General features: G+C 44.2%; 2 protein-coding genes across 5 annotated transcripts in view; one reads left to right on the forward strand and one right to left on the reverse strand.

Moving 5' to 3' along the window:
• Positions 1-7,946: 7,946 nt before the first annotated feature.
• sema6a (sema domain, transmembrane domain (TM), and cytoplasmic domain, (semaphorin) 6A) lies at positions 7,947-109,117 on the reverse strand. Of its 3 annotated transcripts, none has more exons than XM_035640216.2 (19): positions 108,525-109,117; positions 66,119-66,275; positions 65,240-65,357; positions 54,502-54,562; positions 52,973-53,035; positions 52,264-52,365; positions 45,566-45,656; positions 44,190-44,309; positions 43,593-43,681; positions 41,360-41,577; positions 39,435-39,566; positions 37,499-37,654; positions 34,784-34,957; positions 32,918-33,058; positions 32,716-32,793; positions 28,267-28,325; positions 27,367-27,387; positions 23,703-23,879; positions 7,947-12,407 (listed from the first exon to the last, which is right to left on the reverse strand). In XM_035640216.2, the coding sequence occupies exons 2-19, from the start codon at positions 66,216-66,218 to the stop codon at positions 11,245-11,247; spliced, it is 3,063 nt and encodes a 1,020-aa protein (XP_035496109.1). In that variant the 5' UTR covers positions 66,219-66,275; positions 108,525-109,117; the 3' UTR covers positions 7,947-11,244. The 3 variants fall into 3 exon arrangements, with proteins under 3 accessions (XP_035496109.1, XP_035496111.1, XP_035496112.1); XM_035640218.2 differs by lacking the exon at positions 108,525-109,117 and adding an exon at positions 100,252-100,432; XM_035640219.2 differs by lacking the exon at positions 23,703-23,879 and having other exon boundaries at positions 108,525-109,116.
• Positions 109,118-123,389: 14,272 nt separating this feature from the next.
• Positions 123,390-144,179, forward strand: part of LOC118313338 (dmX-like protein 1) — a 44,723-nt gene continuing 23,933 nt past the window's right edge. For both annotated transcript variants that reach the window (XM_035638691.2, XM_035638692.2), the window contains exons 1-27: positions 123,390-123,766; positions 125,072-125,312; positions 126,856-126,981; positions 129,172-129,249; positions 129,700-129,778; positions 129,930-130,074; positions 130,361-130,427; positions 130,681-130,865; positions 131,343-131,547; positions 133,510-133,687; positions 134,220-134,396; positions 134,569-134,810; positions 135,819-136,515; positions 136,837-136,958; positions 137,312-137,401; positions 137,781-137,883; positions 138,001-138,120; positions 138,618-138,836; positions 139,079-140,280; positions 140,513-140,771; positions 141,301-141,434; positions 141,611-141,797; positions 141,941-142,051; positions 142,217-142,386; positions 143,014-143,111; positions 143,218-143,383; positions 144,152-144,179. The exon at positions 144,152-144,179 is cut by the window's right edge and continues 101 nt beyond it. In XM_035638691.2, coding sequence (XP_035494584.2) covers positions 125,226-125,312; positions 126,856-126,981; positions 129,172-129,249; positions 129,700-129,778; positions 129,930-130,074; positions 130,361-130,427; positions 130,681-130,865; positions 131,343-131,547; positions 133,510-133,687; positions 134,220-134,396; positions 134,569-134,810; positions 135,819-136,515; positions 136,837-136,958; positions 137,312-137,401; positions 137,781-137,883; positions 138,001-138,120; positions 138,618-138,836; positions 139,079-140,280; positions 140,513-140,771; positions 141,301-141,434; positions 141,611-141,797; positions 141,941-142,051; positions 142,217-142,386; positions 143,014-143,111; positions 143,218-143,383; positions 144,152-144,179 — 5,275 coding nt within the window. In that variant the 5' untranslated portion in view covers positions 123,390-123,766; positions 125,072-125,225. The remainder of the gene's footprint in view (positions 123,767-125,071; positions 125,313-126,855; positions 126,982-129,171; positions 129,250-129,699; positions 129,779-129,929; positions 130,075-130,360; positions 130,428-130,680; positions 130,866-131,342; positions 131,548-133,509; positions 133,688-134,219; positions 134,397-134,568; positions 134,811-135,818; positions 136,516-136,836; positions 136,959-137,311; positions 137,402-137,780; positions 137,884-138,000; positions 138,121-138,617; positions 138,837-139,078; positions 140,281-140,512; positions 140,772-141,300; positions 141,435-141,610; positions 141,798-141,940; positions 142,052-142,216; positions 142,387-143,013; positions 143,112-143,217; positions 143,384-144,151) is intronic.

Here is a 144,179-nt window from a genome sequence, read left to right on the forward strand (position 1 = left end):
CTGACTGAGTCTCCACACTATTGCTGATGACGTCCTCATTAATTTTCCATGCTTTTGATAGACTTTATCTTTTTGCATTGATCTTTTGACGCAGCAGCGAGTGCAACAGCAGGACACGGGGAAAGAAAAAATGACAGGACTGAGACGATCCCGTTCAAACCATTAACGGAGCTCTGTTCTTGAGCGAAGCGAAGATGTCACAGGGTGGGAAAACAGAACAAGATGACAGAGTCTGTTCCCTCGTTCAGAGAAGACAGACGAATCCCCGTCAGCAAATTGACAAGTATGTGGAAGCTTTCGCACAAGCGTGTTTTCTCTCCCCGTCCTTGTCCCGCTGTCCCGCGAAGGCGGGAGGGAGGTGAGACATTAACACACTACACTTTTGACCTCCGCCTCGCACTTCTTGAGTGGACCGCAGGGACACTGACACCAAATCTGGGTCAGGGGCCATAACGGGAGTTCTAATAATAAAAGGATGCTTTCATATGAGTTCAGGAAAACATGTCAGTGGACACAACCCATCTCTCCTTCTATTAATATTTAGGATGCATTTACATTGTGTATACTTGAAAAACATCTTTTAAAAAAAGTTTTGCCCTATTTGCCTTTTTTGTCTGACAAACAAAGACTCTATGATGGCAATTTGAATTAGATTAGGAAATCGTTTTGACAAAAACATGCTGTCAAATGAAAACAGACTCGAGAAAAATGACAAATTGAAAGTGAAATGAGAATTACCTGCAGTAAACTCTTGTTCTTGAAAAGAGAGGATGAAAAGAAGCTGTTATCAAAATGTTATATTTATTTCACATTTTATTTTCTTATTTAAATGTTGACTTTTTTTGGTGTCAGAGAAAACCCAAATTCAGGAATTCATTTCTTTCAGCCACTGAACGACCACACCTATTAACACATCAAGTCTTTATAGCTGTGTGCACCATTATCCTCATTTACATGTAAAAAGAAGAAGAAAAAAAGAAATGAAAGCTGCTGAAGAAAATAACATCAATAAACTCCAATTTTGAAAAGCGAAAGCGTGAAATTAAGATGATTTTTTAATATCTACTGGACATTTTAACATTTCAACATTTTATCCGCAACAATTTTGGATTAAATATTCCCAAGGCCTCCAGGGTTTGAACATGGGAGTGTAGGCTTCAGTGAATATGCAAAAAGGGTTGGACGCAGTCGTCCCAATCCCGACGTGAGAGAGGAGTGGTGGGAGACGGTGTCAGACACTGTTCCACCTTCCAAAAAGAACATCAGTCAATGCATACTGCGCTTACACCTTTGGACTTTGCCATATTGAAGTTTAAAAATATACAGCAAGGAGAAAAGAAATCAAATTCTCAACAGAAACTGGCAAGTTAAGGAAATCTAATTGAGATGTAGAGAGCCAGACAAGGGCACAGACTAAAATATTTCTGACTTCCAATTGTTGGTTTAATATTCAGTATCATTCCCACAGAATCGGGTCCATATTCATTTCTATGCCAAGAGCTAACAGCACTGAAAACATTCTGGCTGCTCAGGTTTACAGCTTTGGAAGGGAGTTCATACTCAAACACAGACACACACACACACACACACATACACACACACACACACTGATTCCACATTCCTGGGTAAAATGATCATGGCCATGCATCGAGTGACATTTCATATCTTTGTCACCCCAGCTGGGACTCTGGGCTTCTCAAACCATCGCTCCGTAAATGGGAACTGGACAAAATTCAGAATTATCCTCACAGTTTTCTGCTCGATGCACTCACGCTGTTGAGCGACTACTACATCACACTCAAACTTTTTGCCTGATACAACTCTCAATCTATTTGTTCCACACGATATAACACATCCGCGCGCTGTGTCTATGAAAATAGCAGGCATGTAATGCCCCCGAAACAAAAAATCAATTGGATGTGATTGTGTTGGTTGTCATTTTCGCCCCATCATAGAGGCAAAGACCGCAGCTAGAAACCAGGTCACAGTTCGGTGTGGTGTGATGGTTGGTCGGCATCATCTCTCAACACTTGTAGGGTGTTTCCTTCTGGCCACTGGAAGGTTCTTCACGCAAACACACGTTCACAGGATTATTCCTGCACTCCTGGCAATATCAATCAGTGTGTGTGTGTGTGTGTGTGTGTGTGTGTGTGTGTGTGTGTGTGTGTGTGTGTGTGTGTGTGTGTGTGCAGGTTTTACTTTTCCATCTCAGTGGTGTGACTTTTTGGAATTATCTCCGACCCTCCTCAGGTCATTATGATTTTAGACGTAATGAACATGTGTTTGTGTGTGTGTGCACGTCTGAATGTGCATATGACCGGTGGATGAGTAGCAGTTCTGCACTTCCATCCCAAGTTCCTGAGCTCCCCTCCAACCTCACCCATGGGGTTCGTTTTGATCCCCTCGCCAGTCATTCTCCTCAGGCCTGTGTGCATGCTGTACCGTGTGTGTGTGTGTGTGTGTGTGTGTGTGTGTGTGTGTGTGTGTGGAGGGCCACAGGGATACATGCACAATGCCCCCTTAAGCCTTTTGTGCTCCAAATTTACACCGTCTTGCCCTTATTCCCACTGCCAATTTCTCCCCTGCTTGTTTGGCGGTGTATGCAGTGCAGCTCTTGTAACGGCGGAACAAGGCCTGGCTCTTTTCCCTGCTCACTCTGCCGTCAGAAGTCTCCGAGGTATACTCCTCTCGCTGTTTCTTCACAGCCCACGGCCTTTTCTTCTTCTTTTTTTTCAAAGCGCCGGAGACAGTGGCTCTCTCCTCGCCGAGAGTCTTCTGCTGGAGATCTTCTCGCTTTCTGAGAAGTTTGAGCGGAGCGGTGCATGCGTTAGTGCGCTGGAAGTCGTACACGAATATGCTGTTACCGCCGCGACAGCGCGTGGCGCGCTAGCCAATCCCGTCATTCCAACCCTGCGCTCTCTCAGTGAGTCATCATATCATGCGACCCTTTCAAGGAAACTTTTAATAGATTCCTGGGTGAAACTCATGGAACAGATGCACGTTTGTTGCTAATGGAACAGAAGAAAACACACATTTTGAATATTGTATGATGGCAGACATTATATTTCTCAGAAAGAATCATGAGGGCGCACTTACATAATCTGAAGGCCACGTCACCGGTCACCACACGATGACTGGTACGTTGTTGAAATCTGCGTCATCTTTTAAATCACACAACGTTTTAATCTCTTTGAATTCAACATTGTCTTTGCCAGGCTTCATGACTCAAAGGTTCATTTAGTGCGGCCTAAGTGCTTGAGATGTGGTAATGTGTTCCCCACAAGGGGAAACAGTCTCCAGTGTGCTTTTATGTATGCGACAAAGCCAATTATGTCCGCTCCGCTCTGAATTTTGGCCAACTTCGAGATTACTGCAAGACCTAATCAGCTTAATGCGAAGTAGAGCAGTGCACCAGACATAAGGTACAGTGTGAAAAGATTGTTGCTCGCCAGATTGCCACTGTGAAGCTTTATGAGTTGACTCATATTTAATATTTAATATATTTAATATTTAACAGCAAGATTGCAAAAAATGTTTGGCATCGTATACTATTATAATATGTATCAAAAGTACAGATACAGCAATTCTGGTCATACTAATCCACATTTAAACTTCATAATATATATATATATATATATATATATATATATATATATATATATATATATGTATTTTATATTCCATATTTCTGTGAGAGGTCTGTTGGGGCCGGTTTACAATAGAGAAGCAATAAGCCCTGCTTCTCCTCTGGAAAATATTTTTTGCCTCAGAGTCCAGGATTAGAGATCTTCATGGAGAGAAATACACACACACACACACACACACACACACACACACACACATACAGAGTATAAAATACACACTGACAGGGAAAACCTCACAGGGATACAGACAAAAAGAGAGACACAGGGTCAGAAAGAGTATCAAGATTTCAGGAACATTTCAAAAACTGTGGTCATAAGTTTGTGTTCCCTAATTGATCTTTTTAACTAAAGCCTCCTCCTCTGCCCTTTCTCTTGCTCTGAATGGCAATCTTTCTATTTTAAGCACAGCAGTGTGCAGTTTACAGTGACAGACTCAAACTATTTCTTTGAAAAGGTAAAGCATGAATTATATGAAATATTAGACCCTTATTTTGTTTTGACACGACCCTGTTAGGATGTTCACTGTAGCTTACATGTATCTGTTTGTATTTTCAAACTTTCACTTTCAATATTACAAGAAAAACGTTTTTTTAGGATGAAGACTGGTTAATGCTAACTGGTTTCTTGGGTAGAGTTGACTGCAGGTCAAATCCAAGAAAGAGGAGGAAGGTGCTGCATAGAGTCTGCAAGGATCCAGGACTGGATCCAGGACTGGATCCAGGAGTGGATGTTCATGAGCCGGGCTACATTTACTGTAAGTACATCCGTTCATACATTAGTCCACACTAATACTGTACTAATGTACAAATGAAAGCACTTAGTCTGTTTCTCTCTAACTTGTTACATCGCCTGCGTAGCAATTTAATCCAAGACCTGGTATTATGTATGATTATTTGACATCATGTCTTCAAAATTCTAACTCCCAGAATGAGGCTGTGGACGTGGCCTGCTGCACGCTGCCAGCAATAAAGTGGTCGAGAAAAAAACGGAATCCTTTATTTTATTTATTGACCTAAAAGAAATAAAATTTGAATAGACAAAAAACATTGGAATTATCTTTGAGGCAATATCCACAAGGTGTACATTTTTAATAGTTGTTTGCAAATTAAAAACCACCAAAAATTCTCAGAGAAATTGCAGAGGTGTCCTCAGTAGTAGCTATGACGCAGCAGACAAGACTAATGCACACACGCACGCACGCACACACGCACGCACGCACACGCACACACACACACACACACACGCACACACACGCACAGTAAAACAGGCACGCAGAGTCTACTATGCTCACATGTACTTATTCGATGATACTAATGACAACCCAACCAACATGGAGAATAATAATGGTCAATAAGGGGCCTATTGACCCCCATTAGTGACTCGTAGAAAAACCAATTAATTCACAGGGGACACACATTATTCTTGAGTGTGTAAATGTGTGTGTACGTGTGTGTGTGTGCGTGCGTGTGTGTGTCTGCCTGCCTGTCTGTCTGTATTTTGACTTTATTTAAATCTATACAGCCTTTTTTTCTATTTGGCAGATAATTATTTCCTGCGTTGTTTTTCCTATCTTCCTTTTTTTTCTTCTAGCTTTTGTGTCTATTTCTTTTGTGCCTGAGTCACTGTACCTGCAGCCGCCATTTCATATTCTGACAGAAAAAGCATAAAAAACTAAACAAAACAAAACCCCCCCCCCCAAAAAACTTGAATGTGTGCCATGAAGAGCAGCAGCCGATGCAGACAGTACAGTATCAGTGTGGGGATAATGATAGCTGGATATGGAGGATTAGCACGCAGCTAAGCTTGTTGTGACCACAGATTGCGGGGCACTCGAAATGAGCACCGCCGGGCCGCGGCCATGCAGGGAGGGTGGATTAGAGATGTGTACAGGACAGGTGGGGCTCAGGGGCTGGGCGGCAGCACGGACGTCTAGATGGTTAACGCAAAGGGCTTGGCGAAGGGGCTTAACGGCTGGCCGGCTGGTTGGCCGCTCCGCTGGCTGACTGCTGGGGGGCTGGTTTTGTTGCCCGGGATTGCTGGAAGTCTGGCAGGCTGCCCTCCGAAGCTGGCAGGCAAAAGAGCCACTGAGCTCTCGGGCCGACAGGTCACGATGTCAGACCACGCGACAGAGCGCCTGCAAATGATTTACGCCGGCGAGAGTGGCAGCGCACAGTGTCCCCGCAGCCGCCGCTAATCAAAGAGCAATTCATATTTACTTCTAGATTACTGGACGCATTACGGTTTTAGTGCACGAGGCCACAAATCCACTGGAATGCCACAGCTGTCTCTTTGGACGTCTTTACTGGACTCTGCAATAACGCATGCGGAAGGGGGTTGTTAACAGCGATGAATCCGGAAAGACACATTCCAGTTTATTGGGAACGTCAAGCCCTGCTATAAATCCTACGTTCATTTAGGTTATAATGCTTGTAAAAGTTTTTTCTTTTTGTTTAAACTATTTTAGAGAGGTGTGGACTCAACTTAATGACTCTCCTGGGGGATATATTTTGTATCCACACATCGAGCTTGTTGTGCAGGGGCCTAAGCAACAAAGTCTCTTCCTACTACTAACAATATATCTAATTCTATTTTAATTTACTCATTCTCATTCATCTCTCCTGATGGAAATAGCCTGATGCGCTGTTGTTGTCTCTCTCTGTGTCAAATGGTGTCTCTCTCTCACACACACACACACACACACACACGCAGACGGGGAAATTCCCCTATTCTGACCCCTTAAATACCAACATCTGAGTAACTCTGTGAAAACACGGCTCACACTAACGACCACTAGATATGATTGTGCTCTTGTCATGTTGGGAAAGACTTGGCGGTGGTTATCTCAATCTCGATCTCTGAGTAGTACGACAACACACGGGTGCCTGAATGGGGGCTGCACAATGCGGCATTGTGAAGGCAGCGACAGGCCTCATTAGCTGCACCACATCCTGGTTATCTGATCCCCACGCAGAGTCGGACTTGTACCAACGCTTGCAACTTCTGACTCACCTCCAGATCAAAGGCTCGAGTGTCGAGCGACCTGCCAAAGCCACATTTCATGGCGAAGCTACACCAAGGATGTTCCAACACGTGAAACTGGAGACCCACGTTTGATATGGGAGCGGTTCTGGTCAGCGTTAGTCAACAACACTGCACTGCGAGTGACGAGATTTGTTTTCATGATTATGTGTCAAATCAGGGAAGGGGCTTTAATAAGGGGACACTGTACTGTAGGTACTCTGAGTAAACTCATACAGAGTTGAAAAGTTGGTTGAAGATGGTTGTACTTTTTTCTCAGCTTACATACAAGGGGCTCTATGTGAGAACTAATCTCACATGCACTGCAGCCAAAGGAAGACGTACATGTGAACGTAATTTCCAAATCAGTTGAATGGGACAACAAACAGATTTAACCCTGTCAGCTACCAGGTACATAGTCCGAGTAAAATCAAGAGGTTAATTGTAGTATTGCGGTTCCAAGCAGTTTTCAGCGACGTCCTCAATTTCACAAATTAAACATAGAGAATAATTTTCTACATAATAAATTTCTATAGGAATGTGATGCATTGTTAATTCAAAAACGTTGATTATACCAAAGCCAATTTTTGTGTGTTGTCAGGTCATTCTAGGTTTATTTCATGAATCTAGACATGTGTGTCTGCCCTTGAGAAAGATATTCATGCTTTCAGTCATGAATACTCATTGCAAAGCACTTACGAACAATACATTGAATTTTCTGCTTCTTTTCTAAATGCGGCTGCCATGCTTTTTAAATGGAACCAACTGCCTTGAGAATATATTTTAAGAGTCTATTGATTTCCTATATGGAACTTAATGGATTGCCTTAAACCTGTATCTGTACCAATGTATCATAGTTTATAAGATGAGTTCAAGTACCTTCGATATTAGTCTGCCAATCTCCATCAAACCGTTCGCTCCATTTAACCGACAGACTCCGTACAGGCCTCTCCCCTTTGCTGATAAACTTGGCGTTTTTATCCCCACTTATCACTTATGACGTTGAAGAAATCACTTCACTTAAAAGCACTTTCATCTACTCAGATGTGGTTTGTATCAGAAGTGGAATGTTGTGAAGAGAACTTCCCTTTGAGGTCACAAAAACACAATATTTTCCTTAAAACGTATTCTCTATCAGAAGAGCCTTCAAATCGTGTGCACAGCCCAGACTTGGTTTTCCCCAAACAGCATCAAACACAAAAAGATATTGCTGGTTAAAAAAAGAAAGAAAAGAAAGATAAACCGCCCCCAGGCGAAGGAACCAGTGAAAAAGTCAAGGACATATCACGGTCTTCATGACACGAATTTTATTTTTATTTTTTTTATTTTTATTACATTTTGCATTAAATTAAAGAGTTTTTGTCTTTACAACATACATTAAGCCGTGAATCAGATGTTAAGGAGGTGGAGAGAGTAGGGCAAAAAACTTTGTGACATCACAATATCTTACAAGCTTACAAAGTTCAAAAGGGTCGAGAAGTCGAGAAGAGAGTCGATTTGCATCTAGTCGCAGTGTATTATAACAAGGGTGAAAGACAAAAAAGGCACACACCAAAGAACCTCACTGTCCACAGCAGCCTTCACAGTCAAACCCAATCCAGTCTTAAAAATGTTCAAACTTTGCTCCGACATCGAAATGCTTTTTAGAATCTGAAGTGCACCCACAGCTGTCGTACGCAAACTGACCCTTTTTTTCTTGTTCGGATTTTCCTGGAAAACAGGCGAGACGCTGACACAACTTAACATTTCTGGACAGGAAATATTCAGTCGTGACATCAGCATTATTTCAGGGCCCGGGAAAGTTGCTGGTTGGCGCACGCCTCCATTCACCGGAGGGCGTAAAATACGCTCTCGCAGTGCCCAGTTACCGGCCGACAGCGCCGTGCTGTTCCGGAAGTCCGAGGTAAACGCACCCCTTCACACTAATCCTGGGCCATTTGTGTCATAGCTTTGCGTAATCACGGCAATAACTGTCTCAATTTGACCACAGGCCATGCTTCTTGAGGGGCATCACTCTACACATACTGTATGTTGGTCAGGTCCCTACACGTCCTTCTCCCGTTCGCTGTGGATTGAGACATAGTTGGCTTTCCTCCATTGAGAAACATAAAAATTGCTTGATATCAACAAAACTTTCACCTATCTACACATACAACACTAAGGGAGTGCTCCGTTGATTTAAGTGTTGGGGGGGGGGTGATCGATAAAAATGCTTAAGTAAAGGAAGTGAAAGGGAAAAAAAAAAAAAAAGGTTGGATTAGTCGAACTCTCAGCCCTTCTCAAAGGCTTTGACAACGAGAGTTAGTGAAGCAACATTTTAAAAAACTTTTATCTAAAATCCCTCAAACTGTGTTTTTCTCTTTTTAAAAAAAGGGGTTAAATAAGGTACATTTTGTAATATTATTGTTTTAAAATGTCAACTTCCTTCACAGGAACCAGCCTGCTTTATGCAACTGCCTAACAAATAAGAGTTACGATGCACACAAAGAAGCCAAAAAACTGTTAGTACACTGGGTGACTTCGCGTGTAGCTCATCCTGCACGTTCGCTAGGGCGTTGTCGTTGAATCATTATTGCGGTGCACCAGAAAGATACGCACACATTGGCCTTCTCAAGTGACAAACGTTAAATTGTTCAGTTCATCGGTCAATTAACCATCAGTCCAAACAATGAGACGGCAGAAGAAAAGAAAAAAGTAAAAACAAATGCCAGGACTTTAAAATTGTATAAAAGAAAGAAAAAAAAACACTCACAACTTCTTCATCAACACTGCCAGCACAACATAAAGAATTTTATTTAAGCGCATTAATGGCACAATCAGAAATGAACCACAAAGATGAATGTGTAAGTGTGTGTATTTGCATGTGAATGTGCATATGGGTGTGTGTGTGTGTGTGTGTGTGTGTGTGTGTGTGTGTGTGTGTCAGAGAGGAAGAGCGAAAGAAGAAAGAGACTCCTCCTTTCTCTCTTCCCCTTGAACTGTAAGTGTGTTATGTCTAGGGACCAGAATTACAACAATAACACCTACATTCTTTAATTGCATTTTTATCAAACCAGGGAAAATATCATGATGTAAGAAAAAATAAAAAATACTACAAGGAGACAAAGTTAACAGCTATCAAAGAAAACATTGTCACTACTTTAGGGTGTAAGGCACAAATTTACATGTGGAAAAAGAAGCAGGCAATACAGATGTTTTGATACTTTCCTTGTTCGCCTGCTCACGTGCGTGACGCCGGTAGAAAAGACGATAACGTTCAAAGACGGAGGCGTCGAGTCGCGTCGCGCCGTTCGCTCGCAGCGCCACTTACAGCTTTTATTTTTGTACGTATTTGTATGTGTGTGTACGCAGATTCCCATACTGTTGCTGCAGCTGGTTTTTCTTATATTTGCAACATGCAACAGAGAGCTTGGATGGCACCGGTGAGCCCGAAACCAATCAGGACAAATGTTACTGACTCACACAAAAAACCACAGTGCTGATTGGGGGGAGGGAGGGATTGCTCATCGGAGGAGTGAAAGGGTGAGATTTCTCTTTTTTTTTTTTTAATGATTGGTCTATAACAATGGAATTTCTGGTCCATGAAGTAAAATGTCCCTGTCTGGCACAGTTTAAATAAATATCTTCTCCTCTTCACATATCTCTCAAGCGGCAGGTCCCACTGAGCCCTCAGTAAGACCTAGTGGACCTTTGGTCATCAAAAAAAGTTCTACTGGCTCCAGTTTAATGACTTTAAATATTTTTCTTTTCTCCTCACACTTGATTAATTATTATTAAAAGATCTCTTCTCTGTCCTCCCTCTCTCATTCCGAGCCTACAAAGTCAGTCTTTTCTTATTTTTTTTTTCCAAAAGCACTTAATAAAAATAAATACAACAAGCTATTAGTATTAACAGTCATGTGTTGTTCAGTAACCAGTACAGTAGAGGATTCTTCCGGGCCAGGCTTTCAGTCAAACCCAGGCATGAACTTGATTGCTGTAACACTGAGAGGCGTTTCACAGTTTCCGACAGAACCCAGGCAGCCGTCTGTCCTGTCAGTCCGAGCTCGGTCTCTCCCGAGTGCCTGCTCACTCAGAGTCCCCCAGTCCTCAAGGTACTGTACAACGATTATTATCTCCCCGTGCCGCTGTCTTATGTGCTTCTACCAGCACGATAAGATATCGAGGCGAGTCCCAATTGCCCAAGAAGACACCACAAACAAGAGAACCACGGTCTTGGATGCTACAGGGTGCCGTTGGATGAAATATTCAGGACGAGCGTCATCTTCTTCTGTTTCAGTAGCACATGTTCCCATGTGTGTCTACAGAGGAACTGGGAGCCAGCCAGAGCATAAGCTCTATGACGGTAACAAATGACAACAACCATTTGTATAATATTTACATATTTATATAAAAAGAAAGTCTTTCTTTAAAAAAAAAAAAAAAAAATCTGTGTTGCGTTTCCCACTGTACACCAAAAACAAACAAACAAAAAAACACTAAACGGAGATGCAAGTTGTACAGTATTCCCTGTTCTTCCTCTCTCGCAGAAAAACCTTTAACTACTGTTTGTTCACATTGGACCGACTGGCTGACAAGCTAACTATGTGCAGGAGTCACTGGACTTGACTTTCGTGGAGAGAGAGACTACGGAGGGTTTGGGAGGGACATCAGGCTTGAGATATTTGATGCCCGTTCGAGGCAGTGAACCGTAGGAGCTCATTCCAGGCTGCCGTGACAGAGATATGCCCTGTGCTGTCATTTGTATGGAGTCCACCCTCTGAGGTGCAGGCGGTGGAGTCTCCACGCGGTTGAAGCTGTGATGTCTCGCCAAATGGGAGGAGTTAGATGAGTTGGTGTTGTGCTTCTTGAGGGCGGAGGACCCGGAAGCAGCGGATGCGGACCCTTTCCGCAGGCCGTAGACTGAGGAATGGACCTCCAGGCGTTTGCCCATCTGTGGGACGGCAGGAGGGACGGTGAGAGAGGCCTCTCGCTGGGGCACACGGGGCGGCAGCACCCCATCTGGATCCACCATGTTGAGGTTGTGACACGGGCTCTTCACTGTCTTGTATTCCAGGGTGGCCCCCTGGTCATCCATGACACTGTGGCCCATGCTCAGGTCACTATGGTGCGGCTGCTCCACATATTCGTGCTGGTAGGTATGCTGGTGGGGCTGCAGATGAGACTGGAGCTGGTGCTGATGCTGTGGCAGCGGGAGGACCACCACGCTGGGGATGTGCCCCGGCGATGCCCTCAGAGGCAGATCTGTAGATATAACTGGGGAGCCCATAGGTGGCATGTCCTTGGTGCAAGCGTTGATGAGGTTCTGGTTTCTCTCCCACTCGCGGCTTCCCCGACTGGGCTTGCGACGGGGCTGCATGGGGGTGGATTCAGGGGTTGGCAGAGCAGCAAGGTCCAGGTGGTGTTGGTCTGCTTTTATCAACATCTTGGCGCTTGGTGTCATTCTGCCGTTGTGCATCAAAGGGGTGAGGATGGCCTCGGGACGCCCATCCTTGGCCTGCGTCTCAAACAGGCCCGTCAACTTCGTCACGCTGTTCATTGATCCCCGGCGGGAATGGAGGTGGTGGCTGTCCTTCTCCTTGCGGCCCGTCAGGTCTACGTCTCGCCGCCGGTGGTCACAGACACAGTAGACAATGATGCCAGAGAATATGGCGCCCATGGCAAATGCAAGGATGACAGCGATGGCCAACAAGGTCACAGGAACCAGCTGGTCACGACCCTTCTGGTAGCTCTCACGAATCACACCTGCAGAGAAATGGTGAGATGACATTCAGACTGGCGAGCTCAAAAAAAGAGGGAGAGAGAGAGAGAGAGAGAGAGAGAGAGAGAGAGATGATACTGTCGGCTGGTGTCTGTTTTACAAACTGAATTCGAAGACAAATAGAGCTGTTGGGAAAGATGCGTATTAATAGACTAACTACAAATTGAATTGCAATAATTGAAACATTTTCTGGGTAAAAAGATTAGCGTTTTAAATAATTCCATGAAAAACATGCAAATGAAGAAGGGTTTATCCCATCATGAGGAACACCTATTCAAAACAGACACAAACGGTAGCTTGAAGTAGCAGCATTCAGTATTTCACGAAAAATCCAATCTCCGACTGAAAATGTGTTTTGGACGGGTGATTATGATTCACATTCTAAATCCCAGATAAAACCCTCCGCTGAAATGAAAAAAAGATATGAGCGCAGATAAAGGAGCCTGAAATACCCGAACCCTTTTCTTCTCATTGATGCAAATGGGAGACTTTTCATAAAGCTTGGATCCAATCTCATGAATCACGGAGAATACATTAAAAAGGCCTCTGATTAAGCGCTAAATCCAATGAGCTCTGTCATCGGTGCGCCACTTTCAAAGACTGGCAAAGACGCGCTGTGCGATACGGCCAAATAAAAGGTAATTCAATAAAAAAAAAGCAGCTATGAAGTGTTCTAGCGGGGTTAGAGTGGGAGCAGCAGGTTGTGTGTAATAAAAATGGGATCAACAATAATCTGCACACACACGCACACGCACACGCACACGCGCACGCGCACGCGCACGCACAAACGCCCTTACGCACGCACGGACGCACGCACACACGCACACACGCACGCACAGATAATAGCCTCCAGCCAGTTGATGAATGTAGACATCTAATGCAACACTTCATTCCTTGGGTTAAACACACCGGTCCACAGCAGAGAGATTTACAATGAGTTCACACGTGACCCATGGCCAACACGGATCAGTTACCAGCGAGGATCAAACAGGTGGGATCCATCACGTAAAAAGCTCCCACAGTGCACTCTGCTTTTCCTGATAGCGTGAGTCAGTTACACGTGAGTGTATTGCAGTACATATTATTCATTGCACAACATTCACGTGTGGGTTATCATTTTATAAAACTCTGTGACCTTCCGTTGGGAGTCACAACAACCTGCAAACTGTGAAATGCGGAAAAAAGAAGATGGAAGCTTTCAGTCACTCTGAATGATATAACTAAAGACAATAACCTGATTTTCACATGGATGAAGGGAATTCAACTTCTCTTCATATCACTGAGGTGATATGATTTGAAAAGCCATTATCAACTCATTTTTATTGACTTTTTTCTCTATTTTTCCTTTGTAGAACAGACAGTAGTAATGTATTTTGAAATGTGAAACATGGCCCTACTTATTACATGTTTAAAATAGAAATGGAAAATGAGCTGAAACATGAAACAAATGTCAACAGGTAGATTTGTGCAATTTTCTCCCACAGTTTGCCGTTTCCACGCTTCACTTCACTTTCCTTGCGGTAATTTTCCAAAAGAAGACGCCACAAAATGTTCTAGTTGCAACAATTAAGCGAAGATCCTGAAGGGGGTCGGGTAATCGTGTTTAGGCTTCATAGCTTTGGCTCTGTCACCGAGGACTTACTCAGAGAACATCGTCTTTCTCCGTCTCCTCAGCGAGACATAACACAGACAAAGGAGCGGCATGGTAATCAGTTCTCATGGAACAGAAATCCAGACTCTCTTCAACTAACATCCATAATCCTCGCGAGCGGCAGTCATACTTCATTGGTCGCAAAAAAAACCCGACCTAAAACTCATTCTCCCAGTCGAAAGGAAAGCACTGAGCCGCACCTCTGCATCGTCGTCGAAGCTTACCCGGCGCAAAGACGAAAAGAAAAACTCAGCGGTAACTTTTGCGCCGATCGTTCCTCATTTATAGTAAAAACAAAACTTCACTTTTCTCTTTAATCAAGTGCTGAAAACACACAGCTCAGCCATACCTCATCTTAGAGTTAAACAAAAGGCCCCAAAAAAAAGCTCAGCCATACCTCAGGCCGAAAAAATTCCTTATGGAGGACGTGCCTGGCTGTGTAGGTAGTGTGAGAAGCGATGAGTGTTATCTGCAGCGAGGCATTAAGACTTGACATGTGTTGGGCTGTGGACTCGTGTGACCACTTGGCTCACCTGTCTGCCGAAACATCTGCTTCCCATCTCGCACAGTAACATCTTAAAGACCAGAGAGAGAGAGAGAGAGATACTTTTCCTTGCTGCTATTCATCACTTTGTTGAATTTCTTCTGTCCTCACTCAGATCTTTCTGTTTCTTTCTCTCCTCCACAGAGACAATGAATCACTCCTCCGTCTCCCTCCGCGCTGTTCGGCGTCCATATGGCAAGTGTTCCAGTCAGCGGGGAGTGGGAAGAGCGGTGATTATAACCCTGCATGCACTTTGCGCGTTGTCATCCTTTAGCATGAATGACAATTGCGACGGTTGCTGCTCGAGCAACCGCTGGGTCAAAACATTTCCGTGAACAGGGGGGAAGAAAAGGAAGAGGCCTTCGGTTTCACTTGAGGTGAGGTTGCCCTGAAAGTCTGCAGAAATCATTTCGATAATGAAAGTGCAATCATAAACAAATACTATTCTCTAATCCTTAAGCCGTGTTAAATGCAAATGCATGAATCCATCTTTGTCTGCGGTGCTTAAATCCCCCCCCCCCCCCCCCCCCCCAAAAAAAGAGCAAGGCAAAACGGTTATGGATTTTCATGACAGTGAAATTATTGCCGCTAAAGGTTAACTTTACTTGACCGGGGATTTGGGCTTCAGATTGAATAACAAAGCTGGAGGGGCAGCGGAGTCAAACGGGTTGTTCCTTCTGGTGAAGCAGGCGAACTGTGGAGCTGGATCTTTGTCTTCAATTCTGGGTGTGGGAGCCGAGGTTAAAGCCCTATTTAACCTGCTCTGCATGGCTCTTCCTGTCGGCGCCTCCCCCCCCCCCAAAAAAAAATGCTTTCATTCTTTTTCTTCTTTACTCTTTCTCCTCTTCCATCCATCACTTACGTCTCTTGTACTCACACACACTTCCAGAGGGTACTTAGCCCGAGGCCTTGGGTAAAACATAAAAGAAAGAAAAAGGGGAAACTTTGAAGACTTCCATCTTTCATGTGAGGAATTGTTTCTCATCCAGAGCATCAAAGAGAGAGGACGTAGCCACAGAGGACACCGGAGCTGCCTCTGCCGAATCACAGGACTTCAGGGTTTTTTGAATCAAGGTGGCAATATGGCTGACTTTTTAAGAGACCCCGTTTGTGATCTCGGCAAAACTTTGCGAAACTTTGCCGACCATGACCTTGAAAAGTATCAAAGTGCAGCGCGAACTCCCAGATGTTCTGCTTTAGTCTCATCTCGCTGGGGTTCTGACTACACAGTGACTTATAATCTTCTGGTTGCAACTCTTTCCTCGCCCCCCCCCCCCCCCGAAATGCATCACGAGCCGTCCTGCAGATCAACACTTCTCTCAGCGGTTGAATTGATTTGAATTTCACGCCGCCCCGGGCCTCAACATTCAGATATTAAACACATATCTCAGATACTCAGATATCTCTCTCGCTGTCAAAACAGCCTGGGTCGGCAACACTTGCTTGTAAATCAGAGACATTGTAATCTGCCGTGACTGGAACTCGTGAATGCTCTCTCTCTCTCTCTCTCTCTCTCTCTGTGTCTGTCTCGCGCACGGACACTCTGACACTCTTTTAATCTCTTCACAAGCACCAGCTGACTTAAGCCCACAGAGCTGGTCTTTGTGTTGGGGAAACTTCAAAGGCAGTTAAACATCACAGAGGGGGTTGCGGAGAGGGCCCCGACCTCTGTCTACAGGCCGTCACACAAAGACACTGGCTGCAAAATGATTTGGTTGGGGTTTTTTTTTAAAACTGAACTGCTCTCACCGACTTGCCACTTGTTGAGCGGCACAACGGCGGACCTTGGCGAGCGAAGAAGCAATGGAGCAGAAGAAAGAACGATGAAGGAGAGGAGCAGAGAGCGTTCAGAGGCTTCGGAAAACTTCTTATTCTTTTCCAGGGACTCGCCCCGTGTCGTCTGTCAAAAGGGACGTCGCTGTTTCAGATGATGACAGCCAGTCATCAAGTTCTTTTTAGTCCCCGTGCAGTTAGGGTATTGTCCCATTAAGTCTTGTGTATGTTTGCATTCAAGAGCCACTTAATGGTGCTTTTTCAATATTAGAGCATCGAACAATCTCCAGTCAGTGCGCCGCATGCTGATGAGCCAGTTAAGGTATGATTAAACCCCCTAATTATATCATTCTGTACTTCAGGTATTAACACCAGTGTACTACCTCATCCGCCTCCCTGCATACAAACTGCGGCATTTAATACTCGCAGGAAATCAGGCTGAATTAAATGTCCTTATGAACATTTTTCATTTGTTGTTAGATGCCATACATTGACACAGGTACAGGCACCACTGTTTGCACGATCAACTCAGCCAAAACAATGAATCAGATTATTTCTGTATTTTACTCCTATTACAATTACATGTTGGCATATTAAAGACAGCAGCTTCCTGACAGATCATGTTTAGAATTGGATATATATACACATATATACATTTAAATGTCGATTTTTCTGTGGCGAAAACCTGTCGTTTGAACTCCTGTGTGGCTTATTTCTGTAATCTTGACTCCTGTTAATTAGTATTCAATGCCGACGAGTGATCCACTCAAGTGTATTCTATCATGCCATGACCGGTTAACATGTGTGCCAATCTTCTGACTTCTACGGATGACTACGTAGTGCTACGTACCGATAACTAAGAGAGTTGTAATTCCTCCAGTTATAAATTTCAGGCTCTGATAATCACCTTTTTTTTTTGTATCAACAGGCCCGTTCGCGGTGCCACCGAAGAACAAAGACCCATCTTGTTTCTACTTGATGAGTGGCTCACTGGTGGACGTTGCGAACGCGATCGGTTTGAATTCGCTTCAAATAATGACGGCAGCATGTGGGTTAGATAAGCTTCGGAGGCGCAAAGGGATGAGCTGCGGCGATGTGTGATTCAGTCTCACACGGCCAAAAAGACAAAAGGCAATAGTGAGACGTCTTTCTGAAAAACATAAACCAAAAACATAAAAATGGAAAAGCAAGCAGCGAATGTGTGTGGAAAACAAAGGAGGCCTGCGAGAACAATACGGTAATCAGTGGAGGAAATTATGGCTTACGGCTTGACGTCAGTCAGGGAAGTGCGTAATGCCGGCAAAACATCCAGTCCACTGTTTCTATTATGATTCACAATGAGCTGCGGATAAATCATCCGCCTCACAAAGGACGGTGGCCAAAAAAAAAGACGGTGAAACCGCCATCCTGCAGTTTAGGCCATGGTAAAAGGTGTTTGAGTGACAGGAATATGAGTTGTAGGATCATTTGATGAAAATGTTTTTTCGCCCAGTGCAGTCTTTCCACATTAAAGGGCAGCTTTGCCAATTTTTAACCAATCTCTTATAATGGTATCACTTGAACCTATTACTGTTCTCCTGCAAGGACATACAAAACCACACACATTAAATCGCACATTGTTTTTGCCCTCGCCGGCTGCAAGTCCACCAGCCAAATGCGTCATCGGACAGTGAGGAGAGTTCATGTTGAAATAAAGCCTCTATTAGCTCAAGTCCTGTCAGCTCACCTCCGGTGGAAGGGCAGTTTGCGAGGAGAAGTGTCCGCATGATAATCAGACAACCCAGAAATCCTCCTTCCATCATTTACATAGTTGAGATGAAATGTGTGGCTATAGATGAATCACAGTTGAGAGAAACGGACACTAAGTGCTTTGCCTTGTTCCATTTGGCAGTTGCTGTTGGTCTTGGTTTAGCTTGCAGAGCTATTGTGGGATAAAGCAGTGGTTGAATTCACTCTTCCAAACTAAACAAGTTGAATGTTTTGTGGCGTTCTGTATTTTTTTAGCAGCACAACCACAACTGTTTTTGCAAATTTGCCAGAAAAGCTAAGATCAAAGCCACGATTGTGCTCCCCTTGGGGCATGTAGCAGGATGGACTCAAAGTGGAGGCTGAACTCATTAAAATTTGAAACAGGAATATGACTATAAACAAAAAAAAAAAGCGTTGTTTTTTTTCTGCTAGCATTTGACAGGTTTTCCCCTATAGTTACATGTAAGATTCAAGGTTGACACGACATGGCCAATAACAATGGTGAAATGTTCCTTTCCAGAAAGTGCGATGAGGTGAACTGCTCAGACTCAAGACTTTTTGGCATGGGGAAAAAAAAGAGAAAGAACGGTGCTTCATCTCTGTGAGCAGGGTCATACTCTTCCTCTATCACACCTGCCTCACCTTGGCACACGGGTGTCAGCGAGCTGCCACCAGCTGAAAATAGCCCTTGCGGGTTTGCTATCAGACAGTTGGTATTACTGTGAAACCCTGACATGGAGGACAGTCAGACCTCTCAATACATCGCGGCGGAGTATCAACATGCCAGAATGCTGTTTTTTCTTTTAAACACCTTGTTTAAACGTTAAAAATTGTTATTCAGATGAAATCCACAAATCAAGTTTGTAATTTCAATATTTCAAAAAAAACCCTGCATCTTCTTCAGTTAATTGACAGTTGTGAATATTGATTTTGTGAATCATACTGAGTATGACAGGGGGGAAAAAAATATGTCTCACAACCCTGTCTCTCAGTAAATGTGTTTTTATATAATGCTAATTTGCTTTCACAATTAAATTGTTGCCTGCATTAAGTGTATAGATGATGGTTTTTTCAAGTGTAGAAAGTGCATTATATAGACTCAGTGCCCAGTTTATTAGTAAAACCTAGCAAATGCAATGGATTAGGAGATAGACAGTGGCGTCCACTAACCAGAAAGTCGGTGGTTCGATTCCCACTAGCCCAGTCGTCATGCCGCCGCGTATGAATGTGACAGAAAAAGTTGAATAGCAGCTGTGTATGTGTGAGTGTGTGTGAATGGGTGTGTGTGACTTGTATTGTTAAAGTTCTTTGAGGGGTCAATAAGAGTAGAAAAGCGCTAAACAAATAAACTCCATTTACCATTAACATATCATAACTAACATATCATGACTCCTATAATGTTCCAGTTTTGTTGAAAATCCCTGTTGTACTGTTTAACTGTTGGTTTAAATATGAATAGGGTGGACAAACTAACAGCAACACCTGACAGAATCACATGTTCTGGTTACTGTTAATAAAATAAACTCAGGTCGACTGCGACCTTTCCCTGACCTTAACCATATGCTTCGAGTGCCCTTAAAAATGTTTGATCATGTTCTTGTTGCTATGAAGATATTGCGGGAAATAATTAAACACTGATACAGAATCTTTTTGCATTTGCCAGTGACATTAAATCTAACTATTAGTACGTTGATAAAAACCTTCAAAATGTGTTTGCTTTTAATATACATATATATATATATATATGAACATTACTTGTAGGACGCAGAGCTTCAACAAATGCACTTGTAGATTGTTGACATTCAGCCCAACAGAGTTTCCACCATGTTAGTTGAATTGTCTGCGTGAACATGAAATATATGGTAGGCTGTTCAGGGTAAAAACTGTGGCCGGGCGTGAACAGGAATGACTGAGAGGGATAGAGAGGGAAACACTGTCGTCAACCCTGTTCAGCTACAACATCTCACCACATTCTTTATCCTCTCTCACTCCCATTTCTTCCATCGCACTCAGCCAGTGTGTCTGCCTTCTTCCTTTTAACATCTCTCGCTTATAACCTTCACCGCTAAATTATAGTCTTCTCCTGTTTAATAAATTTCTGTGTGTTGCTTTCTCTCTCGACCTCTCCCCTTGCTCATTCCCCATGTCCTTTCCCCTGCTGGCTCTCTCTCGCCATCCCTCTTTCCTTCCACCTCTCCCCTTTTCCTTCTCCTCTGGATAGCTGCTGTAACAAACCCATAAATTGGAGAGAGACAGCGGCGGCTACAGGTTGGGGCTGGGGGAGGCTGGATGTAATGGGGAGGGGGAGAGCTGAGCCTGACAGACAGAGGGAGACAGAGGTAGAAAGAGGAGAGAGAGTGAGGGGGGGGGGGAGCAGGGCAAGGATTCATTCCTGCAGACAAGGGAAGAGATATGACTGTAGTTGGAGAAGAGACAGACTACAAGGGGAGAGACAGAGGAGGAGGAGGTGCAGAGATGGAGGAGGAAAAGAGACAGGGAGAGACAGGGGGGAGGGGCATCGGGGGAGGAGGCTCCATAAATTGGTCCAGGAATTAATTTGCACTACGTAAGGTATAGCCTTGGAACATGCCACCCCAGTCAGATGAGAGGTCCTGTGGAAGGGAGACTGATCACAATGGCAGCAGATGGTGGAACGTCGTGGGGTCGGTGGTTTTTGAGGGGCAGGGTGAGCGGTGGGAGGCAAAGGGAGAGGTGCACATGGTATGGTGACAGGAATGGAAGAAAATATAACGGAGACAGATGAGGCCAAGGCAGACAGACAGACAGACAAGACAAAAAACACCAAGCTCAAATGTACTGTGAAACAGAAGCGACCACCTGGCAACTGCAATGGCCCCACTGGAATGCCAGATAATGATGCTGCTGGGTGCTAAATATCATCAGTGTGCGAAAAACTCATCTCTCTGCAGCATTTCTAATTACTCTGGTGGTGTCGGACTAATACATATTGGCAGCACTGTAATATTCATTAGCAAATAAGATTCCACAATGTCTTAACCGCAAATGAAAAAAGTTGGGGAGTAATTGTGACGTCTTTTAAATGGCATGGGGCTTGCAAAACAAGTTTGGGTCGGAGCTAATAAAATGTCACTCAAGCATGATTTTAGTTTTCTTAATTTGAGAGATTGATAGTGTGGCGGAATGTTTATGCATTATTTCTTCTGAAAAATTGGGCCGCATGAATTTATCTCTGTTGCATTAAAATGCAGATAGAAATTGCTCTATTTTTCCAAATTTGCCAGCGCTATAATCATTCCTCACACATTGATTCCCTTTCACATAAGCAGTTTGCAAAGTTTTCACAGTACAGTTGACACCTGAAGCCAGTATTACTGTGGGCGGCAGGAAGGAAGGACGGGTGGAGCAGGAAATGAATACTGTTGTGCGACTTGTGGTGCTCAATTTGCCATGCTGGAAAGCTGCACGGAGGCAAAACTGTGCGCAAAAGCATCAAAGCAATCAGGGCAGGAAAAGGCAAATATATATATATAGCAAAAACAACAACAGAAAAGGGACATAGTCTCCGACCAAGCCATGCAAAAAATATCAACAACTGTTCACAAGAAACCAACCGAAGAAAATCAAAGAACTCTCATCAGAGCTGACGTTCAAAGAAAAGGAGAAATAAAAAGACTGCAGAGCTGAAATTGAAATAGAACTGATAAATACTGAAAGAAGCAGCAATGGTGTATTATAAAATTATAATAATCATAATCATAATAACAGAAAAAAAACAGCAGGAAGTATTGTTTTGAAATGTGAGGCCCTGTTGCAGTCACCTGAGCGTGAAACGTCTACACCCACCACAACTTTTGATCCTCTTGAGGCAGCTTTAAGCTTCTTTTTTTTGTCCGAGTGATTTTCAAAGAGTAGCGCTGCTCGCCATTCCTTGTGAGGCTCGCGTAACGTTACACTTGCTCAGGTAAAGGCGACGGAGGGCGTTAGCGACAGCATGTTGTGATGCTGGCTGTAGGCATGCTGACTGAAGTCTCTGCCACCATTGTGCTTGGATCTACCCACTGGTGCCCCACTGCTTCCAGCTGACATGTCGCAGGCACTGCTGTGCCTCGGTTTCTTCCACAGACAGGAGATACTGGAGTGTTGCGTGGCGGCGGACCGGGCCCAACGTAACATCTTATTTTAGTGTCGCAATTATGAGAGACGTGTTTTTGAGTTGTTTTTGTACCTAAAAAATGAAGAGTCGACACACTGCTGTTCTGTAGGTATTCCCAAAATCTTTGGACCCTCGAAAACACGATCGCTGCTTCTTAGCTTGCAGCTGTATGTTAAGCAATATACAAACATTGTTGAGTAATGTCAAATTCTGTATATAAGAATATATATATATATATATATATATATATATATATATATATATTTTTTTTTTTTTGATTCATATTATTCAAATTGACCAAGGAGATTTGTTGACATTCCCGGCTACCATCTTGGTTTGGATTAGGAAAATGCTGAAGATGGTTTTTTTTATAGTGCAACAGAAAGATTTTTTTTTTTTTAATTCAGGTGGTTAGCTGAGTCTTTTGGGGATTCTGGAAATAACTGCAGAACAATGGTAAGTGCTGTAAAATGACCTTCTGGCTTTGTCCCATATTGCTTAATATTTTTTTCTGACTCTTCAGTTAAATGTAAAGTTAATAGATGACAGGAACGATTTGAGGAATGATACCCTTAAAAAATTTTTTTTTTTAAAGTTTTTTCTCTTTGTCTCCTTCTTTTCAATCAGTGTATCTATACAATGTACCTACAGCGCCACACTCATGATGAATCACCATTATTAATAATCAATATCTTCTCAAGGCCATAGTGATACTGCCTCTAATTGCATGAGCTCTGTAATGTAGCTGGGACATGTTGCGTGTTATTTTAATGGGATGTGTAATAGGTCTGGCTGTTTTATTAAGGGACAAAACGTGGATAGCAGCACTGCAGTGACCTTTTTTGTGAGTGTGTCGTCCCTCTCGTCTCATTCTCTTCCCTCCTTTTCTCTCGGCCTCATTCATCCAGCGAGCCGTCCTTGAGGCGGTGCAGCATTAGGCAGGTTGTTAACACGAGAGAAAAAGGGCGTTCAATGTCATGTCACTGTGTCGCAAAGGATGACAGAGCCCGGAACCCGGGGCCATCTTCTTTCTTAAGGAAATAAATACATCGCCATCTTCCTTTTCAGAGTGTAATGGTCTGGATATTACATCTCCCGTGGGACATTACAGTCCAGGGATAATAAATCCATCCTACAGAGTCTGCATATGTGTAACTTAATGAGCACAGAATGTGCATGTGTCTGCATAGACATTCAGTGTATCGTGTGGTTGTGTTTGCAGGCACGTGCACACTTTGAGGCAATTTGTCCCCTGGAGAGGAAGTGATCCAGTATCTCTACACCTTGTCAGCTGGAGGCAGCCAGGCAGCCGTAAATCTCAATTAAGGAAACCCCCCCCCCCCCCCCCCCCCCCCCCCCCCCCCGCCCCCTTGCCACAGGTGACAATGGACCAAATTGACTGCTCACTGTTGCGTTCCAAGGCTTACCATTGGCTTCGGGTTGGGTCTGAGAGGGCACAGCCACGTAGGGGTCCTCCCCTTTGTCTGAGCTCATGGGGGGGTCCTTCCGCTCCACCATGCGGCCCCGCCCCAGGGGGCCCTCGGCAGCCTCGGGTAGGGCCGAGGTGGGGAGTGAGAGGGTGTGGTGATGGTGGTGATGGTGGCCTGCCGGACACAACACAGGTTAACTGGCGCTCGGGGCAGAAGTGGGACAGGCTTTTCAGTGCATGTGAGCACAGGCCAGCAGGGGTAGACAGGTACAGACACACACACACACACACACACACAGAGACACATCTATTCCTCCTTCGAAGTACACACACACACACACACACACACACACACACACACACACACACACACACACACACACACACACACACACACACACACACACACACACACACACACACACACACACACACACACACACACACACACACACACACACACACACACACACACACACAAGGACAGCTGCTGGACTGTGTGAGCCAACAAAGTGTTTCTCCCTCGCTGACCCTGACCAACTCATTATCAAATGTATGTGTGTGTGTGTGTGTGTGTGTGTGTGTGTGTGTGAGTGTGTGTGTGTGTGTGTGTGTGTGTGTGTGTGTGTGTGTTTCTCAGGATCGACATGTCCTTTCTTTTTTTTTTCCTGTCATTCTCTGCCTCACTCTGTCTTTTGTCTCTCTCTCTCTCTCTCCCCTCCTGTTTTGACTGACACGTCAAAGCTCTGCTGGGCCTGTCAGAGCAGAGACGAGCACAATCGTATTTCTCCACAATCACCATAGGGTGTCTAACTTTAATATAAAGGACGAGAGACAAAGTTTCTTTCCATCGCTTCAGTTAGGTCTGCCTGTAACTTTTCTTCAACGTCGGAGCGCTGGAAAGTCTGTTCATGCTCCCCCTGCGACCTTTTCTCTTTCAGTTTTACACTTCAATAAATTCAACATGACGCTCAACACAAACAGCAATCACTCAAGTTTGAATTAATTTTGATAATTGATCAATATTTCTAGTCATTTTTCAAGCTGAAATGCCACATATACTCCGGCTCCGGCTTCAGCTTCTCAACTGTGAAGACTCCAAATTTGTCCGTGACATTTACCTAAATATCTTGTGTTTTCGTTTGTCACACAAAGGAGGCAGCTTGCAGAAGACACCTTTTCTTGTCTTTGTCGTCTACTCTTCTCTTCTCTTCTCTTCTCATTTCCCATGTAGCCTCACCTTTCCCTAATTTCGTTGTTTTGAAACCGATAGTCTCCCAACTGTTTCATATCTGCTCAGCCGGCAATCTTATTTTAGCTTTTCGCCCTCAGCAACATGGCTAGATCAATCACCAGAAATATGCCATTAAGATTTAATGAATTTTCTTTAATCAGACTGCTCCCTGTTATTAAATTCTTTAATGGCTAAGTGGACTGCTGGCCAACAGTTGAAGAGGACACCACAACACAGCCAGGAAGTGACACCGATGATGAGACTATAGCAAGAATAGCACACGCTGGATGTTTGTCTGTGGAATTGAACGCACAACAAAGTAGGCAATAGGCTGTTGATCAGAACCGACGCTTTCCTTTCCATCCAACGCTGCACGTCTTTCAGTCAATCTCAGGATCTGTTTTCCTGCATCTGCCTTCCTCAGGCAGGAATTGGTGCATAAGCTTGGTCTGACTGTTTATTTCTGAACCATGCTAATCACATTAAGATCCCACATGCTTACAGCTGAGCTACCCTACACAATTTTGCACAAGATAAATATTGTGTTTAATATAATGTATCTAAGCCACGTTTAAAAAAAAAAAATAAAATCTTCTCCAGATGACAAGAGACAACACTCTTCAACGTCCTCTGCGGAGCTCGTACCCCAATTTCTCCTCAGAGGAGGTGACAGCAGTGCGTGTGTGTGTGTGTGTGTGTGTTTTCAGATGTGCGAGTGCCTTTTCAATATGTGTTTATCCTTGTGTTTGATGGGGAGACGTTTCAGGGGACTAACATTGATGCTGCTAGTCGACTACCCACAACAGACACCCGCACACAACACCACCCAGAGCCTCCTCCTCCTCCTCTTCCTCCGTGTGGCGTGGCAATCATTAAAATGATTTATTTAACTATTGGCCCAGGGCTGAGAGATTAGTGTGACAGGCCTATTTTATAATTCATTCCCCCACTGCCAGGGGAAGTGCAATTCAGGCAGATGACACACATAGAGAGAGAGAGCTCGGAGCCTCCGAGCTCCTCCACGGATCAGAAAAAAAAGCCCTAAACTGCAGACGGATGCACATCCCTCTCTTTCTACAGATTAAAAGGGAGGGAAGGGTGTCTAGTCTGGAGTAGAGGAAAGGAGAACGGAGAAGGCGCATTTATTTATCTTCAAATCCATATCAACCACCGGCAGATAGATGGAGAGGCTCTGGGGCAATGGCTGAGAATCTGTTTGGGGGGATGTAAACGGGGTGTTATCTGTGCATGTGTGCGCGTCCGCGTGCGTGCGTGTGTGTGTGTGCCTGTGTGCCTGTGAAAGCATATTCAACACTATAGGGGTGCACACCAACACAGATGCTATTACCGTGACCCTGGATCTCTAAGAGGAGGGAGTATCACAGTGGGGGTACAGCCACAGGGGGATGAGAGAGCGAGCGCGCTGGGCTTTCTGGAACAACTTCAAAATATCTATTCTTGTCTTTCTGTATGGATCTGACTGTTTTGATCTGGCTGCTGCAAGGTATGTGTGTGTGTGTGTGTGTGTGTGCATCTCTCTGAGTGAGAGAGTGTGACCGAGAACAAAACTAACGCACTCTCCGATTAGATAAAAACGCGGTGGATGCGAGTGTCGACGTGGGTGCTATATGGAGAAGAAATCACTTTTTTTTATAATTCATCATAAAGACTTGTGAGTGAGGAAAATGGTATCAATCAGTCATCAGTGAGGTGTCAAGCTGTGTGATTAAGAGAGTGGACGGATTTGATTTAAGCATCTTTGACTGTGTTGAGAGTCTCTGCCAACTGCCCATGCTTGGTTACAGTAAGCAGGAAAAAGGTCTGATCTATGCAGACTCGAAACAGGCCAGTCAAGTCTCTCCGTTGACACGTCCTGTTTAATGTGCACGCCGCGGCATTTCTTCAACATCAAGGCCTCAGAGCACCAACAACCAGATCCATCCAATTAGCGAAAGCAAAGGTCAGGGCTAATCAATGCTGCTGCGCGGGAGAAAAAGGGGACGGGGAAGGGGGACGGGAAGGGACAGGAGACTCTAATAGAATCAGAATCAGCATTCAAGATCTTTGTAATTGTAGTTTTCTGATTTCCAATTCTACGTCCTTCATTCTAAACATTGAAGGGGCTGGATGAGGAAACACTATGAGGGGTGAGATCTACTGACGGTGCCTTAATGTTACATTACCTCCGTAACTGGAAGGAACGTCTATCAGAAAGAAGGAACGAGATCAATTCAGTTAGGGCCCTTGAGTCATTAATAACCCCTCTTCACACATGTGGGAGGAGTTTTCATTTACTTGAGAGGGAATGATTGATTGACTAGATGAAGAGGTGTGGCTGAAGTTAAAGAGTATGGGTAGATGAAATGCAGCTCCTGCATGTTTTTTTTTTTTTTTTTGATTGCCTACACAGTAAATGTTGGATACTTACCGTTCAGTGCCACAAAGGTATCTGGAAGAAGAAGAAGAGAAAAGAGAATAAACGTGTTATTGCATGCAGTAAAGAGAGGTTACGCTTTAACATGATTAAAAGCCATGACTTTTAAAGTAATTCAGAATCGACCGGCTGCTGAATATTCTCCAAACTTTTAATCAGGGAGGATCCATGAAGGTCAAACATTATGGCTTCCCTTGAATAAACACACCGATGAAATTGAAGTGAAAATGCACGGCCTTCATTTACTCTGCGTAAATAGTTGAAAATGAGATGAAATGGACTGAGATGAATGATTCAAAGTCAAAATGTTTTGGCAGGTCTCTTGCAAACTGAGCAACTCTGAGGAATATCAACAGGCGATCACATTCGACGGATCCAAACAGTTTGGACATCAAAAGATCAAATATACCCTATGTGCCAGTCCCTGTGTTGTAGGTTAAAAGAGACCTTTCAAATCTTCTGGGGTTGACTGGGTTGAGAGCCCGGTCTTGTTTTGTGTCTCAATATGAGCCCAGTGACGACTCACAAGCAAAATCCTGTGTGTCGCTGAATGTTTGGGTTGTGTTTTTGCAGCAATGTACAAGAAGGAACCCAGTCTTTGCCCAGTGGGACACAACACTCTATTGACCGGGGGGACCAGAGAAGCAGCGGGAGCAAGACAGAGGAGGATGAGAGCCGAGAGGGACAGATGGATGGAAGAGGCTGAAAGAGAGGATTGTGAGGGCGGAACAGACGGGGGAGAAAGAGGTGACAGCAGCGAAGAAAGAAACGGAGGGCTGAGTGAAGAGTGAGACCAAGTTAACAGAGGAGAGAGGAATGGTGGTGGCGGTGGCGGTGGTGGGGGGTAGGTATGGAAGAGAGGAAGAAAGATAAGAGTGAAGAAGGCCTGCTTACTTTGGCAGTCTCCCAGGCCATCTGTGTTACCATGTTCCACGTCCTGCTCAAAGGCCGATCTGCAGGGAACAGAGACATCATGGTCAGCGGTGGAAAACAGGCCAGGCTGTGCGGGCTCGCCGCACCTAACAAAGTAACAAAGCTAAAAGGAAAGCTACTGCACAAACAGCCCCAAACACAGCAAACCCTATGCTCGCAGTGTGTGTATGCTGCAGAGAGCGCTATACTGGAACCGAATCAAAGAACTACTATCAGTTGCCCCGGAGGCCTAAAAATCAGTGGTTATGAAGAACACAGGCAGGCCAGTAGATACATAGCTGGCACAGGGATCATTGCCAGTAGTGCTGATACGAAGAGATTTATGTTTTATTTGGCTGCAATAAAAACATCATGTTACAACTTATGCCGTATTGCTATCAAAAAATATTTATTGGCTCCCTTGCCATTCGGACTGATATGACTCGCATGTCAATGTCTGAAGCTAGTTAGTTTAAATGAATGCAAAGGAAACAGAGAGCCAGCTAATAAAATCCACCTATCACCACCTCTAAAGACAACAAATTATTGCATTATGCTTTCTTTCTCTTATCCATACAAAAACTAACGTTCAAAAACAACAGATTTTCATTTTACAGCAACATGCAGTAACCCAAAAACATTACACGAACAAGAAACAACGGTTCCTTTGGGATCCGTGTTGCAGAAACAAGGTTTCCAGTCTTTGTGCTAAGCTAAGCTAAGAGATGCAACAGTGTTGATCGTCCCATCCTACTCTTGACAAGGAAGCATATAATTACCCAGAACACTGAATTATTCCTCCAGGAAATGATGTACAAAACACATTACTGTTTTCATCACAACCGCACTTTGACTAATTATTTTTTTCGATTTCCCTGTATCCGACATAATCTGGGTTCAGCAGAGACATGAGGCAGAAGTTCCAATCACATGGGCCACGACCGGGGCAGTGAGGGGCAACCACGCTTGAGGGCCATCATATGACACAGAGGGAGAGAGTTTGGTGGATATTATTCTCCGGCACAATCTGCACCAAGACCTGTTTCTTCCCGAAAGACCACCAAGCAGGCAGTAAGGAGATCTGTGAAACAGAGCGGACCAACTGTCAACCAGGATCATAGTCACGCATGACAGCTTTTCACAGTCCTCCTCAGCTCCCCGCTTCTTTGCCACTCCTCCTCCTCCTCCTCCTCCTCCTGTCTGTCCACCCGCCTCTCATCTTCCTCACCCTTCACTGGTCACAATTATAGCATGAAGTAGAATGATTTTCCAAAACAGCATCACCCAGCCCTCATCCCCTGATCAGAGTTGAAAGCGTGAACCTGACAACAAGGACGAGCACGGGAGATTTTTAGGAGGCAAATACAACGGGATCTCTGCTGCGATGCTTTCTAATCAGACACAAAGTCAAAAGGCACTCTTTCATGTATATTTATAATATACGGTGTGGATGATTAAACTATTTCATACATTCATTTACTATTCATCCTTTCCTCCAGTTTGGCACCCCCCTAATTGGGATGGGGATGGTGAATTTTACCCTCCTGATTACCAATTTCCCTTGAAAAGCAACCACAATGCCACAGCAACGGCGGCATGCTCTTTACATTTCTGGCGGTACATTTAATCTGCTTATCTGATTTGCTTATAAACAGTAATAATCACGAAGCAGACACAGAGCCACACAATTAGACCTGTCTAAGCACCAATGCCGTCCAACCTCTCCTGGTATCTGCGGGATTTTCCTACCAGACTTCATCACCTTGTCCCACCCTGCCATGAAATGTTTGGCTTCTGTGATAAGACCCAAACACTGGAAACCTTGAGGTCACGGCTTCCAATATAGGGTGATAATAACATAGCAGGCTGCGGTGAGACAGCTTTGAGACGAAGATTACAAGGTTTAATTCCCATTGGTCTCGTGATTAATTAACAATGACTGGTCACACTACAGATGCAGTGTCTGGTCCTAACTCTGCACACGTGAAAGGGAATGAACCACAGTGTGAGCCCCCTCACTTACAGGGTTTATGTCCCATAGCAGCTGCGTTATAGCAGCAGAAGCAAAGTGTGTTTTAATGTGACACTGCAGACGGTTCGGCTCAGAGGTAGGATCCCACTGCGACCACATAATGCATATTTAAAGATTCAAACTGTACATAACTGCAGGCATCCGAGGGCCATATTTCATACTATCGTGCATCGGATGAGATTATTGTATGAGATGTCTGGTTGCACAGAGAGGACTTGGTTGCTGAAATACAGGTCAGGCATAATAGCATTAATTATTCATATCTGTAGTGAATGAGCAACTAGGGACGATACATTGTACATATTATATGTGTAACCTAAGTGTGGCTTATGTTTCCTCAAACTCAGTTTGATTTATGTATCTGGTTTAAACATGAATACGTGCAATAAACTCAGATTTTAGAAACCAAAGGCACCTGCGATTCAGAAAAAAATCCAGGACCGGTGGCTTTGACAGTGACTTTAATATTTAACAAATAATTATGAATATGCTGATCTGTTGTCAGTGAAGCACAGTCGTGTACCTAGTTTACATAATAACAACCATACAGAATCATATGCAGTCATTTTCATAAACAGGGGGTGACTGGGGACCATATTGCAGGAGACCAGAGTGCAAGCTGTTTATAGGCAGCAGGTATAAGAGGCATAGCTCCACATGGGAAAGCTGGCACGCAAGCACCGGGGCCAGATGGAAGAAGAAAGGAGGGGTGGCATGCAAGAGTGAAATAATATGTTAGAGGAAAGACAGAAAAGGGAAAGATAGACAAAAATAGATAGACAGACAGGGCTTAATCATGGAAGGTAGGCAGCTGTTTGGGCAGATATAAACAGAGACAGACGAGGAAACAGGAAAAGAGCTAGTGCTGGAAAAAAGGGTTTTATTTTAATGAGGGAAAGAAAAGTACGAAAAAAAGCCATTGATTCTAGGAAAAAGCCATTTCATCTTTACATGGACGTGGTTATCTGCGCAAAACAATTTTTATTTAACACCAAAATACCTCTGACTCGCCCATCCCTCGTTTTTATCCCTCCTTCTGTCCAGCCTGGCAATGCTTTGAAAAACTCACCGCAGACCAATAGCTTCTAGCAGACCTAATCCCCTCCCTACCTCTCACTCAAAATTATTGTAAGGTGAGGTTATCTGCCCCCTTTAATGCCTCTTTGTCAAAGGGGGAACTCAATCAGAACGGTCCACCTTTTTTCGGCTTGGCCGGAATAATAATAGGATGGGTGGTGTGTTTGTTTTTGTTTTGCATGTTGTGTGTGTACATGAGGGTATGTGTGCCTGTGGTGTATCGGCATGCCAGACCAATAATTTTGCAGCACGGGGATCAAATTCATTCACTCGTCAAATAGCCACTGAAGCAGCACTGAAGTCCTTTTGTTATGACTTCATCTGTAAAATGTTTTTCCCACCACAGAACTCCATATGCTGTTTGTTCAGAAAGCACAATTTGGCTCTGTGTCATAACTACAGCCACAAATTATAGTTACCATGACCATTGAGCTTTACGCAGCTCTGCTTACCCAACCCCAAGCCTGGGGCGAACAACACTTTCCTTCCATTCATCCGTCCAATACCCCGTTTTCACCGAGGGGAAATTGCACTTACTCACCATAAAATTAGAAAGATCACAGACACGACAAAATCGAGAGAGGAATGCCGCCGGCCGTGACGAAAGAAGGTGGGACACTGTTTCATATACAGTAACTTGTAAACTTGTTACTGTATATACGTGTTTGTAAACCGCACGTGTCACAGGCTTTTTTATAATCCAGCATTATAATGACTTTTCTCTGCTAAACAGATGTAACCAGCTGTACTGCAGCTGTAATGGAGAAGCATCCATTTTTACTGCAGGTGTCATACAGGACAACGGGACCTGAGCAATAATTTGAGGAAAGACACAATATAAAACTGGTCAAATTCAACTGATTCCACACAGTTTGTGGCATGACAGTTAACAGGGAAGGTTAATGGTGTGGCAAACACTTTTAACAACTTCGGTTTTGAGAGATCATATTTTGTTGGGCTAGTTTTTATGGGGGATCAAAATAGTACATACAAAAGACAGTTAGTTGCAAAGTGTATACAAATCTACATGAGCCTAGATGGTTTCTGAATTCATTCAAAAGTCCAAATGTTTATAATATCTAGCTTGCCCGGCCCACTGAACAGTATTTCCCCTTATAATGTTATGCACACAGGCATCTACATTTGAGGGTATTTTTAGGTTGTTGTTTTTTTTTTAAATCACAAACAATTGTTCATGCTCAACTAGGCGCTGAAAGTGTGCAAACTGCTTGTCTATGCATAAATTTACTTTCAGATCACAGGATGCCAGAATATCACCTCCCAACTCTGCAACTCAGTTGTGACTGTTTGTGTTTACTCACTTTATGTTGCCAACCACCTCTCTACAGGCTCCTTCTGACACCCAGCCACAGTACGGGTCTCTGGAGGCTATACAGGACCTGGAAGACAAACACACGCCATTGGCCCTTCATCATATTATAGACTAGAATTCTTGTCCTCATTTCGTTTTTTTGACAGTATGAGTAGGAGTGACATTTTTTTTTATGCAAGCATCAATCTTACTTCTTGCATCTTCCGTGTCTCTCACAGCGAGACAGTGGCACTTTAACCACACAGGAGGTGAAGGCGACCCACAAAGCATGACTCTTGCTGTCTATTTGCATGCCAATGATGCGTTTGTCCTCCACCCCATCTATACTGCACCTAGAAGAGGGAGAGAGGAGGAAAGAGAAGAGGATACAACATGGATTATTCCACGTATTTTGTTCTTTACATACAATGTCTACAGAAAAGGCACGCAAGAAGCCACAAAATGAGATTTCACATGTTAAGAAGTGGCAGAGATACTGTAGGGCCGGGACGAACAAGTGCTGGACTTGAGAAGAAGGGGTCGGGGACAGAGTGGGAGATGAAGAGAGATAAAGGAAGGGCCGATACAGATACAGACAGATAAACAGACAGATGGGCAATGTGAGCAATCAGCAATAACACTGCACTTAACTGTAAAACCCACTAACTCTAACTAAACCCCCTCGTCCTCCTGCTCCACAATTCTTCCATTCCTCCATCCCTGCTAGTCTTCTTTGTCTGCTCGCCCCCGCAGGAGCACACGCTAATCCCTTTGGGCGTGTCAAGCATCTTTCTATCCCTTCTCTCCATCCATTCCTCTCGCCATCCCACCATCCAGCTCCTGGGATTTAATCTCCCCTTCGCAGCGCTCTGGTCCCGCATTAACGCTCTCAATTAGGGCTTAGAGTCCATCTACACTGGGTAATGCACTGCAATCGGGCCTGCGCTGATCCTGCCAGCCAGCCAGCCAGGCAGGGAAGCGGGCAAAGTCACTTACTGTACACGACTAAAGCCAGATGGCCAGCAGCCGACGAATGCTCGGCCTCAGCCACAGTGACAGAGGAGAAAGTAGAGAAGCAGAGAAGAGGCAAGGAGGGGACACAACGAGGGGAGGCAAAAGAGGGCAGGGCCTGCCCTTCATCCCCTCCATACGCCTCGTCACATGGCCGAAGCATGTTGGATAACAAACAGTGGTAACCTTGAAAGCCCTCCCGTCGCGTCCTTGCTCTCCTTTCCCTCTTCTTCTCGGTTGTCCAACATATTCTCCTCTACGCTTCCTTTCCATCGCTCCCCGCTGGTCGTCACCTCTCTCTCTCTCTCTCCCTCCCTCCTCTGTTTGTACTGCCATTCGTTCCCGCTCATCCATTACCTCTCAACCAAATATTTGCTTTGGCAGGGTCAAACTGTGGCCAATTTTTCCTTATTCACTTATTTTTCCAAATACAATGCTCAGCTCGCTTCACCCCACCGTTACCGGCTCACACACACATTTGTGAAAACACACACACACACACACACACAAGCTCACACACTTACATGCACCGACAGCCATGTAATGTATTAGTGAACGATCACAGGTTGCCTCGGAAGACAAAACACAGACCTCGGTGTGTGCGTGTGTGAGTGTGTGAGTGTGTGTGTGTGTGTGTGTGTGTTTCCTTTAATCAGCCAACGATTTCGGAGCGAGCTGGGCTCGGCTGTGGTTGGGGAGCCACAGCACTGCGCTATCCAGAGCCGCAGGGTCTATGCCTTTAATTTAGTAGCTGCGGTTGGACAAAGTGTAACCTGATAAAACTCTTTTAAATGATAGAGTAGCCATATGGTTGGCTGGCTTCACTACATCTCGGGTCGGGGTAACTGACTGGTATTGATGGAGCTGGTGGGTTGGCAGAGCAGGGAGATGGTTGGAAACATGCTAAATCACAAACGCACACACACACACAGGCTCTCTCTCTAACACACACATGCAACAATTGACCTTCTTTGGTTTGTAGCAACTGTATCCATGTGTTTTCCTATTTCTCTCCCTCTCGTTCACACACACACACATATGCACATTTACACCCAGACTGTACGTACTTGTCCGGGTTGTAGACGTTGAGCTCCTCCAGAAACAGGCTGTCGTTGAGGAAGCCGCTGTTCATCTTGGCCAGGAACTTGAGCACGATGCCTTTCTCGGACCCCAGGAAGACCACCGTTTGGTTCTTGTTGGGACCCGCCTCGCTGTCCACCACGATGCGCGTCAGGCGATAGCTGTAACGAGGAATACCCAAGTGAAGAATAAATCCACCCGTTAATCAGTCAGTTCGTTGGTCAGCGGAGGGACAAGTTAGAATAAGATGGTTAATTAAGAATACTCTTTCTATTGGACAACAATCCGAAACTTGAGAGATACAAATTTGCATAAATAACAATGTATGCATAATCAATTATTAATTTGTTTATTTTAAAATAGTACATTTCATTTCGAAAATACTGATATATAATCAATCAATCAATCGTTGCCTGCCAGCACTGTGTCAGGCGTCTACAAGAGAATAAGGAGCAGCAGGGGAGATATGTCATTTATTATTTCATTAAACTCAATCAGATTGCCATAGGCCATCTCAGGTGGGTGCTCATAATAAAACACTACACTTGTAAACGCTACCGTCTTTTCTGACTGACGGCTGCCGGTTACACCGTTTGGCTCAACAGCGGGTGCACATAACTCAATTTTCAAAATCAAACAAAAAGAGCAGATAAGTTAGCAATCTTGACACCTGTCAGTCAGTATGTTCTAGATCGGCTGTAGGTAGAAAAAAAAATTTGATGGATCAAATATTAAGGACGGGTTTTAAGAAGTGCCCCTTGAGGCTTCTCACTTTTACCGTCTGATTTCACGGCATCACAGATGCCGGTATCTCTCAATTAGTTTCAGGGCCGAGAAACTCTTAAAGCTATCAAGAACTTATTAGCTCATTAATGTGTATTATGCAAATGCTTCTTCTTTTCTTCATGGTTTTCATTGAATAAGGTGGGATTTAAAGATTAAAGATGAGAGCTTATCTGGAAATCTGGAAAGTCGACTCTTACCCTCATTAATGGTTTACTGAGTGCTCTCGACGTAAAAGTGGCTGGTAAAATAGTTATTACCCTGAAGGTGAATTTATTTTGAATGTGGTGGATGTAAATGTATCCTTACTAACGGTTTACATCTAAAAAAAAATAAATAATAATAATCACAAGGTCAGGTCAAATCCTCTTATCTCATCTGCCGTCTGTTTTCTTTAAATATCTCTTAAAAAGCTCTTGTGGATTTATCCAATCAAGAGGAACAGCAGTGTGAAGGTCTAATGGGGTTTCGCTCCAGTCAAGCACAACAGGAGCTCTAAGGACTGTGTCAATGTGATTTGATCTCAGAGAAGTAATACGATCTCAAGGACTAAGACATTCACTGTCTTTCCTATACAGGATAATACAAAAATCTCAAGAGGGTGTTCTTCAGAGTGTCGCCCTGCTCCACTTGAATCACTGTGGCCAGCCAGCTGCGGTCCCTGCAGCAGCACAACAAATCTCAGGACAGAATAGCTTTTTCAAATATGCAGCGATCCTCTGCAGGGTGTAGCAAGGAATGAGCCCCATTACTGATTGTGACTTCCAGTTGATTTCAGCCCAAGAATAGTATTTCACATCGAGATTCACTGGAATTTGACAGGCTCCATAAAAGGCCTCACTCTCCTCCCAGCCCACATGTCTCCATGATGCTTTTTGAGCTTACATAATGCTTTTAACTGCTGCCTCCGACTTGCATGCAAGGCTCCGCTCACTGTAGTGTCATTTCAAATCAACTGAAAGAGTCTGACTGCTGATTATGTAAAGACAGAGACACTGTGTTGTTCATTATACGTCCGTATGATATAGTGCACTAATGAATAGAGAGAGTTGCAGACAACCTTGATGAAAGTTGTTCGTAGTCTGACTAAGCCGGCACAGTATGTAGGTCAAACCTCAGCAAAGTAGGAGCAAGATGTGATACGACGCAAATAATTTGTAAAACCGAGGAAGAATTCTCCAATGCGGCTCGTCTTCAGAGTGATGTTACCACCACTGGGGCTCGGCAACGGTGTGGCAAGCTCTCCTGACAAATCATGAGCATCTCAATTCAGAGCCAGGTCCATAATTAAAATCTAGATTTTTTTCACTTTTCATAAAAAAAAAGCTCTGTCAGCTAGTTTTGCTGTGCCTGTCATGTTCCCCCAGAGGTTGGCTGCAATGTCTGTGTGTAGCGTAGCTAAAAGCCAGGCAGACCTTTATGATCAAACGATATCAGCCACAGTGCAGCGGCTTTTTGGGAAATTGGCTCATCTCCAAAAAAGCCAGGAGAAAAGCCAACCACAGACGACAAAAAACTGTAAAGTCCTCTTCACTCCAGTGCCCTCTCTTTGAAATATCCTCAAGGGATTTAAACAAGCAATTTGCCAAAAAAGCAGCAGTCATCTTCGTTGTAAGTGTACATATAAAAAGTGCATAACTAACGCATTTCAGCGTATAGACAGACAGAGAATCAAATCATCCGCTCGCTTCCTTTCTGATCACTATGCAGTCACTCTGGGAGAAGGGTAGTATAGTGTGGTGTATGTCAGCGTTTCCTCTACTACAGCAAAAATAGGTCAGCGGCTAGTTTGTGGTGGAGTACTACTGTGTTTTAATGAGCCGCCTGACTCAGAGCAGCACTTCACGTAATTATTGTCCTGGGCTGAAGAGGCTCATAGACCTCGGATGACGACGGCCTTCGGAGTGTGTAATATTTACCGGACCATGGTCTTGAGGAACCAGGGCCGATTAGCAATAGAGGGCACGGCCTCGTCCATCAGAGGATGCATCTTGATGAAGTTGAGCGTGTCGTCGGGGAACTCGTTGGATACCTTGTACCTCTCCATGGATGGAGTGCCGGCACAGTTGCCAGGCCTGCAAGTGGAGAGCGGGAACAGGGAGGTGAAGGGGAGGAGGAGGGATGGTGGGAGAGAGAAGAAATAACTTGTGAGGCAGTAGGAGGACGAGAGAGCTCAAACGAAAAAACTGCCACATTGACTGTGGTGAAGTAATGAGCAATTTGTCACGGCTAGAGCACCGATGGAAGACAGAAAAGTTCTACTTCCCCTAAAATCAATGTGTGTGTTGCTTTAAATTACTAAACTCTCATTCCAAGGGGCTTTGGTCCGAGCAGAGGACATGAGACGCCTTATTTTCTCTGGACTGGCGGTAAAGCACTGAGCCGTTCTATCTATCTGATCCTTTTACAGGGAGTTGTTGAGCTGCTTGTAAAAGAGAAGCTGCTTTTGATAGCATATCCCCTTTGCAGGCATCTCACCTCCGAGACCTTGTAAAACCCTTTTACTGCATGGTCTCTGATACGCTCCCACACGACGTAATCCTCGCCAGCTCCCAAAAAATATTGGCCAGCTGGCCACTGAATGTCTGACCAGAGTGTAGGTACCAAACCCCACCGCCTTGCTTTGGATATTGAGATTTGTCTTTGTCATGTCTAGGAAATTGGAGTCTTGCAAGACAAAGAGCAGCGTTACTGTATAAATTTATATCGAAAAACATATTTGACGGCACTTTCTACCACTCAAGTTGATCTGAAAGTAAATGTAAAAAATAAATATGGCTGTGTTCAGTCCCGCTTCTGCTCTTCTCAAATTATCCTCTAAACTAGTTAAATTAAGTGGCATCAACATTTGTTGAACCATTTATCACTGAAAAAAAAAAAGAAAGAAAGAAAAAAGAAAGACAGTAACTGCCAGCGCTGCGACATTTTTCTTTCCTGAAGCTAGATTAGTGTGTCTGCGGACATATGGACAACAGAACGGAAACAGACAAGTCTTCAATACGAAAAATCTGTAAACGATTCAGTTTGCGAGTGTAGCACATGGAGGCACAGTCTGCTGCAGGGCTGGACCTGGACGGCATTGTTACAACCCTCCGTCTGTTTGCCTGCAGAAAGAAAGGCCTGAACGCACCAGCGGATGGAAGTGAAATCACTCGCATCAATCATTGCACAAGCGGCGCTGGGCATATCTGTCGTTTGCAACGTCTGAACTTGTTGAACATAAACACGTAATTGCAATGCTAATCGAGGGGGGGAGTGGGTTAACTCACACGTGTATACTCGTTTACACAATGCATGAAGATGAAGGCACCAGTGTACAGTTCAGCATCTCTGCCTTATGAGAGAAACACGCGCGCGCGCACACACACACACACGTGCAACGTACAGACAATTATCGTGGCCCAGATCTGTGTAGTAAATCTTTTTTTTTTTCTGAGGATAAGAGAGCAGCTCTTGGTGCGCCAATTAGCGAACGATAGATGGGAGATTGATCAGGGTGGTGCATTTGTGGAATGAGCCGGCCATCTGTGAAATGATCTCATGCGTCACTTGTTGATACTGAGCCTGTCTTTGATACAGCTGCGTGGGGGAGGGAAAGTGAGGTGGGGGTTAGGGTGGAAAAAGGAAAGGTGGTATCTGTGTGTGTCTGTTCACACGGTATGCGGGCGTGACACAATGCAACATATGTTTAATCATTGACTAAATTTAGTAAGGATGTATTAAAAAAAAAATAACACCACACGAGTTAAAAATGTGTTGATATTAAATTCACCAAGTGTGTGTGTGTGTGTGTGTGTGTGTGTGTGTGTGTGTGCGAGTGTGTAATGTGTGTTTAATTAACTTCTGTTTTCGTACCTCGGCTTGGGAACCTTGTCTTCAGGAAAAGGCGTCCAGGTAGAGTCGGAGGATTTCTGCTCTTTGAAACGCCCTGTGAACGTGTTGGCCACATCTGCCATGTCATAGGCGCACACCGCCGAGCCTGGAATACTGCCACACAAAAACAAAAACAAAAAAACCCCACATCAACAATCCCATTGACAGAACATGTGAAAGAAACACCTTGCCCTGTCTGGACTATCACCAGGAGACCAGAAAGAATCTGGTTTTAGTCTCCTTTCGGAAGGATTAAATCCCTCGACGGTGGCTCATTTGGGCTTTTCCATGTTGACGCTGGGTGATACACTCAAGTTTGCAATGTTGTCACAGTTTTGCCAGATGAGAAGAAATAGGAAGTGCCGACGTCTTTATCCTCACTTGTCTCACTTGTACAAAAAAAATATTTGATCGCGAAAAGAATAGCAATTAGAATCAATTTAACGTTCTGATTCTGGTTGCAGTTGTCTCATATCTGAATTGGCTACAGTTTTCAGTGCTATTATGTCAGAAATTGTACTGCATTGTTATGGCATACACCATCGTTGTAGTCTATGAGTTACAGTGTCTGTGCCTGCCAAGCCTCATGAGGACACACATTCCTTAACCCTCCCCTCTACGACTGGGTTTCCCCAATAGCCTCGAGGCCTCAAAGTTCACTGTTCACTGAAAATATGGAAAACAGATTATCTTATTATTGCTATTCAATTTAGGGAGGGGGGGGGACACCCATCTTGCGATAGCAGTGGAACCACTGGCTTCATTCTTTCTGTGTGGAATCAATGCATAGCAGATTGCTGAATCACTCTTTCTATTTTTTCCCCACTTTCTGAAATAAAAACTAAGAATTGTTTAATTCTGTAACAGACTGTCTTTTATCGGGGGGAAATATATTTCTCCCTCTCAGCTGTCTGGATTTTCTGACCGTTGCATCATGGGTTAAACTCATCGTGTGGACAATGGGGAGACAGCAAACACAAGGGCAGCATTATAAAGAACAAGGTCAGGGAGATGTTAATTCTTGGCTTGGCTACTAAATTACAGTAATTATGCTCCACATTGGATATGTGCAGAGAAGTTAGACAGTCATATGTCTGTTTATAGTAGGCGGCTAACAAGGCGGGTACATGCTGATAGTGAGCGAAGGGGCCAGTTAGCAAGAGACTTGGCCAGGCGGAAACCCGGAGGGACAACTGAACGACACAAACCCTGAGTGCTGCCTACAGCCTGAATGTGCTCGCTCTAATTTTCAACCCCCTGACTATGAAATGGAAAATAAATGCCGGGATCAGAACCCGCGCTTATAGACATTTTCACAGGCACTGCTTCATTGGGCTTTAATGTCCATTAACCATGCTCAATTGCACTGTCACAAGCAATTGTCTTATCTGCTAAAAAGCAGCCGTAAAAATGGGAAATTACAATATGTGCGAGCTATCAGCCAGCCTCTATGACTTTGTGGTAATTTTCAATTTAGATAAAAAACTCCCACTGCCTATGAATATGAGAGCAGTTCTCAATATGAATTATAAAAAGGGAAATAGAATTAAACACCTGCATGTCAAAAGGGCAGAAAAACAGTTTTGACAGAAGATGTAATTGTTGACCCAGTAGTCTCTGGAATTACACGTCGCCAAGAGGCACATCAGCAGCACGCGCTACTTACTTTAACAAAGGTCAGTCTGTCATAATGTTGACGAATTGAGGGCCTTTTAAAAACAATTTCAAAACTGAGAAAGATAATCGGCTTAATAAATAGAAAGAGCAACAGTTGTTGACACACACATGTACTCATTTGGGAGAAAAAGAGGGCTGCATATAACACTACCTCAAACAAATCATTTGGATCTGTTACCGTCCGAAAACCGCTTAGGGTTCCATAAACATGTCGCCTCATCCAGGTCTACCTGTTGTAAGGTGTGGAGAAAGTTGCCATCACCACGTCCCTCCCATTGATGTGGATGACGTCTGTCACAGCCTGCAGAATGTTGAAGTAGAAGTGGGAGTCGCCGGGGATGGAGCAGTTCATCCGAGACTTGAGGAAGGAGGTCCACTGCTTCTCCAGGACGCGGGGCGAGCCGCCTCGGTCGTTCTTACACACCCTGGCCACCCGAGGAAACACCACCTGAGCGAGACACACACAGCTGGTTACATTTGAAGAGCTAGAGGTTTCACGTCAACAGTCTTCTTTCTTACTAAAAAAAAAGAAAGAATGGGAGTTCCCATGATCGAAAGCTCCATCACAGCCACTAAATAGACCTGGTGAGACGGTTTTCTCATCTGCTGATTCCAAAAGTCAAGAATAAACGTTGAAGCTCAAAGGAGCACCCTTGGATTTGATTCCCCGCAGTGCTCGAGACCCTGTTTGACAAAAAATGTAATCTTTGGGAGACACCACAGTGTCTTAAGCCAATGTTTTATCACGTCACAGAAAATTGAAGACACAGAGGAGTAAATTGGCGTGTTTGATGTGCTGTTGAAGAGTCGGCACCTGGCAACAGGAACATTTAGAGCCTCCAGCTTCAAACACGAGCCGCTGCTGTAATTACAACTGTGCTTTGAGCTCATGTAGGCAGTATTGTAATTAGTTGTTGTCACACTATACTTAACAGCAATAAATCTAACCCTGACCTGAAATTGCAACCAAGAGTAAACAGTGTGAATGGGAGCTAACATGCATTTAAACCAGCTCTGTATACGTACGCCCACAGACAACCATACACACACCCTCACCCATGCATCCACCACAACCCTCCACGTTCCCAATCTCTCTCTCACACACACACACACACACACACACACACACACACACACACACACACACACACACACACACACACACACACACACACACACACACACACACACACACACACACACACACACACACACACACACACACACACACACACACACACACACAACCACATACACACACACATACGCATGTAGAAATCACACAATTCCAACTATGACAAGAACAAACCGAGACCAAGACTAATGGGGGCCTGTTCTCTGTGAGATTACGGAGCACTGAGAAGGCAGAAAAAAGGTTTTACACGGACCAGGTGAGACTGTGGGGCTGAACGTGGAATTATGTCTGCTTTACATATTACAGTTCAGTGTGTCATACCCCCTGCTCGCTGCAGATAGAGCAGAACACTGGTTTATCTCTGTGTTGCCACGTAACACACTTGAATGGTGCGAATACACACGCATACATCACATAGATGAGTTCATTTTTCGTCATGAAATAAAATAGTTCTCCTTTTGTGTTTTCCGACACTAAAGCGAGCACATGACGCACAGATAAGCGTTGACATTGTCAGGGAGGCCCATTCGATTCGGCACCATCAGTTCGACCATCACATGCATGATTATACCGACATTGCTTTTCAAAACATCCACCGGATTGAGAGTTCCTGATCTGCATTCATGCTCGGTGTAACATACGCCTGTCGCCTCTCGCGGCAAACCCATTACTTATGTTTCTTCTTACCTCCTCCCTGCGCTCGTCTCGTCCCCTCTCTATCTCACTCGCTCTCTCTTTTGTGTCTCTTTTCATTTCAATTTCACTGGTGAAAAAATACGTGTTGAGAGATTCATTTCAACAAACAGATATTCTTTTCTCCCAATTAAGCTTGCCCAGGGCAGGGTCCAAAAATGCATTGAGGAGATTAATAGGAAGAAAAAAAAATGTCTGTTAATATCCCCCTGGTTGAAAAACCTGAGGACGGCCTGTTTTTTTCTTCAACTCCTCCTCTTCCACTCTGTTTCATTTCTCAGAGACACTTGGGAATTCCTCTTAGGAGCCATTCAGACGACCGGTCAAACGGGAGTATTGCCAGAAGGATGTGGACGTACAATTCAAGATATATATTTAGACTTCAAAATGAGATCTCCAGACACCAACAGATTTTTTCTTTTTTAATCTATTTTGAGTCCTGCATCCTGTCCAATGTTTATCTGTTTCCGAAAAAATGCTTTGGCCACTTAACAGCTTCTGAAAGCCTCCTTCCAGTTATTTGATACGCCCATATCCTGTTAGTTTCCTCAGGCACTTCCCGATTCTCTCGGTAAATAGGAAGTCACCTCTGATTAGAGTTCAAACAATAGCAGAGGAATAGGGCCCATGCGTACCTTTCCCATTGTGTTGTACTCCATTGCAATTTCCCGAAAGAAGAAGTAGATGAAGTCCCCATAATCGACTGCCTGGACAAAGTAGGGCTCTGCAGGAGAGAAAAAATATCATAAAATATGAGTCAACGTGACGTTTAGTCGTGTCAAAACCGCTTTGACACCGTATTTCACACTAAACAGCCCCACTATCTGTCACATTATGCAGAAAAGCACCGACTGTGAGCCTTGAGTGCCTCCATATATCATCCATCACATCAGCAAAACAATCTGCATGCGAGGAAAGCAGGATCTCTCTATTGGGTTTTGACAGGCCGGACTTGTGCTTGTTTCTCCCCGGGGCAGAGCAATTTCCTGGCTACATCAACTGTATCGGAACAGGTTGGCGAAATGACTGCGTCAAACAGAGCGTGTGGCATTAGCATAAGTGCTCCTGCTCTTCATACACAGAGGTGCACAGACACATACAGCATAAATCAAGAACAACACAGACATATGGCCAGGCATCCATTTCCCAAAGCTGGCTTGTTTTTGTAACTTGTCAGTCAGCTTGTTGCTTCCCTGCGCTGCTGGGACACTGTTTGTGTGTCCCGTACTCACCTTTCAGCCATTTGGAGTCGTGTTTGACAGTGCGCAGAGTCGGGCTGTCGCCCAGGCTACGATAGATGACCGCATCGATCGCAAGGAAGTCTGTTACGGTGGCCGAGTACAGCTTGCCATCTGGAAAGGGGAACGCAGACGGGGAGGGCAATAGGGAGGGACGATGGAGATGGAGAGGGAAGAAGAAAGGAAGAGAAAAAGATGAAGAGAGTGAAGTACAGTCAAGAGGGAAACACATGAAGCCACTCAGAGATTGCTGCAATCTGTGGCTAGATACACAAACATGTTTCAGATGGCTCAGACACTGGAAAATGAATGAATCACACAAACCAGAGAGACTCTCTGATGGACAACAAACAGGCTATACACACTTAAACTTGTCGCACGTTTGTAATTGCTCACTCTCACAAAACACTCTTCAACGGAGCGCCGCACTCACACCGTCTCACGGAGAGCACCAGAGAAACCCACAGTCACACACTCGTGTGCACGTACACACACGCGCGCGCGTCGCGAACACAATCCACCACCGGCATGACCTCAGCCTGCCTCGGCTATAACCACAGTGGAAACTCAAACTACATAATTGAAAGGACAGCAGTCGGAGGAAACCCTCTTGATTACTCAGTGCCTCCAGCTCTTTCCAAGCAGCTCTGCTACACATTAACCGGTCAAGCTGCGCGTATACCCTCCTTCTCGGCTCTAGGCGGGCGGGGACAGCTCATCGATACGGCCATAAATCGGTTCACAGCGAATACGAATGGGGACTGGACGTCTTTAGCAGCTCGCGGCTCAGTTGCATGAGAGGGAGCCGCGCCACGCCAATGGAAAGCTGAGTCATTACGGTCCCATCGGTTTGTGACTTTATTTTTGATCTCATGCAGTTTTGAAGGACAGTAAATGAGAGACAAAGACATTATAAGTGAGAGACAGACGATTCAGTTTTTTTTCTTTCTTTTCCCAAAATAATACTGATTGCGTTTCCAGAATAGGCAGCAGATTCTCCACATAGAGCAAAACCTGTCCTCAAGTTTGATTGCTGTAGTGCATGTAGCACAGATCGGCTTTTTGTTTTTGACATGTCGTCAGAGTACCGCCATTAAAATAAACCTAAGGGTATTAAGAACAATATTAAATACAACTGCAACTAATCCCCTAACTCAAATAGACTCATTTTCCCCTTCTAGCTCTAAAAAAAGTGCACAAAGGGGAAAAATTAGGATGAATGTTTTTTGCCAAGTCGCGGTAACTTGAGTGATGAGTTACACTAATATTAAGCCACTGTACGGGGGTTGAAGTTTTGCAAATCACAGTCCTGCTAAATCTAATAGTGATAATTGTCAGTTTACGACATAGACAGATGAGTTTTATCTTACCTGCGAAGAGGGCAACATTGGCATGCTTGGCATCGTACGGACAGCGTGCCATCCCGCTGATCTCCTCTCCCTGAGCCTCCAAGGTGTCCAACTAGGGTCACAAGTGAGGTCAAAAGGTCAACAGAGGGTCAAGACAATGTAGGGCTGTCAAACAATGCACTTTGGGAAATGTCCCCAGTTGGAGGAAAAGATCTGGGAGATGGAGCTCAAGTGTCAACACAATGCATTCTGAAGGCATTGCTGAAAAAAAACAACGTTTGAGTGGAAAAAATAATAAAGGTGTGCAGTCAAGATAAAAGCAGTTTGTGATACCCAGCCCAGGAGTGTGTCCATCTAACTCTGATCTGAGCTAATATCCCGTTGATGGCACTGGTGTCCTGCTGGGAGCTGTCGAAGCAGCCCAGATGGGAGTAACTGGGAAACTGTCATGAATGGAGATGAAAGGGAAAAAAAGGCAGACATTTTCCACAGCGACGTGTTTTGCGTTATGGGTCGATGTGGTTTGCTTTCCCCCCTGCCATCTTTTATCCTTCAACTGAACTGGTGAAGATTTTGAACAACTCTCAAGACGGATCTTTAACCCGTTCATGTGGTTCCTTCCTGTGCCCTGATTTCTGAAGTCTGCGCTTTTGCCGTGTAGAGGAAAAATGAAATAAAATAAATGGGCAGAGGGGGGAAAAAGAAATGGGTGAGCACATGGCCCTAAGCAGAGAATGTGAGAATTTTTTACTGAAGCACAGTAGTTTTTAAACGGTAGATCATACATTAGTCATTATTTTGTATTTTGCAGCCCAAACTTTCTCTTGTGATTGGAGCTTTTCCTCGGGTGAGACTTGTCCCCTGATTTGGTTCATTTCAGCAGAGATCCTACTTTAAATTCTTCACCCAGGCAATGTTAAAATGGCCTTTTCTCAGAGCTGGGAGAGTATTAGAGTCAAACTTAGAGCTAATTTTGTCATTTAGGCACTCAGTGGTCCCATTTCCGTGAGCTATTTTAAGCCCTTGTCCATTGTTAAAGAAGCACGGTCTTGTGTAGGATTTAGTGGGATGACCTCTTTGAACTGCAATTCAGTTTTTCTCGTTTTCTGCCCAGTTTGGTATGATTGGCTGGGCATGGCGGAGGATGCGATGTGGGCAAAGGTCACTATCATGCCACCATGGGTAGGCTTGTCTTCCCAGCACGCCATACGGTAGGATGCTCTCTTACCCTGGCTTACGACCAGGGATACGCACACACAAAAAGAGAAGCCGCAATGCACTGGCCAGAGGCTGCGGTCGGGGAAGATTACTGAACATACTGTTTGTCTGCAGAGTTCATAATATATAGTCATATTTTCTTCTTCATCCGAGTTTCTATCTCTCCCCTCACTTTCTCCCTTTCTCCTGACAAAAGACGAGCGTAGCTCGCCAACGCTGCAAACTGCTTACGCCGCCCTTTCTGGTCTCTAAACAGGTCATTTTGTTTTCTATTCCTGTCTCGGCGGAAACGGTTATCATCTGCCCACTGAAAAGGTCACACACACTCTGGCGCAATGCTGGAAAAGCCTGCCAGAGAAATTGTTGAGGCTGATTTGGCAGAGAAAATTACAAGTGACCTTTTACAACAAACACAGAACCACCGGCAGCAGTGTGTTTCTCGATTCTCATTCCTTCTACATCTTTAAAAAAGAAAAATTATAGGATGATTATATATAGATGCAAGCTGGTTTGAAAATATATATTGTTATCAGACAGGGGAGACTGTAATTATAGATTAGGCTGAGGTAATCATGAGGGATGCGAGTCGCTGAAGGTCAGGTGCGTCCACTGAATCACAGCGTCTGGGCGTATACAGAGGAACGGGGCGACTCGGTTAAGCTGGAAACGTCAGCAGATTCAGCGTCGGCTGCCTAACACAAACACTCCCTCCTCCTCTGACGAATCACAAACACACACTCGCATATCTCTCACGCCACAGCAGCCGCCCCCCACCCCCCCTCCATCTCCTCGATTTCACCTCGAGGCAGTGACCTCTGTCCACTGGGCCTGGCTGGCTGTCACTGATCTGTTCCTGCCGTTTGAGCGGAGGAAGACACTCCCAGCCCCGACCCCTGATACACGTACGGCCCCGGCCTCCCGTCAAGCTGGCATGTGCGGAGAGACAACGGCAGAGTGCTGAATTTGCGCGCCGTTAGCCTTGTCTGAAGCAACAGTCCGCATTTTCGGAGAGCGGGACGATTGCAATCCATACAACTGCCACAACATTTTCAAACATTACCATAAAGTAATTTGATGTTTACGCAGCCAGATGGGTTCGTTTACCTTGTTACCGGGGAAAACCCTATTATGCTGTCACCTCCACCCGCTCGCGGAAAATGAAAGAGTTGCTTCAGCTCTGTGGAAACACAACTCAAAGAAACGGGAGAAGAACAGTAGGGCCGTCACACTTTGTCAGCACTGTTCAGTCAGGATCCACTGAGGCTCAGTCGACAATTGTACAGTAACCTTAGCTCGGGGTGCGGTGTATCTAGATGAATTAATTACTACAGCAGCTCATCTGTGTTTTCCATAGGCTATATGCTAATTAATAAGACAAACACAATGTGGAGGCAAAACATGCCCGTCAGGAGTGTAATAATTGGTTCAGCATCGGCTTCAGTACCAAGGGTGAGGGACACACTCTACGTCTGCGTTTAAGTGGTTTTGATGAAGACCCTTTTATAGGCTTTATTCACCACTGCCCCCGGATTTATGAAATCTGACTGAGGACACACTTAGAGTAAACTGACCCAGCATTCCACTTATTATAGAGGCCGCTTCCTCGAAATAATACCGACTTGTTTATCTTATAGAATAAGCACAGCGAAGAACGTATTTGCTGAGGGGTGCAAAGCGACAGTGGTTCCGAAATAGCCCTCTTAATAATCTGTCAGAAAGGGGTATAGCCGCTAACAGATCACAAAGGAGAAAAAAGAAATCCTTGAATCCTCCCTTTGCCGATCCCGGCATTTTGAGCTGGATATTTAGCAGTTCGCAGCGGAGTCGAGTCCCCACGAATTCTATGCAGCCCATGTTTCAACCTGCACGAACCAGTTCCATCAATAAAGGTCAAGTGCACAAGTTCACACCTGGGCCAGAAATGGTGGTGTAAACCAAACAAGGACACATCTCGGCGGGAGATTAATAGTCATGGCCCCATTTTCTCTGCAACCTGTTTCTGAGCCCTGGGAGGATGAACTCTTTCCCGGACCACCAGGAAACTGGAGCCTCCGCAGCTGCCAAAAGAAACGGAGGAAGGAGCAGGCACCTCATTTGTCTGAGCCTTCAATTTCTCAAATGACCGATCTTCTGTCGGGGAAATTGGTGAACAAACGTTTCACAAATGTGACTATATCCAATAATTGGTGTAATCATTTTACACTGTGAGCTACTGTCTTTCTCTGACATGAACATTTAGGCAATAAAATATCTTTTGAAAAAAATATGCCACATAGGAAGACATGTGGATGTGTTGTTGATGACAATAGATCCCTGTGCATTAATCATATTTCAAACAAATGAAGCAAAGCAAAAATGAAAACTTCCCAGAATAATCTCTGTCCAACCGTATCAAGGGGGCATCACCTGGGACCCAGTGCCTCCAAGACTCCCCGCTGATTCAGCCCCACTTCGCCCAGCAACAGGCGATGAAACTGACTCCAGTCATATATCAGCCTGGCTGGATGGGGCGTTTATTATTAAAGCACAGCAAGGGTTTGACAATGGGAAAAAGCAACAGAGGGAAAGGTGGCAGGGCGGTGGGAGCAGTGCAGGGGGAGAGGAGTTGAGGCTGGCAGGACAGGAGGGAGGGAGGAGGCCCGGAGGGAGGGCGGATGGAGAGAAGAGAAGAGTTGGGGTGCTGTGTAGGCGCCCAGGACGAGGACGGCGACATGGCTGCCAAGGTGTCCGTCTGTGTTTTATCTCCATGTATGCATGTATGTATCAGTGTGTGTGTATAGTGTTGACACAACCAACAAAAGGGGAAGGGAGGATAACGAGAGGCTAATGAAGAGAGAAGGTGTTGGAACAGAAAAACGATGTGGCGTGATGCTGGTTTGGGCGGGTGCCCTCCCTGCCCCCTTTGCCCGCCCCCATCCCCTCTAACCCCCCCCCCCCCCCACATCCCACACACCCCTGCTCCCCCTCCATCCCTCCCAGTCGCCCTCGCAGCGCTGTTGATTAATGTGGGATGAGGCTGGCCCCGAAACAGAAGCTCTTTTCAGTGCTGTCACACTGGGGAGATGGAGAGGCAAACTGTGGCCAAGGTGGATTTAACCACAAACACACACACACACTGACACACACTGACACACACACACACACACACACACGATACACTTTTGACCAAGCAGAGTGGATGAGTCCAGCACGCCATCAAAGGCCTGGTATCTGCCCAGAGTCTGCCAGCCTGCCTGCAAGACAGAGTGTGTGTGTGTGTGTGTGTGTGTGTGTGTGTGTGTGTGTGTTGTATATCAGTGTGTTTGCACAGTTTTCAGTGTTTGTGCGGGCGCCTGCACACACATGCCCGGCCATTTGAATGTGCATTTGCATTTGTTTGTGTGTAAGTGATTAGTGACACTTTTTTTTTAACAACACTTTAAACGGTTACAACATCTCACTGTTTTGTCAGCCTTTACATTTGATCAGAGTCGATCCACGGAATATTGATTCAATTATTTCCAGATTTTAAAAAAGCAATGTATTCAACTAAAATTATTTCAGTGTAGTCAGGGAGATTACTTCTTAGGTGAAAGACCCGCTGCAAGCATATTAAACTGACTTAATTATTAGCGACCACTTGAATAAAGAAATTGTATTTTATCATACTGTTACAGGCAAATGTTTTGCTTTCCACAAAATAACCTAATTACTCTCCTGACAAACATTTCAAATTCATTGTGAGGCTAGGTTACTAGTGTCCATCCTGAATGCATTTTTGTAAAGTATGATGGAGTTATAGGGAGGCACACACGTGTGTATGCATGGCCACTTTACACTTTCCCTTATTTGCCCTTAACTCTACCAGACTCGCAGAAATATCAGCGCAGTAACAGCCAAAGCGCCAACCTTGAAAACATAACCGGAGTGGCTATAAAAGCTATCCACGCCTGATGAATGCGGAGACATAAATTCCACTTTCCCTGCAGGACGGAGTCGGCGAATTGAAAGACGTCCACTCTGTGTGCTTGGCATGCTGAACCGCAAAGGCAACGGAGCGGAGATGTCTTGTTCTTCTGGTAAACAGATCTAGTGAACCAAAGCCAGGAGAGTTTTCCCCCACAGGCCCCCTAGATAACATCTCCGTGTGCTGTGACCATCACATCACCTCCCGACAAACCAAACAATAACATCCTTCAGGACAGTTCCTCTGCTGAGACTTTCTGTTTATGCTCCTGTCCGTCTTTCTGTCCGATTGTTCCTCCGCCTCGCTGTGTTGTTGCCTGAGCAATGTTGTTTACATCGGATTTATTTTTCTTCTTCTGTCTTCATGCTTATTCTACAGTTAAACTACATACTTGATAGTTGACTGGAAAAAATATATATTTGGTTTGGAGTCAGATTTTAGACATGCACAACATGTTTGTGTTAGAGTAAAATATATATATATATATATATATATATATATATATATATATATATATATATACCAATTGAAATGTTTTCAGTGGTGAGATTTCAAGTCCTAACACTAGGACTTTTGAATAAAGTATCAAAAGAAAAATACTTTTCATTTATGTCTCAAGGGAAGGACAAAAATTAGGACATTTTGAGCAGAAGTTTGAAAACAGTTGTTCTGCTTTTGAATGTTTAACTTTCAATCTGTGGGTTAAATATGTGCATGTTTTTTTTTTTTTTATATGTCCATCTGCTTCTCTACCTAACTTCTTGTGAAATTTCCCCTTTGGCCATCTTGACGTCCACCTGCTCCCTTTCTTGACCTAAATCATCATTAGAAGAATGCATCTTCACAAGGTTTGGTTTTGCTTCTCCGGATGGAATCTTGAAGCTATTCCAGACTTGCCCGCACGCACACTGCCAGACAGGCATCCGTTTACGGTGGAAGGCTGGAATCAGATTTCAAGACTGCGCCTTCACTTGCATATTTCAGTGGGAGCGAATGAGGGTGCGTGTGCGAAGGAGCCAGGTAGATAGGTTTCGCCGCTTCTAAATCGAGCGTGTCAAAGTACACCTGGAGATAAAGACATAGGAGGAGGGCCTGCTGAGATGTGAAAGTCATCCATCTATGTCCGTCACTCCACAGCTCACCTCCCTAAACTCCCGCATGGTTGGGGTTGGAAAATATCCCTCTGTGCTGAAGTGTGTGACAGAGGGAAAAAGAGACAAAGCAAAAGTGGAAAGGGCCAAATAACCCCCACCCACACACCTCGAGCTGCAAGGGGTAGGGGTCAAAATCTTTCCTTGGAAATGGGACACTACTTGTAACTCATTTCACAGAGCGTTGTGGAAATTTTCCTTTTTATGCATCTGGAAATGCTGCATTTGGAGGGTGGTGCACAAACGGAGGGCTGAGGCCAAGGGGGGGGGGGGGGGGGGGGAATTAAACAGACTGTTGTATGAACAATATCGGTGAATGTCCGTCACTAGGGTCGAAAAGAGCGCCAAAGACATGTGTGTGTGTGTGTGTGTGTGCGCACGTGTATATGAGAGTACGTCCCTACCTTGTAGGTTCGGCAGGAGGGGTTGAAAGCATTTGTTCCGCAAACAAACAAGGTGTCGTCGTTTTGCTGCAGGAGGACTTTGATGAAATTGTGACACTCGTCCTTCAGGCAGAACAAGCCGGCAGAGGAAAAAGAAGAAAAAGAGGTTCATGGTGACACAACACTGAAAGCCACATGTGGCTCTTTCTTTTCTTTGGTTTCAAGTACAGCATGAAGTGCTCTGCAGATAAGTGAGAAGCACGCCGTCGTGAAATCCACCATTTCCTCTCGGAACATTAAGACAGATTTCCAGCAGATTCAATGCTTTTCCCCGGAGAAATACTGCAATTAATATTCAATTTGTTTTGTCAGAACTGTACAATAAATCTGCATATAGTACAGTTACACCGCCAGTGATTACAGAAACTATATGAAACACAGGCAGTGTGTCATTGCACCTGCAGACTCTCTCCCGTCTGTGTGTGCGTGCGAGCGAGACAGAGAAGCTGTGTGAAATTACATCTTTTACAGCTTGTCTGCCGTGTATAATATTATGTGATTTACTAAAGAAGTGTTTTGTGAATAATAGGGTGACACTTGTTCTATAAATGCATTTAAGGTGTAATTACTGAAGATGCAGCGTTTGTGTGTGCAAGTGTGCGCGCGCGCGTGTGTGTGTGTGTGTGTGTGTGTGTGTGTGTGTGTGTGTGTGTGTGTGTGTTTTCTCTACCTTGTGTTTTCCTTTCATTCTGCAGGTGTCCACGTCTGCCTGTCTGGACTTCCATGTCATTTTCTGGAGAAAAAAAATATATAAATAGATGGAAGTCAAGAAGAGAATGAGAGCAAACAAGATAAACACTGAAGTAGGTAGGAGGGGGGGCGGGGGTGGGGGGGGCGGCGAAGGCGCTATAGAGCTCAATAACCAATCTATGCTGGGATCAATAATCATCATCTGAGATTCTCCATCATTGATTCCCATAATGAGGCACCTGCTCTGAGAGGGACTTTATTCCCGAGAGCTGATCAGAATCAGTTTACCTCCTTGAACTTTGAAATCTTTGGCGTAGAAGAGAAAATACAATACTGACCGCGGGTCAGAACAGAGTCCCACCTCAGAGCATCGGAGCTCAGAGCTCATTTCTGTGGATGACTGGCCATTTACACACACACACACACACACACACACACACACACACACACACACACACACACACACACACACACACACACACACACACACACACACACACACACACACACACACACACACACACACACACACACACACACACACACACACACACACACACACACACACACACACTGCCTTGGCCTGTGGGTCAGTGCTACCGATACCTGTCAATCAACTATAAACACACAAACGTTTACACCCCCTTTCACTGTCACACACACTTATCAGTCAATGCTAGGTTATATCTAGACACACACACACAGACACACACAGACATTCACAAATACACACACCTCTCCTTCCCTGCCCTGTTCGGCCTGAGGGTCTGCTCTGAGCCGCTGCTTCAGACCGCCGCGCACTCGCCACTGTCGTACAACATGTCTGGAGCTCGGCCGCTGATTAAAGACCCCCGCCCATCAATCAATCTGCGCGTCTCCCACCCGCCTTTCATCTGCACCCTGCTCTCATTAAGGCCCACTCGTCGGGCGATGACATTGAAGTGGATGAGGTGGAGGGATGGCGGATTGCTGTGTACACGAGGGTGGCCTTGTTTGAATTCTGTTTGCATGCATTATGTTAAGGGCAAGTGATGCCAGCGAGGAGTGTTTGGAGTGAAACGGAGAGCGGGACATATGTAAATATGAGATGCTTGTTGCATAATCTGAAGATGTACAATGGGATCTTCCTCTCCTTCCTGCTTATTTCCCTCCATCCTCCTTTACCTGTACTTCCCCAACTGACTTCCTCTACTGTCCTCACGGCTTCCGGCGCGCACCAATCAGACCTTCCGCTGTCCCGCTGATGAGCGGATGGATGACGCAGGCGTTCTGCTAGCTGATTGATTGGATAATCTTCTTAACGGGGTCACCATGGCGAGCACGCCAAGCTCACACCGTTGAGCGGGCGAGTAAGACTGCTGGCAGGCACACGTCACCGCGGACACGCACACGCCCACGGGCTCACGTAAACGCACAGTGGCCCTCGGAGCCAGGCTATCAGGGTGACGTTGTCGGTCACAGCGCGCTGAGAACAACGCGTCCTGGATAGGGGACGGGCGGCTCACTCACCTTACTGAAGAAGATCTCCTCACTGTCGGCGGTGTCTGTGTCCACCGTGTATATGTGATCCCTGCATGCAGTCGAGGGAAGGTGAGAGAGAGAGGGAGGCATAGAGAGAGAGAGAGAGGGGGAGAGATGAGAAGATAAGAGGCCAGACAACGGCAGACAGTCAAAAATTCGACAAACATTAAACCCATTTCTTTTCCCCAACTCTGTTTTCCCCCTGCAGGCAGCAAACAACGTCAGAAAAATGGGGCTTTGTATAAACTTTGTTCAAACTTCAAGAAATGACAATAAACAAAAGGGGGCCAGAGCTATTTGCTCTGTCAGACAGAAACAGTCAACAAAGGTTTAGAGAGCTGTGGCGCAGGCCTGGGGACAAAAGCCTCTTTGTCCCAGAGAAAGGTCCTGAGGGGCGGGGGGGGGGGGGGGGCAAGGGAGGAGGGGAAGGTTGAGACGGGAGGTGCCAAGTCACTCAGAGCTGTTCAGGTCAATTAAGCCTAGTGTTTGAGCCACAGGAAATCTATACTAACACTCATTATAGCGCAGACAAGAAGACTTATGTGTGCTGGCCTGGAAATATACAGGCTTCTCTTTTATTACAAAGTCCAGTCACACAGGAATCAGCAGGGCATATGGAAGACATAAAACCCATAAGGGTTAACTACATCTCAGACAGACGGACCGGCTGGTTGAACAGGCATGTCGCTACACCTACTTACCGTGGAGAATTAGGGTGGAGACGGCGGGGGGAGGGAGGGTGCAGTGAGGTGGGGGGCAGAAGGTGTGGAAGTGGTGTGAGCGGAGGAGACCGAAGGAAAAGGGGGATGCAAAAGAGGGAGAACCAAAGGTGATCATGCCAAGCGATGTAACTGCTTTAATTTGTTGGAGATTAGCTGTTGGACGTGTTTTTAATCAAAGTGCGTAACAGTGGCATCGTCAGACTCGCGGCTTAATTACGTTCCAGCTCCCCAACCTGCGCTCAGCCAGCCAGCCCGCCTTGCTCTCTCATTAACTAAATCTAATAAAGTCTTTGGAGGAACAGACATCTTGAAATGAATCCACTTATATCGCTTTCCTGGGGGCCACCGCCATCTCCTTGAGGATAAAACCCAGTCTTACTGTATGTTATCAGCCGCGGTGCTTAAATTGAATAATTAATCTTTGCGAGCAGTCGAAATTAAGGAAGCGGTAACGCGTTCTTGGTGGGAGACGACCACAGTTCTGACGGGGCCGTGGGAAAAGCAAAATATGTTTTTCGGTTTTGTTTTCCGTCACCGCTCCTTCTATCCATGTCTACACTGAAATTAAAGTCGGTCAAAATGATAACACATCATGTCAGAGCGTACGCTTTCTGAACAGCCGTTGGCTTACTGATCACTGCAACACACACACAGAACCATATCTAAAAGAAGTATATTCACTTTCAGCTGATACAGAAATGTACAACAGATATATAGGAGGACAATAAATACTTAAAATATAATATCGCAACCATCTTTTCAAAGATCTCTTAAGCAAATACAATCTTTCATCTTGGATGAATGGTTAAATACCGATTTTTAAAATTGAAAACAACAAAGTTTGAATTATTTTGAAATCACTTAGTTTTTAAAACAGCTCACTTCTCTTATCCAATCTTCATGGATGACATCAGCTAATTTCAAAGTCAATCTGTTCTTGACCTTAACAGACACGTCCATCAACTACATTTCTAAATGTTATTTTATTTTTTAAAACCTGTTCTTTGAAATCAAAAATGTCATTAATTATTTAACCATGAAAGGAGAAGAGGAAAGAAGGTCAGATTTAGGTCACTGAGCTGCTTCCTATGCCCTTTCTAGTTTCAAGTTCACTTGCACCGGCAAATACCAGATGCTGCCTGTCACTGTGCAGTCTGCCATGACTAAAAATTGAGTACTTCAGGCCAAAACCGCAAAACTCCACTGTAAAATGCTTTTCACTACGGCTCTCTGGTCGCACTGCCATTGCACTTCTCCAGCTAATTGATCTGGATTGAATTTCCAGGGTTCCTGAATGGCCCCTTCTGTCCTTCAGTGTTTCTTTTCACCTTGCTTCCAGTGGAACAGGACACACTCAGGTCATGGGGCTGACGTAAGTTTGATTATTAAAAAACGGCAACTGTAATTTGTCAAAGATTAATACAAAAAGATTCCATACCATAAAACAGACGACGGACAGAGAAGAAAAGGAAAATGATGGGTGATAACAGTGATGGATTATATCACTAAAATATTCCGCTATGTCGTCCAAAGTTCAGCAACTCGGCCATTTGATTCATTATTATCTTTTGCATTAAACTTAAAACTCTATAGTAAAACACAAATGCTGAATCAAAAGCCATTAAATCAGAGGATTACTTGGGGGATTTGGTGTAATCCCACGGGTTGTTTTACTGCCTGCGATTTTAAAACAGCTCATGAGCAATGTGTAATTGACTGCGCCATTATTTTTCGTCCATAACCTTCCAGGCTGCTCTCCCTGTCCTGTGCCTCTCTTGTCCCGGTGCCGACTGCGTCCTCGAGGGCCGAGGCTTTCCAGCCGCAGGGGTTTTGGTTCCAGCAGAGATTAGAGGGAGCCAAGCGATGAGGCGTCCCTCAAACATCCTGACTGGAGATGGACGGAGACAATGGAGCGGTCTGTGTCTGTGTCAACACCAGCTCTCCAAACACACACACACACACACACACACACACATGTGCAGGGACACCACACCCCCTCCCCCTCCTTTACCCCCAACATGCTCAAACAAACACGCACATGCACCCTTTACCCTCTTCAGCGCTGCACCTGAACTCATATTATGACATCGCTTCCCCCGCCGGTGCGCGAGTCACATCTAACTTCGCGGTGGAAAGGAGAGGACGAAAAGCAGAGGCAGGGTCTTCAAGGACTACACTGGTGGTTTTGAATGTTATTAGGTCATTAACTACAAATTGATTTTAGTTAATATGTGTTATTTTGGAACATTTTCCAAAGTAAAGCTGAGGTCTTAAAAGAGACTGCCTAGCTTCAAGGCAAGTTGATGGTTTCCGCGTATGTAATAACCTATGAAAATTAACTTGATGAGAGTTTACATGTATGCCAATGCCTGAGCTCTGTGTATTTATCTATTTTTGCCCTACATTTGTTCATATTTTGGCCCCATTATTATTACAGCAGATCAGCTGTTAGCAGTTTCTGTTTGCAATTTACCCATGAATGTACTGAGGAAGTCTAAAAGAATTTATGGACGCTATAAACACACTCCGACACTAAAGATCATTTCTGTCTGCTCAGATGTTGACTGAGTTAGGACCCAGAGAGGCAGTGTCGCATTTCATTTTATGATAATTTCTTTTTCCTCCATGAGGTGTGCACCACCACAGCCACTGCTGAAGCTGCTGTGCATGTCGCTGGACACCAGCATGCACCCGTCCCTTTCATGGTATGTGGTATCCTCGGCCCCTTTTGTACAGAGATCCCGCTGTATTGCTGCTATCGCCTGCATCCCAGTGTGTGATTTAAGATCAAAATAAACAACAGCCTCGGCATCCTGTCGCACCATGGCGGCTCTCCCTCTCGCACTGACATTGGTTTCCGTCTGTTGCTACCTTTGCTACTGGCATAAAGGTGGAACAACAATGCCCCCCCCCCCCCCCCCCATGCCTTTTACGTGGATACAAATTACCTACTTTACTAAAAAATCCATCCGGAGATGTTTTGCTGCACGTCACTCTCTTTCCCATTACTTTCTCTCTCTCAGCCGTAATCTATGAGTCCAGACTCATCTGATGATCGCAGTCGTGTCACAGAAAACATAAGGCAATCTATAGAGGATGTGGTGTTGATGATGAAATGCAAAACACTGTAAGATTCTGAGGAAAAAGGCAATAACAGGAGCCCTTGATAACCGATGGATGCAGAACATTGGCTGTCAATGTGAATCACTTGGCGTGGGCTTCGCACTTCCCGAAATTCTGCGACAAAAAAATGCATGAGTAGGATGGAAGGTATGCAAATATCCTCTCAGACACTAATGCGGAGACACTGTTAAAAGATGGGCACAGACAGTGAGAAAGAGCTGAAAGATCGAGGCCAGACAGTGGACCAACTGAGAGCGGGCAAGAGTGTGAGACTGAGTGCAACAGAGTGACATAGAGGGTCTCCATCGGACATGTAGCCATGCATGGCCTGGAAAACACTGGCGCTTTGTGTGGAAGAATGTCGTTTTCATAACAGCGCATTTCTTTTGGGGGGTGACCACAGGCCGGCTTGGTCCATCTGCTGGGTCTTTGTCAAACTATCTTGCATTCCAGTAGCAGAAAAGAGGGGAATGTGATTAGCATGCACCCCACACCTTGTGCCACCACCCCTCTTTCCCCAAAACTAAATGCCTGTGCGTCCACCCTCTTCTGCACCTCCCACCCTTTCTCTCTCGTCACCCTCCTCGCCCATATTCCTCTCTCTTAATAACTGGATCATGGGTGGTGGAGGAGGGCCCATTGTACGTTGTTTTGGCTTTCACTGGTTCAAATCCTCTTCACAGAGTGGGAGGGGGGGGGGGGGTACCGGGGAAGCCAGCAGGCACCTTTGGGCTGTGAAGGGAGTGTTGGGGCCCTGAATGGGCTGAGGGCATCAAGAGGCCCTCGGTGATGTGGTGGCATGAAATACAGCAAGTCAGAGTTCACTCACCCCCAAGCTGAGATAGGTTGTTCTTTTTGAAGGTTGAGGTTCTCATTAGGGTTTTCTACATTCTCACCACATTTCCTTTTGTGTGCTTGTATATGAGTGTGTTCTTGTGTGTGTGGCTGGCTCAGTGGGGTAAGTACAGAGTATATTCACACGTATTGCACAATTAGGCCTTAATGCATAACAACTGCAAGAAAAATATCATTTTCTGAGTATTTATTGATTCACTAGTCTCGTTTTAATTATAATTCTTGCTGTCAAGTTTGCGGTTTGTACTTCTGAATTACTTCATTTGTGCTCGTGAATTAATAATCTGTGCACACCAATATATAACGGAAAAAGTCTGTGATTGAATTTGCACCCCTAAAATAAAAACCCACCTCCAAGCATGCAAATATGGCTCTGGATGATAACTGACCAAAGTCTGAAGTTCCTGCAGTTATACTAACAGGACACTAACTCAAGTGCATGGATTACTCCTGCCAGGCTTTCTGATGTTGGATGAAAAGTTGAATGGATTGCAAAAAATAGTTAAAAGCTTTGGAAATATTTCCATATTCCAACTGGATACTTGTTCCAACTTTAAATTCAGGTGATTACGTTTACCGCAGCTGTACGCTTTGTTTCAGAGTGTGGACGTGGTCGAATGTCGCGTATGGTGCAGCGGGGAGAGGGAGAGGAGGCAACCGTGTAATCCCCGTCATTAGTGGGTTTTAACAGGATTTGGTGCAGCTACAATAATGGAGACTGTAGTGGCCTCCACTGCGAGACCCAAAGAGACCCGACAGCGAAGAACAGCGGCCACAGAGGCTCGACTGTTCCAGAGGACTCAACTGAGAGAAGGTAATCTGGATTTTGACCGTGTGTGTGTGTGTGTGTGTGTGTGTGTGTGTGTGTGCTAATGACAGCCACAAATTTTGGTCCTTCCACTCCCACACTGTCTCTCTCTCTTCCACACTCACATTCTCTCTCTGGTTCCCATGCTTCCCAGTCTCATAGAGGGGTGTAAACAGAGTGTGGATGGTGTAACCATGGCAAAGGCCGACTGAGGGCCAGGAATGGCGACTATGCCCTGCATGTGGAGAGACCTGGGGCATGCTCGCTAAGCGGCGTATACAGTAGAACATTCTCACACACACACACACACACACACACACACACACACACACACACACACACACACACACACACACACACACACACACACACACACACACACACACACACACACACACACACACACACACACACACACACACACACACACACACACACACACACACACACACACACACACACACGCACACGCGCAGTTATTTATGGACTTCGCCTCATGTCCTCAAACCCTTATCCTAACCTCAAAGGAAAATTTCAGTTTCGTACATCATCTTTTTCATTTGCAAAGTTTCAAGCACCACATTTAACATTGTACTCATTTCTAAGATCGTTGCATTGTTGCAAAAAAAAAAAGAAACCAGACAACCCAAGGTTACCCAGACTGTTAATTTTAAACATCCACATTCTGGCCTGACAAACACACTTTCAGCGATGAGAGACTATCACTAACATTTTGGGGGCGCTCACCTTGGCTTTTATCTCCGAATAATGCACTTTAGATAGCCTGGAGAAACCGTTATCTCATTAATAGCCTGTCTAACAGTCTGACTCCTCGATTTCTGCCACCATCAAATTTTCCCCAGACCTCAGCAAATATAGTTAGTACCAACACATTTAGTACCAAAACTGGACAAATAAGACTTGAATAAGTGAGAACTGTTTCGACTGGCATCCTTAGTACTGACAGCTATGAGCTTTATATTCCCAAGTCTAAGAATAGAGATTGCAGTTTGCATACATCTGTCTGACGCTAAATGGCAACAGGCTTCCATCAAATCAGTTGTCATGGCTTGTTATGGCTACAGGCGGTCGTTCCTCCTATAAAAAATGAGGCCATAGGTCGTCTGTGCAAGCAGCTTATTACTAAGCACGGTTACATATTATTATAAGGCGACCTCTGGCCACCGTAACAATTATGATTGCAGCAAAGGAGGAAATTGGATGACGCACTAGAAGTCCGCATTCTCATTTCCCTTTTTAAATCCAATAGTCAATCATGTTTCTTTTATCATGTACAGTATGTCAATTATTGTAACCATGACTACAAAACGTCCTCTATTCTTAAGAAAGCACTTTTTTTTTTAAAGCCAAACCACCATCTTTTCCTCAACATAGTCAGTAAGCTTTCTGCCGAAACCAAACCAAGCTCGGACCGTTCTATACGCTCAACAGCAAGCTATTATTGTAACCATGACAACGGAGGTCCGGTACATCTGCTGCTGTCGGGGCGCTATTCCAGCAGTTGCACTCATTAATCATATCAAAGGGTAGTAGGGACAAAAGGACCGAAATGGTCGTTCAGGTTGGAGGACTTGTTGGTTACAGCTCTACACATTCATGCACTCACCCAGATGCACACACATGCGCACGCGCGCACGCACACTGATATATTTTTTTGCCGAGATCAGAATGATAAATCTCCCACTGCACTATGATGAATTCCCTCTGAATACGGTGCATGGTGTGCCCTGACCATGAAATATCGGTCCCTATAAAATCCTCCTGTGTCCATCTCTCAGTGCATCAAGAACACTTTATTGCTTTTGCTGAACGTGACTCTGCTGCTGGACACGGAACACACGAATGACAGCAGACGCACAGCAGACGCACAGCAGACACCGACGTTCTGCGTCTAGAGGTATTCATGTTCATTACCCATACTTTAATACACATCATGTCCCGGTTACCATGGATAATGAACAGCCAATAACTACGATCAAAATGTATCAAACTGCATCTTGGCACTCTCAAAAGTAAAAAACCTCTTGCTATGATTCATAAATAACTTTTTTTTTTTCATTTGTTTGCAGAGTGATTTAAGAAAAGAAAGAAAGATGTCTTTTTTAAAGCTTAACAAACGTGCCGTGTGCTGGGGCCCTGGATAATGCACCTAATGGAAACTGAGTCATGGAATACGATTCAGAATGTTAAGAGACTAAACTAGTCATGTACTGAATTCATAATCAACATTCAATAGGAGTCTAAGAGGCGTAACGATATTTAACGCATACTGGAAAAAGCCATGTGACCTCATCAACAGAGGCCATTTTGTTCAATCTCCCCACACAGAGCGGCTGAGACGGGGCTGTAAAAGGAGCAGCTGATTCCACCAAATCAATACATTTCATTCAGGGCTAAAAAACTTCAGATGAATTATCAACCAGTGCATCTGTTGCCGAGTTCTTCTGCTGCCAAAAGAGTTGACACTTTCCCTCTATGGATTAAGCCACTTTTGTCTATTTACAATTTCATCAGTTGCTACGTTTGCATGCAGCTCGTAGTTTAAAAATCTTCTGATTCTCCTTGCCAGTGACAAAGCGAGAGCCAGAGGGATTTAATACACTGAGGAGCCATTCAAAAAACAGCCTGAAACAGTGTTCGGCTTTGGACTGCATTCACAGTGGCCATCTGCAAGCTGCGCACCAAGAACTGAGGCTCACTCGTCTAGCGGCATGATGGCAAAGCTGCGTGATGCTGGCCCCAGAATAAACAAGTTATTTGACTGGACAACCGTCATAAAAGCAACCATTGATGTTGCTTAGTTTTTTTTCTTCCCTGCAGCATTGTTCGTTGTTTCGTTGTGGCTCGCATTCACATTGATTTTCTGAAGTGGTGATTGTCTCCGCGCTCTTTGCATTAAACTGTTTGTCATTCAACTTTGACATGTCTTCATCGACATCCTGTTAGTGGCAGTGGATCTTTGTGCACGCGTCGACACTCTGTGTCCATGATTATTGACTCCAACATTCGTCTCTGTGTCAGGATCAATGGCGGTCATCCGGCACGGTCTAATCTGAGGCGGACATTCCAGTTATTCAGGGGTCACATACCCCCGGCCATGTGTCACAAGTCCCGTCTGCTTTGTACAAGTGTGGGGCCGACGCAGCAGGTGGAAAAAAGCTCAGGCGCACACACACACGTGCAGAATTGGCTGCAGACATGACCATGGGCTGTAGCACCCGCGCCCACAGGCGCACCAACACATGTTCACCATCCCAAATGTGTAAGCATACACACACAGCCCCCAGCCCACATACCACACGCAAGAAATCTCTTTTAAATCCCTGTGACAACTGGTCAGCATACTAAACTGGCCGACACACACCTTCTCTCTCTCTCTCTCTCTCACACACACACACGCACACACACACACACACAATGACACACAATGACACACACAGACACACACACAGACACACACACACACACACAATGACACACAATGACACACAATGACACACACAGACACACACACACACACACACACACACACACACACACACACACACACACACACACACACACACACACACACACACACACACACACACACACACACACACACACACACACACACACACACACACACACACCTCCTATAAACCCTGTCCCTCCCCCATTCCTTAGGCCCCTGTCGCCCCATGTGGAGCAGGTGGGCAACAGGCAGACCAAAGCCTCCGGTCCCCCCTAACATATACACACACACAACCACACACACACACACGCTCTCTCCTTCACTCAGTTTCCTTCCTCACACCCCCCACACCTTGTTTTAATGACCACAGATATGTAACGAAGCTGTGGCCCTTGGAGGCAGCAGCCTCCCTCAGCCATTTAATTTGACATGCTTGGGAGGAAAACAAAGAAATTCCCCCATTGTGGCTTTCAACACTTTCCAATCAAGCCTTCCACCCAATTAGCTGGATGGCACACAGCAACGAGAGCAAGAACAAGCAGATAAGAATCTATTTTATTAAGACTTTTTCAAAAAAAAAACACCTTAAAGTTACACTGCGCATTCTATTCTCCATGGCGGGTAAACCTGCGCCCCGACTGTTGATACTTTGGGCAGGGACCGGACTGTTTTTACAGAGCCATGAGGCGAAGCAACAAGAACATTTCGAAACTACTGATGAGAAGAGAGAAGACAAAATCAATGTCGGTTTTCTCTCCACGGCTCCAGATGCTGTAATTGATCCATATTATCTCAGAGAGAGAGTGGCACAAATATAGACACACAGGTGAACAAAACAGACTGACAGACAGTCTGAAAGCAATAAAGGCAGGTGACAGACAAGTAGGGGGAAAGAAAACAGCCGGGGAAAGAAACAAGGAGATTTACGAATCGATTTGCGAGGGCAACTGGGCTGCCGTCTGATAAAAGGTCTACAGCTTCTCTCCTATTCCTGTATTGCAATGTATCCGCAACACAATGAGCTTTAAGGCTGTTTGGGTGGTTCACTGGGACCCTAAATGTAGATCATAACAAGAAGTCATTTCTAAAAAAAAAAAGGTCCATGTTTAATTCATCTGTAGCTTTCAATTGTATTGGTATGCGTGGCTACGTGTGTTTGTGTGAGTCCGTGAGTCTGCCTGGATGTTTAAAAAGCAGGGCACAAGCCTTCGGAGACACTGTTCGAGGCAAAAGTGGTTTAGGCAGATGGGCGAGACGGAAATAGAGAACAACAATGAGGTGATGAGAGAAAAAGTCCACATGAAAAATTCCAGTCGCAACACTTTGCTCCGTATCGGTGCCTGCTTAATCCCCCAGACTTTAAGAGAAATCAGCACAGCGGGGCTCCACAGTTCAGTTCGATAGCCCGACTGCTGCGGCTCTCGCAGCCCTCAGCCATTATCGAGTTAAGAAGGGATCGCATGTTAACAATCCCCAACTGGCAGCAATTGATGAGAATCGTTCATAGCTGAAAATCAACTTCTCTCGGCAGCTGCAATGTGAGAAGGGGCGATGGAAGGGATCAATGATCCCTGTAGAGACGTTCTTGCTTAGTTTGATTGCTCTTTTACTCCACACAGAAAAGTAGTGGAGTCAAATTCGACTCCATGTCTGAAAGAGCAACAGTATTTTCTCAGGATCCCCTCGGTGTGGAGAAAACACAAGTTTAAAAAACATCGGACAGACACGGCTATCATCACCCACCTGGCAGCGATGTACAACGTCCTGTTCATGATCATGATGAGCTGGATGTCCAGTCTGTGCCGCTGTGTGTTGTTCCTGCCAGGTTTGTGGCCTACGAATGCTGGATACTGCTTTGTGTCTGCAAGGAGAGGAGAAAAAAAATTATACATAACTGTAGTTACTATATTAATGAATTCATTCACGAGTTTAGGGTTATGACAGGAGTCTAATGGGTTTAAGCCCAAATGTCAGCCCATGTATCTTATCTGGATGAGAATGAGACCACAATGGTTGGCGGAGCTCCTCCTGCGATCATAAACTGTTGGCTTAAAAATGTGCTGCATTGTACCGCGCGGCCGCTCTATTGTTTGTGGCTTTGGCTGAAAGTGCTTGGTTTGGATAAAATAGTCTGACGGGGGAGCGGCACGTTGTGAGAACGGCTGGCCCCTGCTTCGGCTCCCCTGGCCCCCGAGATGCAGCATTACGCCCCGGAGAGAGTAGAACGAGAAAAGGCAATGACTGTATCTTCATAGCCCGCCACAGCGTTAACACTATCACACACAGAGCATTAGGATTCCAACGGAAAAACAGCAGATTATCCTTTGATGTTGGGTGGGCACCGTTTCAAATGCCGCTTCAAGACCCTCAGTTTGAAAGAGTGGGCACCAAATTACACTCCGTGCCTTCAGAATGCATTGAGTGGAGGAGGAGGTGGGGGACGCGAGGGGGAAGCGAGGGTCGAGAGGGATGCGGAGGAGCAAGAGGATAGAACAAGGAGTGACAAAGATACAGACGGGGGGGGGGGGGGATTTGTAAGCGGAAGACAAAGAGGAGAGGGAAAAGGAGTGCAGGGAGAGCATGACGAAGTGCCAGGAAAGAAAGAAAGAAGTTTATACTTACAGTTGCCGTGTGAGATGCTAATAGGCTCGCTGTCTTCGGGGAAGCCAGCCCCGGCTATTTGCAGTAGCGTGAAGTAGAGTAACAAGGCCTCTGACCTCATGGTCGCACCAACGCTGCTGCTGCTGCTGCTGGTCCTCTGCTACAGATTTTCCTCAGCCTGTACAAAGTTAGACAGAAGCGGTACACGAGGTGAGTTTCTGCCTACTCTGAGTGAAACAAAGAAATGCCGAATGCCAGGGGGGGAAAGGATTATTCTTCTTTTTCTTTTTTTTAAAGCAAGAAAAAAACAAAACGTCACGTCCACCTAAATTGGCTCTCTGTGCATTTTGCAGATTGCACGGTCCATCGCAGCTTGTCAGAGATATATTAATGTGCATTTTTGACGACTCAAGTGAGCTGCGTTGCAAGCGAAACAGAACTAATTGGATTGGGGTGGTGATATACAGTGCGTCACAGATCGATGTCAGGCAGAGAAGGTGACAGTGGCAGGGCTCTTGTTGAGATGAACCTGCTGTAAAGTTGAGGCGGTACCTGGAGACGGGGCAAGTGACTTATTTCCCACTTGTCATTTTCCAATAGGGCGGTCCCACACCCTAACGCCTTACAGGGCGATGACCACAGCATATTCGCAACGTTTAGGAGTCACCCGGAGGCTTGTGCCTTCCTCTCTTAACTCTTCCATCAAACGTCTCATCCCTTCGCTCTACCTTAACGATCAGCCCGTATATACGAGTTCATGAGCATCAATATAGCGGTCAACAATTATTTTCTATGAAAAAGATGAAGCCAACTGGACTCATGGGGTCCGGATGCGAAAATGTCCCACTCTCAACGCGTGTGTTGTGATTTTCCAGTTTCTCTGTTCTTTGTTTGGTGCAGCACTCACACACTGTATAGGCTAAATCTTGCTTAGAACATTGAGAGGGAGAGGTGTGGCCAACGGAGCATCCTGGTGCTAGTGTAACATCTAGTTGCAGTGAATATCATTTATAGCTGGTGAGTGCCTCTGTTCTCACTCGCAACTGTGACTGTTTATTTCCTGGAAAAGAGTTTCACCTGAATTCTTTTTCTCTGATTATCTACCGTAAAATCCTTAGAAAAACACTATGTCGTCCACAAGGTAATTTCCTAATGTGATGTATTCCTACTGAAGTGGATTTTATAGCGGACGTCCTTTCTTGTGTTGATGCAATGTTTTCATTGCGCAGACCATGGCAACTGAGCTTTTCGTCTCCTGCAGTTTGAGGCCACAAATTACACCCATAAATCACACAAGACAATTATTGCGCGTGTAATCTAATCAAGAATAAAGCATTTCATTTGCATAAAACACCTTCTTGGCTAGTTTTTTTTTTCTCTCCAGCTCAAGCTGAAGGGGTGAGATGTTGCCGAGCAGATAGAACACTGAGCTGCTTCGGGGATGAAGAGTTGAATGAAATTGTCTATTTCTTTTTCTACAGTTTGATAAAAAAAAAAACGAAGAAGAAAAGTTGTTTATCCCACGCTGTATTTTCATTCCCTATTGTATGTCTGAGGTGGAACGAACAGGGGGCAGGAAGGAGGGAGAACGAGAGGGAGAAGGGGAATTACTCTCTCTTTTCTTTTTCATGTCTCTCTCTCTCTCTCGTTCTCTCTCTCTCTCTCTCTCTCTCCATGCTCCTGTGAATCTCATTCAGGAGAGGAATGAAAACACTATTCACCAGGAGAATCACTTTAACACTGAGGAGAATGCCAATACTGAAGCCTGGATACGACCTTGATCTCAGGAGCTGCTCTGTCCCCCCCGCCCCCTCACTCCTTGGCCAATTCCTCATATACCGAACTCCATGTTTTTTGAAAAAGAAAAATACTCAAATGGATTCCCCCCCCCCCCAAACTCTCACCTTTATCACGCAGCAAAGGTTGACTGAGCTGCACTTGCACCGTGAATTCCAAATTGGAGTGTCCAAATTGTAAATGGAGAAAAAAAGGGCTTTTTTTTCTGCTCTCCATACAGTACAGAGAACCACTGTGGCGGGCAGAAATGTGGTTTTCCCCTGAACCTTAACCCGGAAGTCCTCCAGTAATTGAATGATGGACGAGCAGGAAGTGGCATGAGGCAGAGAGGTTTCGCCCTGAAGGAGCTCAACAAACACACGATGAATGACGGATGGAGGTCGAAGTGAACAGGAGAGCAAGATGTGGCTTGGCTACTGGAGTCGAATAAATGGGAATAAATCCATAATTATACTTTTAGACGGGGCTACATTACAGTATGTCACAACCAAATTAGAAACTATAGCTGCTTCTTCCGTATGTTCGTCGATGCCGCCGTGTCGGTTGAAAAAATCTCAGGAGATTATTAATCACACATTACCGACATTTACCGCGTGTTGAGAATAAGTGGCTGCTGGAGGCGAGGCACTGATCCTCCATCTATATCAATGAGTTGCTACAGGTTGCTAAAAACTGTGAGGCCAACCATCTCACACTGCCTCTTGTGATACACTAAATAAATTGAGCAGAGAAATGGCTTAAGTGAAACCCCTAAACCGCCTAGTGGCCCTTTCATCACCAGCTGCCACACATGAGTAACAGGAGGGAGCGACACAGTCTGTCTTTACGGAATTACTCTCTTTTTATGGAAGAGCAAATTGCTTGCTTGTGCAGTGTGTGTGTGTGTGTGTTACTTTTGTACAGTACTGCAGACGTATGCTTACACACACACACACACACACACACACACACACACACACACACACACACACACACACACACACACACACACACACACACACACACACACACACACACACACACACACACACACACACACACACACACACACACACACACACACACACACACACACACACACACACACAAACTGAGAACATGAGGGATCCAGGTATCGAGGCATAAACATGTGCTTAAACCCCCGCAATAAATTACCAACTACTAAAATCCACATTTGCGCAGTTGGAAGTGTGCGGATTTCCTCTCTCATAATAGCTCTCCTTGAAAAACAACCAAAGAGAAGACATGAAGAGTAACCATGGAGCCCTGTGCCTCCTCCTCGGGCTTTTAGTAGATAATAACATTTTGAGAACCTTAGCTGCTATTCACTTACATCCCCCACACACACTTTCGGTGATAGAGTAGGTGGTTGTGCATGCGAGAATGCGTGCGTGTGTATGGTCGTGTGTGTGTGTGTGTGTGTGTGTGTGTGTGTGTGTATTAAGCAGAAAGAGGAGAGTGGGGAGAGTTAATCAAGCTGGATGCTGGCAGGGGGCCACCAGCAGGTAACACACACACACAAACACACACACACACACACACACACACACACACACACACACACACACACACACACACACACACACACACACACACACACACACACACACACACACACACACACACACACACACACACACACACACACACACACACACACACACACACATTCTGTCACACGCTCAGTCACCTTGTGTTCTTGCTCGAAGAAAAAATACACTCAGTTTGAAGCAAAAAACAAAAACAACAAGAGCTCAAAACTATTCAATAAACAAATCCATACAACTCAAAGTAGACAAAAACAAACACTTACCAACACAGACACACACATTCACTTTCACTCCCAAGACCGAGCAGCCCCGTGGGGGCCGCCAAAACCAAACTGCATTAGCTTCAACAATAAACATATTATCAGGCCTAATGAGGTTATTACTTAGCTGTGGGTGCTCGCAGCGGGATAACACACATTTATTAGAGTGACAAGGTCAGACACAGTGGCCTTCAGGTGAAGAAAAGGAAGGAAGTGTTACCTAACGCTCGGCTACATGATTACTTCTCGAGCACAAACAAACACAAAAAAAAAAACGGCCCATCAGTCACACTTGGTTGGCCACATAGATCTTGAGAAAGTTCTCCTCAAAGCACCCCTCCCCCTGTGCCAGCCATCAAACTGTGCGATGAAGAGCAAGACTACCACATTTAATTACATCATCATCATCATTATCATCATCATGGTGAAAGGCTGAAACACGGACATATGGTTAAGCTGTCCATGTCCATCAGGAGAAACGGAAAGCGCAATGTCGTTGCAGAGCCACAAGGTCAGCAGGGGAAGTCGAGGGTCTGACTTGAGACAAATGTTCGTTATATGTATCCTACCAACAGTCAGCGTTGGTTTCTCTGAACCAAGATCGTGGCTGTTTCATTGCTGTAACCTTGACAAATTGGCTGTTATTAATATAACCATGGTGACCAAGGTTATCTAACCTTAACGTGATATAATATGAACCAAAACCATGATCTTTCCTCAACTTCAAACCAAATCGTTTTAATGCCAAAACCTAACCGAGCCTTGACCACGGCGGTGTGAGATCAAAATACTGATTATAGGCGTCGTGCGACGCACATAAGCGACCTCTTGTGTTCGTTTTGAAATGAGTCTATGTAACGGAGTTTGAACGGCTGCAATGTCTATGAGAGGACTCACATGGCACAGCTGTGTAGGACAGTTGACATTAATATGGTCGTATGTTCTGTCATCAGAAATTACTCCAAATTGTGCAATAGTTCATGTGATGTATTCAAACATGTCACCGCCAGACACGGTTGAGAAGTGGATCATAGCGGAGTCAGGAGGAAGTAGCAGCTATTGTAAACGCTGCGCGACAGTCCTGACGCGAACGCAGCTTCCTTGTGTTTATATTTGGCAGTCTGGCTAATGTCCACAGATTGGTGCTGAAGGTTTTACAGATGACAGGGATGCCAAAGAGCCGGGCTGGCTCTCACTGGCAATGTGCTGGTACAAGTCCATGAGTATTTGTAGCCACAGTTGATGGAGGAGCTGCTATTTGTGTCTTTAATTGAAACGATGCAACAGGAAGATGCAAGCGGAATGCCATTCACCATACAGGTATGGTACGTGTTGGATGAGCCAAATTAAGGAAACATACTTTTCCCTGTTACTTGATAATAATCCACCAGCATCACAGCTTTCCCAAGGACTATTTCAAAAAGAAAAATCCGAATTAACCGCTCACAATGTTTTGTGGAACTGACATTTTTTTTTGTATTTTTACAAAGACATTTAGTCATTTTTGAAATACTGTGATTAAATTAGGTCACCTGCTTTGTGTTTGGGTGGAGGCAAAAGAAAAACAGAAACAAAACTGGACAAATAAAATCAAAAGTAACTTCACACTTCCGTGGTTTCAGAGATAAACCATCCCTTTACACATGAGCGTGAGTAGTTAAAAGGGTGTCGGAGAGAGAGATGAGCAGTGTGTCTGTTTGTAGATTTTCCAGTTGCTGTTCATGGTTGCTGGAACTGAATAAAAGCAAAAGTGTTTTTACAGCCATGCAAATGACAGCGGGGTAATTCCAGCAACTTCAGAAGTTTTCTGCCGCGTGTGACATTCTCCCAGCATTACCGAGCAGGAACAGACCTCACGCCCAAGTGTGAACAAAGCACCCCCCAAACAGCAGACCACAATAAAACTATACACTTTTACAGCTCAGCCACATGAATACCATATCGCAAAAAAAAACAAACCCAACGGAGCTCCAGACCACACCTGCTCACGGGAGCGCCGGAGGAAATGGTGTTTGGGGTGAGGTGTGAAAGTAGAAGAGAAGACGACCAACGGAGAAGGTCGGACAGACAGCCAGGTGAGAATAATTCATTGATCCGCCATATGGGGATTTTTTAAAAATGGAACACGTCCAACCACCTACGGCTCCCAAATGGGGAGGATACCTTGGAAGGTGTTTACACTTGTCAGCCCCAGCCGGATAAATCAGAGAGAAAAGACAGGAGGAGCCGTCTGCCTGGACCCAGGAGGCCACGATAAGAGGAGAGAATGGAGAGGGGGGAACCTGTCTGTCCTTTTGAGAAGCCAAGGTAGCATGCAATATAAACACACAAAGACACACTTGCCCACTCGCACACTACCACAAATAATCCTCGAGCCATCAAAAAAGCACACTGCTGTGCACTTCCAACTTTTGTTTTTCATACTTTGTGCCTTTTTTTTTGTCTCAAATGAATATATGTATAAAGGCAATCCATCACGGTTAGATTATTAAAAGACAACGAAGTGGACATGAATGAGGCACCCCGTCGCCGTAGGCCCCTTTATTGAAACTGAAGCCCAAACGCAAGAGCGTTCCCCTTTTATGGAGGTGACGGATTGATCTTGGAGGCAGGCCAGAGACGACGAGAGGGGGGAAAAAGACAGCAGAACGGTCAGGAAACAGAAGCAAAGCGCCAACTTGGAATAACAGCAACCTAACAAAGACATCCAGTGGCTGGCGATAAGCGGCTGTCTTTAGAACTTTGCCTCCGTGATCTAAAAGCCATTATGCCTGGATACGCCTCTGTGCTCCTTAATCATTAAAAACAATTATCTGTCCTTTTTTTTTTGGAATGTACTGAGGTCACTCTTTGTAGCAAATTACAATAGATTTAGAAATAGGGAGAGTAAAAAGTAAAAGTACAACAAGAAGAGCAGGGGAAAATAAAAGATAGGCAAAGGAATGGGGCGAAGGGGAGGGCAGGTTAAAGGGTGTGTGCGGATAAAGCAGAAATCAATGGAGGGGAAAGATGAGGGGAGGAAAACTACCTACAAATTACTGCATTGTATTTAAAAGTAGGTCAAGAACAGTTGGGGCTGATATGAGGGCTCAACATTAATTTTTAAAAAAATGTTTAAAACGGAGTGAGAATTGCCTATAAATGTGATGATAAGCATGCCAAAATCTGGATATTTAACACTATAAAGAGGAAAGAAAATAAATTGAACAACTGGGAAATATCATCCAAACATGCATAATGTTTTGCTTGAGGCTGAGCTTTATCTCACCCTCACTATTTCTCTCTTCTTTGCCACGCTAGGACTTGTGAACAATGATTGGACGGACTGCCTTGAAATGTAGGGCAGATATCCGTGTGCCGGGAGGATGTACAGTATCCTGTGGTGGAAATCTGAAATTAAGATTGTAGATGCAACTTGGTTTGGGTATTTCATTGCAAGTGTTACAAACATTTGCAAAGGGATCCGGGTATCAAGACAGAGTCTACAAAGTCTGACGGGGGGAAAGCGTTGTCAGAGTGCAGTCGTATACTGTTATCAGTGTGGGAGACAGAAGGGTCGGGACTTTGATGATCCGCCCCCATGAAGTTTACTGCTGACTGTTGAATGAATTACCATAACATTTTTGGTACAGACATTAATATTACCCGCGGGATGAATCATCTGGTGTGAGGTTACCATTTGTCCAATCCTTGGTTTATAACCAAATACCTCCAAAACGGATGACACTCCCATGTACTTGCATTTGCCTGTTAGTGTGCTAACAGGCAAATGAACAAGTTGCACCTCTGATTCCGTTCCACCGGCATGCCATGTACAAACACATTCTCTTTATTAGGCCCAACAAAGCCTCTGTGTTCCTCCGTGAAAACAATTTATTATGGTACCACCAAAAAAAAAAAAAAAAAGGAAAAGGTGAGAGTGGTACAGACTGCTCCTTTGCTTTGTCTGGAAAAAGCCTTTACGAATCGAAACAAACCCCCACACTGTGTGACACACACACACACACACACACACACACACACACACACACACACACACACACACACACACACACACACACACACACACACACACACACACACACACACACACACACACACACACACACACACACACACACACACACACACACACACACACACACACACACACACACACAGGCCAAGCCAAACTCGCATTACACATGCAATGCTTAAAAGATTGACCCCCAAAATGAACACGGTTGCACATTTAAATATCAGAACCTTTCGCCGGACTGCCAATCATCACCGGCGATGATACGACCGGGGCGACTTAATCAATTTGGGAGCAGCTGGTACAGAGCTGTGTGGGGAGAGCGGAGAAAAACTGCTCCTGATAAGGAAATGCTCGGTAGCACATGGTCTTCTCTTTTGATCCAATTATCTCTTTGGTCTGATGGTTCTCGGTCTGCCGCTCTGAATGTCTGACATCACCCTGTTTATCCCTCTACTTTTTCTAGCCTGTACACATTTTGAGTAAAGTTCACCGTGGCTAGTGCTGCGTTTGATTCCGGTCAAAAGGGCAAAAGCCGTTGAGAGATACAGACTCTGTGTTGCTCCTGAGGTGCAGCGGGGAAGAAAAAGCAGTGCAAAAAACATCAGAATGTCACTGAGTTAAATGCCACATTAACTCCACAGAGGGAGAGATGCTGGAATGACTGAAGCGCAGTGCCCCATGGAGCAGCGATGGGGGTGTCGAGACTGTCACACAGCATAATGCACATTTTACTCGGGTACTCGCTTTTTGAAAAGCCGACTGCGGGGTGCCTTCAGGTGCCGCTGCGCCCTGCCAATCTGTGCTTAGTCATGATAAAGACGTCCAACCTGCATGGTTGGTGAGTCAAGTGATGCTTTAATTTAGGCTGCCTGGGGCCGACAACATGCGGCGATATGTTTCGAAATGTGCGGGAGCAGGTAAGACTTCAAGGAAGGGGTTAAGCGCACACTCTTCAAGCTCTCATCCTCAATAAACATCAGCTAAGCCCCTCAGCAGGGAAAAACATAGCAAAGAAATTAATAATCCAATTCTCTGGGCCTCTGGTTAAATATTTCCAACTGCAAAATGCATGAGCCCTAAACTGATCGGGTTTTTTTGTGTCATTCCTATTGAGAGCAGTGTGGAAGAAGCAGCTGAGGGACCCTCTGTTCCCGGGGTAGTTTTCTCACAAATAAAAGAGGATGAGCAATCAATAAAACAATAGCTGTAATTCTGGCCCGAGAGCTGGATGGTTACAAACCCTTTTCCTCACTCGGCCCTGAGCTGTAAATGAGAAAAGTCTCAGGTCTCAAAGTCGATATTCAACGGCGCCTCGCTAAGTGGTCTTACTATGGATGAAGCAGACTTGGGAGAGAGAAATGAGTATTTTCATCCTCGCTGGGCCTTGACTAAATAAAGTCATAATCTGTACGGTTAAAAAGAAAATCGTATGCGTAAGTATCCGCGACCAAAATGACCCCCGTTTCTGGACAGAGGCAGAGGCCTTGACGATGAAGCAGTGCACTCAGAGTATGTATATATATTTGTATATAAACGTATAATTTCCATTCCAAGGGAATGGAGATGCGCATGTGCTTTGACGCTCAACTCGTGAGGCTGTTGTATTGTTGTGTTCAATACAGCAGACACAGGATATAAGCGGGTGGCCTGCAGGGACGGAAAATAAGAGGTGTGATGGTTTTCTGTTGTCGTATCCATCTGGTGCAGCTTTCACATCTCGCCGTCTCCTGCTTCTTCATAATAGGTGTGCTTCGGAGTCTAACACGGTGTGATACCGCCTCTGTTCGTGCCTCGTCGTGTACCTAATGCACTCCTCTCTCTCTCTCTCTGTCGCCGTCCGGTAAGCTTTGCAGCACGTTGAACACTTTTTTTGACGATGCATTATAGTAACTGCAGGATCAGCAATGCATGATGGAGACACCGTATCACCACTTATACACCAAAGACCAGGGGAAAAATGTTTGAAAAAAATGAATTCATTGGACATGGTGAATACTGCTGCTCGATCGCACTTTCTACCATGTGTCTCTGTTTCAGTCACTCTGTCGACGCATGCAGCGTGATTTCATTTGATTTTTCTCCATCACAGAAAATCCTCTCAAGCTGTTAATGGCATTTTCTTGTTGAGCTCCCAGTTTATTTGATGCAGGTTCCATTATGCTAAGTGATTGAGTCGGCGTCCTCGCTGATAACTGGTTAGCTGACCTTCCGTTCCGCAGCAACATGCCTATCAGATCTGACTGAGCATGATGCTAATCTCCATTAGGGTAATGTGCTAAAGCCATGGATCGGTGGAGAGTATAGAGCACAAACTTTCTCGTTCTCTCTCTCTTTATGTGTCTCTGTTTCTTATTCACTTATGGTACAGGCCACCTTGTGTACTTTGTCTTTGTTCATTACATTTTCTCCTCTCTGTTTTCCTTTCCTTATATTTCCCCTTCTCTCGGGTTGCCCGCCCTCCCTGCAGCCAAACAACACATATATCCTCAGAATACAATAAAGCCCGTAATACCACAGACTCTGCTTTCTCTCCATTTTCCTCTATGACAGGAAACACATATTTATAATGGCGCACGGAATAAACTAAACACATTACGTTGTGTGTTAGCCCGTGATATTGTGATACTGATAACAGAGTATCTTGTTTTCTGTTAGTGCATCATATCCAATAGCATTATGAATCATCTCCGATAATCCAGGACATTCAATCCAGCTGATACACGAGGCCACAGCCACTGACTGACTGCACATTATACCACAGTAGTTATTGTATTGCCAATGTGCAAAATGAATCTGTCTGAATGCCGTTATCTCCGCGGACCATATTGTAGGAGTGATGCGGCTCACATCCAGCTCCAAACTAATGAACAAGATGTCAAGGCTCCGGAAGGCACATCATGGAGAGGCCCTGCCAGTGTGCAAAAATGAAATGTTTGAAAAGAAAATGTATTACAGAGTGCAGTGCAAATAAATGTTGTCAGTCTGCTGCAGAGTGGTCCATTACTATTGCTTCACAAGATGAGGTGACGCAGTACAGGAAATCCAATGATCAACTCGGACACGGTGAAGACTATAAAGACTATTTGCTGCTGGTGTTTTGGTTCAACTGCCCTATAGATAAATCAAAAATAATGGAAAATGAGAGTGCGCTTAAGATGTGAAAGGAGAGATTTTGATAAAGAAGAAAGGGGACGATACACGACAGAAGTGATGTAAGCGCGTAAACCTTCAGGAAACCGAAGTCTCTGTCGCTAAAACCTGATTAGAGCCAAGCCAATCAGTGCAATTAGACCACTTAGTGTGTCACTATACGCACAACGCTTTAGATTAGCATGTCTGTGCTCGCAAGTTGTAGGAAACGTCTCATGACAACAGGAACACGAGACTTGCTGCTGTACAGTCACGGCCCTGCTCGGTGGCAGACTCTGACGTTTAACATTTTTGACTGGGGAGAGACTAAATCCTTGTTTGTATCTACTCTCACATCATGCAGTAAAGTCAAATGTCCTTCCATAACCGTGTCTCTAAAAGGCATTGAATATTTTGTTGCCAATTTTTTTTAAAATTTCTGATCCAGAGCCGTCCGTCCTTTGCAAGTCGACAAATTTATGACCTCAACATGGCTCTGACCTGTGTTGCGATCAAGTCATTCATGAAAAAAAGGTCATAAATGAAAAAATATAATCTCTATGCAAAATGCTCAACCCACTAGCTACAAAGGCTACTTACCCGTGTAGGCCAATTATCCGTTAACAATCAACTATGAGCCAACAAAGAAAATCCCTTTAGGTTTGTACGCACATGGGGCTGGATTATTCGTTAACCTCGGTTAACTCAAGATGTGTTTATTGGCTGCGGTGCATGTGGCACTTTGGGCTCATTTGACAAGAAGTAGCATTTGCAACATGTTAGAAATTATTTAATGTCAAACAAGTCGTAAAAAACGAGAGCGTTCGCGCGACGGCCCCCGACGTATAAGTTCATGAACACTGAATGCCAGGTGCTCGTAATGAGCTGCATGAACACCGGTGCCACAGGAGATGTGCATTCTTTATGATGGGACCACAAAATCAATACGGGAGGAGCTGCTCTGCTGCTCCGCGAGTTCATCTATGCAGCAGTGTAAAAGACAGCCCCGGGATGAAAGTAGACGAGTTAAAAATGTTATGAGATCAGCGCGGGGGAGAAGAAACACAACTCCCCCCCATGTTCATCCTGTTGTAGTCTACCCTGAGTGATGTATCGGTGATGCAGGAGCCGATAGCACTTAAAACACTTGGCTGGTGTTTTGTTTTTTTAAAAGTGCATGATCTAATTGTTAATGTAACAGCATCGTGAAGGCATTGGGGGGCTTTTCTTACGGGGGGTCATTTTGAAACGAACATTGCAGCAGACTTTGGGGGCGGAACTTTACACAAAAGCAGTTTCAGGAGATAAAATCGGATATATACGGTAAGATATTCCGTACTGTATGGCGTGAGAGCACAGAGAGTCTGTTTGAACTGTAATGATGCTGTAATTACAGTGTACGGTTACGAAAAACACTGGTTGTGCTTGAGATCACACACTAACTCTGAAGTTGCGTCTAAATCGTGTTGGACCATGCGGAACATAAGTGACATTTGTGTTGAAATCATTATGAAGATGAAGCATCATGTAAGACTTACGAGATACAGTGTTCTCCGCGGCATCTCGCTCCCTCAGCCCTGCCCCTCCAGGACAGCGTGCCTTGCTCGTCTCCGTGCGCCGGCCTCCCGTCACAAATTTCAGCTGAGCGCGGCTGACGGTTCTCCGATAAGTAATTTTCCATGCTGTGTCACAGCGTCCTTGTGATCACTAACTTCTTATATCAGCTGTGTCATGCAATTTTTCTAATGGATATGTTGCATTAATTCATCGGCTGGGGCTATACATCATGGCCGTAAATTTCCCCTGCGGGGTCTCGGAGCAGATCTGAGCTGAGCGGTGCTGTCCCGTGCTGAGCGGGGCCAGACCCGGCTGCTTAGTTTGTACGGCTTTCAAAGAACTGACATAAAATGAAAGAGTGCCGGGCAGAAGTTTGAACTACTTTTCTTTTTAGTATACCAAACGGACCAAAAAAATGAAAACCGTTGACCGAAGATGTTTTTTCACGGGCACCGTTTCTGGGTGCTGGAAAACAGAACATATACAGTTCAACTCTATTCATTTATTTGAAATTTCATATCTTAACCGCAATTAAAGTATTATTTACTCAACCGAAGGAGCTTTGGAAACACTACAGTCACTGAATAAACATTTCCACTGTATAGTTTAACTGATATTAATCACGATTACACTTTTGGGTTTAAATTCATGAATGTCACCCAACAAAAATTAAAAAAAAAAATATGTGTGGTGAAGAGTAAACAATAAATGCATCACGATTCATTCAAAATTGCCAGAATACAAAATGAGCAGTGCATTGGAGGAACAGCCTGTTTGCAGTTTTTCAGATAACACTGCCAACTAGCCGAAAAAAACTCGCAGTCTGGAAGGTGGAAAATACAATTATTCTTTCTGTTCTATTCCCCTCTTTCACACCTAAACTCACAAAGTGCTGTTCCTCTCGAGTGATACAAGCGTAAACAGCCGCCCAGTTCACACTTACAAATCCTGATTTTCTTCTTTATGCCTTTTTTTATTTCAGCCACTCAACGGCAGACCAAGAGTTTAAGGTTACACCACATGTACGGCTTCTGGTATGAAAAAAAAAAACCCTCTACCAGTCACTGTAGCTTTCATCTCTGACCTCGTAACCTTCTAACCTCTTCCCGCATTCGTGGGCAACATCTGAAGATTTGAACATTTTACGACTTCCTGTCGGCATAAGGCCTGGAAGGTGCCGAGAGCGCGGCCCTGACCTGTTGCACTCCGTCCGAGCGATGATGACGGAGTGAGTGTGAGGAGACTGGGACGAAAAAAGACGCGCAGCAATGGGCTGTTTCCTTACGATGCACCGCGCGGTTATGCGCTTGCTCTCGCAGGTGTTGTGTTACAGTCAATCGGTCAGACGGTGGGCATGCGTCTACCTGCAGCTGCCAGGTTTGACACAGTGGAAACACCCCCGGGCCACCGGAGCCTGTCAAGCCCACTCATCGTGATGTTAAAATAATGCGAAGATTAGTGCTTCCTTTCAATCAAAACCGCATGAAAAACAAAATCAAGGCATCTCCTTGTCTGCCCGCCTCTTTTGTCTCTCTCCCCCTTTGTCTGACGCCTGCTCTGTCTGCCCGACTGACTGCCCGTCAGGTGCAAAATGATTTTGAACTGGCTTGTCCTAATTCTACGCTCTCGCAGTTCATGGAAAGATCTGAGGAGAGAGTTTAAAGAGAAGTTGGGGAACGGTTTACTGAAGTGTGCCGGAGAAGGGGGGCAGATTTTACGGAGAGAAAAGGAGCGAACAAAAAAAACGAACCTTTTATGGTTAAGCAGACACATCTATCACGGCTGTTTATTCAGGGGATGACGAAGTTATCATGTCAGTCTCAATCATGACAAAAGAACAGCAATGCTTTATAAAACCTACATGACTGAGAGCATGACGAAATTGGTTTATTACAGAGTCCCCAGCGAGCGAAATCCCCCAAAAACCAAAGGGGGGCAGACGTCGACCCCAAACTTCTGAAAGTCGGGCGAAAAAATATCTGCGTTATTAAACGCACGCAATCTGGCGACGGGGGCGAGGATGCTCACGGCGGGGAAGCGATGGTCCTGGCCAGAGCACTAGCAGCTCCTCTGCCATTACACCTGCATCCTGCCGACGGGCACAGGAGGAGAGAAATTTAAACCCCCACCCAGACCACCCGCCCGCACGCCCCGCCCCCACACACAGCAGGCTGTCTTGGGGAAACACTGCACTATATGATTATCTACATTAAGTATCCTTTGACAAACATCCGGCAAAAAATGACTTCTCATTTCCTTGCATGACTGTATATGTGGACAAGCGTGTGTGCACTCGAGTGCGTGTGACTCTGAGTGCGTGTGTTTTGTGCGCTCTAACTAACCATCTCCTTTCCCCATAGGAGGAGCAAGTCTGGCTGCGACTCCCTCCTCTGACACACATCGCATTAACATTTCATCCTGATTGTCTCTGTCAAAGTAATTCATCATCGTCGACTGAAAGACTGTGGCTGGAGCCGCCCCAGACTCCATATCTCTCTCTCTCTCTCTCTCATTCCCTCTCTTTATCTGCTAGTTTCTTTCTCTGCGCCCATCTCTGTCCCCATCGCTGGCCATCCCTCTGTCTTTACCTTGTGCTTCCTCTCTCTGTGTTCCGCTATCTCTCCCGTGTCCATCTGGTTCTGGAGATAAACACAAGTCTGGCTTCCATCACGAAGACGAAATATCTATAAAGATGAACATAATCACAGTGAACTGCACTGGTGGCTGTTTAGTCCAGGCGATCCTCCAGCAGAACATAATCCATCTGTCTACCTAATTTTTCTTGACCTCGGCCATTCTTTTTTCCTCCTTCCTTCCCCTCACACTCGCCAGGGTCCGGACTGACAGGCAGATTACATCCAGGGGGAAAATGTGATGAATGACTATGTCTGAATAATGTAAATCAACTTAATGGCATTGAAGACACAAAATGATGCAGAGGCATAGATAGAGGAGGAGAGGGTTGCTCCGGGTTCAAATTTCCACTCAGCTAAAAGGCAACAACAGTGAGCAGGCCTCAGCTGCTGTCACACCACGGCCTTGGAGAGAGAAAAGGCGGCCAGGCAATGATCGCCTTTTCTCTCCTTTCTCCTTGTTTCTCTCATTCGGTCTTCTTTTGATGAGTCCCTGGGGTAACCTGACCCGTCCCTTCCACCCGACCCTCCTCTCTTTCATCCAGATATGAGCCCATCCAAACCATTTCCACCATATCTAATCCAAGGACAGGGCCTGTAGCAACACAAACGTGCACAAGCACCTTCTTGTGCACACAGTCACACAAAAAGCCCACAAGACGACATTTGTACAGTCTGAGCAACAATGAAATCTGCGCTTTACTGACAGAGTTAGGGCCCCTAAAGACTTAAGAGGATCAAGTTGCTCATCCGGTAACTTAAACCATTTAACTGTTTGTGCATTTAATTCCAATGACATGCAATTTTTTGAACAGAAAACAATGCAAAGGAGCTATCTCGCCAGACAATGCTGAGGCTTAATACCACGATCAGGCCCCCGCTTAACGGAAATACTCCGACATAAGACCGCTTATGTGAAAGGGATTTTAACAAACTTAGTAATCTTAAAGCTGCATTTCAGAGTTTTTCTTCACAATGTCAAGTTTTTTTAAGGACTTCAAAAGCTTCTTCTTCCACTAGCACCAAAACTCAGAGTAGCCTGCCACTGCAAAAAAGGAAACTTTGTGTTTGTGTGAATGACTGAAGTGCAAAGTGGAGTGCGGCAGTACACATCTCCCACAGCATCTGGTCTCGTTCGAGGAGGATCTGCAGATTACTTCTTCTTTTTTCTTTTTTTTTTTACCTTGAATCGCTGTGCTAACTTAATCTGCAAAAGAGGGATAGTACAACAGTGGGATAATTAGCAATGCAGCTCATACGCTTTTTAGACATAATCTTACAAAGTGCAGTACAATACCCAGATTGCATATCTTTGCTCATGCCTTAGTTATCAATTTAAAAGACGACCTCTCTAACTGTTTATCTAACCTGCTTGCATTTGTGCAATCATGCAAAATACGGTGTCCAAACAGACCTTGTTGTGTTCTTTTCTATCTCAAAATAATGCATGCGTAATCTCAACCTGATAATCTCCAGCCACAACACGGAGGAAGTCTCGCCTAGCTCATCGGTTATATTGCACGTCCAATAATGACAAGATTTTATAAATCCTGAGGGGAAAACCATTACACCGCAATCGAGACCATTTGACACTCGCCACGTGTAATGTGACTGCAGTTTATAGCCTTTAGATTTGCCCAAAATACAAATGCACTTTTACAACAGATAGGATACAATAGGCTGAATTCATTTACACACGTTAGACACCAATCATTGACTATTTCCGCTTATTTCTCAGCTCGGGTTGTAATTGGTAAGACACCTCAATTAAACAGTTTGTGAATTCAGTATCGCAATACAGAAGACTTCATTTTCCATTGTCATTTTTCTTCTGCAAAGGTAGGCCGTCTGTGAAATGATGCCGAGATTCATTCTCTCGAGGCGTAGCAATGTGATGAATTAAAAGCCTCGCGCTGACAGGTTGGGAGAAAATTACTCGCTTATGAGGTGATTTAATGAGGGTATTTATGTAGATTTGACAGGGAGGTCAAGCTTCACACCGGCACGGCAAATATTTGTAATCATCGGGGCATATTACTGTATTTTATGAGTAAATGGGAGCGCTTGTGAGCGTCTGTGTCAATGTTATCTACACAAGAGACAAGTGAAAATGCTCTGTGACCGGCAGCTCTCTTGAATGAGTATTTAAGGCTCGTTCGAAGGGGACGCTCTCTTGCGGGCCGACTAACAAGTACGCAAAACAGACACCGTCTGCATTCTTATGTCATGTTGAGTCTAAGCCATATCTGTGGAATCAGTCCAGGCCACACAGGTATATCTATATCTGATGCGTTTCCAGAAGTGCACAGACATCTGCTTTGGCCTTTGACACCATTTCTACATCTGTCAAAAGACCCAAGCTGACAGCTGAGGAGCTGTCAGAACTGCCCGTGTGAAGTGGAATGGCCCTTCAGGGTCGCTCGGGCAACAAGTCCGCCGCGGCCTTGTCGGTGTCTGTTGACTGGCTGATGAGAGCAGTTGGCGGACGAGACAAAGCCAACGGGCAGCGGCAGATAATCCCCTCGTGCCGCAGCAGCAGAGCACGCCACGAGAATATACAGCTGACTCGGTCGAGGGGGGTCAGATGAGGAGAGAGGTCAGAGGTGACGGGTGTCACGGACAAAGGTGAAGTAGACCGTCACATGACATTAACATGGAGAACACGCAGAGGTACTTCTTCCACCGCAAGCAAAAGATAAACCTCAGATTCACACAGAACATCAACTAGAAATTTAGTTTTTCAGACTGTTAATATTCTTTGCTCACGACTAATGATCACCTCCATATGACTTGTATGTACATACAGGTAGCTCTTCCTCAAAAAAATCCTTGCAGGGAAAAAACAGCAACTACTCTGTGGTACAAGGCAGGAATGAAAAAACAAAAATGCTTTTAGTATTATAATAACGTAATTACTCTCGGAGACAAGGTTTGATGAGCGCCATTTGAGGAGAGCATTTGAATGGTCTCTTTGGGTTATGACCAATTACAGTGCACCATATCAGTATTAATGGACGAGATAACATTGAGAGATATCGTATGTTTGTCTGTTTAAAATCATAATTTCCACTGAGATTACTGCATCTCCAATGACTATTAGGTGGAGGACAATGTACTGCACAGTTTGGTATGAATCAGAATTCACCCAACCATATCTGTCGTACATGTTTTCAGTTGGGTCAGGGTAAAAATGACCCTCCCTACCAGAGCCTAGATACAGTCTGAGGGAAACGACATTGAAATTGCAGCCGGAGACCATCACTGCACCCAAAGGATATTTTTCTTTGCAACGCGGACATTTTCGAAGAAGGCCATGGCAGCTGCATTCACAAACGCGTGCAGTTCGATTCCACCGATTACAACACCGCTGTGATTTCAACCAGGATTTTGCCTTGCTTCTCGCAGACAGCGAGAGTGACACCAATATATGTTTTGCCAGGAGGTTTAACAAACATCGGAAGATTTATGTTTCATATTTATCCTTTGCAACAACACCATTAGAGCAACTCTCAGATTACAAAATGACCAGCACCGCCCCCGCCCCCGCCCCTTGTTCGTATAAGCACCTTACTCTCGGTATATACTGTGTAACTGCTGCATTTGCATCGAGAGCAGGCAGAGCCGAAGAGATGCAACAACAACACAAGCTAATCCGAGCAATGTGCCTCAGAGGGGTTAAGCTCGTGGGAGGGACTTAGAAGAGAGGGAGCGAGAGAGGAGAGGGACTTAAAGTAGTCATTGTCCCTCCAGGAGCAGATTAACTATTTTAAAAGCAAAGGTGACATCTATTGCTGGCTTGTCGCGCGGGCCAGCAGACACTCTCAAACTCTGTGTGCGATGCCGTTTCTCTTTCTAACTGTTTGTGTCTTTGTCCGCACTGCACTCTTCTCTGAGCAAATATATCTTCTGCGCAGTTTCTGTCCCCATCTTTCTCGACTCGCTCACCCTGTTGCACTCACTCGTTCTTTTCTTCTAACCAAGTAGGAGAACAGAACCGAGAGTGGCTCCGGCTGGATTCGGGATCGCCCGGGCATAGGGAGCGGAGCCAAGGCCATAATGAAACACTGGCAGCGCGGGGAGGACTGTCGATTAAAAGTTATTATGCTGCCGCAGTGGCACCAATGAGTGAAAGGGAGATGTGGGGCCGTGGGCACTCCATCCATGGGGAGCAGCGCAAATGAGTGTCGAGAAAAAGGGGAGAATACATGGGGGAGAGAGAGAGAGAGAGGAACGAGGGAGATGACACGAGAGCAGTGACGAGTGACGAGATAAGTGGCGGCGAGGGAGGAGGGGGAGTACGGGATAGTGAAGGTAGTGGTGGTGGAGAGAGATGGTGTCTTTACTTAAAGGAAAACAAAGACTGGCACAGAAAAACATGGCATGGTGATGCAAATGAACACCCCCCCCCCCCCCCCCCCCTTTGCCACCAGAGTGTTTTTATTAACTCTAAGAAGCTGCATAAAAGATGGAGGGAAGCAGGGGAAAAGTAAAAGAAAAGAAAAGAAACACCACTGCAATCATTGCATTTCTCTTGCCTTTTCATTCTGCGTATAAATATGAATATATAAGAATGTGTAAACAATGTGGTGTGTGTGTGTGTGTGTGTGCTATAATAATTCACTATGAAGTCATACTTTCCTTTTTCATCACACACAGAAAACTTGGTTCTCTTGTGTGATCTGCATAATGCATGAATTCCCTGTATGGACTGTCGAGGGAAAATTTGGACACGGCAGTAACAATAGAAAGCAAGCGAACTTATGTATATATGCATAATACGTAGACCTAATAAATTATTACATAAGCCCCACAGTGTTTGAGTAGACACTGTATGAGACCTCTTCCTTCGCAGTATGAAGGCATCCTACCTTAAGTGTTCACTGAGGAGAAACATCCAGTCATAGGAATAGCCTGGGAGCATGGTCTCACACACGCGCGCACACATACACACACGCGCGCACACATACACACACGCACACACACATACACACACACACGCACGCACACACACACACTCACTGAATAAACAAGTTGCGCACTATCACACATGAAGGTCTTTATGCCACTGTATGTGTAAATCCCTTTTTCTCTCCCCAAGTTGCGCATGCACGCGCGCACACACACACACACACACACACACACACTTTAGTTCTGTCATAATGAGGCCATCATGATGAGGGCAACACAGAGTTAACAGACAGCCGTTTATACACAGAGCCATGGAGTCTCGTCAAGTCTCTATCTGGCGCTAGCCCCAGTGTGTGTGTGTGTGTGTGTGTGTGTGTGTGTGTGTGTGTGTGTGTCGGTGTGTCGGTGTGTGTGTGTGTGTGTGTGTCGGTGTCGGTGTGTGTGTGTGTGTGTGTGTGTGTGTGGCTGCCAGGCAGGGTGGGCCCCAGTGGAGAGGCCTACATGGCATGACCTCAGTGAGAGACTTCCCTCCTCCAGGCCCTGGCACTCTGTTCCTGGCAGCACCAGTCAAACCAGACTGCTCCTCCACATCTTTCACTTATTGTTGCTACTATTTTCCCTCTTGATCACATCTTTTTTTTTTCTTCTCTCCAGCGTCTACATCCATTCCACAGGTCACCAAAAGAAACAAACATACAGTACCATGGAAAGTAATTGGGTTTTTTTAAATGGAGGGTGTCTACTTTTATTCAGGACAAGGACGCTGTAAAATGACTCAACAGCATAAGCTCAAGCTATGCCACTTTTACCGATTGTCCATATCATTCATATCTCGCAAGCACCACAGGACGTTTGAGGATGCCAATGTTGGTCAGTCAAAGAGCAAGAGTAGGGTATTTGTTACCTTTTGCCTTCTAATACAAAAACTGACCCAAGGCAGAATCACAGATTTGCATTAAATGATCATATACTGTATAACAGTTCTGGACTTTGCTGCTGCACAATTCATCTACATTGCAATATATCACCTACACAAACCTAAACATTAGAACTTAAAAAAAAACAAAGGGAGGGATTACATTTCGATGATTTCATGAGCAATGGCAAAGAAACACTAGTTTTTTCGGGGGGGGGGGGGGCGAGCACAAACAAACTCTTCTGTATACATCTCTGTATTTAATTAAAGAGCCACTTTGTCACAAGGACAGTTCAACATTCCTGCTCCAAAAAAATAAAAAACCACAAAAAAAACAAACATGCCAGACATCAGGTTTCAAACTCGTTGCACGACAACAACACAAGATTAGACCTGAATCGAGGTCGGATGACGTGATTTTGCATGCTACAAAATGAAAAAAACACCGCCAAGAATATACAAATGAGATAAGTTTGTACTCGGATGAGATGTCGGGTTGTCACGCTAACGAAAAAGAATGAATTATAGATAGCCTGCATCACCCCACCCAACCTCTGCCGCTCCCTCTCTCTCTCCGTCTCTTTGTATGTCAAAATGTGATGAGCTAAGAAACTCAAGAAGCAGCTTTGGGTGTGAAACCCTATTCCTCTCTCGGGGTTTCAGCCATTTTGTTGAATTTGCATCTTAACAACCTTTCTGAGTAATTGAAAAAGTGGTGTCAGGGCCCAGAGTCTTGATCTCTGATATGGTAATTACCTTCCATTTATGCCAGAGACTTTCAGGGAGTCTCGAGATCCAGAGGCAGCAGCTGTCTTTGAGGAAAGAGCGTAATGACCTGCATATGTCTCCCTCTTCTCGGGAGCTATCAAGATGCATTTGGCTGGGCATTTTCATCTGTGGTTGACATCGCTGATTATAAGATCTAGCAAAGTTGTCTAATCTTCTAACAGCAGCAGAGGGGAGGCAGCAGGAATTAAGAAAGAGAAGAAAAAAAAGACGGAGGGATGGAGGGACGGGGGTATGGGCGGAAGGATGGGGGCGGACCTTTCATGTGGTTTTACCCCACTTTAAAATGGGTTCCAGAAGAGAGCGTGCTGCATACACACAGCGCCTAAGACTAAGCTTTTGATTACATGTTACTGGTTCAGTGTGTGTGTGTGTGTATGTAGGAAGAGGACACACACACACACACACACACAAACATACACACAGTGAGTCAGAACCATGAAATCCTTTGTTTTGAAAAAAAGGAGAAAAAATAGAGTCAAGTTGGGAGGTAAGCTGAGTAAAAGAAGGAATATGAGCCGAGAACAAAATAAGAACTTTAATGAAACAGCATCAAAGTGCTCGCGACTGACTGAAGCACACACAAGCATGTAAATCAATACTTGGTCATACAATCTTCTTGGATGCTGCAAGCAATTAACTCCAACAAAGCCTTTAATACAAAATTCTTTCTCAAGACGCCATCTACCACTTCCACAACACTTCATTACTGTTCAAACGCCAACAGCTATTTTTTTTTTTTTTTTTAATCTTTTCCGGCTATACCTGAAAACATGACAGCTGACATATCAGCTGCCCGTAGGCGGCTTTTATCATTCGCCTCCGCACCACACACTTCATCTACATCAACGGACGCCGATGCCGCAAAACGTCAAAACAAGCAGCTCAGAGGGACTACTTCAAGAAATGGGGATTTGACACATGATTGTGTTTGTCTTGGGTAATGTAAACGCCTTCTTATGTGGATGCGTGTGTGTGCATCGTATGTACCTGCAGGAGCCTCACACATACAGCAGACGGCGTTATGATTACCATGAAAGATTCCCTCTTGATGGCAGGCACGCCAGTGTAACATCAGGTCGGCGGGCGTGTAAGTACAGCGACTCCTGCGGCATCCACACGAGCAAAAACGCGGGGGTTTTTTGTTTGTTTTTTTTAATTCGCATCGGCGCTTGACCCGCGGCGCTGCATGCGAAGCAACACTCTCTCTCTCAGTTGTCATTCGCCACAATCGCCCAATTAGGCGGAGTCATTTGTCAGCAAATACTGCCCTCTTACAAAAGCCGGGCCGACCACTGATCACGGTCAAGTGGAGAGGAAGAAACGGTGGAAGTCCACACGAGAGAATGGGAACAAGTTAAATGAGCCGTGACACAGTCATAGCTTCCATTCACTGATTTATCCCCTTTATGCCTCAAAGATAGAGTATTAGCGTTCGCTTCGTCAGACGCTTTTAACGGAATGAAACCACCTGAGTTGAGATTGAACGCTAGCGAGGGCGAAGACGCTTGAAGGCTCGTAAAAAACTGCAGGGAAAGAAATTAAGCTTTGACGTGAAAGAATGGAACATCTTAATGCTGATGGCTTCCTGCTTCCAGCAGCCGCTGTCCCGCGCCATGTCACTGACTGAGCGGTGGCGCTGATTACATACGGGACATTATCCCTTGGTATACATGTAGGTCTGCGTCTAAGTCCCAATCAATACAGAGTTTGTTAAAGAGCCACTAATGTCCATGGCTCCATGCTTCGCAGACACTAACGACCTCGCTCTGGATCCAGCTAGGACAGCCGAAGACACCCGGCGCACACTGCAATCAATACTTTCTCATACCGGCTGAGCCCTTGGCTCGCTGTCTGTCTGCCCATCTGTCTTACTGCCCCGCTCGCTCTATCTCTCATTCCTATCTGTCACTCTCCCTTCACCTCTGTCATCTAAGTTTCCCATCTCTTCCCCTCTGTGACCAGAGATGCGATTTCTCTTTGTCTCTTCTACCCCAAACACTTTCTATCTCTCCCTCTGTGGCGCTCTTCCTCTCTCAATTATTCACCCTGTCCATCTCAATCTATTTCTCTCTGTCTGTCTTTTGCTTTTTCTTTCTCTCTTCTACCCATCTCTCTCTCTCTCTCTCTCTCTCTCTCTCTCTCTCTCTCTCTCTCCTCTCCCTCTCTCTCTCCTCTCTCTCTCCTCTCTCTCTCTCTCTCTCTCCTCTCTCTCCTCTCTCTCCTCTCTCTCTCTCTCTCGGCCCAGCCAACAGCTTCATTGTCCTTGGGTCAGGGTGAACAATGTCAGCCCACATGGGGCCCCAGTGCAGTCCCAGCCGAGAAGGCAGGGCGCACCAGAGAACACCCATAACTCAGTGTTTCAACTGGGCTGCGGGATAAAGGGAAGCCTCACACATGGCTGACTATGTGGGTCAGCCTTGGATCATTTGTAGAAGAGGAGGCCAGCAACTGGCACCAGAATCCCCCACTGTGTGTGTGTGTGTGTGTGTGTGTGTGTCTGTGTGAGAGAAAGAGTGTGTCGTGTCCCCTTGCGACCCAGTGGCGAGGGCCCCCTCCTGATCATCCCGGCCAACCATTCTATGGGAAACCTGCTCTATCTCTCCGTCCCCCGCTGCTGCTTCCCTCCACCCCCATCCTCTACGCGGCCGCACCCCGATGCCTTTGTGAGCAACGGGCACAAAACGGGGGGCTCTTTGGGGCCACCAATTAGTCCTCCCCCATGGGGTGACACGACCGATGAATAGAGGGACCCCCAAACCGTCCACGCATATAATCTCAGCCGTCTCTTTGTAGGCTGCACTGTCATAGCCACACAGATCCTACGTTGTTCAGAGAAAGGTCTCCTCCTTGATTTAAAGGCACGGCCCGCTGGTCCAAAATAAGCGAGCATCCGGATGCCAGTGAGTCACTTTGTCCGGAGAAAGGGATGGAACTTGTTCCCGTCGCCGTGTGTTCATCGTGGACGTTATACAAGGATGGTTTTTGGGAGGGGAGGGGAAGGGGAGGGGAAGGTGAATTTTTCCCATCAATCACCAAGTGACACAAGCAACAATAGCAACTTGGAATCCATTACCAAAACAAACAAAGACATAGCAGGAGAGTCTGCGGCAGGAACCTCAGACGGAGGAACCCGGCTATGTAAACCAAAGTGGTGATTGAGGAGGCGCAGGGGGGGCTTTTGAATGGAAAACCCCAACCGCTAGTGAACCAAGGCACATGTCACAGTGACGAGATGTCTCAATAGTTGCATTATCACTTCAATGAGCCCCTCCCCCCAATGCATATTGCAGGGTGGTTGAAAGTCAGTTGATGATATTCATATTTTTTATTTTTGCAGAAAAGAAAGATTTCTCTCTGCTTGTAGTTTGGGTAGTTTGGCTTTCATGAGTCATTACATCTCGACTCAGACTCAAGAGGATTTAATGTGAATTGCTTAGCCTACGCCTTTCAACTATTCTCACATTCAAACATCTCTTAAGTCTCCTTATCTCTTTGAAAAACTGTTAAATTCTATTGACTTCTTTTTATGAGAGATTAGGCGTGCAAGCTCTACGCAGTCTGGCACTAACCGTCACACACACACACACACACACACACACACACACACACACACACACACACACACACACACACACACACACACACACACACACACACACACACACACACACACACACACACACACACACACACACACACACACACACACACACACACACACACACACACCGGGATTAAACGGGTCATTTTCTTCCCTCACCTCCTCCAGACTGACCATCGGCAGAGAGCTTAGGGAACATAATGCGAGAGAGGAGACAGAACGACAGGAAGATGAATGTGGGATATTTGTGGACACGAGTTTTTCTCCGGCAGTCTCCGCTTGTCGTGCTGACAAGCCGGAGCAGGTGAAGTTTGCGCAGCGACCTCATACCTGGTCAAGTTACTATTCAAATATATGGCTAACAACCCACTGTCCGGCAGCAATGTGACAATCATCAATAATCGTCGAGCCAAATCTTTCATGAAGCAATCACTTATTTCAAAGTGTACTCTCCATAGAAACCGCATCAAATCCCAATCCCTCTTTGTCCGCTGCAGAAAATGTGCATGGCCGCTCTTCAGTTAAATGATCCACTTAAAAAGAGCAATTACATTTTTTTTAAATTACAAAAGATCAGGCAAAAGCTCCCGTCTGAGTAGCAACAGCAAAATAGAAACAGAAAACTATCTCGGGCTTTGTGTTCATCATTGGCACAAGTGCTCAGCCAGGCCATTTAATGCTTTGCTGAAGAGTGAGGCCGCACTTTGTTTCAGTTCACATACCTGCGGAACACTTTACTATTCCCAAACACTGCCACAGAGCAAAGGTCTCGGGGTCTATAGTATACGAACAATAATTCATAGCCCCCGTGGGGCAAAAACTAAGCAGGGGGCTATTTTCAAGAGGTCCAGCGTGTTGTGATGAGAAGCCGATGGTGTCACTTAAAAGCATTTTCAACTGGTCTCCTTCCGCACAGATATTTTATTTGCTCACAGTATCGCTCGTATGGCATCTGAAGGTGAAAGCTGCAGGGTGGAGACGCTCTGTGGGTTTTCACAGAGAGGGGGGGGGGGGGGGGGGGGGGGGGGTTGCATGAAGGCTGCAAGGCAATAGATCAGTGACTCCGTGTTCCCACGAGAGATATAGGAAGTACAGGGCGAGCAGCAGCCAGCGCCTTAAAATAGCTTCACTGATTGCAGCTCAGCTTTAACCCAAATAATGGGGCGGCTGACCAAGGTCTGCAGAGGTCTCCACGTCTTTTGATTAGCTCATGGCCTCCTGGGGAAGAGTCGAGACAGAAGAGGGATTTCATGCTGAGGAGATAGAAACAATGCGACAGGACAGGACAGTTCCGTCCGTGGGTCTTTTTTTTACTAGTGTGTTTTTGTGAATAGTATTAAAGAATCACGGTGCTAATCGATCAACTAGTCACGGTGTGTTTATTGTGTGTGCGTGGGTTTGGCTGTGTGGCGAGCCTATGTCATCATCCCATCACGTGTCAGATTAGACCTACCTAGTAATGACTTCAGGGGAACGTACACACACACACACACACACACACACACACACACACACACACACACACACACACACACACACACACACACACACACACACACACACACACACACACACACACACACACACACACACACACACACACACACACACACACACACACACACACACACACACACAATATCTCCGTCACTTGTAGACACTGCTCGACGAGGAATATAAAAGCTTGGACAAACAAAGTATTATCGAGGCCTCCTCTTCTGAAGCGACACATCCTGATGCGACAAAGCCCGGGTAAACATTAAGATAAGATTAAACTTTAATGATCTCAGTGGGTGTACATTATTAATAGAAGGGGGAAAAAATGAATGACTCAATAATCACGAGAGCTGTCAGCTGGGGTCGGCTCCAGCCACTCACGACCCCTCAAAGTATTAGTGTCACAGTTAATGGTTGGATGGAATGGATTTATTCAAGCCAGGCTCCTGACACATTAAGCTGACGTCATGTGGTCACCACCACAAGTTATCAGCGAGGTTTTGAGCACAAAAGATTCCCTCAGGTTAGGCAGATCATTTGTGGCCTCGACGTTGTCAACCTGGAAACGTGGTTGTTTGGAGCAGCACAATGGTTTTAAGCTTGTGCCGGCTGCTTTCCCGTAATGGTTTTGGCGACAATGACAACACTGTTGTGTGCGGTTATATCTTTCGGCACAGTATTGAAAAAAAAACTTTTACAACTTCGGTTGTAGGCTGTATTCGTAATGCGGCTCTACGAGAAAGGACGAGACTCAGCTTTTCTCTGACCCAGAAAAAGAAAAACAGCAGATCAGCAGGCAATAAATAGAAAAAAAACATAAATGGAAGCGTAAATAAAGATGAAGTAAATAATCATAAGGATAATGATGATTGTGGACGAGTTGGCTCATTAGCACAAGAGTCCGTCTCATTGTGCAGCGCTTTTCACCAGTAAGACTTGTCGACTAAGGAGATAAAGCCGATTCCAGCGGAGAGCTGCTTCTGCCATAATGAAGCATCCTGTCTTTTTATTGTCCTTTTCTCCGTCTCTGTAAATTTCTGCTTTCCACTCTTGCCCCCCACTGCTCTGTTTGTCTCCCTCGCTCCCTTCCTTTTCCCTTACTTCTTTCTGTGCAGCCCCCCCCCCCCCTTGGCTTTGCTCGGCTTTCTCAGGGTCAATTAAGCTACAGTAACTAAACAGCAGTGCACCCTGTCACATTCCATCCAGTCCCCCTCAATGAGTGACTACAACTTTCACTAAAAACAAATGGGCTTTGAAGGGACCCGCTCCGGCGGCTATTACCATATGAACGACTCACTTCCTACCGCACAATGAACTACCTTGACAGACCTTCTCTGGCCTGAGGCTGTCCTTCATGGAACCGTGTTATTAATGGGGTATAAAGAAGGGTCTGTGTGCAGGTTGTCTGCCCTTTTTTTTTTTTGTGTGTGTGCCTCTGCTGCTCAGGCCCTGTCCGGCTGGCTTTGCTTTCCCAGCGCTGCGATATTTACTTCGTAGGGGGGTCGACAGAGAGGCGGAGGCGCTCGCTCGTGCACACCTAAGTAAACACAAGCTCGCCACAGGGAAGGGCATAAGTACAGAGGAAACACATGAAACAAGAAACTTTGATGCGCACACACGCACGCACACGCGCACTTGTTCACACAAAAATATGGCCACACTTTCAACTACAAGAGCACCATACTGTGCACCTGAGAGGCCAACCTCTGCCAGAGGTACATCTGTTTCTCTTCTCCTCATCCACCTCCTCGTCACAGACGCACTTCACGTGGGCAGTACAGTACAGTACAGTATGTCAACCACTGAAATCTTAAAGAAGGAAGAGAACAGGTGGTTCTAAAACTTTTTTTTTCTAAGTTAAATCTACATTTTCATGTAATTTAAAGTTTGTCCTGCAACTACTGCAAATTCCAGAATAGTGCCGACAACACGAGTCTGATTCACTGGACCTTTTCTTAGAAACAGCCTCCAATGCACAGCTATTAATGTGGTTCTGACGACGGGTCTGTGAAGAGCAAACATAAAGAGAAACCTTTGAGTAGGAGAGGCACCATGCAGAGGAGCACACGGGGAGAAAACAAACAGACCGAGACAGCAACAGGAAAAAAACAGACCCGATCAACAAAAGGAAATTATCGCACTGCGTCGTTCAATTTTCCAGTCAAATACAGCACGGCAATAATTACTCATAACCAGATATGTTACTAAACGGCAAATTGTGCAAATGGCAGTAAATATCTCCTGTGGGGACACATCTGTAATTCTCACTCTGCATGCAGTCAAGTTGGCTTTTTTCTCATGACCTGATGCCTTTTCTCCGTATCTGAGGGAGCAGACCTGCTGCATTCGAAAACAGAGAAGGGGGGATATATCATATGATTCGGTCAGACGCCCGACACAAGATTGTTTGTCTTATCTACACATTTGACCTGTTGGGGGGAGGAAGTCTTGTTGAATGGCTCCTTGTGATCGACCCCTATAGCTTACATCCTCGGCCTGCAGGGTGGGTGGGCAGAAACACAATCAGATAGGTTCGATTGAACACTCAGTCGGGTCTTGTTCCTCTCTGTTTGAACATGAAAATCAGATCTATAGCGTGTTTCGATACAGGGAACGCAGAACACACCCCGCAATCAGATCTACCTGCACTAATTGTCTTTTCATCACATGCCAGCGAGGCACACGTGCCATATTCACCAAACTGAAGAAAAAAAACGTAATTGAGGAAGTAGTCGTGCTGTTCGAAAAAAAAAAAACATGACTCAGTGTTCTTAATTGGGCCACACTTTTATGTTTGAATTCACAAACATTTTACAACCGACAGAAATTGAAAACAGCAGATGGTGTGAAGTTTTATATTATGCAGGGATATTAACAGAATTTGTTGTAGGGCTCCCTGTTGAGTTGTAGGGAAGGAAGGTGCCAAAAACCATCAAGTCGGAGAAATCTACTGCTTGATTTTAACGTGTGACGTTTACTAGTCTCTCTGTGACGGAACCATTAGACTGATTAGATTCAAGATGATTTTGTGTGACTCCAACCGAACATCACATTAATCATACCCTGTCATTACTATAGGGCTGCAAATAATGCTCATTTCATTACCAATTAATCTTGTTTCGTTATTAACACATTTATCATATTTGTCTATGAAATGTCAAGAATGTAGTGGAAAATGCGCACGATAACTTGATGACGTATTCAAATAGTTTGTCTCATCAGAGCAAAAGTCCACCACCCTATGTACAGTATGCCGGAGAGAAGCATCACGCCCTCCAAACTGAGAAACCAAAAGTTCGCTTGCTCACGTTATTGCTCGAGTAAATGTCGAACGATTGCCGATTCATTTCCTGTTGAACGCCCTATAATTGATGAATCCATTAATTGCTTCAGTTCTAGTCCGTACCTCCCAACTGACCACTCTCTCAATCATTTAACTGGAACAGGACAGCGAGCATCTGACGCCAGCGAAACAAAGAACCAGGCTTCTCACGGACCAGATCTTCATCTGACCACAGCGTCACCTGACTCCCAGCACATGTCCGGCCTGCGGACACTCGATACACAAGAACCCAGCCCCAAAAGCCCTGATAGTGGATACCAGAGCGGGTCACATACGCAACCCAGCCCACAGCATAGCATGTCTGCACCCCGGGGCAGTGAGTGTTACAGAGTAGCCGTGGATGTTCGCATGACAACCAGAGGCTATATCTATGATAGGTGTTTTCTTGTGTGCAGTGCACATACTTGCGTGCCAGTGTGTGTGTGCACGCGTATATACGCATGAGTGTGTGTGTGTGTACTTTGGTATCATCTAGAATTCCCATCTAACCGTCACAATGCCATAAAAGCTTGTCCAAAGCCTGTTATCTCCCGCGCATATTTGTTCATCAAACTCCACCATCATAAAACCCCTCAGAGGAGGATAAAGTTCCATCATCCACCAGGTAATAAAATACACTATTTGTCCTCTTATACAAATGGCTGCGATACAGGTGCGCTCCTCTCGCTGTCCATTTGAGAGATAGCCATCAGTTAAAAGTGTAACCAAAGCCTCTCCACTTGTTGGGTCCCCCCTTTTTTCCCTCTGCATTCTGCTCCTCATTACGTCCCTCTGTGAATTATATCTCCTCTTAGCTCTGCTTACTTGAGGCATATGGCAGGCCTACTGTAGTTTGCAAGCTGTTTATACGACTAACCTTCTGCACTTTGATGACCATACCATATGATGATGATTTTCTTTCCCCCCTTTATTTTAACCATAAAGTCCCATTGACAAAAAAAAAATTGTCTTGTTATAAGAGAGATGTGGCCAAGATAGCAGCCGCGCAAACTCATGATGGGAGCGCTTTTCGTCACAGCAGCGGTCATTCAGAAGACGAGAGAGACGCGCAGGGCTAAAACAGTCTTAATGCTTCTATTGATTACAATCTCACCATCCGCTCCTACACCCTCCTTAGATGTAATACAATGCATCCCAGGGAATGAATAACCATTGCTAATGGCTATAAAAAGCTCTTGAGAATCGGCTAACAATCTAGCCACTAAAATCGATACCTCCCCCCAGCCACAATCTTTATTTAATCTCAATATAGTGGCACAAGGAATTAAGGATGAAACGTGGATGAGAAATGGCCTAATAACAGTCAGGACCTAATGGGAGACGTTGCTCCTTTTTGGGGATTATCCTAAGAGGACTGAAGCACTGTCACTACATCCTACCTATCCAACGTTTGGGCACTATTCAGACACGTCAACTGGCTCCAGACTAGAGATGCACTCAGGTGCTGTCTGGCCCTGCGCTTTGGATAATAATAGCGCTGCACTTCCTCGGTTATGTCAGACTGACTCCTATCATTTACAAAGGATTCCAAATGACAACCAATTAATTAAATGCATTTCTCCTGTGCTCACCCCCTCTCCACTCAGTCAATGCTATACACACAACCGAGGCAGTATTTACTATAGTAATTGGCCCATGGAAATCACCGTGATTAAGGAGTAACTATCTGCCTCCGGGGTTGGACAGGCAATGAGTGCACTCAAATAGAAAGTCACGCCTTATTATGCAAGTGTTGGGGATAAGAAATACTGCCTCCACCAGGTAACTGGGGCCATGTATGCTGCTTCTTATACAGACAAGACCAGGACGCTGGTGTGAAATTTTAGTGAAAATAGTAAAAACCCCACAGTGGTCTCCCCATCAGCTTATCTCAGGGTCAAGAATGAAATATATATTACTTTATAGGTGAGCGAGTTGCCTCTGTGCTCCTCTACCTTTCTTTAAAAAAACTTTTCTTATTCTTTCCTCAGCTCACAAAGCACAACTGCAACTGCACCACATGTGTTGTACGGAGTTATAGTCAGTGTGTACTTCTAGAGGAACGTAAGACCATGGGAGCCATAAAATCCCAGTCATGCACAGACCCCGGTGATCATTTCTACAATCGGATGTCGTTCAAAACATGATGTATTTCAAACCTTATTTGCTCAACTGCTCGCTTTATTGAGTTAATGTGTTTAAGTTTATTTGTGAATGCTTGTGTGCATGTGAGGGCGTGCAGGTGTGTGTGTGTGAGTGTGTGTGAGTGTGTGTGTGTTTGCGTGCGAATATTGTACACAAACAACACAATTATTAGTAACCATATCCTAATTCTTCGGTGTTGCAATGACTTCAAATATGTTTGTTTGAGTAGTCTGTGCTATCTGTGACTGTCTGGGTCACACGCACGCACGCACGCACGCACGCACGCACGCACGCACGCACGCACGCACGCACGCACGCACGCACGCACGCACGCACGCACACGCACACGCGCAGATGCAGACAAACGCACTAAGTCCTTCACCTGTTAATGTGTGAAACAAATGGCTGCTGCTGCGGCGGCGCCAGTATGAGCTCACCACCATGTCCCATCTTATCGGGTGGCTGCATGGAAACCTGTTTGTACTAGATAGAGTCTGCGACAATCAGCCAGCCAGCTAGAGGGAATTCAGCTGGCCCTGGATGACTGCACCTCACAGGACTGAGCAGGGAGCAGCGAACCCACCACCGCAGCACAGGGGAGGGATGGAGATCAAAGTCAGGTGCAGGCAGACGACAATAGGCCCACACACACACCACAGGATCAACTCAACATTCCAAACTCCCCGTCTAATCTAGGTCAGCGCTGCACCTTCCGAAGGCTCGTCCCGGCTCCCTTTCTTGCCCTCGGGTTTCTTTGTTGTCATGTGTGGTGATGTAACTAACTGTAACTTGGCAGTGTGCACTCTGATTTAGAGGTAGTCCAGGTAGTGGAGCCACTAGTAACACCACACTCTCTAATAATGAAAACAGAGGTTGGAACGGGAAAAAAAGCAATGCTGTAAAACAAAATCAAAAAAGCACCTGGTCTTTTAACTCCCCTTAAATACAAGTTTAAAAACAGCTGATAACCTGGTTAAGAGAATAATATCATGATTGATGGATATGAATTAAAAATGAAAAGTAAAATATGACTTAAAAAAAGACAATAAGTTGTTCAAGGTTGTAAAAAGAGACAACTATGCCATGTAAATGATTAACAGCTAGCGGGTCCAGATAGTCTTACCTGACGCCCTGTGTTCCTATCTAGTTACCAGGCCAGCATTACTGTGTGCGCCAAAGGTGAGCGTGCACAAACGGAGAAGGAGAGAAGAAAAAGGCGTGGAAGAAGAGAGAAATCCAAAGAAAGGGGGACCAATTGGCCATCTCCTGGCGAACATCTGAGAGCGACAGCTCGGAAGCCTTTCGACAAACAGGATTTGGTATTGAGCGTAAAACACATGTTCGAATAACCTCTTCCAAAAGACAGGAGACTCCTCTGTGAGGATTTCTCACAAGTTTTTTAACTCATCAAACCCTTCTTCTAAAGGAGGCTGGGCACTTAGGCATGTCGCCCAGACTCCAAACTCAATTAAATAAGAAAATAATAATTGCCGTATAATGGCACGGTCAATAAACAGAAGATTTGCTGGTTGTTTGTGCGAAATTAAACAGATCCCCAAAATACAACAACAGAAGCACTATCAGTGAAACGGCCGAGACGGCCCCGGAGCGGTTGAGCATGGGCGCGGATCAGAAAAGCATCGCGCTTCAGTATGCAGCTCCCGAACTGCCCCATCAAACCAAACTACTCAGAGACCGAAGTAGGCCTCATTGCAGAATGCTCCACACATACCGATCTACGCCGCAGAGCACGCACACACAAAAAAAGCTCAAATCCCTGCGTGCAACCTCACACGCCTTCATAAACCTATGGGATCCATCGCCTCCCCAATGCTCCAGTCAACACACAAATCAAATTAACGGGGATAGAAAAGCAAAGGGGCTTTTTAACAAATAGCGTTGTTTTTTTTTGTTTTTTAAAAAGGCCCCTCAGTAGACTGTGATGAATGAATCAAGCCGAGCATGCTGTGAACATTATCAGAGCAGGGAAAGAATGCGCACATTATCATGCAAGGCACAACTTCTCTTTTACCTGCCGCGCAGCTTGTCCGTCTTCCAGCCTATCAACCCGCCGGCTTGATTACCTGCCCGCATACAGAGCATCTTTTGTCCAGATCCAAGGGGCACGGGTGAGGGCAAGGTGAAATCTTATTTGTTTCCACAGGAATTCATTTTGAAAAGATGTGTTGAGTTTCTCTACACTGTATTCCTCCAAAAAACCTCGCCGCCTGGCTTCCTAGCCAACTGTCCAGCCTCTTTTTATTACTCTTTATTACTCTATATCTCTCTGCTTGAATATATGAGTCTGTGCATTCCTCCATGACACCTAACCACTGACTATGTGCCTACTCTGGATATCGCTATCCCAGCCTATCCGCCTCCTCCTGCCTGCTAAAGACCTACCTTATGCATAAACAGATTTTAATTTTTTAAAAAACAGCATTTTCCAGAACTTTTCCCAGGAGGGCTTCATGTGAGACCACGAATGTCCCAAAATATTACTCTTCCACAAAGATCCACAAAATATTACATTTTGTGGAACTTTTCCATGTTGTGGAACTTTTCCATTTTGTGGAACTTTTTCTGCCAGCCCTCTGGAGAATACAGCAGGAAAATGCAGCCCTCCAAAGATTCACAGCGAGCGAGTGGGCGCCCCTATCCAAAGGCACCACCCACCGCCTGAATGTCCCTGAAATGTTCCTGTTGTTGTGAACGGTATCTGACCCGGATAATCTCCTGCCGACATGTTCTTGTGTGTGAATTACAACCTTTTTTTTTTTTTTAATTTATGTCTGAAAACAGCTTAAGAAAAATAATGATGTCAACAAGCTGTTGCAAAAGTTGGTATATTGACAGCTAAGGAATGGTTACACGAAAGTCCTGTGCCAACCCTCCTGTGGCTTCTGTGCAGAAAAAGGGTGTTATCTTTCCTGGCTTGTCAGTAAATATAACTTAATAAAGTTATAAGCAATTACATTATTTTTTTCCACAAGGTATCTGGCAAAGCAAACTAAATGCATTTCCTTAGTGAAAGGTTTGCTTACATACCTAGAACCTGTCTACCTGCCTGCTAGTCTCCATTTACCTATCAGGGTTTCATCCTCCTCCCAGTGGCAGCTCAGGCTGCTGTCACACCATACATTTAATCAGTCCAGCAGCCCTATACTGAGCAGTGTCCGGTTGTGTGTGTGTGTGTGTGTGTGTGTGTCCGTGTGTGTGTGTGTGTGTGTGTGTGTGTGTGTGTGTGTGTGTCCGTGTGTGTGTGATGTGAGTGGGCCTTTGTGAGGCCTCTTCTCAGCAGAGTGATGATAAGTACTCCCAGCCCAGCACTCCGCATGAGCTGATAGGCAGACGGGCCAAGAACACTGGGGGCCTTGTGGTTGCGCGTGTGTGTGTACACATGAGCGTGCATTGTGGTGAAAAGCGGGAAGACACTGGCTGTGTGCGTGGTGTGTGTGTGTTTCTTTATTCGCCAGCCACGCCACCAGGCCATGGCACATGGCTGCAATTTTGTTCATTAGCTATATAATAAATGTACACGCACACACACAGAGGTAATATTGTTCCGACTCCTGCCTGATTGGATTCTGAAATAGAGGACCCTCAGGGGAATCACTTGTAGTCTGCCAGCCACTGTGACCGGGAGAAGACTGATTTCTTGACACGGTTTGAGGCAAACTCCCAAAAAAACAAAAAAAAAACACAAGTCGCTTGTATTCGCTGTAAGAACCACTTTAAATATGGACTAAAAAAATGTTGCTTGTGTGAGGTTTCAGATATTAGTGACCAATAACAACAACTTCATCTTATCTAGATTGTTTTGATTGCTTTCATTTGGCAGGAAGGGAAAGTATTTTCATGTTTACGTGTCAGAATAACTACAGGTCATTGTTAGGATTTACCAGTCACCTGGAAATAATAAATAATCACCCGGGGACAAATTGCAGCAATCTATCATCATCATCAGCGTGTCAGATGAGCCAGGGATGGTTGTTACAAATTACCTGCTGTCTAGGATATCAGTCGATGCTCGTTTGAGCTGAGCTCGTCCCGGGAAGGTTTAGGGCCGGCTAATAAATGTTTGCATCACGAGATTAGAAAGCGGCACTACCTTATGTGAAACTATATCACTGCTGACAGATCATTTACACAGAGATGTTGCTGAGAGGGGGAAATCCAGAAACATTTATAATAAACTAAATTGTGTCTAGCCCTGTTTGGCACGCGCGTGGTTGGACACCAGCAGTGGAGCTTTGGAAGAAGAAGCTGCTTGTTCCACATTCAGCGAGGCATATAGCCTCTGGGAGAGTATGACTGCTGCTCTGCCATGAGCATACAGATCACCTTACGCCCTGGCTTTCCTCTGCTTTGATGACTGATGACTGATGCACGCACGCACGCGCACGCACACGCACACACACACACAGCCATGCATGCCTGCTTCCACAGATACTCAGGAGTATTGAAACACCAGGCCTGCACACACACACATTACACACACACCTTCACCCCCTCCCCCACCTGGATCAATTCACCTGCTGCACCTGAGAATGCCACCGCCATGATGTCACCTGCAATCCCATCACTTCAAAGGCACAGGAGTACCTCAGTGCCATCAGCACAGAGAGCAAACGCACCCTCTCACTTCCTCCTTTGTCCTTTCTTTCCCTTAATGGCAATTCCCCATTACGCAGCGTCTACAATCAGGCATCCTTGGGTCCGTGCCGATTGGTGTGCCACTGTGTGCGCCACTGCAACAATGACGAGCTTTCATTACTCCTCATCCTCTTACGCGTGTGCTCACATTTGTCTTTTGTTCCCCAATGAGTGGGTTTATGTGTATTTGTGTACGCGCATTTGAGTGACCGGCTGTGTGTGCTGAAAATCCCATGACTACAGTGCCGCCGGTTGCCTGCTCTCCAAAAGCTCCCATTGGAAATGCTCACAAGCGGGGTATGATGTGATGAGACAAGGCGATAATACAACCACCGCATTAGTGCATGGTTAGCCATTAAAAGGCCCAAATGAGATTATGAGGTCATACGGGAGGTACAAAGCCTACAGCCAAAACAAGAACTGCTTCCCTGAAAGTAACGGCGCATGTTCAGTATTCCTTGTGCATAAACGGACGGGAATCTCAATGCGGAGGAAGAGACAGGGAGAGGCCGGGAAAGGAGGAAAGGTAGAAAGACAGATAAATGCTAAAAGAGACAAGATAGAGAGACGGGGCTTGATAGCAAGAGGTATTCCCTGCCTGAGAAATCTCCATATAGAGGTCCTTTTCCATGGCTATCCAGAATTGAATAACCCATGAATTCAGCATGATTTACCATCAAAACATCCAACTGAGCATGAAACAGGAGGCCCTGGCCCATCTTCCATCCCAGCTCAGTGGAAGGGGTTTTTTCCCCATTGTAAAGCAAGGTGAAATAACAGCCGTTCAATGTACTGTAACACACTGGAGATGCACCAGCCCCATGACCACGCCATTCACAAGACGATGCCTACTGTGAAAATATTCTTCTGCTCTGCGAGAGAGAGAGAGAGAGAGAGAGAGAGAGAGAGAGAGAGAGCGGAGAGGCGGACAGAGTTTGTACATGTGTTTGTGTGAGAGAGAGCCTGAAAAGATGCGTGCACAGAAGGAGATAGGAGGTTTACTGCTGAAATGAAAATGGAATCCTTTTTGGTTCGCGAAGCATATTCGATGCATGGTGTGAGGACCGGCACAGTGTGTTAGCATGCCATTGCTCTTCCTATCACTTCCCCTCTTTCCTCCTCTGCTCTGTTTCAATTGTTCCGCCTTCCCTCCGCTACACTGTTTATATAATTTCCTCCTTTCCTCCAGAGTCACACCTCTTTCTTTTCCTCTTTCTTTCCTTTCCTTTCTCCCTCTATGCAGCCAGACACCCCAACACTGTCTCAGGTCCTGAAACTATGGCAACGGAATGAGAGAGAAAGCGCTCTCTATGATTAATAGATGAGAGATGCAGTGCCAATCGCTGGGGCCTGGGGAGGAGGGACAGATGCACTTGAACAACACCATGCAAGCAACATGCATGCATAGTCACAAGGAGGACACACTGGGTATGCACTATCGACCCCCCCAACCCAGCCCCCTCCCAAAAAAGGAACACAACCCACATTAAGCACCATCAGTGTATTCTTTCCTCAGCGAGACACATGAACATGGTGTGCTACAGGCTGGGTTAGCGCTAAAAAGGGGCAAACAAAGAGGTGGCAGAGTTTCCCCGACGCGCAACATCCACATGACACACAACAAGTAACCTCACCACAGAAATAACCACAGCGGCCGATGTGGCCCTAATGGATCGTATCAGGCCGAGGCTGTCTCCATGACTCACAGCTGGCTGCTCTCACCTGTAAGAGCACAACAGCAGGACGGGAACATCATTTTTTTTTTTTTTTTATGCTGTGTACCACAATTTCATCTGATCTGTAGTACAAGTCTTGGCCCCTTTCAGGGCCACAGTCATTCATCCATCTCCCAGGCAATCACACAAAGTCCTGCAGCTTTTGGATTATCCCCGCAAATGCATTTGCTTTCCATTCCATTCGAGTAATGACAGGCAACCAAAGTCCGCTGTGACAAAGGCATTACCACATGTTAATGTCGCATATACTAAGTATATAAAAAAACACAAAAAGTCCACGAAGAGAAGGAAGATGTTACGAGCTGATTTTAAAAGTTTTGTTCTGTTTTTCTCATTTGGCAAGCATGTGACAAAGTTTGGCTCCTCAACAATCTGCTCCTAGATCGGCGAGCTATCACTTTCTAATTCACTTAATTTCTAACAACAAAGCTTCGCCAAGGACCAACAGCCAACACATCAACAGACCCTCGGCCAATTCCGCCGCTGACTTGCGGCCCAAAATAAGCCTTTTGCTTGGTCCTCCGTGCCTCCGGCTTTCTTGGCACACCAAACACGCTCAATCAATTATGCTAATGTAATGAGTATGAAGAATGTTCAACACATGGACAGTTAATGCGGTGCGTCATGCACTGCGGAGTCATTTCTAGGAAGCTGGAGGGCTTAAGGCTAAGTGGGTAGAAAGCAGCCGACTACAACAACACAATGAAACTTGGACACTGGAGCGCCATCCATCCATGCATGTGTGTGTGAAAGACAGGGCGAGAACAAGGACCAACCTGCTAAGACAAGTGATTACATTTTCAATGAGCCATGCTGTGAATAGAGCACACTTGACCGTCCTGCACAGTGAGATATGTTAGACCCCCATATAGTACAGTGATCATCATTTATCATCGCCTTTAAAGAGTTGGCGACATGTTCCATTTTAAAGCAAATAATATTTTTTTAGAAAAATTAAATATATAAATGAAGGAGAAAGGGGAGAATTGAGACACAGGTCTGCTCCCATCACCTCTTGACCTGCATATCATTCAGTGTTATGTCTTCTTCGATAAAATTAAAGGAATTTATCAAATAATGAGTTCAACTTCAGAGGGTCAAGGTAATCATAAGCAAATAAAACGATAGCAATGGAGCAGCAGCAGAAGAAAAGTAGAAAAACGTTCACGCAGAAGGGGAGATAAAGCAGCAAATTAGCCATACAACGTCTGTGATGGACAGCTCTATTTCAGTACAGGCGTCTTTGATTACGCTGACCCGTATCCCCGAAAAAACAAAATGTGCTAAAACACATACTCGCGCTCATGAGTATGTGTTTTTAATGTTCCACCACTAAAGCAGATTTAGCATTTAAGGCAGTGTAATTGGAGCAGTGGCAATTTGGAAAGATGTGAAAACTGGAAAATGGGTTAAGCATCAATAAATCGCATGCAGATGAGTGAGAGGGGTTGGATGCTTTCTCACACTCTAATTAGAAGAAGAAAAACACCAGCCCACACACCAAGGACGTGCATCAATAAAACATGGCGTTTGTAAAAATATGCATAATGCATAAATACACACACTGGTGAATGCTGGGTATTGACACTGACTGAATGAGAGCCAGTGCTTAACAGCAGCTGACCTGTCTCGTTGTTTATAATAGAAGGCCAATTCATTTCAATAGGAAGAAAGCGTTTATCAATTATTTAAACTGACAATAATCTGGCTCCATCTGCATGTGTATGGCAAAGGTAAATACTAACTCTCTCTGTCTCTGCCCTTCTCTTCACACACACACACACACACACACACACACACACACACACACACACACACACACACACACACACACACACACACACACACACACACACACACACACACACACACACACACACACACACACACACACACACACAGTGTGACGAATTCACATCAGTCACACACAATGCCATCACCACCACTATTGTTGGGGGATCAGCGGATCAAACGCTCCACAGAGCATCGCTCCAAATACAAGTAACAACTCTGGTCGCTCTGCTCTATTCCGCCTCTCCTTGGGAAGAGAACCGGCAGGCGTCTGTCACAAAGGTAAATCATTGCTGCAAATTTTATGTATCAGCATCACGTTAATGTCAACGTATAAAGTGTTTTTAAAAACAGGATTAACGGCACCCTGGCTCGTTGTGTCGAAGCCTTTATGAAACAGCGTGGGGAGATTCACAGGCCGACCGTGCAACATCTCCAAAAAATGCCTCCGGGACATCTGAACGCCCCGAGGCTAATGCTGTAGGAGGAGCGGCGGTGAAATGTTGAAACATTCTGCCATTTCACATTCAAAATCTGTGCGTAATCCCCAGCACAATATGTATAATGACAGCAAAAACATAAGGTAACATGCAACACACAGGAGTGCCAAATACTTCTAGTGATTTCAGGAGGAACATGAAATACGGGAGCCTTTTCCCGTTAGATCTTGTGTCTAATATTTCTCTTTTTTTCTTTCTTTCTGTAACATGGTGTGTTGTGCCGCTGCTCAAAAATCAGCTGACAAGTGGCACATTTTGCTGTGGGCATTCAATACTCTTAAGATTCATCCATTTCCATCACCAGCCTTGCTTATACTTCCTCATGTAATTCCTACATTTAGAAATCCTTCCTCCAGCTTTTCCCACTGCCTAGTAGGGGGGGGGGGGGGAGGGGGGGGTATTCCATACTGTGAGAGGAGAGGAGAGGAGAGGGAAACCACTGGGAGTGACTGACTGACTGACTGACTGGGTGTTGGCAGTCGGGGCTGCTGGATGTGGTCTGTGAGGCCTCTGTCTCCTCTCCCGGCTCGTTACTGCAGCAGCATTTGGTTTAATGGCAAATCCACCTCCTGAGACTGACGCAATTTTCTCTCCTGGTCAGAACTACAAACATTTGATGGATCTTTCTTGGAACCAGATTGACCACAGTGCCTGCTGGCGCAGCTTGGAATCCCTGAACACACCCTTGCCCCCAGTGTGTGTGCGTGCGTGTGTGTGTGCGTGTGTGTGTGTGTGTGTGTCTGCATGCAAAATTACCAATTAATTAACATCAAATGTCTGTAAATTCAGGTCCTTGTTTTATCAACAGAATGAAAAGCAAAAGATTATTAAAAACATTCTGCACCACAGCCCAAGTCTTTATGTTAATTGCGGCTCTGATTCTGGATTTCCAATCGTGAAAATAAATGGCAAATGAAAATCCCATCATGGACTGTAATAATGGAGCGAACACTTTTTTTTAAAAAAAAATAACAAATCAGGAATGAAATATGTTTTTAGACTCACATAACTCTTGCAATTTTGTCTTTTTCATGTTGCAAAACAGCAACTGCATGGTTGTTTGCTGGCTGTAGTTTTAAAACAAGTCAACGGGGTTGAAAAGGGCACCGTTAGAGGGAGGACAACAGTCGGCCAAGTTCCCACAAGCACATTTCTTATTCGCCGCGGATACATGTGATGTACCTGCGACCCGGACAGACACTGACGTGGATTTTTGGCTTGTGTCTCGCGTGTTGTTTTACTATCATCTCCAATGGGTCCGCTCAGACCGACGCTTCCATGGGTGAAACAGCATATTGAGGGATTACGCACGACATTGTGGGTCTGTTTATGTCGGCACATGGTGCCTGTCTTGTGGGGGAAAGCATCGCAGCTCCCATTTGAAACTGAAACCAGGTCTTTTTCTGTGGGGTCTTTTTTTTTTTTTTTTTGGTAACTTTAAAACCAAAACGCTCTACATAAATACGCGTGATGGCCCCTGGTTGGCTCAAGTGAACCCCGGGGGAGCTTGTGCACTTGTCGCCCGGCTGCTCCGACTGCGCAGATAACAGGACGAGCCCCCGGGGCTGGACACGCGAGGCTCCGAGCGCACCTAAAGTTTGGAATAAACAAAGAGATCTTACCTTCAGCTCATGCATGGATGTGCCCCGGAGTGGTGGTACGGCTCTGTGCTTTAGTAATCCATGAGATGTGGCTCTGCGAAGCACTCGAGCTCGTCTCAGAATGACAATAACGAGCGCTACTTTTTCTCTTGCGCCTCCTTTGTTTTTTCCTTTTCTTTTTTTTTTTTTGCTTCTCGTTACATGCCAAACGCGCTCAAATCACACCTCTTCAAATCGGAATATCCATCGGAAATCCACACTGTTGGAGAGGGGAGAAGGAACAGCAGCGGCGGGTTTTCTTTGCGCTTTAAGCTTCCTCCCCCTCGCAGGTGAGCTGGACGGATGGAACCGACCGCGTGTCCCACAACTAGAGCTGCGGAGCGGGATCGCAGTACCTTCCACACGAGCCGACGGTCATCCTCTTTGGAGACGAGGCGTCTTAACCAGACTGGAGCGCAGCGCAGCGAGCCCAGCTGTCACACACACACACACACACACACACACTCTCACACACACACATACACTCACACACACAGGCTGTACGCGGGGAGGAGCTACGTCTCTGGAACGGGAGCTATTGTGTCAATGGGTGCCAGTTATGGCCAACTGTATTTCTATTTTTACGCAGCGGCACTTCGTAAGAATGCGCGTCGGCGAAGGAGAAAAGCCCGAGCGCTAATAATAGTTTTCTCACAGAGGAGAGAAAAAAAAAGGAAAAGAATTAGAGGTTATATTAAAATATATATATATAAATAAATAAAGAAAGAAAGAAACTGGCGTTTTCGTATTCATACATGTCGTGCAAACTGTCAGTGGTGATTTTGATAACACAATACACACGCAGGTCTTTTCATGCCACCCGCATGATTCCACTTTTCTGTCTGTGCGCGTGTCAGTGCGCGTGTGAGCAGGTTCAAAGCGCGTCCTGCCTCTTGTCGGGGGACCGCCCTTCCTTCCCTGGTGGTCCTCCCCGTGGTCACAAGCTGGCACGCGCATGTAGACGCGCGCACGCGCGCACAAAACACATGCGCTCTTTATTTGGGACCTGATCTCATCTCATCGGAGCTGCCATCAGGTGAAAGTCTGAAAACAATAGCAAAGTTCAAAAAAGTTAAACAAATTCAAATTCATGGTACATTAAGGTTACAATCTGATGTCAGGCGCCTGCTCAACATACTTCTCTCTCTCCCTCTCTCTCTCTCTCTCTCTCCCTCTCTCTCTCTCTCTCTCTCTCTCCCCCCCTCCCCCCCTCTCTCTCTCTCTCTCTCTCTCTCTCCCCCCCTCCCCTCTCTCTCTCTCTCTCTCTCTCTCTCTCTCTCTCCCTCTCTCCCTCCTCCTCCTCTCTCCCTCTCTCTCTCCCTCTCCCTCCCTCCTCCTCTCTCCCTCTCTCTCTCTCTCCCTCCCTCCTCCTCTCTCTCTCCCTCTCTCTCCCTCCCTCCCTCCTCCCTCCTCTCTCCTCTCTCTCTCTCTCCCTCCTCCTCTCTCCCTCTCTCTCTCTCTCTCTCTCTCTCTCTCCCTTTCATTTGTAGAGGACCGTGATGTTCTCTTGTAAATCTTAACTAAACATTGTGTTTTTAAAAATCAAATCTCTCTCTCCCTCTCCCTCTCTCTCTCTCCCTCCCTCCTCCTCTCTCCCTCCCTCTCTCTCCCTCCCTCCTCCTCTCTCCCTCCCTCCCTCTCTCGCTCTCCCTCTCTCTCTCTCTCTCCCTCTCTCTCTCTCCCCCTCCCTCCTCCTCCTCTCTCCCTCCCTCCTCCTCCTCTCCCCCTCTCTCTCCCTCTCTCTCCCTCCTCCTCCTCCTCTCTCCCTCCCTCCCTCTCACCAAGCCAAACCAATCAACATCAATTTGTCAGATTACAAACTGCAAGCCTGCCACGGAGCACAATCATAACTACTTCCACATGCTTTCAGATATTACAAACACACATTGTATTATAGTACATAAACACCTGTATATGGACATCAATAGTCCAGATCGTACACGTTGAAGCTCCGGAGGAACATATCTAATATGAGGAGGCTTTGGGCCCATAATAAATGGGCCACCTGCAAAAGCAGTGTGTGTGTGTGTGTGTTGTTACGGTAACAGCTCAGTGCAGTACTGCCTCTACAGGCCCGATGCCAAACACCATATACTGTACCGTTGTTCTTTAATGTAGTAATGCACTCGTGCCTGCCAACCCTTTCCTCGTCTGTTATCATTTAATTTGCTTTAAAAAAACTAAATCCATTTACCATTTTGCAATCAAACCGTCGTACAGAGCCATGCACGAGAGTGAAAACAAAATAACTCGTAGAAGTAACGGCTGTTTTTCCATCATTCACAAAGGCAGATTTGGATCCTGTTTGTTTAAAAAAAAAAAAAAAAACTTGAGTTAAAATGTGGTTGCGGCATATGCAAATGCATGCACATCCTTGGCAAGTATATGCACTTCCTCAAGTGCTTTGAGTGCAGTCATATATCACACAGCACATCTCATCTCATCTCAGTATAATGTACAGCAGGCTTGTTAGAGTTCATTAAAATTCCGTGTGAGAGATGGGCGAGAGTGTGAGTTTACTGTGTGTTTGACATATACAGGTGAATCATTCTGGACACTGTGCACAAAATCAGATGGGAAGGGCATCTTGATGTGCTGACATCAATCATCATGCAAGTTAAGCCACTTGCCAAAACAGACAACATACAACAATTGTTGTATGTGAAGTGCAAGGGTGGAGGGTGGACAGGGCACAAGTTGAGCTCAATAATGTTTAGATACACCAAAGGAAATATGTTAAATTCACTTATCTTTCTAAAGTTGTCCCAGGCACATTGAGACTATGAGTTGCAGTCGAAACTGAGCAACAGCCAAACCCCAGACTGGGACAGACTGCAGACACACACCACCAGCAGTTCTTCAGGGACTTGGCTCAGCTCCGTATTCAGACTTTTCTTCTTTTTCTTTATCTCATGACTAGACTACAGAAGCTCTTATACCTGTCTGGCACCTTTCCAACCCCTGAATGTTGATTTAAAGTATTACTTTTCTTCTGCTGATTTTACTTCCACTAATGTCCTACAGCTAATTCACACCCTTGGCCTGTGAAGATACTAAAGGAACTGCGCCCACCTTCCTCTGCACAGTGTGCATTAAAGCCTTTGTAACATGCAGCGTTATCCTGGGCTTCTGACACCTCACGCCTCTTCTCCTACTGTCTCACTGCTGATGAAATGATGTCACACCACACAAGTGGTGGAAAAGTGCTCAGATTAATGGTGAAACCAGTATATCAATGTAATAGTACTTCATTTCAAGTAAAAGGTCTGGATTCCGAATCCCACTAAAAGTAGATAATTATAATCAACAATATTATATTAATCTTGAGTATCGACAGTAAACTCTCATTCTGCAGATTGTTCGTTCGATCTTTTTTTTTATATAATTGTTTTTCGTAAAATAAAGGATTTGCTTACTTGGTCCTCAATCACATTGGGGAGTGGATATGCAGAACACAAACTGAGAAGATAAGAGGGTGAAGGTGGGGAACTGCGTTTTTACAAGGGGTCACAACACACAACAATTGAATTCAAAATGTTATATCTTGATATGGAAAGAAATTACTAAGCAGCTCTCAAATAAATATTTTCCCCCTGTATAGATTTAGTACAGTAAAATGGAAATAGGATACTCAACTAAGTAATAACATACTGTGCCAGTACCTCAAAATTTGACTTCAATGAAGTAGGAGTAAATGATATGTAAACTATAGAGACTCGCAGTAAACAATGCTGTAGCACAAATGCACATGTTGAAATGTGTTCAAAGACTTGAAGCCACATGTGTTGATTTATATATATAGTATGTAAGCACCCACACTTACACCCACATACACCGTGACAACCAACAACCTACAGAACACCAGCGTTCAGTTTAGAAGAAGAAACACTCGAAGCCCAATAAAAGTAAAAGTACAGCATTCAAAATGTTTACGCTATGTAAAATAATGATCAGTTTAACATCAAAACTAATGCACAGTTGTGCTTTCTATACAGTCACACATAATTGTTTCTCAATTTCATCAGCGCAGATGCTTGTGTGAGCCACATTAAAATTGTTGTAACTTGGAGCCAACTTTAACAACTTTATGTTCTGTGGGGTGGTTAAATCTATAAAATGCAACATAGTTGGAGTTGGTTGGTGCGTTTTGTATGTGTTAATATCTGCAATGTAATTTGCAACCACAGCAATGAAATAAATATAGCTAATGTAATAAAATGTACATTTCCCCTGAAAATGCAGCAATACATTTTAAAGAAGCATAGAGGAAATATTTGAGTAAAGAACATGCATTCTACCCACATGCAGCACAGATTCTAACACAGAATATCCATACATTGATGACTCCTATTTAAAAACACAAATCACCCTTTTCCACACTTGAATTGGCCTAAAACGTGTTAAGAAATAACAGACAGTCTGTGATGTGTCTGTGGGACTTCAAGGGAGTTATTTTGTGGATTTCTGTTCAAAGCCTGCTGAGCTGTATTTTTATTTTATTTATTTTATCTTTTTACAATGGACCACTGACAGAGCATCACAACTGCCGCTGCTGGAGTCCTAATGGATGCAGCTCACCTGTGGAGCACCTGAGAAAGGAACAGGGTCCATCTACAGTGGTGGCTGCCATTGTACTGTTGCAGGCCAATCACTGAATCTCTCTGCTGCCCCCTTTTGATGGGCAACGTTTGCTATCGTGATGCAATCACAATGTTTAAACGGATCAAAAACACTTACTTTTTTAAAATCTTATTGTCCAACAGCACTGGCGGAAGCGCCGCGACTCAAAATCCGCGGGAACAAACGAGCGTGTCCAGCCGTGTGCACCACTTTTAAGTGTCCTCCGGAAACACGTCCGCTTCGCAGCGCCTTTTCCTAAATGCGTCGTGTTGCGGTTTTCGCAGCGCGGTTTTCTAAACGCGGCGCAGGTGTTGTCAAATTGATGAAGGTGTTTCCTTAATTCGCTTGTGTTTTGTCTATTTGCATGCGTTTGCTTAAGTTGCGGTGCTGTGCGCCCTCAGGGCCACCGTACTACGTAGCCTGGACGTAAAGTGCAAAAGAGTAAACAACAACAACAACAAAAACACGAAAATTCTATGTTACATTCTGCTGATTGCTAAACCACGTGTGACCTCTGGGAGTGCAACAGTCCTATCTGCATTCATAGAATAGTCTGCATTCTTCTGTTTCTGTTATCTCATAATTCATATTCACTTATGGACCCTATACTGAAAACAGAGAGACTCAAAGGATCTATAGTCTAATGCTAAACAGTTCTGCAACTGAGGGGGTTATGAGTCCCTGAGCAGAACAGGGACCAAAACATGCGGTTACATTAGAACGACTGTTATTTCACATGATGTAGCACATTCGAAGTTACTCTGATTTATTTTTTCTGAAAAAAGTCTGGTCACTGGGAATGTCATCAGGAGAAATGGTTTTTTTTTTAAATCCTACAAAACAATGCTCAGAGAAAAAAAAACATCAGTTTGGTAACATAAATCTCCTCCTATGAACTATTAACTTATATTTTCCCTTAGAATTTATCAAAGGACTTATTTAATATGTTCTAAATAATGCAGTCATGAGTTTAACTCATTAACGGACTGTAGAGCAGGCAGGGTGAATCAAATGTATATGGAATGGAATGTAAATAAACATAAACATAACCATTTACATATCGCCTCACAATCGGCGTTATGTCAGGAGAAACCTGTGACTGAAAATGTGCAGCCCGTAAAAAGTGCATAGAGCAGAGGTAAAATGTGCACCGCTGTGTTCCGCAGTCAGACATTGTGTTAAACAGTCTACACAGGTGTCCCAGCTGTGTTTTAGGCTTGATAGAGGTTCATTATTTAGCTGCTCTCTATGTACATCTTTCACTGCACAACCACAGAGTCTGGAGGTTCACAGAGATACATGAGCTGACCTCTTGAAACCATACTATAGAGTATTGAAACAGAATTGTTTCAGCATAGGTCACAATCTAGAGAAGAAGAAAAATTAATGTATGCACAGTTTTGATGGTTATCCATCCGAAGACAACAGGAAGCATTACAGGAAGTAGGAATCATGAAGTTTCGTCACCTTCCAGCTGGCAAGTCACACGTTCACACAATTTTAATTGGTTTCTGAGAAAACTCCAGTTAACTGCGTCCTTTTTTTTTCTCACTCCTGTTGACGCAGTGCCTCTGTGAGCAAACAGTTTTGGAGTGACTGATTTGTATTCATAGATGATTAACTTCTCTTGAACTTTCCTAACGCTGTAAAATCATCAGCCATTTATCACTTGTGTCACCTCAAACATCAACAAGATTAGGCAGCAGGTAGGCAACCTTGGGTGTGTGTGCATATCTGAATGTTCATTTAACATTTTTGTGATGTTTCGTCATCAATTTAACCAGACATCGATCGCATGCTGCTGCATTGTTGCATATTGGCCACTAACAAGTATCCTGTTTTACTTGACCATGTTTATTTTGTCAAATACATTTATTTCAGCCTGATGAACAAACACATTTAAATAGATGTGCACTTACCGCTCAGTGAAAATGCTCTAATAAGACTGTATGATAATACTGTATGTTACAGGGGTAAATTGTATTCACACTTACTGAATGCAAAACATTTTTCCATCCTGTCATCAATATTTTGTCAGTAGCTGCCAAAAGTATTAAAAGCCTTAGAAATATAAAGTGACTCTGTGTGTAAACCTGAGGCATCTACGTCAGCAAAATTGTATATCCTGAGTAGTGTGTGGATGTGTGTGTACTTTTGCTCACTACTCAGACATGCTTTTTTACATCATTTTGCCATTACATGTGAAACACACACGCACACACATACACACCCCATTCACACACACACACACACACACACACACACACACACACACACACACACACACACACACACACACTCACACACACACACATACACACACACACACCAGCCTGTTGGGCCTCGCCCCAGCCAGCTTCAGTTTCCTCTGTGCATCCAGGTTTGCATGAAAGCCATGAATAAGTCATCATTTCTGCATGATAGGTCTGTAACTAAGAGTGACAGTTAGAGAGCATAGTCTTTATAATCTCAGAAGGGACTCAGTGTGTGTGCGCATGTGTGTGTGTGTGTGTGTGTGTGTGTGTGTGAGTGTGAGTGTGTGTGTGTGTGTGTGTGTGTGTGTGTATCTTGGGAAGGGGGTTTGTGCCTGTGCTCCCTCCCTCATCTAACTCACAAATGGACACCATGCTGCTGATGAGGTCTGAAGGAGAGAAAGAGAGAGGTTGTTGACGTCAGTTGAAAATGGAGCTGTAAGGTTGGAGAGGGAATACTGCTACTTGAGGGTCCAGGTAAACAAAATGGATTATCACGTAACCAAACAGCAATATTGCTGCTTTTTTTTTCTTCATTTATCTATTTAAGGGTATTATCAACTTCAATTTTTTATCAGAAATTCTTCTTTTCCTGCAAGGGAATAACATACAGTATTTCCACGCATCTCTTTTAGAGAGTGTGTAAAAAAAAATTGAAACATTTTTCATGAGACTCTGTTACAAATGTTGGCGTCCCATTGTTATCATGTTAGAATTCAGAATTGCCTGCCACAGGCATGTATGCTATTGCTGTTTATGCTGATAACTCATGTGTTAAATAGCTTTTTTTTTTCGGGCTGATGCATGTTTCTTGGCACTGCCCATATACAAGCCCTGTTCTCACAGCCTACCACTGCACAGTCACAGCCCCAGGTCAGACTAACTGTACATAGGACATGCTGGACAATGCTTCTCTCCAGCCAACCCCTGAGTTCAGTTTCATCATGCATCTGTTCTCTGCCCACACACAAGTTCTTATGCCACAGTCAGTTATGGTGCAACTTCAGGAGATGCTGGTTCCACTTGTCCGGGTTTTACTTGTTGGGAAAATGAAACGACAAATAGAATCAAGTTTACTACAGTGGTGTCATGAATTGCAAGTGATTTTGAAGATGTACTGTGTATTGGACATAAGTTAATACAATGCTTAGCTTTTTTCATTCTGTCAGCAGGAACACTGACATTTGTTCCCTTGCTCAGTCTACAAGAAAGATATTTGTTTACACGCCGTGCTGTACAGCGTACCTCGTTGCACCCACGAACGCGTACAGTATCAGGTGCTGAGTGGAATTGATTTATGAGTAAATGATGCTGTAAAGTATAGTGCCTCGCGGAAGTGCTCCGACAACGTACAAAGTGGAAACAGATGTTCGCCTATACACTGCACGTTAGTATTCCCATCCTCATCCCAGCCCGTGGATCCACATCCAACTCCAGGTGCAGATTGGACCCCAAGCGTCTCGATTCTCTCCATGAGCTCCAGCTTTAACCTCACCTGGGCGGCTGGTTGGTTGTGGATGTAGCAGCTGATTTAATGACATGTGCGCACAGTCCCGACTGAATAAGTCATCCAGCCTTTGCTTACACACCCATAGTGCTCATCCATTTTTCAGTGAAGGCCATTTCTCTGTCTTTCCTTCTCACTCCCATTCTATCCATGTGTCTTTGCATCGCTTTGTTTGTAAATATATTTATATAAATATATATATATATATATATATATATATATATATATATATATATATATATATATATATATATATATATATATATATATATGTGTGTGGTTTTTTTAGGCTTTTTGAGCTGCACTCAGCAATGAAAAATGTTGCTCTTTTTTGTTGTTGTTGTTTAATGGTAGTTTTTGTTTAACTGTTTGTCGCTTATTGGGGTGAATGGCTCGGGTCCACGTAACAATAGCAGGGGAAAAGTTGGTTTATATTCAACTGTAATCATAGAAAAAGCAACAATGGTATTTGCACTTACTGCAGGACTTGATAACAGCTGGATAACTCCATTCATTGAAGAGGAGTGTCAAAACAATCTGCTTCTCGTTTATTGTCTCTTGATGTATTGTAGATTGTATTCTGTTTTATCCACAGCGGCACAATGGAAACCCATTTGGATGCATAATATTGGGCACTTTTTTTTACTCTGTCATTGGAGAATTGATGTCAATATGATCAAGCCCCCTACGTTCCCCCACAGACAAACCTTGGCTTTGAAACGCTGAATGATTGATGGGTGAGATGAAAGTGAATGTAGGTCACTGTGGGTGAGGGTTGGCAGAGGCGGCATAAATCAGACATGGATAATCACCAGATATCATGGATAGATAATGACCTAACCAGAAACATTACAGGTATATTCAACAGCCATAACTCAACAATCTACCACATCCACCGAACGCTGGATTGCACATTTTACTACCGAGGGATAATTTGATGTCGTAGAATGTACAGAGGGTCTAGTTCAAACGTGATTCATGTTTTGAGATGGGAACTGTGTTTAGCAACACAGTATGCACCTGTATTGTGAATCATTTACGTGAACTGGATATAGACATGGCTCTGTGATGTACTGGCGACCTGTGGTATACACTGCCCCTCGCCCTTGTCAGCTGGGACTGCCTCCAGCCCCCTCGCGCCCCTCAAAATGTAAGCGGTATAGCGAATCAATGGATCGATGGATGGATCGATATGGTCTGCATTGTAAAGGAAATGAAAAAAGTTGCTCTCCAACTATGAACCTTTTTGACATGCACTGAGTGTGGACATTGTTTTATTTATATCCTAGTATAGTTATTTATGCCTGGAGGCTGAATACATTCTTAAGTGTTTTTCATTTACAGTGTCTCTCCACTGTATCTGATTTGTCATCAGACGTGTGTGGTTGGAGAGATGCGTTCTTGGACGTCTGCTCTGTGATCTCTGTTTAAATCATGTAAAAATATTCTTGTTTCCTCATTAAGCAAGTTCACTCCGCATTTCCTCAGACAGGAGGAGGCAGCCAGACAAAGAATGATGCCAAAGAATCTGTTGAAAGGGAGACCTGAGGTCAGAGAAATTGAAAACACATCTAGGAAAATATATCTCAAATCCCAACGACTGAGCATCTTGGTGAGAAAAACAAGGGGAGATCTACAGCATAAAGACTCCATGTGTGCAACTTTGTGAATTTGTAAGATACAAATCAATAATTTCCAGTTTGCTGTGTCGGGCTTACAGATGGAGCGTGTTCTAAAATATTGAACCATTGTGATGAAATGTTAAAATTCTCTTTAAAAGTGAATTCAATGAATAAAGTTTGCTCTGTATTATGCAGCCATCATGTTTTGGCAAGATGGCTGACAGATTTCACTTTAAACTGGCATGACACAGAATATAAAGACATCAAATTATCACCTCTGCTGCTCAGTTTAGGTAATACCCGTACTCAACCATTATTCTACTAGAGTACATTGTTGTGTATCATGAAATATTCATATTGATATAACATCCATATTGCATTACCACTTGCCCCAGATTTCAGCTGTATTTTTGACACACATTAGACTGTGCTCTCTCGCTGACATTACACAGCTAGACCTCTTCTCTTTTGCTAAAAACTCACCGGAGATCCTCCTCTGAAAGAATTTGGTTCAATCTCCTGAGTGTCTTTGAAAGCATCACGTGTGCATCGCTGTTGCAGTCCAGAGATCAACTGCAGACTTGACAACGGGTCTCAAAGAGAGGGACCCCCGAGTTCTCTATATCTGGGAGAGAAAATGACAGAGGGAAATCAACAGTGATGCAGGGCTATCAAAAGAGCAAAAAGAGACAAGAAAGGAAAGACGACTGGGCAACAGATGGAGAGGGGGGGGAGTGAAAATCATGAAAGGCAGCGTCAGACAAGAAGAAAAAGAAAAGGGGTGATGGCCATAAAGAGTTGAAGCTGGTGTCAAGAGTAAGGGGTAAAGAGAGAGAAAAGAAAGTTCTGTTGTCAGCACAGAGAGGACGGCAGGTGATGGAAGAATAATGACAGAGGGAGGAGCCTGTTTGACCCCTCCTGACCTCTCCTGGATCTGGTTGCTGGGAAGAGATGCAGGAAGTGGGCGCAGCAGAAGTCCTAATGTGATGGGATATCCTGCCGCCTGCCTGCTAACCCCGTCTTCCTCCGACGGTGATGTCTGGACCCATCGCTTCACAGTCACCCCTGCAGGATGAGGCTGTGCTCGAGAGCAACACAAGTGCACCGAGAATACACTCATAAGACACGCCACGCAGTGACGCACACATGTTCGCATGCACGCGCGCAGATGGACACAAGCACATGATGTACGCAGGCCTTAACACATGCTGACGGCCAAACACTACACACACACACACACACACCTCTATTTGACTCAACAACATCCAAAGCCAAGGACACTTTCACTCAGGTCAGTGCATTACGCACAAATGAAGGACAGTGTTGAAGTTACGGCACAGAGGAGGAAGAGCTGGCGGATCGCAAAAAAACAGAGTCTGCCAGAGATGGCACCAACAAAAACAACATTAGCATGCAGTGCAGAGCAGCTGGTTTGATTTACTGAGTGCCAACACAGACCATTATCCATCTCGGTGCAGTTTAACATGCAATGAAAAAAATGGAAGCTTATCAGATGATGAGAGTTTAAAGGGTACACATAATTACCGCGCGACGAGACGATTCATCATTTTGTGATTACTAAAGCCAAATGCTAATTGGCTATCTCTTCAAAAGAACAGTTGTTTTATTTGCCATTATACTCCATTGGGGTCAGCATCTAATGTCCCTGTCTGTCAGACAAAGTTCAGCGACATGTGGGTATTTTCTCCTGTGGAAAAACTGCCTCGCGTTGCCCCCCCCCCCCCCCCCCCAACCCCCAACCCCCCGCCCATGAAACATCAAAGCGCGGCCACACGGAAACTTCAAGCCCATGTTGGCATTGCCCTCCTACCTCCAGATCCAGTAATTACAGCTCATACAAGACATCAACATTATTACTCGTCAAAACCACAGTATAAAGATACCACAAAGCACTTCAAAGGGGCCAACTCACATTTCAAGGGGAAAAATAAAAACTCATGGATTACGCATTAGGAAAGGTTTGATTCAACCTTCCACAGCAGCTGGGGCCTGGGTTCGTGTTATCTGCAGCGAGGTCCGAACTTGATGATCCAGATTTATGTTGTAGTTAGAAAATACATTAAGTGCGAGTGTTAAAACTGAGCCGGCCAGTGGTTTTGAGTGTTTTTAGCGTATTTTTGCATTAACAATGTGGTGCCTATTTCACATAGGATTAAACAGCAGCCAAGTGAGAGTTGAAAAGGTGAGGTTTAACTGCAGCGACTTGACATTTAGGACAGCTCTGCCACCACAATTTTTATTTTTAATGTTTCAATACTGCCCTCTTGTGTCTCATGCGTACCATATAAAAAAGAATGTAGAAAATCTCCTTTTTCTATTTTCATTATTTATGTTGTTTGCTACACCAAACTACAAATCAACGCATCAGGAATGAAGAAGCTCATAAATACGAGATGTAAGTTACTTCAGGAAGATCACGGCGGAAAGAAATGCAAGAACAGATGCAATACACAATACACAAAATGAGGAGTGAGGAAAGAAATATGGTATAAATAAATTGAGGGGATAAGAATGTTGCATTGGGGAAAAAAATAGTAATCATAATAAAACTACTTGAGGAAATAAAATATATTTAACCCAGAACAACCATCATACTCTGGCAAATATAGTGTCTCTCTGCTCCTGCCACTGAAGCAATATAGGCTGAGACTCCATGATGTGCACTGTAACTGAAATCTCTTTATACCAGATAATATTTTCATTCGGTTGCAATCTATACCATTTTGTAGCACAGCACTATTTCTTAACCTAACTAAACTTTTTCCAAGTAATTTTCTGTTTCAAAAGGGCTAGAGAAAAATCAGTGTTGCTGTTGTTTTTTTCTTTTTAGGTGCCTGATAAAAGACGGTGCTGCATACAAAGAACTAGGCACTTCTGCAAGAGCTCAGAAAATTCAGAATCTCACTGAACAGCAATATCTTTTATACTCCATAGACTAAATTTCCCACTATGAAAGAAAGAAATATCATTTTTATTTTTTATGGGAATGTTGCTCAAGTTCTGGGACAAAACTGAGACGGTAAAACGAAATAGGGTGACATGGCTACACCAGGATGGATGGATGGTGTGTGTGTGTGTGTGTGTGTGTAAGAAAATTATTACAATGCTTTACTACCAGTCAGGTATGTATAACTGACAGTGATAGAGGTAATGTCATTACTGACAAGCAATGTAATATTTAGCACAGTTGAATTATGAAGCTACATCTTAATAACACTGTGACCTACTTCCTGACTGAGATGTCAACACTTTCGTCATCACCCCCATCCAACTGCCATGACAATAAATGTTGCCATCCTTCCCTGATGCCACTAACATGTCAGCCCATTTCATTATTCATAGAGCGTGTCTGTCCCATTTATCTCAACACGCTTTTGTTGAGTTTGAAGCCTCCAAATCCTCATTCACTTCAATTACAATGGAGCAAAATGTGTGGAAATACAATGCAAGTAGAAATTACTGCGGGCTAAAATAATCTTGTGGTCTTAGAACACCTCAAAATGTCTACCTGTTATTTAACTCTACATGTATGTCTCAGTGTTTCTGAAATGAAAATATAGACGAAAAATAAACAATCAGAAATTTCTCCAGTTCTTTTGCTCATGCTCATATGAAAAAGGGGAATATGTTCAGGAATACTCTGGGAGACAAATATTTTGACTGGTCAAAGTAAAATGGAACCCTGTGTGTTGAGGAACAGTGACACCCTGTGGTTATTTAGGCTTAGTGCGAGGCTTTGAAACACCTTTCACCTCACCTCTGTCCTTAGTCTCGGACAAGAATTGGGAATGAAAGGTGACTTTAAATTCAATTTACATCTGAAAATGCTGGATCATAATTTAACATCAATTAAAAGTTGGGTTCAATCTTACACCCAAAAAAAATGTACATCACGGCAGAGGTGGACACACGTGTGTGTCAGTTACATGATGACATAATTGTTGGGTATGGCAACAGGCGTAGTTTATGCAGGTCAGTTTATGTATCTGCACAGATCTGAATTTGACACCAGTGGATGGGTTAAGTGATTGTTGCAAAGTTGTTGAATTAAATTGCTATTTTCAACATCTTTGGGACCTTTTTCACAGCAATCTTTCTTTGCATTTTGACATTTTAAACATTTGTTTGCGCAAGGCGGGTCAGTTGAGTAACATCCTCATCCATAGTGTAAAACGTTCAACAGAGCCACACCTGGCGAGACGTTCACTGTTAGCTGGAACAACCACGATCCTGTACGTATGCAAACTGCCAACAGTTAGATTAACTTTACATTCCACTATAAATCATTAACTAATTGCATTGCCCTGTACTCCAGAGTTGTATTTCTTTCTGTATAATTTGAGTCATTGGTATATTTTTGTTTATAAATTCTAGATCAACTTTACTCGAAAATCTTTGCAACCTTATTTCAACATAGTTCATCAAAATCTTAGGTTAAATTGGTATCCAAGTGTTAATTCAATGCAGCAAATGATTCATTTCGTAATTGTCTCTGTTTTTAGCTCATGTTAGCTAATGTTGCCTCATGTATTGTTTCCTGCTTCTGAGAACTGTTTGATTTGTCTGCCTGGTCTCTAACGAAAAGCAGGTTTTTCACCTCGGTGGTTAAATAAAGGTTAACAAAACCCTACGGTAAGGGTTACATTACAATAAACAACAACGGCAGCTGCAATGTAGTATATGTAATAGATAGTAAAATAATATAATTGGATGCACAAGTGAAAATCATCGCGATCACACAGTCAGAATCACCCAAAAAAGGTCAAGTGGAGGCAACCGCCGCTCTGCTGCCCCTGGCGGAACTACAGGGACCACAATGCATTGCGAGTAATCATCATGACACATCTTCAACACCAGCAGAAGCTTCCTCTTTGGAAGCATCTTCTCCTCTAGCCTCTGGGGCAGAGGTGCGCTCCCTCTTCGCGGGTTGGCGTTTATTCAACACACACACACACACACACACTCGTACTTGACAGTCGGAGACCGCCGGGCACTGAACAATGTGCCATACGTGAAGCCGACACAGCTAGCGGTGTAGCTCAGCAGCCCGCTGAAGGAGAGCCTCGCAAGCTAGCCCGAGCTAACGCCAGCTAACCGAGGTGACCGCGGTCGGGGCGTCCAACGGCCGTCAACAGGAGCCGCCGACGAGGGGGAACTGTTGACATCGCGCCTGCGGGACGTGTTTCAAAGTGGCACCGCGAGGTGAGTGGCTAACTCGTCGTTTTTTTTCACCCCCCCCTCGCGCCGCTGGGTGTATTCGGCGTGTCTTTTACAGGCTGCACACGGACTAGCTTGAGTTGACAGCTAAAGTTAGCGTCATGGGGCGACGACGCGAAAACGGGTCATGTGTCGGAAGTGTCTCCCTTCAAAATCAACAAGGTCGTCAAACCATCTAAACTGTCGTCCAGTGTGGTGTGTCAACTGCATCGTTAATGCGGCGGCGTGTGAACCGGTGTCACGTGAGTCGCCACGGCCCAGCAAAGATAAACGCCCCCCCTTCACAGTTAGACAAATAAACTTGTTGTGTTATTGCTCTGGCATTCACGAGCTCGCTTTCCTCGTGTGATGTCACGAACTACCGTGTCATAACCGAGTCTCTATTGTACATCGACAGAAGGCCACCTTGCGCTCAGAAAGTGATATAGATTGAGAGAGAGAGAGAGAGAGAGAGAGAGAGAGTTTGTTGACACGTGACCCTGAGTTGACCCCTGCACGCGTCTGCTGCACATTCTGCAGCAACGTTGAGTGGACAGTGACTGAACGATAAGTTGACACAGCACAATGTGGATTAATAGGACTTGCAGTGTTGTAGTAAAGTGTAAGGCTGCATCCTGGTTGACCCGCCAGACATATTATTATACATTTGACGTGTCTTTATAGTTTCAAACACGTCCAGAATTCATTAAAAGAAGACGTTAATGACTTACCTCGATTTATTTTTTCTCTTGCTATGATATCCATAAAGTTGCCCCCTTTAAAAAAAATGTCATATTCACTTTTATTTATGCATAATTATACAGCTTCAGCTGCTTCACCATCACTTGACTTGTCCATGGTCTCCCCCCCCCCACATTTACTCCTAGTGTCTGCCCACTCTTGCTGTGATTGCAGTTTATGTCATTGTAATCAAGCTGATGCATTTATTTTGCAGTTTAAAAAAAACAACCTCTCTCAATGATAACCTCTAAAAGGGCTGATGCATTAAACGGCATGCATTTTAAATGAAGAGATGGGCCAACCAGGATCGAATGAGCTTTTCACGCCAAGGTCCAATTGTCAGACTAATTTCTGGGGGAAAAGGGTTTGATGTTTGGCGCCCTGTATGCACAATTTGGTGCAACAGAAACCGTTCAGACATCATCTCCAGTGTTTAACCCAGAGCCGAGTGTTGAATCAATTTGCAGGCAATAGCCGGGAGTCAATAAGGTTTCAGGCTTGGTGCTCTCACTGAACGGAAGCATTGTCTGTTTACGTCTGTGTTTTTATCTCCTCCTCTTTTCCTAACAGCTTATCTGTAGAGTCACTTAAGTGAAATAACAGGCAACAGACAACGATGAGCAAATCCTCTCTATGGTTTCCCATGCATCTCTCCTGGCGTGGGAGGGTGTTGTGAGAGACGACAGAAGAAGGAAGGAGCACAAGGGGTCTATAAAGAGAGGTCATGAATCTCCATCAGGTCCTCACAGGGGCCGTCAACCCTGGGGACAATTGTTTCTCTGTAGGAAGCGTCAACAATGTGCCATTCACGGTAAGATATTTCGGTCTATGGAAATATTTCCTTCCCAGACATTTATGACATTTTCTTCCTATGACATGTAAATCTAGTAAGCAGAGCAGAAGTACAGTATGGAAAAAGCACACAGATGCTAAAAAGGCTCAACTAATGGCGGTGTTACTCCGTAGACTGAGAACTAAGTTGAGGTGGTGATTCTGTTTAGTACCTGGCTAATAGTAATTGGACTCAATATTTGGAATATTTTTTAGGCCTCCATCATTTGGAGTAGTGGTCTACTGTATTTCAAGAAACAGTTTAGCACATGTGCAATCATACATCTATTTATCACGTGTGACCCTGCACTCAAAACATACTGTTTTGCTTCCTAAAACTAAAAGCAGTCGCATGTCATAAAAATAGCAGCCATCATGACAATCCTGTCAAGAGCCATGTTGCTCTGGTTAGGAGGAGTTTAAGGACGTAAGCAGACATTTTGATGTGTCATACTAGGAAAAGTATATCACTAATGGCAATAAAAAGCAAAGTTGCTTTTCTATACAAGTGTCCCAGAAGGCCATGGCAACATGAGACTTTTCTGTGAGAAGTAACTTTTCAACCAAAACAAATCAAAAAAATCAAATCATTAAAATATAAAAGGAGCAGAAATATAGCAACAATTAGATTGTTGAGGAGCACACACTATCATCAACAGTGTGCAGAGCTGGATAATAATCTTTATTTATTTTCTTTGTAGAGCGCTTTTCTAAACCCAAATTTTGATGCAGCCAATATCATAGTACAAAAGTAATGTGTTGGCCCCGGCCAAAAGTTTTGTCCTATTACCTTTTAACAGCCTCGTAGAAGCCAAGGGTTAGAATTTACTTATTTTTGCTGAATGCAAGGAAATGTACCTCTAATTGATTTTTCATGGTACACATACATTATTATTTAATTTTTTTCTCAGAGACTGCATGAAACAAAAAAACCCAAAAAATTTGTTTGAATCAACAGTTTCAATAAATATTGACACACTTGGTGACATTATATTTTTTAAGTTCCTACCAGCTAACAATTTTGTGCCTCATTTATGAGAACTAATGTTAAATTAATTTAAAATGTTATTCGATAGTCATGGTAACTTTATAATTCAAATGCATAATGGTGCAAAACCACTTCTGCAGGAAGGTCTTTGTTAGTAGTATAAGACTTTGTTCCATATCTGTAAAATTCAAAGGCAGTACCTCAGACTTTTGCACCCTGTGATCTTGAAGGGCTTGAGGAGAAACTACTCCCTTGCTATTCAGAGCGTGGATCAATAGGAGAACTATTTCTGTCCTTCTGTCCTCATGCATAAGAGTCACAGTCACAGTGAATCACAGCTCATGTGAAGATATTCTTCAAAGAGCCACAGAAATAGTGTATAATGCATTATATGCTTTTGCTCCAGAGCTGCCATATGGTGGCAAAAGACAAGTGCAGTTCAAGTGACCCTTCATGCTATTTTCTCTGGATGGATCTCTGTGTCATCTTCATCTCTCTCTCCCCTTCTTGCCTTCTCTTTGTCTCTTTGATGTAGGCCTATGCGTCAGGTTGCGATGTAGTCATCTTGGGCAGTGACTTTGAGCGACTGCAGATCATCCCAGGAGCCAAACACGGCAACATTCAGGTCGGCTGTGTCGACTGCTCAGTGCAGGGTGGACAGGTAAGAGTAAGGGAGTGGTACTCTTTCTTATTTGGTCCTCAAGTTGATCTGGTATGTGTTCCTGACATACCATACAGTTTAGCTTAGAACAGACATTATTACAGTTTGAATAAATGTTTATTTTGTAAAGAATAATTGGGACATATTCATGGTGTCTCAGTAACCAAATGTTAAAATAATTCAACTGAAAATATATTCAGTTGCATTTTTTTATTCTTCACCTCATTGTAATTGAAGGTCAATATTGTACAATGGTTTCAATACAAGATAAAGGATTTGCTGCAGACAGTGGGACAGGATTTGATTAATAAACTGCACCATATCCTTTCCGGATTTAACCTTTTCTTCTTCAATTTGGGTCTGGTTTATTTTTGAACATGAAAATAGAGGGTATGGTGCACATGTCCTTTCACTTAGTCGTTGGTTTTTCTAATGTCTACACAATTAGGTTGTTTGAACGATCATATGAATCCTATCCCGTTTCCTGTACACTCGGTAAACGCACAGGACTCTGTCCTCTTTTACTTTTGTTGAAGATTAACTGTTATGTGAGGCACAAGCTCTGTTGGCCTCTTTTTTAGTGTTGTGAGCTTATGTTTTCAGGAAAAGCAATTATAAGCAACATCAGAGGCTTTGTAATGAACTTGAGCTTCTAATCATCAACTCCAACTGAGTTGATGAGAAAAATAGCCCAGTAAAACATGTAGTCGTACACGGGAACATTGGCAGATATTCCCTTTAATGAAGAAAAGATCTGTTGTGATATGTTTGTAATTTGCATCTGAAACAGATTTCTGGAGGGAAAATGATATGTGAAAATGTATTGCCAAGTGAAAAATGTCTAGTTTTCGATTCCTTCTGTGGGACAGAGACAACGACATGCTGTCTTGTTTGTACGATTATATTCTGCTGCAGGAATAGATTGATGTGTTTCATTAGTTTTAATAGTTTTATTAAAAATGCAGAACTGAAACAGGATTTGTTTTATTACTTGGGCAGGACTTATGGTAGACTTTATAAAGGAATTTATTACAGGTGTTGACCTAGTTTTAAAAGCAAGAAAGAAGAATCGCAGAACATGTTTGGGTTCAGCACAGGTTTGAGTTTGGAATTCATTTTTTCATGATTATGATTCAAACTGTCAAACTTTTAAGTGTATAAGTTTAAAAATCAGATGTGAAAGGAAAAAAAAACACCTCTAGTTGACAAGGTGAGATACTTTTCTCTCAGTCCCAACCCCGGCAGGTTTGGGTTGTTGGGGAAGTCTGGATCTTAATCTAGCATGCAAAGCGGCAAAAGGCAATTTTGAGTCTCTGCAGGGTTGTACACTGTACATAGAACTATTGTACCATTTCTTGGCAAACACTTGGAGTATAGAGCAGTTAACTACTGTCATTCAGAACTCTGTGGTAACCTTGTAGAGTCTGACGAGTGTACACCCAATCCTTCACCACTCTCCTCATGTGATGTTTAATCCAATTCAGTTGGGCCAGAACTAACCTCACATGCCTCCAGCATGGTGTAGCATCTGTAAAAACATGCTCAGTTTGCATGCTTGCCCCTTCTCCACTCTCCACACTGTCATATTTGCAATGCTATTAGTTTGCACAGCATTGTTGAGGGCCAACCGCTCAAAATGTAAATTCTCCTTCAGATGCATTTTGTAAGCATTAATGACCCACTGCCATGGAACGTTTGATTAACCTTGTTAATCTTGTTATTTGTGTTCATTGACATAGAAATGTCATCCATTCACTCTGTTCAACATTGTGACCGTGGCTCCCATAGTAAGCACTTGAGTACATGGCCCTAACCTATGCATGTGCATACAGTCGGCCAGACAATGTTGACTCAACACTGGGTTGTTATATGCGCAAGGTGGCTTTTTTTTGAGGGCTTGTTGTCAAGGGACTGTGCTTGTTTATTGTTGACAGATGTCATGGTTTATAGAATAGTCTATAGATTATATTTGGTTGCTCCATTAGGATCTTGAATAAGGTTCCACTCTCATTTTTCACTGTCTGAATTGTCAAAAACAAGGATGTTGTTGTTGTTTTTAACCTTATGTCCAAATATAAACAACAAATGTAAAAAAAAATATATATATACACTCCATATACTCCATTTCGAAATGGAATTAAAATATATGTGTGATGATGTTTTACTCCTTTTTCTTTCCTCTGCTAACAGATTGCAGCTTCCTATGGAAGCATTGTGTGCGTCTTTGAGCCTGTTCAGAACCCAGATCTAAAAGATCCATCTTTGACTGTGAGTAGCCTATATCCTATTCCAATTACAGTGTGGTCATGCATGCAGTCACATTACCCTGAAATACAAGACTTTTTTCTTTCAGATGACGCTCTCTGACAATTTCAAAAACATCAGAATATTTTTGCCTCTAATCTTATAGAAAGTCACCAGGAAAGATTTGAAATACCCATTCTTACTAGCATATTGTTTCAAGTCATTGTCATGTTTGCTATTTATCCCTCTTCCTGAAACCATATTACATATACTGTACAAAACACAGTCCAGTACCTCTTTCACTGCAGAAGTTCCCTGCTTTTGTGGGTGCTGTGCATGTGGCCTGATCACATGTGGCTCACATGAAGGCAGCATCACTGGAAGACACAGTTATGCAGTTGTAATTAGTGATAGAAGAGAGAAAAGAAAATCTTTCTTCTCTTATTTTTTGTTGTGTTTATTCTTTCTCTGCAGAAGTTGAACTGTCAATGGCAGAAGACTGGTCAGTTTGTATTACATTCTATGGTACGGAACCTAGCCTGGCACCCCACAGGTACTGTTATATGCATTTCTCGGTTACTGCTACACAAACTAAAATTTGTGCCCTCAAAAAAAGTGTTGAATTGGTACTGGTGAATCCAGCATATACATTTCTCTGAAGCATATGACTTCACATCCCTTCCCCCCCGTTTTTGTGTGTCTAGGCAGCACTCTCTTGACAGGCTCTAGTTGCCTCCAGTTGTGGTCTCATGTTGATGGAGTAAAATATGAAGCTGAAGAAAGGGGAAAGCAGTCAGAAATGACCATGAGAGACTCTCATTGTGCCTGGAGATGCATCTGGCAGAGCAAGTAAGAACTGAAGGAAACTTTTAAAGATAGTTTTTTTTGTGAAGGAAGGAACCTATTTTAGAAGAACTGTTTTTAAAACAAAATTTTGAACATTGTTTTTAGTTATATACTAAATGAGCAATGTTAAAGCCAACTTATATCAGTACTGGTACATCTGCTTTTGAATGTACATATACCATTGGGCATTGTTTTATTCTGTCCCAAACAGTCGACATCACTAGATATTTATATCTGAAAATAAAGACTTATGTAGTAAAATGTAGTAATTTTATTTCCCCCCACTAAGGACAGCCTCCCCAGTCAGTTTAATGAAGTTCTCACCTGATGGGGATTTCTTTGCTACTGCTGGACAGGTAAGTGGTTTTACCAGGAGTTCCTAAACGTGTATAGATTTTGATGCAAACTAGCCTGTGCAAGTCGTGCTAGCATTGTTCATTTACAATGACAAGGCCACACCCTATAAACTCTGGTGTAATTGTAAAGTAACTGAAACTTTACTTGGTGTCTTTTTTTTAAGTTTAGACCTACGACCTAATGGTGTTAACTTGAAATAGCACAACCTACAACATGAAAACAATTATACGCATTGTTGTTGTTCTTCTATAGGATGATTGCCTAGTAAAGGTCTGGTACAGCACCAGTAAGTGGAAGTTAGGTGTTTCCAGACTCTTCACTCCTCCAGAACCCAGTGTCAGTATCCAGGGAGAGCTGGCCTTCTCCTTTGTCTACCTGGCCCATCCCCGTTCCGTTACGGGTTTCTCTTGGAGGAAGACCAGCACGTACATGCCACGGTATGGACAGTCTTAAAGAAACATTTCGTAGCTTCCTCTTTGCGGCCATGATTGATTCATTTTCTCAACTGGCTCATTTTGACTTTAGCTGACACCACCAACAGTAAGAAAAGCACAAGTTACCTTCCAGGATTTGATCATGGCTTATGGAGTATTGCACAAAAATGACGTAGGATTATTCCTTAAAAAACATCCATTCAAACATCTATTTTCGCCTTCTATATCTCTAAGAGGGTGAAATAATATAAAGTGAGACATAAAATTGCTTGCATACAACTTTATCTCAAGGTTCCACAAATTTGCTGTCATCTGATAAAGATGCAAAGTATTTCCTTTGGTCTGCTGTTGACTAGTCCTATTAGCTTCATCATTAGATGGTTAACATAATAGCTCACAAAACTTACTGGCCCCCAGCGGACTTCTGCCTAAACCGTTTGTCTTTTTTCCCCTTCCCTTTTCCCTCCTCTCTCCTAAAAGAGGTGCAGTGTGTAATGTTCTGCTCACCTGCTGTAAGGACAGCGTGTGTCGGCTCTGGGCTGAGACGCTGTTGCCGGGGGACAGCCTCCTGTCGGGTTTCCACAACAACCATGCTTCTGGCCAGCACAGTGGCACACCCAACTCTTCTGGTCCTACTAGAAAACATACCTGCAACGGGAAAACACAAGGAAATGCAGTAGCGGAAGTAAGAAAAACAAAAATAGTTTTTGCAATTTATTTGGTACAACTATCTAAAACGATTGTCGTGAAATTTGACAGTCCTGCACTAAATGTTTTAATGTCAATCTGCTGTTATAGCTTTAAGTGGGAAAAATAAGATATGATTATAACAGCACTAATAGATGTGCTGTCAACACTTCTCTAAAAGAATTTTAACCATGTTGTTTTCATTTAGTTTTACCAAGGTGTAAAAACAACTGCCAACTTTGTGTTTATCGAATTTAAAATGATAATAACTAAATTAATTTATCCAATAAAAGAGCAGGAGCTCAATAATAAGAAACCAAATCACATCATGATATTGAACATAAAGATATATACTGTTAATGTATGTATTAACTGACATGTATTACGCACTGTATGTATGTGTATTAATTCATATGTGGTGTACAATATATCAGTTTGCAGATATAAATGCATGTTCAGGATACATCCTACTTAGATATTGTTTAACGTATTTGACAGTAAAACATACAGCTTAAGAAAGTTTAAGCCCTGTCATCTTAAAGTACTTTTTGGGTCAAACGAGTGCTTTCTCGGGCCAACACAACTTGTTTCTGTCAGAATCAAAAGTTTGTTAAGTTGTGTTAAGTTGTATCATATTGAGAATATGCTCTATTTTGGCTGCAAAATGCAGAAAGGAATGCCTTAATTTTCTTTTTAGTGAGAAAGGAGTTGCACAAATTACCTTGAAATAGAAGCCAGACTACTGTATTTTCATCACTGCTGATGTATGTCATTAGGGAACAGCAGAGATGAGAGAGAAAAAGAGCAAAGGGAGAATGGGAAAGGAGATGGAAATAAAACTGAGGCTTAGTGGAGTTAAAAGGGAAAATTAATTGGCTATCAGACGTGAAGATGCTTTTTGAGCTTTGTAGAGGGCTTAAGACGAGAATCCAGGAATAATATTGGCCTCCTTTCCTTAATCTCTACAACACATAAACATTGTAACTTTGACGGTTGTTTTTCTGTTTCATTTTGCTGCTGCTAGCGCTGGGGTAGTGTCCTCTTTGACCTAGGTCTATTGCCGACTGTCTGGCTACTGTAGGCCCCAAACACAAAACCGAAATCCATTTTAATATGAACATTTAAATGTCCATGTTTAAATGGGTCTGGCTGGCACCTAACGGAGCCCAGGGCGCACAAGATTACAGGAAAATAGGTATGCAAATGTGTCTGCTTTGCCTTGAGGAAAGTCTATAAGAGTAGCTGTGTGGAATTATTCATTAGAAGTCACAGACTGTGCTGGATGATCCAGGCTGTAGTCTGAGGTAATTCTCCCTAACTACAGGGATGGACAATACTGAGAAAGCTCTACAATCCAGTACAATATAATTTTTCTACTTGGATATATATATATAAACATTTGTGTCTAGAACATATATCTCTTCACATTACTGTAAAATGACAAAAAAAACAAATTACGTAACCTAATTGAGATTCAGTATTCATTTTGGTTCCCTTTTAAAGACATCTCTCTATCTGCCACTGTTTCCTGCTGCCTGTTTCCCTCAGAGCTACGTTTCTGTCTTTAAGACAAATCAGGTTGTGAGCATAAATGTGGTTGAAACATCAGTAACATCGAATTAAATTCCTGTCCCGAGGACCTGTTCACCAAAGGGGAGTAGCTCAGTCTGGGCTGGGAGTGAAATCCTTTATAGGAGGCACAAGTTGATTCTCTCACAATAACCAAAAGCAGGTTCAACCTGCATTCCTCGGTCAGTTCGAAATGAGTAACGGGGAATTATAGTCATAGTTCCCTACCCCACCCTATAAAACACCTGCTTTTCAGGTTATTTAAGATTTGTCTCTATTATTTGTACATACTTTGGTAAGCTAAGCTTTTGACAAACCCAAGGCAGCCTGTCAACCCAGTAAAACACATTGTTAATGATCTAGTTTTAATCATCACTGTTTTCCCCCACAGTTGAATTTTCAAGAATCATGGCACTCGTCCTACCAGGATGTGCCCCAGCCCTCCCTGACTGGGTGCCTGTCCCACCACCAGAGCCGACACTTCAACCACAGGAAGAGCAGCGGCAACATACCCCACGCCAATGCTCTCTGCCACTTCCACATTGCTGCCAGCATCAACCCAGCCACAGGTTAGACTCAACAATCAAGTTTTTGATTGTTAAGACCCCTTCGGTATAGCAACTTATCAGTTATTTTTAAACCATAGAGGCAGCATGGAGTCAGTTTTGCTTGAATAAAATCAGCAGTTGGTCAGAGGGCTTCACCTCGCTACTTCTTTTGGCAAAAAAATTGCCGTAAGTTTTATACATTGCCTGAGGTTGTTTAACATCCAAGTTTGCGTTTTTCCCTCAGTGAAAGCTTCTCAAAGCAAATGGAAGGCATTTTCATTTTGTTCCTCTCTGTTTTTGCGGGGTGGCTTAATTTGACCTGAATCAGGGCATAATCTCTTTCAGCCTTGAAGTCCTGTAGGGTTTTATTTGTATGCTTGAATTACGGTCTTAGCATAATTCAAACCATACTTATATTCATGAAAGTGTATTTGCTCCAACAGACGTCTGTTTGTCCAGCTTGCCCCCCTTCTAATGTAATGTAAATTTCTTGTTACTCTTCACCTTCTTTGTCTAAACGCTCTAATGTTAATTCATCACATATTCATCGCAGACATTCCTCTGCTGCCCTCAATCTCGTCTCTGAGTGCAGCGGACGACGAGGAACCTGGAGGTCCTTTCACCGTCCACTGGCTCAACAACAAGGAGCTTCATTTCACTTTAGCTATGGAAGTCTTCCTGCAGCAGGTCCGAGGCAACCTGGAGCAACAAAACGAATGCTCCCATGAAGGTACAGAAAAATATTTGGATCAAGCCGTAACACTTTATCTGAGGCTGGAACAAAACTGCCATAACTAGACTTAAGCTGTCCAGTCTACATTTCATGTTGCATTCTGCCTCGTCTTCCATACGGATTTTCAGAATTTTTACATTTGGGCACTGTGATTTGCATTCTCTTCCAGAGCCTGAAGATGAGGATAACTTTGAGGAAGAGGATAATGGTAGCAGACCAAAGGACCCCCAAAGACCTGAGGGCACGGGGCTTCCTCTGGCAGCAGTGGAGCACCAGGTGGACGTGCTGTTAGAGGAGTGGAATAAAGGGGCAGACATGTTGTTCAGTATTCACCCCATGGACGGCTCTCTGTTAGTCTGGAATGTGGACTGGTTAGACGAATACCAGCCAGGAATGTTCAGACAAGCTCAGGTACATTCACTATTGCTGTGGTCTATATTTATATTTGATAAAAGAATAACTCTTTATTTATTAGCCAATTAATATATGTTGATCTTTTTTTAACGAGCATAATCACTCACCTTATACCTCATTGAAAAATATAAACACTCTGTTTTCCGTATTTGTATGGTCCCACTTCAAAGATAGATAAAGAAATGCAGACACAGTAGTACTATGGTGGGAAACTAGTAAAGCAAATGTTAATTATATTTTCACTTAATAATTTAATCAGCATTTTAAACTAAGTGGACTTTCCTCTGTTCACTCTTTCCATTGACTTGTTTGTGTTCACATTTTGGAGAAGTGCTTCTTGGGGAAGGCATTAATTTATCATCTCAGTCAGGTTATTAATCATTTTGACAGTCGTGATGGTCCTTCTCATATTTTAATAGCTTCTCAACCAGCCGTTCAGACAATTAAAATCCAATTATGTGCGATTTCATATCAAATTTAAAAGTCCCTTGCTGCATTTTTATTAGCAGTGAAATAATGAGAATCTCTTGACATGGCAGTTAGTCAGTCAGGCAAGGCAGCGAAAAGAATCCCAAGTTTCATTGATATTCAGGTTGATTGAGGCTGAGATTAGATAAAATAGACAGGATCCTAGTATTATTGTTAGCTCAAGTATTATTCCTTTTTTTTACAAATTTGAGGGGGCAAATAAAAAAAATACTCTCCATCATTATCTCTTGACTCAGTTTATTTCAGAAAATCAGTTGTCACTTGGCTTCAGAAAGAAGAATAGAAGAATTTCAGCCTTTTGTCTTGAGCTAACCCTTTATGTATAATGGGTTCATGATCTTAAGGGCCATCTGTGTCGGTACCACATTCACATGGGAGCTTTTGCTGTTTCATAATAGATGCTTCATTTAACATAAAATAGAATTTATTGTCTTGGGTCCTTCTTATCTTCTCTCATTTACTCACACTGAAAGTTTTGATTACTTCTTTGCCCTCATGTCCCTCTTTCTCTTGCAGGTGTCGTTTGTGTCTCGTATCCCCGTGGCATTCCCTGCAGGCGACGCAATCTCCCTGAGCCACAGCGTTGTTATGTACGCCTGCAACAAGAACGTGGATCTGGCTATCCAACATGGCCGACAACGGCCGCCTGGGAGCTCATTGCCACAAACTAAATCTGCTTTAATAAGCTACAGGGACCAAGGAAAAGCTACGGCCAGCAATAGTCTTCGACTAAGCATTTTCACCCCAAACGTCCTAATGATCTCCAAACATGCCGATGGTTCCCTGAACCAGTGGGCAGTCAGTTTCGCAGAGGACTCTTCTTTCTCCACTGTGCTCAGTGTTTCTCACAAGTCACGGTACTGTGGCCACCGCTTCCACCTCAATGACCTGGCCTGTCACTCATTACTCCCTCTCCTCCTCACCACCTCACACCACAATGCCTTGAGGACGCCGGATGTAGACAGCATTCTGGCTCCTCCAGAGGTTTCAACATCTGTGCCCCGTGGGTCAAGGGCCAGCCGGGTGTCCTTAGGTGTGGTTTCTCAGGATCCTAATGCAATCTACAGTGAGCTGATTTTGTGGAGAGTGGATCCCGTTGGCCCGCTGTCTTTGTCAGGCGGGGTCTCCGAGCTCGCAAGGATCAATTCTCTCCATGCATCAGCATTTGCTAATGTAGCCTGGTTGCCCACCCTCATTCCCAGCAGCTGTTTAGGTGAGAACATGTTCTTCTTTTTTGTTTACCAAACAGTTATTTTGGTTCAGTAATATAAAGGAAATTAAGTATCTAACTTTGACCAAATAAGACTGGCTTTGGCATTTCAATTCACCATAGATATATACTCTCTTCTATATAAGTAAACAATTCTTGTTGAAGCTACATCAGTTCAATCATCCCACTAATAAAGCCTGTTTGTTAAATTTACTGCATATTCTGTATATTTTTGTCTTGAGATTTTATGTTTGCTTTGAAAAACAAGCATGATAGGTGAAACCGTTTTTCTTTCTTTCATTGTTTCTTTCTTTCCCTCTCCAGGTGTGTACTGTAACTCCCCCAGCGCCTGCTTCGTGGCAAGTGACGGCCACTCACTCCGGCTGTATCAGGCCGTTATAGAAGCTAAGAAACTCCTGAGTGAGCTCTCCAACCCTGAGATATCAGTAAGTCCTCCGACAAGGTGCAGTCACCATTGTAATTTAGTGAGGGTCAATTTGCAGTTTGGCCACTTAATTAGTTTCAGCCTTGGATGACTTGGCAGAAAAATTAGATAGTAGCACAATTAAATAATGTGAGCATGGGATGAATGGCATGGCAATGGAATGGCAACCCCTAACGCAATACAGCAGAGTTGAATCCAGCAAAAACATTTTCAATTTTCATTTGTCATTTTTGGAATATTCTTTTTTTAAAATTGCATATAAACTGTATTTTAGGATTTAAAAATGCATTTGGTAATTTATTAATTATGTTATGTAATACTAATTTGAATTTTTTTTATGTCTTTTCACTTCAGAAATATGTTGGGGAGGTGTTCAACATGATCAGTCAGCAATCCACAGCAAAACCAGGATGTATTATAGAACTGGATGCCATTACTGACTTTGTAAGTATAAATGAAACAAATCTTGAAATTAATCTTGTTCTTTCTTTTAAGGACGTTGTATTTAAGAGGTTAAAAGTCCTTGATGATACAGATATTAACAGAAACAAAACAATACAAAAAAAACTATAAGTGAAATATCTTTATTAGTCATAGTTGAAATCTGGAGCATTTGTATATGAAATGTTCTGCAGTAGATTTCTGAGTCTCTGTGGAAGGTCAAATAAGCGTGCAGAGCAAACCTTCTCTCTTCCCCTCTGGCAACTCGTATGCATGTTTGTGTAGCATTGACACAAGTTGTGTTTGTGCAAGTGTTGCTGCACATTTGCCCCCCAGCAAGTAAAGCATTTTGTTCAGTGTCTACAACTGTTGTTTTCTACAGCAAGGGAAGGAGACCCAGCTCCTGCATGTTTTTGAAGAGGATCTGATCCTTGGCAGTGAAAGAACAGAGAGCACACAGGACACTGCTGATTCTCCTTGGGCTGGTATTGATACTCTTTTTTTCTTTCTAACTCATCGCTTAAAATGAATATATTTTTAAAGTCTAATATTCCCCACCTTCAATTGTCATTAATAATGTATCTGTTTGTGTTTCTCTGCAGCCTCAGGGGAGCCGACCTTCTCGGCACGTTTTTTCCTGGTGGTGGTTGAATTAACCCCAACAGGTCGCTCACTCCTCCACATGTGGCATCTCCATCTCGCTGCTCGGCCCATCACCACGGGTGGGTACTTTGAATAAAAGACTGAAGATTTCACTGGATGTCGGACATATTTTGATTCACAATTGCTTCAGGAAAAGCCCTTTTTTTATCCATCGTCTCGTTTTATACCTAACCAAATAGATGAAGCTTAAAGGACAATTTTACTAGGAAGTCACAAGGAACTTGAAGCCTTTTTGACAAAGTTATGATGTCTGCTAGTGAGCAATAACTTTAAGGTCTGAAATTTTGTCATCGTTTGTGGACCATGTAGAAATATTAACTGTTCATTTCCAATGTATAAAGTTGTGGGCATTATTTTGAAAATATTCTCTGAAATGAATTTACTGGTATGACAGAACATCAACCAGACAATAGATTGAATAATAAATAATGACCCTAATTCTGTGTCTGTCACAAAGTAATATATATAGATAGATAACATCGGAAGGTTTTGATTAGAAATAATTTCTTCACCTTGTCTAAACTATATTTCCGTATTCCTGTTTGTGTCCTCAAAGAGGAGACCAAGACAGACAAGGATGCCACCAGAGCGTCTCCTATGAACAGCTCTCAGTTTGACTTTGACACATTCACATCTCCAGTAACTCAGAAGACACGAACCTGCACTTCCAGTCTTCAGAGTGCTTGTCGCCTCAGCCTCGAAACACACAGACTATACAGCCAAGAGATGGCTCTTCCAGAAGGGGTGGAAGCCATCAGTGTTACACCCTCAGCAGGTGAGCGACAATGAGGGCAAACACTGGCATACAAATGATGAGGGTGGTGAGATGTCAAGCACACCGTGGAGCATAAGCAGAGCTCTGTTTAGTTCATGTGTGTAAGACATGACATGACCACGTGACAGTGAGCCAGGAAGCAAAATATCAGGACACTGAAATAAAATTAAAGTCTGAAAAGATATTTAAATTGAGAAGAAATCTTCCTTGCCTAATATTTTTATAACTAACTCTTCTCCTAGGTCACCTGAGTGCTTCATGTTCTCTACCAGCTGGCCGTGTGCCTTATCTCCTTGCTACTTCCTGTTCTGATGGAAAAGTGCGCTTCTGGAGGTGTAACGTTGTGGCGACAGGGTCCTCCAGTACGGACACTTTGTTGTACCAGTGGGAGGAGTGGCCACTCCTGGTGGAGGAGAGGTTTCCCAGCAGCAGCTCCGTAAGCGTACCAGGTCGCCCCGTAGAGGTCAGCTGCTGTCACACCGGACGGATTGCGGTTGCTTACAGACAGACGCCAAATACACCTCTGAACTCAGCAACTCATCTGGACTCTCATGGACTGTTGACTTCTCCTCCCACCCTGGCATCCTCCCCCTATAACACCAACCTGACCCCAACCCGGACTGTACAGCGCAACACAAATCTTTCTCCAAGCCCCAACCTGGCGAACATCAGCGAACCCCTGGTCCACATTGACATTTTCCAGTGTGAGTCCACTGGCGGTTCACAGTGGATTCCAGAGCAGACCATAGTCCTGGACGGCACAGATCCCACTTCTAATTCTGGTACTACTTTACCTAATGAGAACTGTCTTGGTTCCACTAGTAAGAGCCTCGTTCATTTGGACTGGGTGTCCCAGGAAGATGGGTCACATGTTCTGACAGTCGGCATTGGAACAAAAATCTATATGTACGGCCGTCTCTCAGGGAAGCCTCCAGAACTGGGCCTGTCGTCCGATGCCACTAGAGAACAGAGCTTGTCTCGCCTAGTTCTGCTTCGATCAGTTGATCTGGTCTCCTCTGTTGAAGGCTCGTTACCAATCCCGGTCTCCCTCTCCTGGGTACGAGATGGCATCTTGGTAGTAGGGATGGACTGTGAGATGCACGTCTACTCCCAGTGGCAGCCCCCAACACCACCCAGACCCAGTGCTGTCATTGCCCAAGACACTGACATCAGCAGCAGTGTCTCCTCCATAATCTCAGCTGTCAGACAGAGCCAGGAGGAGGGACTCAGTGCTGGGGCTCCAGCGTCTTTGCTAGCCCCTCCCAAAAAGACTTTGACAAGGTCGATGATGAGTCTTGCACAGAAACTCAGCGGGAAGAGAACGGCTTATGACCTGCCTGTGGAGCTGGAAGATTCTGGGCTTTTTGAAGCAGCTCACCAGCTCTTTCCCACTCTTCCCCAATACCATCCTGTACAGTTACTGGAGCTCATGGATCTCGGGAAGGTATGTTAAAGAGTCTGTACTTGCATATGGTATATTCTATATTTTCTTTGGGGTATTTTTGTCTTTATTTAAGGACTTTGTCCAGTTGACATGACAGGTCAGTTTTTTTATTTAATATAATTTAATCGTACATCAGAAAAGTACATTTTAAAAGAATGAAATTTATCAGAAAGTTTCCATTTGTTGTGGTTGCTCTCATGTCATTTGTGTAACATCATTTGCTTATCTTAAGGTTCACCGTGCCAAAGCCATCCTTTCTCACCTCGTAAAATGCATCGCTGGAGAAATTGTGCCACTCAAAGACAGTACCACCATCCCAGAGAGACGAGTGCGCTCTCGAACCATCGGCGCTGGAGGCAGCACAGCGAGGGATCCGAAGATATTTGACATAGCAGAGAACTCCACCCCTGACTACACAGAGATAAGCTCCATCCCTCCCCTGCCACTGTATGCCCTCCTGGCAGCTGATGAGGATACATCACCAAATCCTGGTTGGTATACAACATGTGGTTTTAGAATCATAGTATGAAATAATAATAATTCCTCCAATACCAATAGGGCCTATGCCAGCCTTTCAGTTTGGGCTCGGGACCTAATAATGCATAAGATAATAGCAGACTTTATTTCAGTTAGAAAAAAACAACCATGTTCAGTAAATATGAACTTAAATGACAAGAATAAAATTGATGAATAATTTAATTCCATAATGTCCATAATGTACAAAAAAATATTGGACTTTAAATAAATCTCTAGCACAGTGGTAACTAGGGATGATTTCCAAAAGTCAAGTTTTAACAAAGTTCCAATGATGCACAATTCGTTCAAATCAATTTAAATGCACAGGTGTTGTTCCCCCAGAAATTTGAGGACCTATGAATTCTTCTAATAGAAAATGCTTTGTGACCTTTACAGACTAAACTCAGTATGTCAAGTTTGACAATCATCAAATATGTTCTCCAAATATGCTTTTAAGTCTTTTATGTCTTGTGCAATTTAGCTCTGCCTTGTGCCCCCTTACAGATACAGTAGGCAGTGTGAGTGGAGATAGTCGGCATGGATCCACTCACACAGATGCTTATGACGAGCTCTTTCATACATCCAGCATAGTGGATCTGGATCCTCTGGACAACAATCAAGAGGAAACGGGAAACAAGGTCAGTTTCTGTTGACTGGTGCCTGGTTAAAGAGAATTTATTAAAAAAAAAATGGGTTGGTCGGCAAATTCATCAGATGTCAAAAGGTTGTGTGCCCTCCTCCGTTTGATCTAATTTCCTGCTTCTCTATTATGTATTGTCTTACAAATTAGACATTTGTTGTTCCCCTTCTGTAGGTTATTGACCTGTCCCAGTACAGTCCCACATACTTTGGTGCAGAACACGCCCAGGTGCTGTCCAGCCATCTCCTTCACTCCAGTTTGCCAGGATTAACTCGCATGGAGCAGATGTCTCTCATGGCATTGGCCGACACCATCGCCACCACAAGCACAGACCTCAAGGGCAGCCAGGGCAAAAGCAAAGGTACTTCAGGGAAATAAAAAAACAAACATAAAATGGAGGTTCTTAAAATGGATAGAAATGCAGTAAATACATTTTCCATTCCACAACAAAGTGTAATACATTTCTAAAACTTCTCACTAAGCTGTTTGTCGTTCATTTATCAGGTGGAGAGACACTGGATGAGTGTGGTCTGAAGTTCTTGCTGGCCGTCAGATTGCATACCTTCCTCTCTACCTCCCTGCCTCCAGCACATCGAGCGCAGCTGCTACGGCAAGGTAGTGGGATGGAGGGGGGGGGGGGTTATTGGGTCCATTTCAGTCTGGAGTTTGCCATTCACACGAGTTGCTGTTGTTGGGTTTTGTCTAATGTAGTGTGAATGGTCTCCCTATGAAATGTAAAACATTCCCCATTTTCCACATGTCCTTTTCTTCTGTCCACAGGCCTGTCAACGTGTCATTATGCCTGGGCCTTCCACTCTGAAGCTGAGGAGGAGCTGTTGAACATGCTCCCTGCCCTACAGAAGGGAGAGCCCAACTGGCCTGAACTGCGCTCCATGGGTGTAGGCTGGTGGCTGCGCAGCACCAACAAGCTACGCAGGTGCATTGAGAAGGTGAGGTCATTAGTCTTTTGTTCAATTTAGGTGTCTGTGCTCAAATCGTAAGCAGTGACCCAGTGCTAGTTTAGCTGAAATATAGACTCTAATGTGGAGTCTGTAGCAAGTCAGAGTAAAAGAGGATGTTTTTATGTTTTTCTGCTTATTTGAAGTTCGACTGAAAGTCTACAGAAATTTAATCTGTTAATCTGTCTATTTAGATATGTGGTTTCAGTCAATTTTCAAGTGAATATGCTGAGCATCTTCTTATTCAAGCTTCTGTATTGTGAAGATTTGCTTCTTTTCTTTTTCTTATTCAGTATTGAACAGAATATCGTTTGGACTGTTGCTCTGAGACTAAGCAACATGTAGATCGAACCAATTTCTAATTAGGATTATCCTCTTTGTCTTGAAAAATAAGTTGCACCAAATAATGTAGTGTGCTAGTCCTACTTCATATCAATTGCTTCATTTACAAATGAAGTGTTGTCATGTTTATGAAAGTGACATTTGTTTGAGGTTGCTATAAAATACAGCATTTAAATCGTAATATGAGCCATAAAGCTGCAACTTCTTCTGTGGATAAGACTCTATACTGAGGTGATGTGAGCTGAATGTAAATATTTTTTCTCTCTATTTTTTCAGGTTGCCAAGGTTTCTTTTCAGAGAAGCAATGACCCACTAGATGCAGCTATATTTTACCTCGCACTAAAAAAGAAAGCAGTGGTCTGGGGATTGTACAGGTAGGCAGAAGTGACATACTGCAACATATTTATCCCTAATGTAAGATCACTGAAGGCCTGTGACAGCAGTTTTGTTGTTTGAAATCCATAACATCCGTCTCTCCAGGTCTCAGAAGAATGCCAAAATGACTGACTTCTTCCGCAACAACTTCAGTGAGGACCGGTGGAGAAAAGCAGCATTGAAAAATGCCTTTTCACTGTTGGGAAAGCAGCGGTTCCAGCATGCCGCAGCATTCTTCCTTCTAGCCGGCTCCCTCAAGGATGCTGTTGAGGCAAGTGGAAAATAGACATGACACGATGTTTGCGAGAAGCCCATGTTCCCTCTGCTGCAATTTTCACTTTCCAGACTGCTTTACCTTAAGGACCCTGCTTTCAGTATAAGTTGAGTCCTTCTCAATTTCTTTTATGAAATTCCTAGTGAAACGCAGTGTTCGATATAGCAGAGTATCCACATTCCCAAAGTGTGTGGATAATTTTTATTATTAAAGAAGTTCAAAACATTCCCTGTGGTGTGTTAAGACGCCACGAGGAAAAACGCACAGCCCTCCCATCTTTTTGCTCGCATATCAAAAGGAAAGCAACTGGTCAACTTCTTTACTTCACCTTTTATTCATCAAGGTTATTTCTGTTTAAAAAATCCTTGAAACAGCGAGTCACATTATTTCAACAGCGTGAGTAACTGGAGCTTCTCTAGGCACTTTATGGAAATGAGCGTCACCCGGCCAATGGGCTATCATTGACTTTGTTTAGTCTCTCTGGCCGGGAGGTAGTGTCATTGAAATGCACCTCACAACTAACCAGTTGTGAGTAAAGAAAACACCTCAAACTATATCCACTTACACTTTTTTGGTTCTCTCCTTTTTTTTTTTTTTTGGACTTCAGAGAATCATTATGCTCTACTACTTTACTTTGTATCTAGATTACGTATTAATTGTCGGCTTTATGCGGTCTTGTCTCACCCCATTCATTCATGTGATAGTAGCTCCAAGATCCATTTTTTAAACAGTTATTAACTGTGCTTTGTTTCCTCCTCCTCCCAGGTTTGTTTGGAGAAAATGCAGGACCTAC

This window comes from Scophthalmus maximus, chromosome 19 (genome assembly GCF_022379125.1).
Source record: "Scophthalmus maximus strain ysfricsl-2021 chromosome 19, ASM2237912v1, whole genome shotgun sequence".
NCBI classification, from domain to species: Eukaryota; Metazoa; Chordata; class Actinopteri; order Pleuronectiformes; family Scophthalmidae; genus Scophthalmus; species Scophthalmus maximus.

Bases quoted from the DNA above. Each gene is read 5' to 3' on its own strand.
- sema6a (XM_035640216.2), bottom strand. From the start codon at position 66,218: ATGAGGTCAGAGGCCTTGTTACTCTACTTCACGCTACTGCAAATAGCC. The intron at 43,682-44,189 runs GTGAGTACGGGA...TCTCTCCTGCAG, and splicing joins CGACTCCAAATGGCTGAAAG to AGCCCTACTTTGTCCAGGCA. The intron at 32,794-32,917 runs GTAAGATTGATG...TTTGTCTTCCAG, and splicing joins AGACACGGAAGATGCAAGAA to GTCCTGTATAGCCTCCAGAG.